General features: G+C 38.5%; 1 protein-coding gene across 1 annotated transcript; it reads left to right on the top strand.

Moving 5' to 3' along the window:
* The first annotated feature begins 6,692 nt into the window (after nucleotides 1-6,692).
* GLRB (glycine receptor beta) lies at nucleotides 6,693-101,526 on the top strand. Its single transcript, XM_027956337.3, has 10 exons — nucleotides 6,693-6,750; nucleotides 8,495-8,645; nucleotides 47,184-47,290; nucleotides 48,976-49,043; nucleotides 66,101-66,330; nucleotides 66,439-66,521; nucleotides 68,502-68,642; nucleotides 76,130-76,282; nucleotides 86,869-87,161; nucleotides 99,071-101,526. Exons 2-10 carry the CDS (start codon nucleotides 8,524-8,526, stop codon nucleotides 99,365-99,367), a joined length of 1,494 nt encoding a protein of 497 aa, XP_027812138.1. The 5' UTR covers nucleotides 6,693-6,750; nucleotides 8,495-8,523; the 3' UTR covers nucleotides 99,368-101,526.
* The last annotated feature ends 25,346 nt before the right edge of the window (nucleotides 101,527-126,872 follow it).

Genomic DNA, 126,872 nt, shown 5'->3' with positions numbered 1-126,872 from the left:
AATTCCTAAGACTTTTAAGACTGAATCAGAAACAAAGAGAAAGTCTGAACAGACCAGTTCAGTTCAGTTTAGTTCAGTCGCTCAGTCGTGTCCGACTCTTTGCGACCCCATGAATCACAGCACGCCAGGCCTCCCTGTCCATCACCATCTCCCGGAGTTCACTCAGACTCACGTCCATCGAGTTCGTGATGCCATCCAGCCATCTCATCCTGGGTCGTCCCCTTCTCCTCCTGCTCCCAATCTCTCCCAGAATCAGAGTCTTTTCCAATGAGTCAACTCTTCGCATGAGGTGGCCAAAGTACTGGAGCTTCAGCTTTAGCATCATTCCCTCCAAAGAAATCCCAGGGCTGATCTCCTTCAGAATGGACTGGTTGGATCTCCTTGCAGTCCAAGGGACTCTCAAGAATCTTCTCCAACACCACAATTCAAACACATTGATTCTTCAGCACTCAGCCTTCTTCACAGTCCAACTCTCACATCCATACATGACCACAGGAAAAACCATAGCCTTGACTAGACCGACCTTAGTCAGCAAAGTAATGTCTCTGCTTTTGAATATACTATCTAGGTTGGTCATAACTTTTCTTCCAAGGAGTAGCGTCTTTTAATTTCATGGCTGCAGTCACCATCTGCAGTGATTTTGGAGCCCCAAAAAATAAAGTCTGACACTGTTTCCACTCTTTCCCCATCTATTTCCCATGAAGTGATGGGACCAGATGCCATGATCTTCGTTTTCTGAATGTTGAGCTTTAAGCCAACTTTTTCACTCTCCTCTTTCACTTTCATCAAGAGGCTTTTTAGCTCCTCTTCACTTTCTGCCATAAGAGTGGTGTCATCTGCATATCTGAGGTGATTGATATTTCTCCCGGCAATCTTGATTCCAGCTTGTGTTTCTTCCAGTCCAGCGTTTCTCATGATGTATTCTGCGTAGAAGTTAAATAAGCAGGGTGACAATATATAGCCTTGACGTACTCCTTTTCCTATTTGGAACCAGTCTGTTGTTCCATGCCCAGTTCTAACTGTTGCTTCCTGACCTGCATACAGATTTCTCAAGAGGCAGGTTACATGGTCTGGTATTCTCATCTCTTTCAGAATTGTCCACAGTTTATTGTGATCCACACAGTCAAAGGCTTTGGCATAGTCAATAAAGCAGAAATAGATGTTTTTCTGGAACTCTCTTGCTTTGTCCATGATCCAGCGGATCAATTACTAGTAATGAAATTAAATCTGTAATCAAAGAAATTCCAAACAAACAAAAAATATGGCTTCACAGGGGAATTCTACCAAACATTTAAAGATGAGTTAAAACCTATCTTTCTCAAAATATTCCAAAAAACTAAAGAGGAAGGAACTCTTCCAAACATATACACAGAGACCGGTATTACCCTGAAACTCAAACCAGGAAAATATACTACAAAAAATAAAATTACAGACAATGTCCCTAATATACATAGATGAAAAATCTTCAACAAAATGCTATTAAACAAAATTCAACCATATACTGAAAGGATGATACATCATGATCAATTAGAATTTATTCCAGGGATGCAAGAATGGATCAATATTCACAAATCAATCAATGAAATAACACCACATTAACATAACAAATAATACAAACCACATGTTTATCTCCATAGATGCAGAAAAGCACTGGATAAAATTTGAAAATCCATTCATGATAAAAAGTCTCAATAAAGTTGGTACAAAGGTAACATATCCAAAAATTGAAACAATTAATCACAAACTCACATTTAATGTACTCAATAATGAAAAGATGGAAGCTTTTCATCTAAGATCAGGAAGAAGACAAAGATGTCCACTTTTACCACTTCCATTTAACAAAGTATTGGAAGCCCTAGTCACAGCAATCAGAGAAGAAAAAGAAATGAAAAGCATTGACTGTTAAAAGGAAGGAAAAACAACTTACTATTTGCAGATAATATGGTACTATATATGGAAAACCCAAAAGACTCCATTGCAAAACACTTAGAACTAAGAAATGAATTGAGTAAAGTTGCAGTGGATAAAATCAGTATTCAGAAATCTAATGTATTTCTGTACAGTAATAATGAAATAGCAGAAAGAGAAATCAAGAAAACAACTTCATTTGCAGTCATTCAAAAAGAATAAAATATGTAGGAATACCTCTTTTTACTTCCCAGCTGGCAATAGTGGTAAAGAGTCTGTCTGCCAACGCAGGAAACAAAAAGATGTGGGCTCGATCACTGCATTGGAAAGACCCCTTGGAGGAGGGCATGGCAACCCACTACATTATTCTTGCCTGGAGAAACTCATCTACTATTATGGACAAGAATTCCTTAGAAGACATGGAGTAGCTCTCATAGTCAAAAAGTGTCCAAAATACAGAAATTAAGGCGCAGTCTCAAAAATGACAGAATGATCTCAGTTTTCTTCCAAGGCAAACCATTCAACATCACAGTAATCCAAGTCTATGCCTCAACCACTAATGTTGAAGAAGCTGAAGGCAAATGGTTCTATGAACACCTACAAGACCCTTTAGAACTAACACCAAAAACAGATGTCCTTTTCATCATAGGGGACTGGAATGGAAAAGTAGGAAGTCAAGACATACTGGAGTAACAGGAAAGTTTGGTCTTGGAGTACAAAATGAAGCAGGGCAAAGGCTAACAGAGTTTTGCCAAGAGAACGCACTGGTATAGAGAACATCCTTTTCCAACCACACAAGAGCCAACTCTACACATTCACATCACCAGATGGCCAATAAGGAAATCAGATTAATTATATTCTTTGCAGCCAAAGATGGAGAGCTCTGTACAGTCAGCAAAAACAAGACGGGGAGCTAACTGTGGCTCAGATCATGATCTCCTTATTGTAAATTTCAGACTTAAATTGATAAAGTAGGGAAAACCACTAGGCCTTTCAGATATAGCCTAAATAAAATCCTTTATGATTACACAGTGGAAGTGACAAATACATTCAAGGGATTAGATTTGACAGACAGAGTGCTTGAAGAACTGTGAACAGAGGTTTGTAACATTATACAGGAGGCGGTGACCAAAACCATCCTAAAGAAAAAGAAATGTAACAAGGAAAAATAGTTGTCTGAGGAAGCCCTACAAATAGCTGAGAAAAGCAGAGAGGTGAAAGGTGAAGGAGAAAGGGAGAGATATACTCAGCTGAATACATATACTCGAGTTTCAAAGAATAGCAAGGAGAGATAATAAAGCCTTCTTAAGTCAACAATGCACAGAAAGACTAGAGATCTCGTCAAGAAAATTAGAGATACCAATGGAACATTTCATGCAAAGATGGGCACAATAAAGGACAGAAATAGCAGAACCTAACAGAAACATAAGAGATTAAGAAGCAGTGGAAATAAAATGCAGCAGAAGAACTGTACAAAATAAGTCTTTATGACCCAGATAACCATGATGGCATGGTCACTCACCTAGAGCCAGACATCCTGGAGTGTGAAGTCAAGTGGGCCTTAGGAAGCATCACTACAAACAAAGGTAGTGGAGGTGATGGAATTCCAGCTGAGTTATTTCATATCCTAAAAGATGATGTTGTGAAAGTGCTACACTCAATATGGCAGCAAATTTGGAAAACTCAGCAGTGGACACAGGACTGGGAAAGGTTAGTTTTCATTCTAGTCTCAAAGAAGGGCAATGTCAAAGAATGTTCAAACTATAGTACATTTCACACATTATCAAGGTAATGCTCAAAATCCTTTATGCTAGGCTTCCAGAGTACATGAATCAAGAGCTTCCAGATATACAAGCTAGACTTAGAAAAGACAGAGGAATCAGAGATCAAATTGCCAACATCTGGCAGATTATAGAAAAAGCAAGAGAATTCCAGGAAAAACATCTACTTCTGCTTTACTGACTACTCTAAAGCCTTAGACTGTGTGGATCACAACAAACTGTGGAAAATTCTTAAAGAGATGGGAATACCAGACCACTTTACCTGTCTCCTGTGAAACTTGTATGTAGGACAAGAAGCAACAGTTAGAACCTTACATGGAACAACTGACTGGTTCAAAATTTGGAAAGGGGTAGGGCAAGACTGTATATTGTCATGCTGCTTGTACAACTTATATGCAGAGTCCATGATGTGAAATACCAGGCTGGATGAATTAGAAGCAGTAATCAAGATTGCCAGGAAAAATATCAATGATTTCAGATAAGCAGATGAGACCACTCTAATGGCAGAAAGTAAAGAAGAACTAAAGTGCTTCTTGATGAAGGTGAAAGAGGAGAGTGAAAAAAAAAAACTGGCTTAAAGCTCAACATTCAAAAAACAAAGATCATAGCATCCAGTTCCATCACTTCATGGCAAATGGAAGGGGAACAATTAGAAGCAGTGACACATTTTATTTTCTTGGGCTCCAAAATCACTGCAGATGGTGACTGTAGCCATGAAATTAAAAGACAATTGCTCCTTGAAAAGAAAGCTAGACAAACCTAGACAGTGTATTACAAAGCAGAGGTACCTCTTTGACGACAAAGGTCCATATACAAAGCTATAGTTTTTCTGGTAGTCATGTATGGATTTGAGATTTGGACCATAAAGAAGGCTGAGCACTGAAGAATTGATGCTTTTGAACTGTGGTGCTGGAGAAGACTATTGAGAGTCCCTTGGACAGCAAGGAGATCAAGGATTCAATCCTAAAAGATACCAGTCCTGAAAATTCATTGGAAGGACTGATGCTGAAGCTGAAGCTCCAATATTTTGGCCACCTGATGTGAAGAGCCAACTCTTGGAAAAGACTCTGATACTGGGAAAGTTTGAGGGCAGGAGGAGAAGCGGGTGACAGAGGATGAGATGGTTATATAGCATCACTGACTCAATGGACATGAATTTGAGCAAATTCTGGGAGATAGTGAAGGACATGGAGGCCTGGCATGCTGCAGTCCATGGTGTTGCAAAGAGTTAGACATGACTTAGTGACTGAACAACAACAGCAACAAACATATATTGTCTACCCATAGCAATCTACAGGTTCAATGGCATTCCTTTCAAAGTACCCAAGAAATTTTCTTATAACCCTAATAACAGTTTCAGTGTTTGTATGAAATCATAAAAGATCCCAAATAGCCAAATCAATCTTGTGAAAGAAGAACAAAGTTGGCGGTAGCACACTTCCATGCTTCAAATAATATTATAAAGCTATAGTAATCAAAACAGTATGGTACTGGAAGGAAAACAGACACATAGACCAATAGAGTAGAACAGAGAACACGGAAATAAACCCACACATGTATGAGTGAATTAATCTATGACAAAGGAGACAAGAATACACAATAGGGAACAGACAGTCCTTTGATAAGTCGTGTTGGGAAAACTGGACAACTATACGTAAAGGAATGAAAATAGAACGTTTTCTCATACTACATACAAAAATAAACTGAAAATGGATTAAAGATGTAAATTTAAGACCTGAAACTATACAATTCTGAGAAGAAAAGGAAACACAGGCAGTATGCTCTTAGCAATATTTTTTGGATCTATCTCCTGTAGCAAAGGTAACAAAAGCAAAAGTAAGTAAATAAGACCTAGTCAAACTAAAAAGCTTTTGCAAAACACAGGAAACCATCAACAAAACAAAAAGGCAGTCTATTGAATGGAAGAAAATATTTGCAAATGGTATGTCCAGTAAGGAATTAACCTCTAAAACACAGAAAGAACTTCCACAACTCAATATCAAGAAACAAGCAACCCAGTCAAAAAATGAGCACAAGACTCAAGAATGCATTTTCTAAGGAAGACATACCAATGGCCATCAGACTCAGGGAAAAATGCTCAACATCACTAATCATCAGGGAAATGCAAAACAAAACCACAATTAGCTGTCACCTCACACCTGTCAGAACGGCAGTTATCAAAACACACAAGAACTAAGAAGTTGGTGAGGACGTGTAGGAAGGGGATCCTTTGTGTACTGTTGGTGGGGATGTAAATTGGTACAGCCACTATGGAGGGTGCATAAAAATTAAAAAAAAAATAGAACTGATGATACCATATGACCCAGAAATTTCACTTTTGAGTATCTATCTGAAGAAAATTCATAAAAATACATGCACGTCAATGTTCATAGTAGCATTATTTACAATAGCCAAGATATGAATCAACTTATGTCCAAGATTGTATGGTTTTATTAATTCTGATCAATTTCAGCATGCTTAAAAAGGTCAGGCTTAGAGAAATATTTTAAGACTGGAGAGGAAGTTAGATGCCAGGAGACCATAAAAATGATAGTCGCAGAAACTGTTGTCTGCTTAGGTCTCAGAAGGTCATTTGTTGTTTGCTTGTTTTTTGTTGCTAGTGGTAAAAAAAAAAATAGACCCTAAAGGATTCCAGCTCCTTGAAAGGTTTCTCCTTTCGAAGTAACCCAGCTGTCCTCCTCCTCCGCGCCCTGTCCCCCACCCACCGCCCCGATCTCCTTTAGCCCCTGGTGAGGACTGCATTCCTCCCCTCAGAGGCCGGAAGGGGACACGCGCGCAGCCGGGACACCTCTGCAGTCCCGCCCGGCCCACCTCTCGCCACGCTCGGGCTGTGCCGCGGGCCCCGCAGCGCCCAGACCGCACCGGCGCGGACACCACGGCGCAGGCTCCTCGGCCGGAGCAGGCGCGTCAGCCCACCGCGGGAACGCGGGGACGGGGACGCGGGGACGGGGACGCGGCCGCTCCCCCCGCGGCCCCCCTCCCGCACCGGCGCGTCCGGCGGAGCGCGCGTCCTCCCGGGGCTGCGGGAGGGGCGCCTCAGGTAAGTCGGCTCCGGGAGAAGGGGCGGCGCGGGGGTCCAGGGATGCGCACCTCTGCGCCAAGGCCTGGCGGGGGCACCGGGCACTGCGGCGGCGGCGCGAGGAGGAGGGAGAAGAGGAGGAGGCGAGAGCATCCCTGGTGGTGGCGGCGAGCGCATCCCCGCGGGTCAGCGGTGTGGGTGTGCTCGGCTGGAGGGATGCTGGCAGCGGAGGATCAGAGGCGCAGTTGGCGTCCTTTGGTCTGGAGGGGTCCCTCAGTTCCTGTAGCCAGCCCCTTCGGAAGGTGGGGGGTGCATAGAGAGAGACAGGGTGGAATTTCTCCACCCTCAGACCTCCAGGGCCTCTGGGCTCCTGGGCTCCTGGGGCTGAGTGGGCAAAGATGTGGGCACAGTACCTGCGGCCTTGGGCAAAGGTGTCTGCACCAGATGTCCCCCTAGGCTGGGGCGTGGGGAGAGGGGTAGGAAGTCTAGTGTTGCGAGTTGACTGAGGGCAGCTGGGGGCCTGATAAGTCCCCTCTGTCGTGTCTTCAGGAGAAAGACCAGGGAGGAAGCCCTCACTGCTTGCTTAGGGACTGTGAAGAATAAATGTGGGAAAATAAGAGATCCTAGGAAGAAGATAGGCGGAAAACATGCCACAGGAGAAGCAAAAATATGGAGTTGGGAATCAAGTTAATGTTGGGGAACAGGCCGGTCTCTTACTCGGCAGGAAACAAGGAAGGAGAAACAGTTTATGGTTTGGGAATGAAGGATGCGGAAGAGATTTAAATATTCCAGTGTTTAGAAGATGCTTTAAGTTTTCATTGTTGTTGTTGCATCAGATAGGCAAGAATGTAATTCTCTTGGAGCATGAAAAATGTTATTAAAATATGGCTAAGAAGATTATTTGGGGGAATCTGACTATAGTTGCTAATTTATTTCTTGCAGTGTTGCCTAGAATTTCTAGAGTCAGAAATCATCTATTGAATAAGAAATGTTAGTACCGTCTGAGTAGAACAGGAGAGCGCTAACTTAAAATATTATGCACCTTCCTTTTTTTGGGTAAAAGGTAACTTGCAAATTTAATGTATGTAAAAAAACCCCATGAATTTAGAGGGTGAAACTTTGATACTATCTTTTTCTTTTATTTCTGTCAGTCCTTTAATAATTAGAATTAACTTTTTCCTTGAGGATAATTTATATTGTTTTTGGAAAAATATACAAAAATCAAAGAACAGAAGAAATTTAAAAAATAAAACATAAATTTAAATGTACAAGCACAATCTTAACACCTTGTAAACATCTTTCCAGTTATCTTTCTAAGCATGTATTGATACAGTCTGTAATTCAGTATCAATTTATAATTTTGTGAAACTATATAGTAGAAAATTTTACATACTTACTTTTTATTCCTCATGGTCTTGTTTTCTATGAAGCAATTTTTAAACTAACTTTTACTGTGAAACCATCACAGAGCGTCACAAAATATAAAGTAACATGCAGTTATTACAGAGATACAATTTACAGAGTTTTTCTTTCAAAGAAGAGAAAGAAGAATAGAAAATTTTACTGAGTATAATGTATTTAGTAAGCTTAAAATATGACAAAGCCTTCATGTTTGTGCATGTATGGAAGACAGATGTTTGCCAGGAGCAGTGAGAATGTGATGTACAAGCGCCCTGTCCATGGTAGAAACATTCATAATCCTTAAAGAGTCATGTAATTGTCATTTGTCTCATGAATGTAAATATCTTCTTGTTCTTTCTTGTAGATCCGTCTTCTGAAATTTAAATTTTCAAGATGAAGTTTTTATTGGCAGTGGCCTTTTTTATTTTAATTTCCTTGTGTATTGAAGAAGCCTACTCAAAAGAAAAGTCTTCAAAGAAAGGGAAGGGGAAAAAGAAGCAGTACCTATGTCCATCGTATGTCCTTCATGTCTTATATTCTTATACAGAGAGATGTTATTGCATTTTTATCAAAGTAAAGCGGTTTACTGAAACACGTCATCAGGACTATTCCAATCAGAATATGTACCCATTTGTTTCATAGGTAGAAAGTGACAGAGTGAAGAAGGCTTTAGTGTGTGAAAGCTAGTTCTCAGCTTTCAGATGAAACTAGTAGAGTTTTATCAAGTTTGTTCATGCCCTGGACTTATATAATTTTACACATCTTTTATAAAAGTAGGAAAAAAGTTATTTTTTTCTTACCATGAATTCTTTGGATACTGAGATTATGTGTTTTGAGCAAGTACCAGTTCAAAAAGTTGACTTTTTAAAAACCACTCCTAAAAATGAATATTCATTAAAAAAATCAGATACCTGGAACTATAATTTTAAGGTCTATTTAATTCATATTAATGCATGGCAAGAGAAAATTCACATGGTAGATCAGTTTTCCATTTCAGTGTATTTTTTTTTTTTGGTAAAAGATTTATATTAGGAAAGTAGGATATTTCTCAGAAAATGTCATTAATTTTGAAGTTACTTGTAAAAAAAATCTAAGTCCAATTCCCACTCCCTCCCCACTCAGAAAAAAACCAGCAAGGTTTTGTGGTTTGGACTCCATTTTGTAAAATAAAGAGTTAATATTATTGGTGAATAATAGTATATATATAAATAACCGTCACAAAATATGTGCTTTTAGGTAGTAATGTTACAATGTATGCAGTTATCTGGAATAAAAATTAATTTGCTGATACTGATTATTTTTACATTAAGATTTCTTAAGTGCCATATTGATCTAGGGTAACGTTATTCCAGCATCATCATTATTTAAATATAGACTGTATAGTTTCATAGATGTTCCATAAAAATTTTTAAGGTACATTTTAGGAAGTGTATTTTTTAAAGAAAATATATTGGAGTTTGTATTCAGGGTGGATGTTTGTATGAATATGTGAGACAGAAGTTCTGGGGCTGGTATGGTGACTCACATAAAGCCTTATTGTGCATAAATCTCTCTGTTAAGCAGTACCTCCTGGTTTACAACTATAACAATTCTGCTTATTCCAGTTTACACAGTCTGATGTCAGGCCAGGTTCTGGGTGTGACAGGATGGCCCCAACTGCCTGGCTGAGTGTGACCTCCTGCCTCTGTCACTCAGCTTCACTGATACAGTTTTTGTGCAACAGCTGGGAGATGAGCATTTTAGGGAACTGGACATGATCAGGCCTTACTCTTCCCAAGCAAAAGGACACATTGTCTTGTTTTGGATCTTCTTTATATTAACCTTTTATTTGATAAATCATAGCATATTGACATGAACTGTTGCATTTGTCTTATAGTCCTGGTGATTCGGTTTATGCAGTCAAGTCATCTGTGATCACTGAGGAAGCTGATAGGAATCCTGTCTCCCTGCCCTTCTCCCACCCAGTCCCCCATCAAATGTCATGAACCAGAGTTTTGAATGTGGCAACTGCAAGCCTTATAACTATCACGTATCTCATAAGAGTCTTTTAGAGGGCATCCTGATAGCATAGCTGGTAAAGAATCTGCTTGCAGGAGACCCTGTTCGATTCCTGGCTTGGGAAGATCCCCTGGAGAAGGGAATGGCTACCCACTCCAGTATTCTGTTCTGGAGAATTCCATGGACAGAAGAGCCTGGTAGGCTGCAGTCCATGGGGTCGCAAAGAGTTGGACACAACTGAATGACTTTCACACTTACCCTTTCCCACAATTATTCTATTGCCTAGGGCTTCCCTGTTGGCTCAAATGGTACAGAATTTGCCTGCAGTTCAGGAGACCCAGGTTGGATCCCTGGGTTGGGAAGATCTCTTGGAAAAGGGAATGGCTACCCACTCCAGTATTCTTCCTAGAGAATTCCATGGACAGGGCAGCCTGGTGGGCTACAGTCCCTGGGGTTGCAAAGAGTTGGACAAGACAGAATGACTGAACATACACATATGAACTGACTTGTATATACTTAGGTTGTCTACCATTAAGACAGATTTTTAAAGTTAAATCTGATAAAGAGTGAAACTCCGAAGGTTCTCTTTGGCACATGTTGGTGATCTCTAAGTGGAAGGCCCAATATATACCTGGTAAGCCCATATCACAGTATTTTAGATATGTTGAGAAATCTATCTCAACCACAGTAGTGAAATTTTGATTATATTACTTACTTTTGTGTAATAATAATGAGACTAAATAAAACTTATAACAGCGGCCATAGCAATGCTACCCCAAATCCGACTTATTAAAAAGTAGATGTACCTTGGAGAGTTAGACTAGTATAATTTTTCTTTGAGCATTTTATAAGGAATTTTGATTTTAAGTGATCACTAAACCTCTGAAGGGAGGCAATGGCACCCCACTCCAGTACTCTTGCCTGGAAAATCCCATGGATGGGGAAGCCTGGTAGGCCACAGTCCATGAGGTTGCTAAGAGTCAGACACGACTGAGCAACTTCACTTTGACTTTTCACTTTCATGCATTGGAGAAGGAAATGGCAACCCACTCCAGTCTCCTTGCCTGGAGAATCCCAAGGACGAGGGAGCCTGGTGGGCTGCCGTCTATGGCATTGCACAGAGTCGTACACAACTGAATTGACTTAGCAGCAGCAGCAGCAAACCTCTGAAGACTAAGGTTTTTTTCTTTGAACATCCAGATTTGGAATCTCAGTTATAACAATGGGCTGAGAAAGAATATGCAAGTTATTTGTATCTCATATGGTTCACTTTGCCCATCTTGTGTAAGTTGATTAAAAATTAATCATCTTGATTAAGAGGAGTATTTGAGATCACAAAACCAAGAAGTCTGGTGGACTACTGTATACTCTTCAATATGGTGAAATTTGCCCAGTGATATTTTCATTTATTTAAACTATTTTTGGAATAGAGTTGAATAATGGAGTTGGATGGATATACACAGTTAATGTGTTGTGTTCATGTTGCAAACATGAGCAAAAACTTCCCATTTTACTCTTTTAACTTTTCCTTCCAAAGATGAGAAATAAGGGGGAAAATGTTTTTAAATGTAGAAAAAATAAAGAATTTAGGACCCTTCATATTCTAGGTCAGCGTGAAGCTTGAATCTTATGATAAACTTTTCCTGGCTTTTTATTATTTTTTTAACCTACATTGTTTTGAGAATCTTGACACTCACAAATTTATGCCATTATTCATTTTTTATGGTCTGTAATGAAAGCAGCAGTACCAGGTTGACAAACTACCTGATAAATTTGAGTTAAAAATTTTTAGAAATTTAGTTTCTATTAATAAATATAAAATAAACTTAAAGTTAGAAAATATATTTTAGATTAAGTCCTTGGACACTGTTTAGCTTTCTCTTTTACAGGTTGAATTTTACAGTGATCTTAATCTTTTGGTCTTATTTCCTATATATTCTGCTTTAGTGGTTGTGTCCAAATCACTGACTGTAACTCCATCCATTCACTATTAACTCCTCAGGCTCTGGTTTTAGCTCAGACCTCTCTTAGCTCAAGCCATACTCATACATCCAACTTTTCTATTAGTACCTAGTTATCCTGTCTTGATCTTAAAACTCAATTTAAAGTGATAAAAACCAAGTATTGAAACCCTCCCCATCCTTTCCCAAAGTGGTGTTTCCATTTGCATTCTTTTCCATCCAAGCTCAGATCCTGAGGATTACCTGGGACCCTCTCTCTACCTTAGCTTCTCAAATCCAGTCAGTCATCACACAGACTCCAAGGTCAGAGTCTGCACAATGTTAGGAGTTTGTCAGTCACTGCCATCCCTATCATGACCCTGCTTTCTCTCCACCTGTCACCTGTTTTGCCTGTATTAGTTCCTTGTATTAGTCTCTTTTCACTTTATTTGTCTCCTTGCTTCTTGTCCTTCATCAATTCCTACCCCGCATCAACCCTAGCGTGTATTTTCTTCAATCTACTCAAGTCATTCCAATGCTTAGAGCCCTTTTAGGGATCCCATGGCCTTCTAGAAAAGGTTCTCATTTCTTGGCACAGAATTCCTGCTGAACTGGCCTCTGACTCCCCCAGCTCTATCTCTCCATCCAACCCACACCCTTACTCAGGTGTCATATACACTTGATGTTTCAGACCTCTGAAATGTTCTTCCATTTTACCAAAATGCCAGAGGTTTCCTTCTTTCATTAACTTCTGACTCAGGGCTCTTATTCAAGTCCACAGCTGCAAATACTACATTTTCACTGTTGACTTCTATATGTCCAGCCCAGATTTGTCTCGAGAGCACCACACCCACACAACCAACATTTAAATCTGACTGTTCTATAAGGACCTCAAACTCAATTCAACACAAACCTTTCTGTTTGCTCTGGGAGACCTTTCCTAAGCCTAACAATCTGATTTCTATAATCACACTGTGATCCTTTGTGGTTCCCTAATTGCCTGTCCCGTTTATAAGGCTATCCGATGATATCACCTGTAATTGTCTGCTTTCCCACTAGACTGTAAGCTCCTTGAGGGCAGCATCTTACTGCCTTAGTCACCAGAGATCAACATATTGCCAGGTACTGAATGTACATGGAACAAACATTTGTTTAAAAAATGAATACAAACATCAGATCTTTGAATGACTTGTCATTGTATCTAGATTTTGTTACAGTGCTGGAAAATAATGTATAGATCTCTGTGGAATTTATTTAGACGTACAGTCTGAGTACTGGGAAAATTAGTTAACAGCTAGGTAGCTAGTACAGCATTTCAACCTGCATGATGTTTCCTGATGAAAGTTTGGCCTTATTATGTTAAACATCTTTACCAATGGCTAAAATAAGACTGTACAAGGGAAACACTCAAATGAAATAGATGGTGGATATGTGAGATAGAATTAAGATCTAATATGGTCTTGAATGTGCTTCCCTGGTGGCTCGGGTTAGAGCATCTGCCTGCAATGCGGGAGACCTGGGTTCGATCCCTGGGTCAGGAAAATCCCCTGGAGAAGGAAATGGCAACCCACTCCAGTATCCTTGCCTGGAGAATCCCATGGATGGAGGAGCCTGGTGGGCTACAGTCCACAGGGTCGCAAAAGAGTCAGACAAGACTGAGCAACTTAACTTTCACTTTCACTTTTCATGGTCTTGAATGGCCAAAGTGAGGGGCTGAATCTAACAAAATTGAAGTATAAACTGCACTTTGTTTCAGAAAACATGTGTCCAAGTATATAGAATGGGGAAAGCATAGATTGGCAGAGAGCAAATGGAAAAAATGTTAGATGCTATTAATAGTGTTTTAAAAAAAAAAGAAAGTGAAAGTGGCCCTGTTGTGTCTGACTGTTTACGACCCCATGGACTGCAAGGCTCCTCTCTGTGTAATTCTAAGGCCAAAATACTGGAGTGGATGGCTGTTCCCTTCTCCAGGGGATCTTCCTGACTCTGGAATTGAACCAGGATCTCCTGCATTGCAGGCAAATTGTTTCCCTCCTGAGCTACCAGGGAAGCCCTATTTATAATATATTAATATTGTAACCAGTATATTAACAGGTAACCATGATACAGATGAAGCATTATGTAACATAATATAGTATAATAGAGAATAGTATATTAGAATATACATGATACAGATGAGTAACTATATACTTTCTTTCTATATCTTTCTCAGCTGTATATAACTATATTTAGTTACTTAAGAAAGAAATTAGTGTTAATATTGTACTAATTCTGTGTTAAGCATATTACTTCACTTAAAAGAATTCAGTTATTTAGAGCAGGTTTTACAGAGCTTTCTGTACTGTGATAGTTAGTACTTTCAGGGGAGAGAAATAAGAATAGTTGAGGTAATTACCATAATGTCATATTTGGAAGAGCTAAAAGAACTGAGGTATTTGACAGTTGTCTTCAATTTTTTGAAAAATTGTGATTTAGATGAGAAAGTCTTTGCTGCTTGAACACCAATAGTTAAAACAAGGACTAATGAGTAGAAGACACGAGGAGGGATATTTTTGGCTCCAAATTAGGAAGAATTTTCTGATAGCAGTCTGCCAGATATAATTGCCTAGGCAGGGAGATAGTGGAGTTCCCAGTGGCTCCAAGCACTCAGACATGGGGGATAATCGCTTGGCGGCATATTTTATAGAAAGTTTGGGTGTTGAATAGGTGGTTAGGCCAGATGGCAATATTTATGGACATTTCAGTTTGTGAGATTTTAAAGATTCTTTGATTCTAATATATTTTATGTGATGATAGCCTTATGACTATCCAATAGTAGAATGATACAGAATCATCTTTTAAAAATTTTATCTCCATCCAGACTTAAATAGATCAGCTGCTATTTTTGGTGCATTGTCTTAGAAAGCTCTACCATATAAAATAAATATATCTTGGTCTAATAATAAGAATTTAACAACTTTCAGTGATAGCATTTCTTCTTGAAATTTCATGAGTAATCAGATATTTTTTAGTATCTTTTAAAACCACACAATCTTTTTTTCTGGAATAAGCGTGTTAAGCTACTATTAATTTCAAGAAATAGTCATTGACAGATGACAAATATAAATTATCTAATGAATGCCTGCCATAATTGATATGCAGGAGGCATAGATTTGTATTTATATCTCTATTGTATATGAAACCAGAACTTTCTAAAATATACTTACAGAGTTCTTGATTGAATAAGCAAAAGCAAAACAAAATAGAACTATCACAACCAAAACCAAAACATAATTTATCATGTTTATTTGTGCTCATGGCAGACATAATAACACTTTTTAATACTGAATTTGGCCAGATCATAACCTTTTGGTACATATTACCTTTTTTTGCATCACTGAGTTAGGGAAACTTCTACTGTTAATGAAGGACTGTTTGAATTTCACCTGCTCACTCACTGATAGGTGTAACTAATATGCTTGCAAGCTACGTTTGAAATCTCCTTTCTCGGGCTTCCCTGATAGCTCAGTTGATAAAAAATCTGCCTGCAATGCAGGAGACCCCGGTTTGATTCCTGGGTCTGGAAGATCTGCTGGAGAAGGGATAGGCTACCCACTCCAGTTTTGTTGGGTTTCCCTGTGTCTCAGCTGGTAAAAAAGAATCTGCCTGCAGTGCAGGAGACCTGGATTCAATCCCTGAGTTGGAAAGATCCTCTGGAGAAGGGAAAGGCTACTCACTCCAGTATTCTGACCTGGAGAATTCCATGGACTGTATGGTCTATGGGACCGCAAAGAGTCAGACATGACTGAGAGACTTTCACTTCTCCCATTTTGGGCCCATATTTCTATCTTAGGTGTGAAGAAGCTATATAAGAAGCCCTTACTTGATACTTGATGAGGCAATGGCACCCCACTCCAGTACTCTTGCCTGGAAAATCCCATGGACGGAGGAGCCTGGTAGGCTGTAGTCCATGGCGTCCCTAAGAGTTGGACATGACTGAGCGACTTCACTTTCACTTTTCACTTTCATGCATTGGAAGAGAAAATGGAAACCCACTCCAGTGTTCTTGCCTGGAGAATCCCAGGGATGGTGGAGCCTGATGGGCTGCCATCTATGGGGTCGCACAGAGTCGGACACTACTGAAGCGACTTAGCAGCAGCAGCAGCTGTTATTTCTGAGTGTGTGGTCATGTTTGCATGTATTTATCTTCTTAATGATCTTTCTGTCAAACTGTTGGTGCACGCATGCTCAGTCATCTCCTACTCTTTGCAAATCTATGGACTGTAGCCCACGAGGCTTCTCTGTCCCTGGGATTCTCCAGGCAAGAATACTGGAGTGTATTACCATTTCCTCCTCCAGGGGATCTTCTTGACCTAGGGATTCTATCTCCTATGTCTCCTGCATTAGCAGGCGGATTATTTACCACTGAGCCACCTGGGAAGCCCTCTTACTGTTGCCACTCTAGCTTTAAAATCATGGCATAAAGATTTGTGGTTCTCTCTGTGTGTAATGGGAAACAATATGACTTATTTTTACCAGTTTGTTCACAGTCTGAGAAAGTTGTGTGTGTATAAATGTGTTCGAGAATTTTTTGTCTCCTTGAGAGAGCTGTCGTACCATTTAATGACAGCATCTGTATAAAACAGTTCTGTGTAGTAAGGACGGTTGGATTACTGTGAATGATTAAAGCCATCATGTGTTTTCTAAATAATGTTAGCCATTTTCTTCCTATTCTGATTTTTTTGCCTACTATGAAGTAGGACTTCCCTGGTGGCTCAGACGGTAAAGTGTCTGTCTACAATGCAGGAGACCTGGGTTCAATCCCTGGGTTGGGAAGATCCACAGGAGAAGGAAATGGCAATCCACTCCAGGACTATTGCCTGGAAAATCCCATGGACAGAGGAGCCTCTTAGGCTACAGTCCTTGGGGTCGCAAAGAGTCGGACATGACTGAGCGACTTCACTTTCGCTTTTTATGCATTAATAGTAATTAATTCTATTAATATAATGGGTTGATTTTTCAACTACCTAATGGGAATGTTCAAGATAAATACATTGGCAAGAAAAATGGAATGCTGGAGAGCCTGTACAATGGATGCAATTGAAAATTGCCTATATTATTATCACTATAACAAAGTAGAGCAAATTTTTCATCGATGGGCAGTTATGTATTTTCTTACTAGCCATTGAACAGTTCTAATTTAATGACATGCTATTATTTTGCAGTCAGTTGAATTAATGATCTTCCTTTTACAAATAATTCCCTAGGTTTTAAAATAAGCTTCTTCGTTATTTCAGTTATTTGGGCATGAAGCTTAAATGCAACCTGTTTTCTCTTAAAGTGATCTCCTATATCTGTCCTACTCATTGCATCTGTGCTTACCATCATGTTCAACATATCTGCTACAATAGCTTCATACTTATTTACTGTATGTTTTGTCTGCTCATTATTATTCGCCTTATATATTTTTTCCATTTTCCTCTTGTTAATCTTATGTTCAAGACCCACAATGTTGTCTTATATTCTTTGATGGATCCAGGGCAGACTCTTCATTATGACTTTGAAAGGCCTCTCTGATTTACATGCAGAACTTTGCATAAAACTACTTTCTTATCTCAGAAAGGCCAGTCTGTCATTATGCCAGTCTGCCACTTATGCTTAGACAGGCGTTTGGTGAGGATGACAGTTCAGTTCAGTTCAGTCACTCAGTCGTGTCGGATTCTTTGCGACCCCATGCATTACAGCACGCCAGGCCTCCCTGTCCATCACCAACTCCCGGAGTTCACTCAAACTCACGTCCATCGAGTCCATGATGCCATCCAGCCATCTCATCCTCTGTCGTCCCCTTCTCCTCCTGCCTCCAATCCCTCCCAGCATCAGAGTCTTTTCCAATGAGTCAACTCTTCACATGAGGTGGCCAGAGTTCTGGAGTTTCAGCTTTAGCATCATTCCTTCCAAAGAAATCCCAGGACTGATCTCCTTCAGAATGGACTGGTTGGATCCCCTTGTAGTCCAAGGGATGACAACTTCCTGCTTGATCTATGTGGTCCTTCCAGGCACATCTCAGCTATTACCTTGCTTTATGAAATTAAAAAAAATATATATTTTATATTGGAATATAGTTGATTAACAATGTTGTGTTAGTTTCAGGTGTACAGCAAAATGACTTAGACATATGTATGTGTATGTATTTTATATATATATATGTATATAATATATTCCTTTTCAAATTATTTTCCCATTTAGATTACTACTGAATATTGACTATAGTTCTCTGTGCTATACATGAGGTCCTTGTTTATTTTATATATAATAGTATTTGTCAATATCAAACTCCCAATTTATCTCTCCTCCTACCTTTCCCCTGGGTAACCATGCTTGTTTCCTATGTCTATGAGTGAGTTTCTGTTTTGTAAATAAGTTCATCATATTACCTTGCCTAATGAAACTTGTAAAATGATTAGAAATTTCCATTGAGAAAAATATTAATACAAATTAATAGCATGCTGAAGTTGTTAATAAATTGAATTCTTAGACCTTGATGGAAATACAGTGTTTAGATAGAAAAGAATGTTAATTTCCTGGCAAGTATATCATAACTGGAACCTTGTGTGGAATTATGGCTGCTGTTGTTTATGAGGGTTGGATTTACATGAGAATTTCTTCCAAGAACCATGATCAGGGTTTGCTGGAACATGAAAGTCTGTGGTTTGATCGAGTGTACTCTGAGTTGTTTTCTTTAAGAATAGGTGAGGAGTTTGTATTTAGACCTCAAGTTACAGAACCAAGATCAGAGAGAGAAACATAGAAGAAGACATTTCAGTTTTATAGTTTAGGATATAACTATCCAAAGAAAAAATGAATTTCCTTGGGCGGTTCTTTGCCACCAGAGTGATCAACATGCTTGACTAGGGACAACACCCAGACCAAGCGTCACTGGGAAGCTTGATTAGACTTTATGATTAAAACTAAAATTAACTTCTTCTTGACCTCTTAAAATCCTTTTTGTTTATCTTGTATGTTTTGACACTTGATTAGATTTAATATTATTACTCTTTATATGATAGCTTTTATTTTCTGATTGAAACGTTTATATTAACTCTAGCTAAATTACAAATACTTGAGATGAGATGTGCACTCTCTCCAATTTCATTATAGTATATACACTTTAACTTAGTAAGCATAAATGAAGCTCTTATGCAAAGAATTTTGATGTAGGCAGAATATATGTATATTTAAATATATATATACTTTATGAAAGTGTATGTGTATATATGAATAGAGTTTATATAGTTTCTTATCTAGAATATAGATATGAAATTATGTGTATAATTTCATAAATTACATAGTTTCATATTCTGCCTACTTCAGAGTTCTTTGTATTTGAGCTCTGTTTGTATTAATACTTAATCAAATGGAATCAGACAGGTGACGGAGTATATAGAAAAATCATAAGTTAATCATAAATTAATTCAGCGGCTCCCTGGGGCCCTATTTAGAGATCAGCTTGGAACATGTGCCATTTAAATTCCCTCTGTATTTCTGTTTAATCTTGATGGAATAAACACTGTAATTGGAGAGAAGGAGCACTGCTGTATCTCAGAACTGTTGCTGATGGGCTTTATAATTTTCAGTAAGTCATTTAATTTATCTTGGTATCAATTTTCTCATTGCATGGTGAAAAATTTTATCTCAGTAGTCTCCTCATTTCATTTATTTATTCCAGTTCTATCTATTATGATACAATCCTGTTTTATTTATGATTGTTTTGGTACCTTAATATTCAGGGCTATTTTTTTTGTCACAATCTTTTTGTTTTCTGATTTAGAACCAATCAAGCCTAAAAAATGGAAAGAGAATATACAAAATTCTATTTCTTAAGCAAGTTAATTACTAAGGGATATGATTGCAGATTTGACTTAGCAAAATATAGGTATGTAACTGTCCTTCCAAATCAAAGAATGGCATGTGTCCAAGGTGAATAATCAGTGTTCTTAGCTCTATAACTCTTTTTAAAATTTTTTTAATTTTACTTTATTTTACTTTACAATACTGTATTGGTTTTGCCATACATCAACATGAATCTGCCACGGGTGTACACGTGTTCTCAATCCTGAACCCCCTCCCACCTCCCTCCCCATACCATCTCTCTGGGTCATCCCAGTGCACCAGCCCCAAGCATCCTGTATCCTGTATCGAACCTAGACTGGCGATTCGTTTCTTATATGATATTATACATGTTTCAATGCCATTCTCCGGAATCATCCCACCCTCTCCCTCTCCCACAGAGTCCAAAAGACTGTTCTATACATCTGTGTCTCTTTGGCTGTCTCACATACAGGGTTATCATGACGATCTTTCTAAATTCCATATATATGTGTTAATATACTGTATTGGTGTTTTTCTTTCTGGCTTACTTCACTCTGTATAATCGGCCCCAGTTTCATCCACCTCATTAGAACTGATTTAAATGTATTCTTTTTAATGGCTGAGTAATACCAATTAGCTCTATAGTTCTTTACAAGTTATAATTATCAAAATGTGGAATTTGACTCACAAACTTACGCCTCGTGTTTGCTTTTTGTTTCTTTTGGGGTTGAATGCTTTCTGTAATGCAGTACAGGAAGCAGTAGCTTTGCAGAAGTTTCCTGTATTCTCCCTACGCTACTGCCTGAGAAAGGCACATCACTGCTGTCCTCCTGAGAACAGAGAACTCTTCATAAATGAGTTCTTCTGGCCCCAACATTTTTATGGAAATTTACATGTAGAATTCATAAAGCAAATTATTCAAATTTATGTACATATAAATAGTTCCTCTGAGAAATGATATAAATAGGAAATTACATTTCTCAGAGCTCTGATTGGAATAATAGCAAAACACTGATTAAATCACTAATAGACTCTGTTAAAGAATGTGAAATATCTGACCTGTATGAGTCCTCCTGTGAGAAGACAGTGGTAGAAATTCATGATGATTCAGGATTCAGGGAAGTTTAGGACTCTGAGCCTGAGAGTAACCAAATAGAATAGGCCCACCTTTAGTGAGTGGATTTGCAGCCTTCTGTGCATCACTGTTCAGCTCTAAGTTACACCATGAACATTGCGGCTGAGACACCCTCAAGGTCTTATTGCAACATTCTTTGATATCTCCTAGAAGTTCCAAATTTATTTGATTAGAATGTCTATAATATTTTTATTTCATTTTCCAAATGTTGCTCGGAATCTCCGTTGGTTTGTTTTGTGTGTTGATCTCGCCTTTTCTGGGTCTTCATTGCTAGGCCTCCACATTTACTTGGCTCTTAGTGGCTCCATTGTTCTCTTTTCCTAACAGCGGTTTCAGTCCTTGATCAACACCCCTTTCAGTCCTTGCCTACAGTGTGAACTTCAGCTTTAAAGGAAACGAAAAAATAGAAGCCACTGGGCAGTTGCTCCCCGAACCCCTCCTTCTTCCCTCAAAAGCTGCCCATGGCATCATCCTTTCTCTTCTTGCCTCCTGACCTAGAGGAAGGGTCTTGGATCCCACCCCCACGCCTCTGAGACTTCCCCATCACTGCACTCAGCTCTACTGTGTGTCATCATCTTCTCTTCTTTGGCTCTTTTTCCCACAGGCTTAAAAATATGCTGAAGTTTCACCTACCTGAAAAAGTGTGTAATTTTTTTTTAACTTTTAATTTTTGTTTGGGTATAGCCAATTAACAACATCATGATATTTTCAGGTGAAAAGCAAAGGGACTTAATCATACATATACATGTGTCCATTCTCCCCCTAAACTCCCCTCCCGTCCAGGCTACCAAATAACACTGAGCAGAGTTCCTTGTGCTATACAGTAGATCCTTATTCACTATCCATTTAAAATATTAAAAGTGAGTAGTTTTTATATTCCTGTTTCATCAACTTTGTTTCTTGCCCTATGTTCATTGTCACGCTTCTTAAACTGACAGCCCACAGCAGCCTCTACTTTCTCAGCTCTGTTGTTCAGTTGCCCAGTCATATCCAACTCTTTGCAACCTCATGGATGGAAGCACGCCAGGCCTCTCTGGCCTCACCGTCTCCCAGAGTTTGCCCAAGTTCATGTCCATTGCATCGGTGATGCCGCCCAGCCATCTAATGCTCTGATGCCCTCTTCTCCTTCTGCTCTCAATCTTTCCCAGTGTTAGGGACTTTTCCAATCAGTCAGCTCTTTGCATTTGGTGATCAAAATACTGGAACTTCAGCTTTAGCATCAGTCCTTCCAATGAGTATCCAGTTAACCCTGAAGATTAACTGGTGTGATCTCCTTGCTGTCCAGGGGACTCATGACTCTTCTCCAGCACCACTTTGGCATTCTGCCTTCTTTATGATTCAGCTCTCACAGCCGTATGTGACCACTGGGGAGACTATAGCCTTGACTTGGTTCATTGTTGGCAGAGTAAAGTCTCTGCTTTTCAACACACTGTCTAGGTTTGTCATAGCTTTCCTGCCAAGAAGCAATCTTCTTCTGATTTCATGGCTGCAGTCACCATCTGCAATAATTTTAGAACCAAGAAGAGGAAATCTATCACTGCATCCACCTTTTCTCCTTCTATTTGCCATGAAGTAATGGGGCCGGTGCCATAATCTTAGCTTTTTTACCATTTAGTCTTAAGCTAGCTCTTTCACTCTCCTCCTTCATCTTCATCACAAGGCCCTTTTGTTCCTCTTCACCTTCTGGCATTAAAGTGGTATCATCTGCATATCTTGATCTCTTCAGCATCTACTAGGTCTTTACCATTTATTTCCTTTATTGTGCCCATCTTTGGGCAAAATGTTCCCTTGATATTTCCAATTTTCCTGAAGAGATCTCTAGTATTTCCCCTTCTGTTGTTTTCTTCTAATTTTATACACTGTTCATTGAAGAAGGCCTTCTTGTCTCTCCATGCTGTTCTTTAGAAATCTGCATTTAGTTGGACATACCTTTCCCTTTCTCACTTGCTTTTCACTTTTCTTCTTTCTTTAGCTATTTGTAAGGCCTCCTCAGATAACCACTTTGCCTTCTTCCTTTTCTTTTTCTCTGGGATGGTTTTGTTTACTACTTCCTGTACAGTATTACGGAGCTCCATTCATAGTTCTTCAGGCACACTTTTCCAAGTTCTAATCCCTTGAATCTATTCGTTACCTCCGCTGCATATTTATAGGGGATTTAACTTAAGTCATATCTGGCTGGCATAGTGATTTTCCCTGCTTTCTTTAGTTTAAGCCTGAATTTTGCTATGAGAAGCTGATGATCTGAGCCACAGTCAGCTCCAGGTCTTGTTTTTGCTAATTGTATACAGCTTTTCCATTTTTGGCTACAAAGAATGTAATCAATTTGATTTTGGTATTAACCATTTGGTGATGTCCACATGTAAAGTTGTCTCTTGTGTTGTTGAAAAAAGGTATTTGCTATGACCAATGGCTTCTCTTGGCAGAATTCAGTTAGCCTCTGCCCTGATTTATTTTGTTCTCTAAGGCCAAACTTGTCTGTTACTCCAGGTATCTCTTGAGTTCGTACTTTTGCGCTCCAATCTCCAGTGATGAATAGAATATCTTTTTTTTTTTTTTTTAAATTTGGTGTTAGTTCTAGGAGGTCTTCTAGGTCTTCGTAGAACGAATGAATTTCAGCTTCTTTGGCATCAGTGATAGGGACATAGACTTGGCTTACTGTGATGTTGAATGGCTCGCCTTGGAAATGAACTGAGATCGTTCTGTTATTTTTCAGGCTGCACACAAGTACTGTATTTTATACTCTTTTGTTGATTATGAGGGCTACTCCATTTCTTTTATGGGATTCTCGCCCACTATATATTCTATATATATACTACTATACTATATGCTATTTCCCTGATGGCTCAGGATAAAGCGTCTGCCTGGAATACAGGAGACTCGGGTTTGATCACTGGGTTGGGAAGATCCCTGGAGAAGGAAATGGCAACCCACTCCAGTACTCTTGCCTGGAGAATCCCATGGACAGAGGAGCCTGGAGGGCTACAATCCACAGGGTCGCAAAGAGTTGGACACGACTGAGTGACTTGACTTCACTTCATACTATATACTATACTATATAGTATACTATATAGAATATATGCTACTATATTCTATATAGTAGATATAATGGTCATCTGAAATAAATTCATCCAATCCCATCCATTTTAGTTCACTGACTCCCAAGATTTTGATGTTTATTCTTACCGTCTCCTGTTTGACCACATCCAATTTACCTTGATTCAGTAACCTGACATTCCAAGTTCATATGCAATACTGTTCTTTACAGCATCAGATTTGACTTTCATCACCAGAAATCCTCAAGTGAGCATCGTTTCCGCTTTGGCCCAGCCACTTCATTCTTTCTGGGGCTATTAGTAGTTCTCCTCCATTCTTCCCCAGTAGCATATTGGACACCTTCCAACCTGGGAAGTTGCCATATCTTTCATTGTCATATCTTTGTCCTTTCATACAGTTATGAGGTTCTCATGGTGAGTATCCTGGGGTGGTTTGCCGTTCCCTCCTTCAGTGGATCACGTTTTGTCAGAACTCTCCACTGTGACCCATCCATCTTGGCATGCCTCATAGCTTCATCAAATTACACAAGCCCTTAGCCACAACAAAGCAGTGATCCGTGAAGGGGGATCACTGAGATCATTCTCAGTTCTAATTCACTATTTTTTCCTTGAATTCCTTTGAATTACAAAAGCCGGACATTACTGTTATAACAAAGGAAGCAATGCAACCTCATTAATTCTCCCATTCACGTTGACTCCTGTCACCATTCTCTTTTTTCCTTAATTTATTTATTCATTATTTACTTATTTGTTGTTATGTGTGCACTTTCTCTAATTGCTTCCTGGTGGCTCAGAGGTTAAAGTGTCTGCCTGCAATGTGGGAGACCTGAGTTCGATCCCTGGGTCAGGAAGATCCCCTGGAAAAGGAAATGGCAACCCACTCCAGTATTCTTGACTGGAGAATCCCATGGACGGAGGAGCCTGGTGGGCTAACATCCACAGGGTTGCAAAGAGTCGGACATGACTGAGCGACTTCACTTTCACTTTCTCTAATTGCAGGGAGCAGGGACTAATCTAGTTTCAGTGCTTAGGTTTCTTATTGGGGTGATTTGTTGCAGAACAAGGGCTCTAGGGTGAGGGCTCAGTAGCTGTGGCAGACGGGCTTCATTGCCTTGTGGCAAGAGGAATCTTTCTGGACTAGGGATTGAACCCATGACCCCTACATTGGCAGGTGGATTCTCAGCCACTGGACCACCAGGGAAGTCCAGCCATTCTGTTTTTTGATGAAGATATTAATTTTGTCCCTTTAAAGAAAATATGCTAAATTTGTTTTGAGACCTTATAATATTTGATAAGGACTAATGTTTGTCTTCTGTGTCCTGAAATGACCATGTCCCCCACCAGTCCCAATTTGCCTTCCAGCATGTATCTGGTTAGACACCTTCCGTGGCTATTCCTTTATGTCTGTCAAGAAATAGTGGATTTTACGAGATATTCATATCCTCAGTGCTGCTAGAGGTTCATCCTTGGTCCTTTTATTTTCTTAGCACTTTCCCCCTAAGTTCTGCCTGTATCTGTGGGTTATGCATACATCCTTATCTCCAGGTGTAGTTATTCTTGTGAATTCCAGTTAATTATTTGTAACTTCCTCTGGATCTCAGAGTTAATGTATCAAGCTGGCTCTGCTCTCAACCTTCCTTAGCTTTGCACCCAGCCTTTCATGAGAAAGGGCTTAAATATCTTCCATTCTGTCCCAGGCATTCACCTTGATCATCTCATCTTTATTAATGTGGATATTAATGTGGACAGATATTAATGTGGAATTAATTGAATTGATACAGAAAAGGAAGAATGGGATTGAAATTCAGAAAAATGGGGTTCTAGTTCACTCTGTCACTAACTTTCTTTGTGTCCTCAGATAAGTTGCTGTGGACCTTAATAGTCTTGATCTGTAAAATGAAAGAACTGCCAAAAGAATTAATGAATTTTTCTTAGTCAATGGAAAAGAAGTTTGCTCTGGAGGTTTAATAGGTGGGAACAACATTGTCTTGAGTACGAAGGGACTATTCTGGGATGGATCACTTAATACATTTGTGACCTTTCTTTTGCCCCACCTGTGCTCAGTTCTCTTATCTGTAAAATAGAAATGATGAACTGGTTTACAGTGTTTATCTGACAATATAATTTGGCATTGTGTATGAAATTATCTTTTGAACCCTAAACATTCTGTAAAGTGGACTGCCTGTGTTTGTGATATTGAGTTTCTTTGAAACAGCTCAAAGGGGTTTTGCATATGTTACATGATTCTAGCTGTTATTCTTCTATTGTGACTTAAGCTAATTTTTAGAGACAGAAAACCTAATTTTACAGCTAAACAATACCTGTGTCACTTTATTGCACATATTCTCCTAACATTCAGGATTTTAGGACTGGGGTGAGTACAACACATGTCCCACCTATCTGTGCCAGGGCAGCACTGTGAGCTATGTGTGAGACTCAGAGCTGGGCAGACTCTCAGATGAGTTTATGCAACAGGCAGTGCCACCCTCCCTTTACACATGAGCAACTTGTGGCATGTGTTTCTTAAGTTCATAAGATTAGTCAGTGATATTCCAGTGATACTCTCTGGTGGGTACTGTGGCTCATTTTTTTGATCATTGGGTACATGTCATAGTTTATCCTGTTTATCTAGGAGATAAGAATGCTGGGGTCCCAGGAGGTAAGATTTTTTTTGTCAAGGGCATAGTCCTGGCCAGGAGCCAGAGGGGAACATAGACTTCTGATTTCCAGTCCAGGTCTTTCCATGAGCTTCCTTACCACCATGTTTGTGGTTTTTTAGTTGTTGCCCTCACCAGTAAGAACGCTTTATCTTGATTTCACTTTGTATATTTTTAAGAAACATGTATTAGGTTTATTGTAGGCTTTTCCTAAGACTTAAAACTTTTTGAAGTACTTTGTAAATAACAAGGAATGCATTCTTTGTAAATAACAGAATGTGACAAAATTGTTTGTGTGTTATTGTTTTTAAACATTTTTGAAGTGTAATTTGCATATAGAAAAGTGCATTTATCTTAAGCACACCGCTTAAGTGTTCAGATGTAACTATGTAACCAGCACCTGGATATAGAAATAGAATATTGTCAAGTTAGAAGCTGCTTATTGTCTGCCCATTTTTGAAATATGCTAAATGGAATAATCCTGTAAATATAAGTAAGATTGATCCACAGTGTTAAATGTAGCAAGAGTTCAACCATTTTTCATTGCTGCATAATAGTTCATGATAGAAATCACTGTCTTTTATTTTTCTCTCCTTTTTGTAGACATTTGTGTTGTTTCCAAATAGATAGACACACGCGTGCACACACACACACACCCCCTAATGAAGACTTTTATGGAGAATATATAAGAAACGTTTAGAAATCATTAGGAAAAAGGCAGACAGCATAATTGGATATGCCCAAATGATGGCAGCCAAAAGGCCAGAGCCGTATTTAAAAATGATCGACTGCATTACTCGTCAAGGAAATAGATTAAAATGCCAGTGGGACACTATTCTGTACTCAACAGAGTGGCTAAAGTGGAAGTGAAAGGGAAATACTAGGTGTGCATGAGAATGTGAACAGGTACAATTTCATTCTCTGCTGGTGAAAGTCCACATAGGCAGCACCATTTGCTAAGCCACTTGGCAGTGTCTCCTGAAACTGAAAATCCATACACCCTATGACTCAGGCATTCTATTCATATATATAGATACTAAGCAGAAATATGTATACATGTTTACCAAAATACAGAACAAAATGTTCATATAAGCACTGTTTGTAATTACCAGAAGTATAATTCATCTTTTTTAGCTTTGTCTATGCTTTTTTGATTCCAGAGGATTCAAAATTTTTCAGACTAAAATAATATTTAACATCACTCAAGCTAGGTGACCAGAACTTTAGTAGTACTAAAATAGATTGAGTTGGTTAGAATAAGAATTGTATGAAAAAGGCAAAATTGACCTTTGAAGCTGTAATTAAAATATCCAAGATAAAGACAAACCCCTTTAAGTTATCCCTGGAATTATCATGCATCTTTTTGCTTAGCAAAATTAGATGTGTCTAGGCAGCTCTGAATTATCAATGAGATGGTAGTAGTCCTATAGTTAACTCTAAATAAAAGGTACAATCATTAGTACTTTGAGTGCATTTATAATATTCTATTCTGGGATTTCACAAACCTTAAGCAAACTTCCAACTTAGAGTAAATAGAAAATGATTTCTCTATGACTCATAACTGGCTTGCTGTTTCTAATTTTATTTTTTTTTAAAGTGAATTGTTTAACTTATTCAATTACTCTTTCTTCTCTCTCTTTTTTTTTAAATAGGAGTTTCTTTTCTTTCTTTTTTTTTTTTTAAGTAGGAGTTTAGTTGCTTTACAATGCTGTGTCAGTTTCTACTGTACAGAAAAGTGGATCAACTCTATGTATACCTGTGTTCTTGTTTAGTCGCTAAGTTGTACCTGATTCTTTTGCAGCTTCATGACTGTAGCTGGCCAGACTCCTCTGCCCATGAGGTTTAATAGGCAAGAATACTGGAGTGTGTTGCCATTTCCTTCTCCAAGGATTCTTCCAACCCAGGGATCAAACCCGCATCTCCTGCTTGGCAGGTGGATTCTTTACCACTGAGCCACTTGGGAAGCTCAGCGATCCCATACATATGTATGCCTATATCCTCTCTTTTTTTGTATTTCCTTCCAATTTAGGTCACCACAGAGTACTACGTAGAGTTCCCTGTGCTGTACAGTATGTTTTCACTCATAATCTATCTTATACATAGTAGTGTATATATGTCAGTCACAGTCTCCCAGTTCATTCCACCCTTTTGCCCTCACCCTTGGTATCCAAAGGTCCTCTATGTCTGTGTCCTCTATGTCCATGTCTCTGCTTTTGCTTTGACATAAGTTCATCAGTACCGTTTTTTCTATGTTCTACGTATTGAGCTTCTTCACTGTGCACCTGTTAACCTTACCGTTTATTCTGTGCTAAGACACAGAGTCAAGGCAAAATACTTTACATACATATAAATTCCATACACAGCTATGAGAGTCAATATCTTCTGATGGCAGAACATAGCGGTATTTCTTCTAAGCCTCTGTTATAGAAGCACACAGGATCTGTAAAACCTGTGTAGGCATTAAGTGACCGTGCTGTGCAGTGGATTATGGGTGTGGTTCATCGTTCTGTTTCCCTGCATTCCAGAAGATTCGTTTACAGCATTTCAGATTGTTTTCTCTACACATATTTGTCTGTCTGTCTTTGGAGGCCTATTTCTAAGCAATATTGCACAAATAACCTTTTGAAAGTGTGTAACACTTTACAGGAAAACCTACCTGAATGGGAATATTAAAATAAGACTTCCTTGTGGATAGCAGAAAATAGCATTGATTACGACCTGATTCTCTACTCTCTTTTACGTGCTATTCTAAGCGCTTCACATCAGAAATAAAACATTTTTGAAATAGTTTTTATTAGCTCTTTATGCCAAAATGATCAATGGCTCATTCAATTATTAAGTATAATAGAGAATTTGTATTTCATTAAAAAAAGCCAACTTATTAAAATTCTAATTGATAATGTTCATAATTCTTAAATCCTACCTCATGTGAAAATTCTTAACTTTCTACTTTAAAGAGCCTGCATAGCTTATATCATATATTAATAATATCTGCCTATGTTAACTCACAGTCACTTGTCACATTAGAAAGTCTTTTGTCCTCAGAGTGTGTCCTGCCAGAATCCAAAATAGACATGATAATTGATTGTTTGTTATTAAGGACCATATTAGTTAATTATATTTAATTATTAAGTAAATAGTACTTTTACTTATGTAACTTATATAAGTAATCTATAGTTATATTTTCTTTTGGCAATAACCAGAGGAGGGGAGTTAAAAGTTAGCTCAGTATGTCTGGAATTTGAAGTAGGATTTTTTTCTGCATCAGTTATAGTGAGATTCCAAAGGCCAAGAACAAACATGCCTGCATCCTAGAGTTGGGAAACAGACCTCTGATGCAGTCATGGTCGTGGGACCTCCAGCCCACCATCTGCATCCATGGCCCAGCAGAGTTAGAATGGAGACCAGTGGGAGAGCCTCTTTGGAGGAGATTGTGGAGGTGTTGTGGCAGTTCTCATGGTCCCCAGCAGATGGAGAGGGTGCTTTTCCTTCTCTAGGTGACTCCAGAGGCAGAGTCATCTGTGTCCCCCAAGTGGGGGTCTCATGGCCACCTGGTCCCTGGACCCCATGGAAGTGAAGGGATGGCTGTGACTGTGGGTAGCAGACAGGAACAGACAGAAGAGGTTGCTGTGAGTGGAACTATGTTAACTATTTGTCAGGAGAAAGAAAGTTTGAGTCCTTCCTGCAACTCAGATGTGGTCCCAGGAGAGAGAGGAAGAAAGTGCAGTGTGAAATTAGCAGTAGAGGAGCTGTGCCTGGAGGCCCAGGAGGGTTCTGAAACCCAGGCGTGCAGGCTACAGGATGCTTGGGCACAGGGTTGGAATCTGATTTGCCAGCTGGAGCAAAGCCCACAGTCATCATACATGGGGAAAATAGGCAAAGCAAATTAATTGGGAATGAAGATATTTTTCGTGACATTTCAATAACCGCCTTTTCATAACTGTGGCTGGATAGTGGGTATTTGAAACCATATCAAATGCAAACCTTAGCACTGACTGATATTCTTTTAGGACTGGGAACTGGGGGTTTGGGGATTCCTATCCAGTGATTATACAGTGGAAGTGAGAAATAGATTTAAAGGACTAGATTTGATAGACAGAGTGCCTGATAAACAATGGGCAGAGGTTCATGGCATTGTACAGGAGACAGGGATCAAGACCTTTCCCTGGGAAAAGAAATGCAAAAAAGGAAAATGGCTGTCTGAGGAGGCCTTACAAATAGCTGTGAAAAGAAGAGAAGCGAAAAGCAAAGGAGAAAAGAAAAGATATAAGCATCTGAATGCAGTTCCAAAAAATAGCAAGAAGCTATAAGAAAGCCTTCCTCAGTGATCAATGCAAAGAAATAGAGGAACAGAATGGGAAAGACTAGAGATCTCTTCAAGAAAATTAGAGATACCAAGGGAACATTTCATGCAAAGATGGGCTCGATAAAGGACAGAAATGGTATGGGCCTAACAGAAGCAGAAGATATTACGAAGAGGTGGCAAGAATACACAGAAGAACTGTACAAAAAAGATCTTCATGACCCAGATAATCACGATGGTGTGATCACTCACCTAGAACCAGACATCCTGGAATGTCAAGTCAAGTGGGCCTTAGAAAGCATCACTATGAACAAAGCTAGTGGAGGTGATGGAATTCCAGTTGAGTTATTTCAAATCCTGAAAGATGATGCTGTGAAAGTGCTGCACTCAATATGCCAGCAAATTTGGAAAACTCAGCAGTGGCCACAGGACTGGAAAAGGTCAGTTTTCATTCCAATCCCAAAGAAAGGCAATGCCAAAGAATACTCAAACTGCTGCACAATTGCACTCATCTCACATGCTAGTAAAGTAATGCTCAAAATTCTCCAAGCCAGGCTTCAGCAATACGTGAACCATGAACTTCCAGATGTTCAAGCTGGTTTTAGAAAAGTCAGAGGAACCAGAGATCAAATTGCCAACATCCACTGGATCACGGAAAAACCAACAGTTCCAGAAAAGCATCTATTTCTGCTTTATTGACTGTGCCAAAACCTTTGACTGTGTGGATCACAATAAACTGTGGACAATTCTGAAAGAGATGGGAATACCAAACCACCTGACCTGCCTCTTGAGAAACCTATATGCAGGTCAGAAAGCAACAGTTAGAACTGTACATGGAACAACAGACTGGTTCCAAATAGGAAAAGGAGTACGTCAAGGCTATATATTGTCACCCTGCTTATTTAACTTCTATGCAGAGTACATCATGAGAAACGCTGGACTGGAAGAAATACAAGCTGGAATCAAGATTGCCGGGAGAAATATCAACCACCTCAGATATACAAATGACACCACCCTTATGGCAGAAAGTGAAGAGGAGCTAAAAAGCCTGTTGATGAAAGTGAAAGAGGAGAGTGAAAATGTTGGCTTAAAGCTCAACATTCAGAAAACGAAGATCATGGCATCTGTTCCCATCACTTCATGGGAAATAGATGGGGAAACAATGGAAACAGGGTCGGACTTTATTTTTTGGGGCTCCAAAATCACTGCAGATGGTGATTGCAGCCATGGAATTAAGAGACGCTGCTCCTTGGAAGGAAAGTTATGACCAACCTAGACAGCATATTGACAACCAGAGACATTACTTTGCCGACTAAGGTCCGTCTAGTCAAGGCTATTGTTTTTCCAGTGGTCATGTATGGATGTGAGAATTGGACTGTGAAGAAAGCTGAGTGGCAAAGAATTGATGCTTTTGAACTGTGGTGTTGGAGAAGAGTCTTGAGAGTCCCTTGGACTGCAAGGAGATCCAACCAGTCCATCCTAAAGGAGATCAGTCCTGGGTGTTCATTGGAAAGACTGATGCTAAAGCTGAAACTCCAATACTTTGTCCACCTCATGCAAAGAGTAGACTCATTGGAAAAGTCCCTGATGCTGGGAGTGACTGGGGGCAGGAGGAGAAGGGGACAACAGAGGATGAGATAGCTGGATGGCATCATCAACTCAATGGACATGAGTCTGAGTAAACTCCAGGAGTTGGCAATAGACAGGGAGGCCTGGCGTGCTGCGATTCATGGCGTCGCAAAGAATTGGACACGGCTGAGCGACTGAACTGAACTGATCCAGTGACGATTACTTCGTGAGTCAGGGATTGAGCTCTGTGAGGACAGTGTGTTTGTATGTTGTTTTGCTTGTGCATTTCCAATGTTTAGGAAAATACCTAGCTGCGGCTGGCTCATTGTGTAATGCTGTGTATGCAGAACCGAATTATTTAAGTTTGAGTTCTGTGAGGGAGAATCATTTGCAACTCTTTGAAAATTTACTTTCAAAGAACACCCCCATCCCCAAAATGTAACAGATATAAGCAACTATAAACCAATTGAAAATAACCATGCTTAGTGAATCATTTTGCAACAGTCCTAAAGAGTTAATTTCAAAATCAGTTACACTGATGTTTTGTTTACCTTTACGTTCAAAATTGTTTTAAAATACAATTCAGTGTATTTCATTTATCTTCTAGGTGTTTGGGTGATAACTTAATTATTGGCAGGTAAACAGGAAAACTGTTCTGGATTGCTATCATGAAGCTTTTGAGGACAGGACGTCTGTCTGACTCAGCTATCCCTAGGCATGTGATCCTGCCTGTGTCCTCTTCTCCCTTCATCTCTTTCAGAGAAGGGGCTCCCTTCATTCAGCCAAGGCTAATTCTCTAAACCACGATGTAGATTTCATTGACTCCTGTTTTTTTTGGGGTAATCTGAAATTGAGATTAATTTGTTCAGGTTTATCATCTCAACTGCAATCTTTCATTACATACTTGGATTTTACATCACAGACTAAGGTGAACAAAAATGTCCATGTGTCTCTGAAACCCTTACCTCTTTCTAGTCACTTGTTCTCCTTTTCTGGAATCAGTAGTCAAAGTCTTCTTTTTGTGGGGGGGGGAGGGTGGTTAAAAAAGGTAGATTTATTTTATTGATTTTTGAAGTTGAAGTGTTCATGAAATATATTCAATGATGTTTTGTCCTGCTAATGTTCAGTTTTTAATCTCTTCATGGGCCAGATTTTCCTTAGAAGGAAGCCAGGGCTTTAAATTTGGCTTTTAAATATTAGCTATGGAAATAGTTTTAATGATCTATTTGATTTTAAAAAAAGCAAACTAATAATTTGACTGCTTTTTTCTCTATGAAATTGACCAGTAACTCAGTTAAAATATATGTATACATGAAGTGTGGATTTTCTTTTTGGGGAAGTTGTTACTGGAAATTTTTTTTTAATTAAAAAATTCATTGTGGCAAGGGCACTTAACATGAGACCTCCCCTTTTTCACCAATTCTTGTGTTCAATACAGCATAGTTGACTGTAGGTAGTTGTACAGGGGATTTCTAGGACTTATTCATCTTCCTTAACTGAAATTTTAAACTTGATGAGTGACTCCAGTTCCCGCCCCCACTCCAGCCAACTTCCATTTTTTCCTTTGTTTATGTTAGTGTCTTTTTTAGGTTTTTCATATAAGTGGAATCCTGCAGTTTTTGTTCTTTCCCTGGCTTATCTCACTTAGCATCACGCCCTCCAAGTCCATCTGTGTTGTTGCATATGGCAGGATTTCCTTTTCAGGGCTGAGCAATATTCCATTGTATGCATAAACTGCCTTCTTAAAAGATGCATTCATCTGTCAATAGACTTTGGGTTGTTCCCATGTGCTGTCCATAGTGCGGAGTGCAGCAGGATTCCAGGGGTGCAGATATGGGGAGGATCTGGGGTTTTAGAGCCAACACTGTGTGCTAACGGGGCAGGAAGGGTGCCACCAGTGCCCTTAGTTCCAGTCCCAGCTTTGTTCTCAGTGGTCCACAGGGAATGGAGGCTGCCAGCCCCTTCATGGTCCTGAGACTGGAGAGCTAGAAGCCTGTCCCTGGGGTGGTACCTGGGTGAGCTGGGATGCTGGTCCCACTCTTTCCCTGTTCTCAGTGGTCCATATCTGGGAGTGGGTGCTCTTGGGGAGATGGTATCTCCCCTTTTCCTACTGGTGCCATTGGGGCTGGTTAGGTGGAGAAGCCTCTCAGCTAATTTCTGGATTTCTCACAAAGGGAATGGATCTCTGAGATGCTCTTGAGTCAGTGTGTCCACAGGGGAAGGAGAGTACAGCAGTTCTTGCTCTGATTTCTGAAGTCTCTCCAGTCAAGCTCTTTAGTCCTTTTCCCTCCCTGCCTCTGACCAGTCCACCCACTCCAGTGTGGCTTCTATTTCTCCCTCATCTGGAAACGCCTCTCCCTTTTGCTGAATCCTTGGAAAGGTCTTTGGTTCTCATCTTACTGACCTCTCAGCAGCCTTGGTCCTGTGAACCAACCCCTCCATCAAATATTTTTTCCTGGATTTCTGTTGATACCACACCTATGGGTTTCCTCTGTCGACTTAAAAAATTCACAATCTTAATGTTGAAGATTATATTTTATTTGGTGGACAAAACTGAGGATGTAAACCTGGGATGCAGCATCTCACATAGCTCTGAGGGATGGCTCCAAAGAGGCAAAGGGGAACCAGGCTATATAAGAGTTTCCGCAACAAAGATCAGGCAGTCAAAACTTGAAAAATTACTGTTGATTAAGGAAAACCAGATATCTCAAGTTAAGGAATTTAGTGCTTTCTGTGTATGGAGAATACAAGAGTCTGGGCTCACTGAAGTCATTTCTTTGATGTGTATCTCAGCTCTCTGGGACGAGCATCCTGTGAGTCTCATCCTAAATCCCCTCGGGGTACATAGCTGGGGCAGTTGCAGCAGCTGACGGCTTGATGGTTGCAGCATTCTTTGCTTACTAATGGGGCAGGTGACATTCGTAGGTCACACCTCCTTCTTGCGCAGCTCATTCTTTGTTTTAATTGTTGGCTTGTGCTCTTCCATCTGCTCCTTAAATGTTGGGGTTCCTCATATTACAATCCATGTCTGCTTCTCATGGAGCTTTGTTTTCCAACAAGTGATTTGTCTAACCATTCAGATCATCTGAGAAGCCTTTAAAATCCTGATCCCATGTTGACTCAACCTGAAGGTGGGGTATGGGGCTCAGCACCTGCAGTTTGCTGAGATCCTCAGGTGGGTTCAGTGCAACCAAGCTTAGAATTACTGGACCAGTTCATCCACATGTGTGTTTGACTCTTCTATGCATAACTGGCACATGGCATGTTGTGAATGCCAAGAGCTTTCTTAAATGAAACCTTTTTAAATTAAATTAAATTAAAGTAGAAGAGACATGTAGCATATTGGTAGTTGCATTACTGGTGAAGCTTTGGTGGTTCTTTAAGGAATCTTATTTAGTTTATATCATCAGTTGAATTTTCTCAGAAACAGCGTCTGAGATGAAGATTTCCCTGTAGAAAGAGATTGTTTCTAGAAAAAGACCTCTTGGATCTGAGAGAGGTGGATTCAAACACAGGAACAATGCAGATGAAACTGAGGCTTTAGTTGGTGCTGCAGGAGCTCTGAGACTGGGATGGACTTTCAGAATGGCCGCTACAGTTAGTAGAGAGGGACTTGGTGCCTTGGTGTCCCCACCACCACCCCATCAGAGTCTTCAGAGTCAGGTTGCCTCCAGGGCAAGACACGTCCTGTCAACTAAAGACTGTTCCCGGAGTTTTGCAGCTCAGACCTCTGAGCTCTCGGCAGCCTCAGTTCTGCTGGGTGATCTGAGGGGCACAAGGTCTCAGCCTTCATCACAGGGCGATTTGGATTGTAACCTGAAGGATCTTATCAGTCACCTCATTTAAACCTTCATTTAAAGTGCATGGAATACACAAAGGCTCAGAGAGTGTAAGTGATTCACTGCTGTCACATCGGACTCTCACAGCCTGCCTGACACTAGAACACGTGTCCATCCTTAAGGGTATCTTCAGTGATATTCGCACTTAACTTTATTATGTGACTGTGGGGCTTCTCTTACTACCACTTATATTAAGCCAGACAGGAAATATTTTATATTAATGCTGTGTGTGGGAAAAGCTGAGTGAAGATAAGTCCTGTTCCAGTTGTAATTAGTCTCAGAGTCAGCAGTATTTCTATGGCTACCGATCTGCTGGGCTAGGTGGAATACGATTTCTGCATAGTATGGAAAATAATTGCACAGGAAACATTATCTTTGGATTGAGGTTTAATTCGTTGTGTCATGAGGCTTCTATCCAAAGGACTGTAGTCTTTGATGAATTTTGGAAATTGTCAGTATCCAGTATACAGCACCTCTCAAAGAGGTGTTTCTACTTTGTGAAATATACTTTTCAAAGAGCCATGGATAAGTAATTGCATAATTTAAGATATGAAAGATTTTAAAATGTTTCCATGGAATTCATCAGTTCCTGAAGCCCAAGTAGGGTGATAAATAAAACAATTGCTGAGGAACACTGTTGGTAATTACAATTCTTAGCCAATTATAACACAACACACTTTACCACCCACATACACATATACCCATAAACACATTCTTTTCAAATACTATAAACTAATTAAACTGACCTAATGATGGTAGAGGGTATCACTCCCTGTATGTTTAAACCTTCAATTCATAATTTAATCTGGGAAAACCAAGTAGAAAATAAATACAAATGATTTCAAGAGAAATGATAATAAGTTACACTATAGTTAGGCAAATAATAAGCAAACTAAAATACTCTATAATAACCCCAAGATTATCTAGATTCTTAAGAGTCTTAAATAACTACTGACCAAATTTATTACCTGGATATAGAAAGTGTTTATCTATCTTTGTATGTCTATCTGATTATCCAACTGAAAATTATTCCATGTGGATGAAAAATGGAACCTCCTGGTGAGGCGATATGTACGGGCTTGTAGCAGCAGTTTATCATAAGCCCCAGCCTTCACATATGATCATAGTGTCAGTTTTACATGATTTTATACAGAGTTTACAGAGTTATGAAGTAAGAAAGATTTTAGGATAAGAAAGTGTAATTGCCTCCCTTGAATCTTTTAGCTTCTTTCCAGTTCCTTTTTTTTAAACTTCGCTTTTCTAGAGCTTCTTTAGATTCATAGCAAAATTGAGAGGATGGTTCGAGATTTCCCCGGTACCCTGCTCAAGCCTCCCACATCATCAACATCCTCCACCAGATGGTACCTTTGTTACAGTCAATGACCCTGCCTCATAATCACTCAAAGTCCATGGTTTACATGAGGATTCGCTCTTGGTGTTGTCCAAGTTCTGTGGATTTTGACAAATGTATAATCGTGTTATTCATCCATTACAATATCCATTATCATGACGTCATATGGAGTGTTTTCACTGCCCTAAAAATCCTCTGTGCATCATCTGGTCTTCCTTCCTCCAAACTTCCAACCTCTAGGCAACCACTGGTCTTTCTGCTGTCTCTCATAGTTTTGCCTGTTCCAGAATGCTATATAGTTGCAAATGTACAGCCTTTTCATATTGGCTTCTTGGAAATATGCATTTCAGTTGCTTCTTGTACTTTCATGGCTCGACAGTTTATTTTGTTTTAGTGCTGTTCCACTGTCTGGATGTTTGCCAGTTTGTTTATCCATTCACCTACTGAAGGACATCTTGTGGCTTCCAGTTTGGGCAGTGATGAATAAAGCTGCTGCTGTAAACCTTGTGTACAGGTTTCTGTGTAAACATGTTTTCATCACCTTTAGGTATACACCAAGGAGTGCTATTGCTGGATCATACTACATGAATAGGTTTCGTTTTGTAAAACTCCACCAAACTGCCTTGCAAAGTGGCTGTACCAGTTTGCTTTCTCACCAGCAATGAATATGTGTTCCTGTTGCTCCATATCCTTGCCAGCATTTGGTATTGTCAGGGCTTTGGATTTTGGCCATTCGAATAGGTGTGCTGTGGTACCTCATTATTGTTTTAATTTGTATTTCCTTGGTGATACAGGATGTGGGGCTTCTTTTCGCATGCTATTTGTCATCTTGCTCACCTGTGCAGAGATGTTTATTATTATTATTTACTCCCTTTTCTTTTTTTCTCAAATACACTTTGAAAAAGTTATAACAGCTTTAGACTTGACATTTTAAAATGTCAATTCTAGAATTGACAATTTATAGAAAAATTGTCAAAGTGATATAGAGTTCCCAATACTCTGTGCCTAGTTTTCTCTATTATTAACATGTTATATTAGTTTAGCACATTTTTTTACAGTTCAAGAATGAATATTGGTATATCATCATTAACTAAAATTTATGTTTTATTTATATTTCTTAGTGTTTATTTAATGTCTTTTCTCTGTTCCAGGATCTCATTCAGGTTATAAATTGCATCTAGTGCTCATGTCCCCTCAGGCTCATTTTGGCTGTGACAGTTTCTCGGACTTTGTTTCTTATGACCGTGGCAGCTTTGAGGAACAGTGGCCAGGTAGTTGCAGAACATCCCTCCACGGGGACTTGTCCACTGTTTTTGTCATGGTTATATTGAGGTTATGTGTTCTGCGAAGGAAGAACACATGTTTAGAAGTAACATTCTCATCATACTATATTGAAGGTATGCAAAATCAGCATGATTTATCATGGGGTTAACAGGTTAAGTTTAATCACCTGGGTAAGGTTGTATTTGTTAGGCTTCACCAGTGTAGAAGTTGCTGTTTTTCTCCCTTTCCATCCTGTGGTCTTTGGAAGGATGTCTCTATGCACAGCTCATACCAAGGAGGGATGTGATGCTGTACCAGTTTGAGGACAGAGATCTATGCCAGTTACTTGGAATTTTGCATGGGAGATTTGTCTTTTCTCTACCATTTATTTATTTATTCAATCAGTCATTTTATTTACATCTTTATGGACTTATGGGTTTTTATTTTGTACTTTGGAGTATAACCCAACTTGATTTTATTTTGTTGCTGAAATCATCCTAGATTTGGCCATAGGAAGCTCTTTCAGTTTGTTCCTGTGTCTTTTTGACAAAGTCCCATCAGAGTCTCATTAAAAAAGAAAAAAATCTTCCTTTATCTCACTTTAGGTGAGGATAACAGCACTAGTTTCCATGAAGAAGAGTTTCTTTTCTTTCTCTCTCTCTCTCTCTTTTTTTTTTTTTTTTTTAGCCATGCTCTATGTCATCCCAGATCTTAGTCCCTCAACCAGGGACCAAACTTGTGTCCCCTGCAGTGGAAGCTCAGAGTCCTAATCACCAGATTGCCAGGGAGGTCCTGAACGAGGGTTTCTTAATCTGTGGGGCACAGTCTGGGAAACCTCAGAATTGCAAACTTTGTGGGCAATTTTTAAGGCAAGAACATAACTTTTATCAGATTTTCAGCATGTCTGTGGTGCTAAAAAAGAATGAAACAACCACTGCCTTGTAAAGAGGAAAAATAATAAAACCTACACATTGTGCAAACTTCACTCTTTGCTTGCTGTCCTGTGCTTGTAGAAAACTCTGCAGCTCCCATCTTAAGATGACCCAATCTGGAGAGATCCATGCCACACCCAGGTCTGAGAAGATGTGTGATATTGTTGCTGCATTGTACCTCACCGGAAAAACAAAATGATCCTTTGTCTCAGGTTCCTAGTTTGAGGGAGGACATTCAGCCAATATGTCTGTGCACCCCAGTTTTGAAGTGCTGCTGTGCAGTGTGGCCACTAAAGGGTCATGGAAAATAAGAACATTCTGCTGTTAACAGAAAACTGAGCTTCCCCCTTTGGAAAGACATTTCTGGATTTTCCCTTTAGTTCTGGAAAACATTACATCATCCAGCTATACAGCCTGGTCCATTCCATGCATATCTTTATATATTAGTCATGACATCAGTTCAAGTTTAGGCAAGTGAACAAAAGAGGACAGACTGTAAAAAGGCTTTTGGTCCAAGGCATTATTTTCTCTAGTCATCTGATCACTTTGCCAGAATAGACTCAATTATTGTCTTAAATTAATATCATATTTCCATGAAATCAATCTTGTTGTATAATAATATCAGAACTGTTGACAGATTGGTTGAAAGAAAATAAAGTGGCTTATATATATATATATATACTTAATGGGTAAATATGACTTTAATGTTGTTTTAGGATTGATGAAGCTGAAAAAAAAAGATTTCTGTTTTTTTAGATAGGGAAAATGCCCTGGATTCATGTATGTGAAAAGAAACTACATGAGACTTCACTTAAATTTTAAAATATCTTTGAATTTCTAATATAAAGAAAGTGTTAATTAAAGATTCGTATCCAGTTGCTTGCAGCAAAGACATGAAAATATGTCCTGACACAAATAAGAATAAAGAAAAAGACCTATAACATATTTGATATACTCTTGTTTTCATTTCAAGAGATTTTTTTTTTGTCAACCAAAACTACTTTTGTGCTTACTAGCAAGTAAGATATTTTAAAGTTTGACTGTGGAGAGAAGTCCAAGTGTCTGAAGATGACTACAGGAAAGAGAGACTCTGGCAAGTTGTAGAAAGGGTAACTTCAGATTGTCAGGATAAATGATTTTGTAAATTGGTAAGATTAACGTCCTCTATCACATAAAGGAGTATATGCTGCTGCTGCTAAGTCGTGTCAGTCGTGTCCGACTCTGTGTGACCCCATAGATGGCAGCCCACTAGGCTTCCCCGTCCTTGGGATTTTCCAGGCAATTTGCCATTTCCTTCTCCAATGCATGAAAGTGAAAAGTGAAAGTGAAGTTGCTCAGTAGTGCCGAACTCTTAGCGACCCCATGGACTGCAGCCCACCAGGCTCCTCCGTCCATGGGATTTTCCAGGCAAGAGTACTGGATGGACAGTAATAAAAAATAGATAATATTCCATTTTTATTATGGCAAGTTTGTGAAATGATGGGTAGTAGTGGGGGTTACCAGGGTTCATTCTTGACTCTCCCACCTCGGAAAATCTCTGAAGCTTGCTGTGTCCTGGTTTTCATATATACATACCTTATGGCCTCGTTTACTTTGGCCACTTCATGCAATGAGTTGACTCATTGGAAGACTCTGATGCTGGGAGGGATTGGGGGCAGGAGGAGAAGAGGAAGACAGAGGATGAGATGGCTGGATGGCATCACTGACTTAATGGACGTGAGTCTGAGTGAACTCCGGGAGCTGGTAATGGACAGGGAGGCCTGGCGTGCTGCGATTCATGGGGTCACAAAGAGTTGGACATGACTGAGCGACTGAAATGAACTGAACTGAACTGACTCATCTATTGCTCACTCACTACATATCTCTTTTTTCCTCTTTCTCTGCTGAAAAACTATTCTCTGTGTGGTTCGTAACTCTCTGATGTAACCAAGTGAGTGAGTGTGATGATCAAGTGAAATCGTGTAAAGGACATGGTGGTTGGTTCTTCAGTATTTGTTCTTTACCAGACTATAGATCTGAGCCAATCATGATTGCTTTTTCCTCCTTACTAGTGATTGGTTCAGGAGTGGCCAATGCTGGGAAGCTTCTGAGAGAAAAAAAAAAAAAACAAAAAAACAAAAAAACAACAAAAAAAAACCTTTCTCCTAAGAGAATTTCTGAAGAGCAAATGCTCTTCATGTGGAAATGTTGAGCAAAGCTGCTGCCACTATAGTACCGCCCGGCATCCAGAGACTGAAAGTGACATAGAAAAGCTGGCAGGTGGAGACTGCCTGGGGTATTATATATTTATTGCCACATAAGTGTAGAGAATTACAAAACATAGAAGCTTTGGTTGCCTCAAGAATCAGTCAGTACATTCAATATAATTAGCAATATACACATAGATATGAAAAAAGCTATCAAAAATTCAGTTAGTTCAGTCTCTCAGTCTTGTCCTGCTCATTGAATCCCATGGACTGCAGCACGCCAGGCTTCCCTGTTCATCACCAACACCCAGAGCTTGCTCAAACTCATGTTCATTGAGTCAGTGATGGCTTCCAACCATCTCATCCTCTGCCATCCCCTTCTCCTCCTGCCCTCAATCTTTCCCAGCATTAGGGTCTTTTCCAATGAGTCAGTTCTTTGCATCAGGTTGCCAAAGTATTGGAGCTTCAGCTTCAGCATCAGTCCTTCCAATGAATATTCAGAACTGATTTCCTTTAGGATGGACTGGTTAGATCTCCTTGCAGTCCAAAGGACGCTCAGGAGTATTCTCCAACACCGCAGTTCAAAAGCATCAATTCTTTGGTGCTCAGCTTTCTTTACGGTCCAACTCTCATATCCATACATGACTCTGGAAAAACCATAGCTTTGGCTAGACAGACCTTTGTTGGCAAAGTAATGTCTCTGCTTTTTAATGTGCTGTCTAGGTTTGTCATAGCTTTTCTTCCAAGGAGCAAGCGTCTTTTAATTTCATGGCTGCAGTCACCATCTGTAGTGATTTTGGAGCCCCAAACAATAAAGCCTGCCACTGTTTACATTGTTTCCTCATTATTTGCCATGAAGTGATGGGACCAGATACCATGATCTTGGTTTTTTGAATGTTGAGTTTTAAGCCAGTGTTTTCACTCTCCTCTTTCATTTTCATCAAGAGGCTCTTAAGTTCCTCTTCACTTTGTGCCATAAGAGTGGTGTCATCTACATATCTGAGGTTATTGATATTTCTTCTGGCAATCTGGATTCCAGCTTGTGCTTCATCCAGCCTGGCATTTTGCATGATGTACTCTGCCTTTAAGTTAAATAAGCAGGCTGACAATATACAGCCTTGACGTACTCCTTTCCCAATTTGGAACCAGTTCATTGTTCCATGTCCAATTCTAAATGTTGCTTCTTGACCTGCATACAGATTTATCAGGAGGCAGGTAAGATGGTCTGGTATTCCTATCTTTTTTAAGAATTTTCCACTGTTGTGATCCACACAGTCAAAGGCTTTGGTGTAGTCAATAAAGCAGAAGTAGATATTTTTCTGGAACTCTGTTGCTTTCTCTATGATCCAATGGATGTTGGCCCAAGAGTATATTTTTCAGTTTGAGTTTATTAGAGTAAACCAGTATAATTGAAGCGTCATTTTAGAGGGGCAGAATTAAAGAACAGTGTAGATTAGTTCAATGATGAGTAGGAATTATGATTTTCCACTAAGGGGGGCTGACAATCGGGAGAAAAATAAAATCTGGTAGTGAGTTGAAAGGGCTAAAAGATGAGTTTGGGTAACTTGACTTACAGCTGTAAGGGAGAAAAAGTTTCTTTTTCTTCCCCATCCCATCCTCAATAGTTGGGTCTGTGAAGTAGTCTGACAATAGGCATGCTAACAGAATAAAAGGTATGCACATTAATTAATTTTTAATGTTATGTGCATATGGGCCAGCATCAGAGAAAAACAAAATTGAATATGGGAGAGAGTGGTGAGTTTTGGGAATGTATATATCATCTTGAAAGAGGGAGGAGAGGAGAATGTGGGGCTCCAGAGGGAGTGGATGACTTTTAGAAAAGATAACTGGTCTGGAGAAGAAGAGATGAAAGAGGTGTGATGTTTGTGACTCAGTTTTCTTGGGTGTGGATCAAGTGTTGGTGTCCTCTCCCGTGATGAGTCATCTTACCCAGCCGATGAAACCTCTGGGAAGGGGATTGAAGACAAGAGGATTCCTTTTGGAGAAACTCTTTCTGTTTTTTTTTTTTTTGAACTTTTTATTTTTTATTGGGGGTATAGCTGATTAACAATATTGTCATAGTTTCAGGTGAGCAGCGAAGGGACTCAGCCATGCATCTACCTGTATCCATTCTTCTCCAAACTCCTTTCCCATCCAGGCTGCCACATAGCATTGAAAAGAGCTCCACGTGCTCTACAGTAGGTTCTTGGTTATCAATTTTAAATATAGCAGTATGTCTGACTGTAGGCAGATAAGAAGAATTTAGAGAAATCCTGCCCCTCTGTTTGCTTTGCTTCAAGTGCTTTTGGTTCAAATTAATTTTTATGCTGAAGAGGTATAGATTGTGGGGTGTTGTATTCTGCCTCCCTTCACAGCTGAGAAAAAAATTCAGGCTGAAAAGTTCTCTACCACAAAATTATTGTGAGACTTGGCTGATATTTAGGACTCCACACTTCCAATGCAGAGGGCATGGATTTGACCCCTGGTTGGGGAACTAATCCTCCATGGCATGGCCAAAAAATAAATAGATAAATTATTATTTATTGTCTTTATGATGTCTGGTTCTTCCATTACTTAGAAGAAACAGACTTTTGAAAGATTTTACTTTGAGAGATAATAATAACAGTTCTTAATTGAGCCTATTCAAGTGTAGTTTGTAATCCATCAATTCTACCTTCCTTGAATGAGAAAACCTGTAGATGAGTTTGGACACTAATTTGCATCCTAATATCCAGTTTTCTGAAATAGCCTCATTTTCTTTGAAGTTTTCTACCTTTTGCTTAGGAATGACAGTTGGCTCTAAGAAGGTTACAATTTCCCTTGCAATGAAATGGAAAAATCTCATTACCAGTCCCCCAAACCTGCAACTAGGTAGGATATGAGAGCTGATAAAGTCAAGAGATACAACTTAAACCTACTTAATCTCCTGCACTTTGGGGAGATTTGACTAACTGGTTTTCACTTTATTTCTCCAATGTTTTGGATTCTTTCTGATAGCTACTTGAAAAGTTTGTCTATATCAACTCATGGTATTTTTAGATTTTTTTTGAATGCTAGTTAATGTCATATTTCACCTATAGTGGTTATATATTATCAGCACATAGTAGCATAATTAACAAAGAACAAAATTGCCTGATACATCAGAGCTGGGATCTCAAAACAAAGCAAGTGTATTACATTATTTGCTTCCTATAAATTAATGTCAGTTATGAAACTGACACTTTTACCATCTCAATGGGGTTTCCCAGATGGCTCAGTGGGTAAAGAATTTGCCTGCAATACAGGAGACGTAGGTTCAGTCCTTGGGTCAGGAAGATACTCTGGAGGAGGACATGGCAACCCACTCCAGTATTCTTGCCTGGAGGATTCCATGGACAGAGGAGCCTGGCAGGCTACAATTCATGGGGTTGCAAAAGAGTCAGACAGGACGGAAGAGACTGAGCCACAGGGGCGCATCATATTGATACAGAATAGACAATGCTGGATGCTCAAGTGTAGTTTTAATCTTCCTTGTGATTTTCATGGATATTATTTTTGGACTGTGGTATTGGAAAAGACTCTTGAGAGTCCCTTGGACTGCAAGGAGATCCAACCAGTCAATCCTAAAGGAAATCAGTCCTGAATATTCATTGGAAGGACTGATGTTGAAGTTGAAATGCCAATTCTTTGGCCACTTGATGCAAAGAACTGACTAATTTGAAAAGACCCTGATGCTGGGAAAGATTGAAGGCAGGAGAAGGGGACAACAGAGGATGAGATGGTTGGATGGCATCACCGACTCAATAGACATGAGTTTGAGTAAACGGGAGTTGGCAATAGACAGTGAGGCCTGAAGTACTGCACTTTATAGAGTCGCAAAGAGTCAGACACGATTGAGCAACTGAACTGAACTGAACTGATTTTTGGATGGGGAAAATGATTATATGATAAGATTTTATAGGTGGTAATAGATCCCAAACAAACAGTAAACAACGGAACAGTTTTCAAAGACCTCCAAGGAAGAGTTTAAGTGCTCCTAAGCAACTACCAATTTAGTCAAGATTCATTGTTCAAAGTTAATTACAATAGAAAAATATGGCAGTTTTTTCTCTTTTTGATAGTTGATAGCAAATATGTACATATATTGAATAAAAGAAAAAGGCAGCTATATCTCAGACCTCTATACTTTCCTTAATTTAATTGGTCTGATAGTAAAGGAGCTGCTTTTACCAATCCAGAGTTAATGGCTTCCCTGATGACTCAGTGGTAAAAAATCCACCTGCCAATGCATGAGACTAGGGTTTGATCGCTGGGTCCGAAAGATCCCCTGGAGTAGGAAACAGCAACCCACTCCAGTATTGTTGACTGCAAAATCCCATGGACACAGGAGCCTGGCAGGCTGGAGTCCATGGAATCACAAAAGTGTCAAACACGACTTACCAACTAAACAACAACAAACTCCAGAGAGAGCGTTCATTGCATGTTTCTTACACAGTATCATTTTATAAGTGTCAGATGACTTTTATAAATTTTAAAAATTCTTGGACTGTCTCTTTGTCCATATCATCTTGTAGTCTTCACATACTTTTTTGCTTAGATAGAAGGTTAACATTATATATTATTCAAAAACTATCTTTTTTTCCTCTTAACTCCTTCTCTGCCCTTCCTTTGTGCTTGTCTAGATTTTGATTGCATACTGCTTCAGGACAAGTAAGAGGTCTGCTTAATTTTATTTAAAAGAAAGAAACATGGATTATCTGGGGCAGTGTTTTATGCATTTGTTAAAATTAAATGCTGCATTACTTTTCTGTTTTTTTTTTTTTTTAATGACAGATATCTTTGGGGCTTCTGATAATATCTATTACTTTTCACTTCTATTTGGAAAAGACATGCTATATATTTGTCTCAAAAAGCAAAGTCTTTCCTCTAGTGAAAATCACCCATGCCTGTTGCTTGCTGTTTCTAAATACTTACCAGGGTTTTGTTTTTTTCTCTCATAGGCAACAGTCAGCAGAGGACCTAGCCCGAGTACCTGCCAACTCCACCAGCAATATCTTGAACAGGCTGCTGGTCAGTTATGATCCCAGGATAAGACCAAATTTCAAAGGTTTGTCTCCCCCCCATCAATATCTCCATTCTTTGCAGTTTAAAACCTAATTTTATCTGTGTAAAATCATTTGTTTTGGATATTCAAAACAGTAATAAGTGTTCTGTAATGTTCTTATGTCTGAGCAATTAAATGCAAAAAATGTTTAAAGATAAGCAAAACCTTACTTGTAATAGTTGTATATGGTTCTAGGGTTTAAAAGAAAAAGGTATATTGTGAATCAATAGGCTAACCCAAGTGACGGGTTTTCTATTGTGAATTAATAGGCTAACCCATGTGATGGGTTTTCTAAGTACTTTGTATTCTTAACCTTAATAATTTAAATTTATTTAGACACCAAAGTTCTACTTTGTAGGAGAACAGCCATATACTCATTTCAGAAGAGAGAAAGCTCTGATAGGCATTTACATTATTTTTTTTACTCTTTGTTAGTTTTTTACATTGATTAAAAAAAAATCCCTCCATGTTTTGGCTAAAAAAAAGCCATATGGTTTTTAAAAACATGTTAACTTTGTGAATAAACGTGACTATATTTCTACTCCAGTAAAATATTACCACCTGTCACACCACTTAAAAACCGAAACTGTACTTGCAGTAAAAGTTGTGGGAAGATTGTATACGTTTGCCTGCCTTTCTTTCTGCCTTCCCTCCTTTCTTTCTTTCTTACTTTCCCTCTTACTTTCTTCCTCTTGCTGAGTTAGGAAGTTATACGAACATATCTCTGGAAAACTGCCATCTTTGTTGCTGGCTAAGGACAGGTATTAATGTAGATCGCATTAACATTAGGAGGCTTGGTTGTTTTTTTTTTTTTTTTCCCCCTTTACAAGGAAAAAAAAAAAAAAAACAAAAACAAAAGAAAAGCCTGCAGCTGCTTCTAGTCAACTGAAGTTATACAACGATGTTGTAAAAACAGAGTTTTTTGTTCATTACCAGAACCTACTCTGTTACTTTCAACAGCGCCATGGTCTGGGTTGTCACATGTCTACCATGTATTGATTGGACACCTGTTTTTCATCAGTCAGAGGTTATGTGGCCAAAAGGCTAACTTCACATTTTCCCTTTGTTAGCCCAAGCAGCAACCCACAATGAGTGAAAAAAAAAAAAAAAGAAAGCAAAAAAGAAATTGGCAACATTATACCTTAGTTCTCACTCTATGAACTCTAAAATTATTTTCCAACAGGTCAGACAAAAATCTTTATAATGATTCTGTTGTATGTCTGATTAAGTTTACATTTTCATGGATTAAAAATCAAAATATAGTAATTGTTGTATTCTGCTTGCCATTTAAGGTAAAAATTTGGAAGACTATAAAATGCAAAACATAAATCATATTTTTAAGTGATGTTTAAAAAATAATTTATAATATCTTAAAGTAAATGCATCAGATCAGTTGAAAAATTTTTAAGGTAAATGTATTTTCCCAGAGTCCCTAAAATTTAAAAGAGAAATATTTCTGAATAAATAATGCTATGAAGAACAACATAACTCATTTTTTGTTTGTGTGTTGATCCCTATTTAGAAGAATAAGTTAATAGCAATTGTGAACATGTATCTTGAAACCATAGGTTTATACATCTGTGTAGATTGGAAAAAATATAACAATCAACTGTATAAACCATAAAAATATGAAGATTCTGACAAGGTTTTTACAGCCACTAAACTATATCCTTAATTTTTACTGACAGGCATTCCTGTTGATGTAGTAGTCAACATTTTTATCAACAGCTTTGGCTCTATTCAAGAGACAACAATGGTAAGGTTAAAACTCATTTCATATTTTTAGTTGTGAATAGTTTGACTGGAAAATATTAGAAGAAATTATAACTGAAAAATAAGGAGTAATTTCCAGGAGAAAGAAAATGCATGCTCTTTCCTAGTATAAATATTCAAATTTCAGGGTTTTGTTGAATTAGTGATTTCAATGCCTTTGTATTTTTGCAGTTCACATTTAGTCTTTATACTGCATTGAAACTTACAGAATTGGGAGAATTAACATTTTCACTCTGAACAGCTAAGTGGCTGCCACCTGGGAAAGGGATTTGTGCAATTAATATTCTGGTGCAACATTGTTTCCTAAGACGCTTATGTGTATGAGCATTAAAAAATATTTGTGTTCATGGTCTTTTTTTTGTCTTCTAGCCTCCTGAGGATAATCTTTGTTTTCTCTCTTGTACTAATTTTGTGATATGTGAAGCAGAGAATTGTAAAAAGCAAATTTGATTTTCCTGAAGTAGAGCAACAGAGCTCCCTGAAAAGATTATGTTATAGGAAGAAAGAACAAGGAAAGGCCCAGGAAGAAAAGAAAGAACAGGAAAGAGAGGCTTGGGGTGGGGCTGCTGACTGGCATGAGTTGGGTGTTAGGGACAAAGAAGCTTGTGAAGGATGATTTGTGGATTCCCTGAGTGACGTGTGGTTCAATTACCCTTCAGCTTCTCAAAGACATTCAGGAAAGTCCATTTGCTTATTAATGTTTTAAAATATTAATATTATACCCTTTCTGAAAAACCACATGCTCAAATGGTATTTCAGGTGGGAGGAAGAAGGCTTAAAAGTTTTTTTTTTGGCATCATTTTTTGAGATACTTATATGTTTCTTAAGTAATAATATAAGGTGTAGATTAAAAGCTTAATAGTAATGATTAGAACACAGTGTATCTTTTCAGGGAATATCTCAGACCAGAAAAAGAATGTATTCCTGTATTCCTAGGAGCAGCATAGTATGTTATAAAATTGTATGTTACATTTAAATTATGACACATTTTTATATTAATTAATATCATAGTAAAATATATTGTGATGAGAATGTTATTTATTTTTCACAGAAGCATGTCTTTAACTCTGAATACTTAATTTTTTTAAGAGAGTGTGTAGTTTGAATAATTAGTTATTTTGAAATCAAGTCCAAAATTCACTCCAGTGACTTTTAGTTAACTTAAAAGGCTGTATATCTAGTATATTATAGATCAAGAAAGCTCTTAAACAATGTAAAGACAAGTATGTATCACTGAGGAGACAAGAGTTGCATTCATCATTTGAAAATATGGCTAGTTTAAGCACTTCCCATAAGAAGAGTGAGAAATGTAATTTTCTCAAGGTGAAACTTCTAGGAAAATTATTTGGTATCTGTGCTTTTCCCTGTACCCTGTTTTATCTTTCATGGCACCACTATACTACCCCTAAAACACCATGATTGAGGTGCTACATCCTGTTGGAAACATCCCCAATACTATCCTGCATTTTAGGACAACTAATACAGGTTTTGTTTTTTTTTTTTTCTCATTTGCACAAGAGCAACACATGTGTCCTAGCTCATTAAGTACCATTAATGTATCTATTCTTTAGTAAATATTGAATGCCTTCCAGTTAATAGACACTGCACTTTTGGTCCCATCAGTCCATCTTTGATTGTATCAAGCTGAAAATACCTGGGGTAAAAGGCTGACAGAAAAGAGGTAGGAACTTTCTCACAGATTATTTGAGGATCATAATACAATAGTGCATCGTTTCTCAATATGATCTTCTCTCATCCTTCTGCTCACTCTTCCCAGTAGCGAACCCAGAGCACCAATTGCTGGGGCCAGATTCCACCGGTTTTCAGCCTGCACTCTTACCTCTGACCTCCATCTCTTGTCTGAGCAGAGCCTCTTACTCTGAGCTACACTCACTCACTCTCTGCCGCCTTTTCCATCCATGTCTTTCATCTCTATCATTTATTTGTTTGTTAAACTGTTCACTTCTTGACTGTAATTCAGCTCTTTTTGTGTGTTTTAATTTTGTTCTCTGATGGAGTATTAATCTCTCAAAGTCAGAAACAGTGCATTCTGCTCCTTCATTTTCCATAAAATACAGAAGACAGTAGGCCCTCAATGAGTAAGCCCATAAATAATGCCGTATTATTAACTAATATTGATTAAATAAATTAATAAATTCTGCTTTTGCCTAGCAAAAAGTGAGCCCAGGTCACCATAAAAGTATTGGCAGAGCAAACTTTAAAAATAGACTCGTGTTGAATGTGTGCATGTGTACGTGCCAAGTGCTGCAGCCGTGTCCAACTCTTTGCAACTCCATGGACTGCAGCCCACCAGGCTCCTCTGTCCATGCCCTCCTCCAGGGGATCTTCCTGACCCGGGAATTGAACCCGAGTCTCTTACATCTACTGCACTGGCAGGTGGGTTCTTTCTACTAGCGCCACCTGGGGAGACCATGTTGAATTTATTGATTAAATAACAGAGTAAAGAATGCTATTACGGTAGAGTGTTAGTTTTGTCAATTTAGAGACCTTTATGCAGGGGAGCCAAATTATTTATATTTGCTGTTTCTTTTGAGGAAATAACCTATCTTTCCCTTTGTGTTGTGCAGATATAGCCTAAAGTTTCAGAATTGAAACCATGCTCATCAAATAGACTTAAATAATCTACTTTATTGTAATGATTATTTTTTTGGTTTTGGCAATGTTTATTTCATACTTCTAAGACAGATTTTTACAGATGTCTCTTTCAGGGCTGTGATATTTTATAGATTTGCTCACTTTTTCCAAAAAACAAACTCTTTAATACCTTGTTGTGTAATAGTTAGGAAAGGTACAAGCTATTATCCGTATAGAGGTAACACTGTATGTCTTTTAAGGATAAAAATGTGTCGAAGACAAAGCTTGTTCTTCATGACTTGTTTCAAATACCAACTGGAAATAGTAGCGATGACTCAAGAGGGTAGCTAAGAAGATACACAGGTGTGGAGAGCAGTTATATTATAAGCAAGTATTTCTTTCTTTTTCCTCCTAGTCACCAAGAGTGGGCTTATTTACTTTTCAGCTTTACTGAGGTATAACTGACAGGTGAAATTGTAAGAAAGTTAAAACGTGTGTGATGATTTGATACACTTCTATATTGTGAAAAGATTTCCCCCATCGTGGTAATTAACACATCCATCATCTTGTGTCTATTTTTTTTCTTTTATAAGAACATTTAAGTTCTGTTCTCTTAGCAAATTTCAAGTGCACAGTAGTGTTAACAACTGTGGTCCCCATGTTACACCCTAGATCCTCAAACCTTATTCATCTTAAAACCGTACGTTTATACCTTTTACCAACCTCTCCCTCTTTCTCATACTCCAAATTCTTGGCAATCACTTTTCAACTCTCCATTTCTATGGATTTGACTTTTTTTTTTTTTAATTCGACATATAAGTGATACCATGGCGTATTTGTCTTTCTCTGTCTGGTTTGTTTTACTTAGCATGATGCTCTTCAGGTTCATCCATGTTGTTGTGAATGATAGTATTTTCCTTCTTTTCTTAAGGCTGGATAATATTCTACTTTATATGTATGTATATGTCCATGTGTGTACCGCGTTTTCCTTGTCCATTCATTCATTGATGGATGCCTAGGTTGTCTCCGTACTCTACCTGTTGTAAATAATACTCCAGTGAACATGGAAATGCAAGCATCTCTTCTAGATGTCTCGTTTCCTTTGGGCATATACCCAGAGGTGGGATTGCTGGATCTTATGATAGTTCTATCTTTAGTTTCTTGAAGAATCTCCATACTGTTTTCAATAGTAGCTTTACTGGTTTGAATTTCCACTAATAGTGTACAATCACTTCACATTCTAAACAGAACTTGTTACTGCTTCTCATTAAAAAGAAAATTATTATCGTACAGTTGATTTACAAAGTTCTGTTAGATCTCGTCTTTTTTTGGTAATAGCCAATTGCAGATGGTGACTGCAACCATGAAATTAAAAGCCACTTACTCCTTGGAAGAAAAGTTATGACCAACCTAGATAGCATATTCAAAAGCAGAGATATTACTTTACCGAATAAGGTCCATTTAGTCAAGGCTATGGTTCTTCCAGTGGTCCTGTATGGATGTGAGAGTTGGACTGTGAAGAAAGCTGAGCACTGAAGAATTGATGCTTTTGAACTGTGGTGTTGGAGAAGACTCTTGAGAGTCCCTTGGACTGCAAGCAGATTTTACCAGTCTGTTCTGAAGGAGATCAGCCCTGGGATTTCTTTGGAGGGAATGATGCTAAAGCTGAAACTCCAGTACTTTGGCTACCTCATGCGAAGAGTTGATTCATTGGAAAAGACTCTGATGCTGTGAGGGATTGGGGGCAGGAGGAGAAGAGGACGACCAAGGATGAGATGGCTGGATGGCATCACTGACTCGATGGACGTGAGTCTGAGTGAACTCTGGGAGTTGGTGATGGACAGGGAGGCCTGGCATGCTGCAATTCATTGGATCGCAAAGCGTTGGACATGACTGAGTGACTGAACTGAACTGAAGGAGCATATTTCTTAAAAAAAAAAAAAAAAAAGAAAGAAAGTAAGCAAAAAGATACCTCCAGAACAAGAGGCTGGAAAAGTAGAGAGACTTAGATTTGTCTAAATACAGAATATATGTTCATGGAAATAGTATGCTGAACAGTGTTATATGGTAATAGTTCATGGTAATAGTATGCTGAACAGAGAGGCTTGTGCTTGAATCTTTTGTGTACTTGATGTGTTACACCCTAAAGTGAGTGAAAAAACTACAGAAATTAAGGAACAATATTTTTTCTGGCATCGCCACCCCAAAGGGACATTGACTGTAGGGTTGTGATGCATTTGCAAGTTAATGTCATATTTTACAGTAGAATCTCATCCTTAAAAAAATGAACCATTTGTTAGTAACTCTGTTGTACAGTTGAAGTTTTATTTATTAATATCCCCTTAGAAATTTCCCTACAAAGGTCTGCTGAAATAAAGGAAGTCCTAAAATTTGGAAGCTTCAGTATTGGCCAGAGCTTTCCTCTGCAGCTCAAGCCTTTCTGCTTTAACTCCAGAGCCTGGTGGTGGATGCAGCATTAAGAGCTGCAGACAGAGGTGGAGCAACTTTTGAAGGAAGGGGGCAGCCCTTTTCCTCAGTGTATAAAGTTCATTACCTAACAAAGAATCCATTGAAGTGATGGGCATTAACACTGTAAGGATATTTTAGCCAATTCTGTTTGTAAAACATTCCTTCCTGCTTATTTGTCTTTTAATTCAGATGCTAAATGTCAATGGCTAAACAGAAAGCAATTTCACATTTATTCACAATCTGTAACTGTGTAGTAGAAGAAAAATCACAGCCATATGAATACTCCTGAAACTCTCCAACCTCCAGGACTATGTGCTCCTTCGTCTTGTTTTCACATCTCAGTTTTTAGCTTTATGGTTCCTATTTCTCATGTCTGTGTCTTCATCTACATTCTGCTGCCTTCCATTTCTGTAAGGTCTCATGATTAATGCTGTAATTCCCTGGTGGCTCAGATGGTAAAGCATCTGCCTGCAGTGTGGGAGACCCAGGTTCAATCCCTGGGTTGGGAAGATCCAATGGAGAAGGAAATGGCAACCTACTCCAGTACTCTTGCCTGGAAAATTCCATGGACTGAGAAGCCTGGTAGGCTACAGTCCATGGGGTCGCAAAGAGTTGACATGACTGAGAGATTTCACTTTCACTTTCACCAAAATCATCAAATAAATGTAATCATCCTCTTTTGAAGTTGTTACAACAGTCATTTATTATATCAGTTTATATGCTACTGCTGGTGACAACTGAACTAAGACCCTCAAATCAGTGAGAATATAGGTTTGTTAGAGGCAAAGTGGCATCTGCTCTATGGTTATGCTTAAAATATTTGTTGATTTCTCCATTCGATTCCTACCTTTGACTGAAATCTGTGGGTTTTTATAACAGAAATGTAAACTTTTGTACTCATGGGAGAGAGTTAAGTATTATGATATATTATAACAATCTATATACATATTTTGCCTTGTCAGAAATACATAAGAACTCTTTCATGGAAATAAAGCCTGTTTATAAAATCCATTTTCTTTAGTGTAGATATGCTTTGTAATTATATCGAATTATTGTTACACTACAATCCATGATCTTGCCAAACTTTCTATGCCTTTCTGCTGCATTAGTTTTCTATGTGTTTTAATAGTAGGCTTCATTTCTGTTTGGGCAACACAGTTGTACCTGACAAGAAAAAACTCATATTTGGGTTCAGCTAAAACAGCAGTGGCTACAGGACTGGAAAACGTCAGTTTTCATTTCGATCTCAAAGAAAGGCAATGCCAAAGAATGCTCAAACTACCACACAATTGCACTCATCTCACATACTAGTAAAGTAATGCTCAAAATTCTCCAAGCCAGGCTTCAGCAATACCTGAACCATGCACTTCCAGATGTTCAAGCTGGTTTTAGAAAAGTCAGAGGAACCAGAGATCAAATAGCCAACATCCACTGGATCATGGAAAAAGCAAGAGAGTTCCAGAAAAACTTCTATTTCTGCTTTATTGACTATGCCAAAGCCTTTGACTGTGTGGATCACAATAAACTGTGGACAATTCTGAAAGAGATGGGAATACCAGACCACCTGACCTGCCTCTTGAGAAACCTGTATGCAGGTCAGGAAACAACAGTTAGAACTGGACATGGACCAACAGACTGGTTCCAAATAGGAAAAGGAGTACGTCAAGGCTGTATATTGTCACCCTGCTTATTTAACTTCTATGCAGAGTACATCATGAGAAATACTGGGCTGGAAGAAGCACAAGCTGGAGTCAAGATTGCTGGGAGAAATATCAATAACCTTAGATATGCAGATGACACCACCCTGATGGCAGAAAGTGAAGAGGAACTCAAAAGCCTCTTGATGAAAGTGAAAGTGGAGAGTGAAAAAGTTGGCTTAAAGCTCAACATTCAGAAAACGAAGATCATGGCATCTGGTCCCATCACTTCATGGGAAATAGATGGGGAAACAGTGTCAGACTTTTTCTTTTTGGGCTCCAAAATCCCTGCAGATGGTGATTGCAGCCATGAAATTAAAAGACGCTTACTCCTTGGAAGAAAAGTTATGACCAACCTAGATAGCATATTCAAAAGCAGAGACATTACTTAGCCGACAAAGGTCCATCTAGTCAAGGCTATGGTTTTTCCAGTGGTCATGTATGGATGTGAGAGTTGGACTGTGAAGAAAGCTGAGCGCCAAAGAATTGATGCTTTTGAAGTGTGGTGTTGGAGAAGACTCTTGCGAGTCCCTTGGACTGCAAGGAGATCCAACCAGTCCATTCTAAAGATCAGCCCTGGGTGTTCTTTGGATTGAATGATGCTAAAGCTGAAACTCCAGTACTTTGGCCACCTCATGCAAAGAGTAGACTCATTGGAAAAGACTCTGATTCTGGGAGGGATTGGAGGCAGGAGGAGAAGGGGACAACAGAGGATGAGGTGGTTGGATGGCATCACCAACTTGATGGACGTGAGTTTGAGTGAACTCTGGGAGTTGGTGATGGACAGGGAGGCCTGGCATGCTGTGTGATTCATGGGGTCGCAAAGAGTCAGAGACGACTGAGTGACTGAACTGAACTGAAAAGAGCTTAATTCTGGTTCTTGGAAATTACTTATCTTTGTTGTTTTAAAACAATTTTATTTTATATATTTTCTCCTATATGTAAATTTAAATTTCTTTTCTTAAAACTTGTCTTAGTTTACTATTCTTTTTACTTTTTGCTTTATTTTTCTCAATATGACATTTTAAAAAGTTTTATTAAATACTGTTCTGTAACACCATATGACTATCTAAATTTTTCTTATTGCTTTTGTTATTAACTTTCCAATATTGTTTCATTTATTATAGGATAATATTGACATGCTTGCCCCATTTTTTTTGTCTACTTTGCATCTTAGATACTCGAATCTTAAAATATTTAATTTCTTCTCTTGCTATTCATCTTCAGGGCTTGTGCCCTGTGCTAGGCTAAATAGTTGTCCCCTAAAGAGGACCTTTTCCTAATATTTGGAACCTGTGAATATGTTATTTTACACAGTGAAAGAGACTTTGCATCTGTGGTTAAATTAAAAGTCTTGCAATGCAGATTATCCTGATCATCAAGTGGGCCCAGTATAATCACCAGGGTCCTTAGGAGAGGAGACAGGAAGGTAGAGTCAGTAACAGGAGATGTGATGTAACCAGTGCAGTGGAGGTGACATGAAGAGGATCCAGGTGAAGGGATGCAGACAGCCTTGCCATGCTGGGCAAAGCAAGGGATCAGACTGGCTGCTCAGACCTCTAGAGGGAACCAGCCTGGACCTCAGCTCAGTGACTCTGATTCTGATGTTCTGAACTCCAGACCTAGAAGGTCAAGATTGGTCTTGCTTTAAGCCACTGACTGTTGGTAATAGTTTTAGCAGCATTCAGGAACTGATACACATGCTGGTGGACACTAGTTAATAATTTTTTTCTCTCAAATTCTCTTGGAGAATTATCTGATTACATATGACTTTCTCCTCTCTAGAGGGCTATCTGATTACATACATTACTGTTTCCATATATGGAAACGCCAAAATAGCTAGTCATTTTTTGTGCAGTGATTATTAAAAGTCTCACTCACTCAAGTTAATCATCAAAAGGACATAACCAGAAAGAGAAGCTATGTTTTTATTAGTTAATATATACTGTATTTCTGTGTCTTTTCCTTGTCAGTTACTTTTTAGTGGATTTACCTCAAAATGATGGTAAATCCTTTTTATTCTATTTCTTCTAGCTGTTTTGTTCAGAAGCTTTGGTGACTCAACATCATAAATCATAGTATTATGCAGTTGGCTCTTGAACAACACGAGTTTGAACTGTATGGGTCCACTTTTACCATTTTCACGATAGTACTATCTGTGTATGAGGTATGGCTATTTGGTTGGCTTAATCCATGGATACAGAGGGCCAACAATATAGTTACATGTGGATTTTTAGCTGCACAGCGGGTAAGCACTACTAACCCAGTGTTGTGCAAAAGTCACCTGTCTTAGACAATCAGGAAGGATGAGAAACACCCCAGTTTTATTTTCCCTTCCTGTAATTTGTCACTATCAACTGATATAGAAAATTTGCACCATTACATAAGTGGTGTAAATAATGCTGGACCAATCTCCTAATCTGTTGAAATGTCATGGGAATTACTTCTTCACTACTGTATTTAACAGAAATATATTGAGAACTTTCTGTGGATCTGATCTGGCAGATTGCAACGCTTATGGAGGTTATAGTTAAAGTGGCCGCATTGCACCACATAGCAGGCACCCCCAATCAAAATGGAATATTGGCATAGCTCTAGAAAAATTTAGATAGTCATATGGTGTTGCAGAACAGTATTTAATAAAACTTTTTAAAATGTCATATTGAGAAAAATAAAGTGTAACCTAAGAATTTTTACTGACGTTTGGTTAGCTTGCAGTTCTTGCATGAAATGTCTAACCTCACTAAGGATTAAATTTAAATCCTTTTCAAACCAGGCTTGGTTGAAAAACAAGCTCTGTTGCCAGAACTTTAAATGTAATCCTGCCGGATACCATGAGATTTGATCTTCTTTGTTTCCATGAACACCATTTTTTTATCATAAAGAAAATAAAAGAGTAAAAATTGCATATATAAGTGTTAGGTAAAAATTACAAGTAACTGTGCTAGCTATCCTAATGATAACACAAGATATAAAACAGTTCTTAAAACTAAAATATCATTAATGAAACAAACTAGTTTTAATGTCTTCTTGTGAAATTTTTATTGCCTTGAGAAGTAGCTTAATTTGGGTGTTAATTGGTACTGAAAATCTTGGAGAACATCCATTTTTCCAGATGATGACTGTTAGTGTGCTATTTGTGATGAACAATGATAGTATTTGTCACCAAGTTCTTTCAAAACAATTAAGTAATTTTCCAGTGATAAAAGAAGTCTTTCCGATGGGAATTTCTTCACTGCAAAATAATATGATAGAGTTGTAAATATAGTGATTGAGTAATTGAAAATGAAAATAAATAGGTTTCCAAATTAGTTATCTTAACATAGAGCATTTGAAATGCCAGTAACTAGCAATTATTTAGAAATGCTCATAAATGAATGAAAGCATCCTAACTAATAAGCTTCTATCTTCTAATGAAGGTGGAGCCAAAGCTATTAATTTAAATTGTAAAAATTTTAAACACCCCTTATATAAACTTGCAACAACTTGTATTCACTATAATAATATGTAGCTACGTAGCTAATAGAAAAGCATCTTGGAAGGACTTTCATAATGAGATAATAAATTGTAATGACCAAGAATAATACAATGAAGTAACTGATTTCCAGTTTTTCAGGGATGCTCATTCTAAAACAACTCTGGAGTTCTATTAAGAAATAAAATTTGATACAGGATTATAGTAGAGAGCCCAAACTAATAGTGTTTTGAGCTTATCCCAGTGCAGCTAGAAGCAAGAATTTCAGTAGATGCTCAAGGCACAGTTTCAAGATTTGTGACCTTAGAAAGGGCTTACTATTTAGCGCAATTGTAGGTCAGTTGGCACAGTACTGAGCAAACCCAATGAATTACAGTATCGGCAGGATTTTTTTTAAGCAAAAAGCCTATTAACCACTATTACCAACATTATAAAAGAATAGCAACATAATGAGTATGTCCCAATAAAACAAAATGCTTGCTTAGCACATAATATAGTCAGGTGAAGTTCATGTACTTTACGTATGTTTTCCCATTTATTCCTTATGAAAACCCTGTACTGTGGGTGTGTTATTTTATCTCCATCTGATAGATAGGAATCTTTGTTCACCTCTTAACCCTCTGCCATCTTCTTTCGTTATATGCCACTCTGCTGTGGGTAGTCACTCAGTCGTGTCTGACTCTTTGTGATTCCATAGACTGTAGCCCGCCAGGCTCCTCTGTCCTTCCATGAGGGTTTTTGCTGAAATTGTCAATGGCTTCCTCATTTGCTCAAGGTATTCAGTTTGATTCTATTTGACCTTTGATGGTGTTTGCTCTGTTGACCATCTTAAAGCTTTTGACTCTAGTTTGGTGAAATCACATTCCCAGGGTTTTCTACCTTTTCTCAGACTTCTAGCCAGCCCTTTAAACGCTTTTCTTCCCCAGGGTTAGCTTTGCCCTTGTATCCCTGCTCTAAGTAGTAATACTAGGCAAATTCTTCCTTAGTCCTGATTTTTAGGGGGTAATGTTTTCAAGATTCATTCATGTTGTAACATGTACCCTAGTTTCTTTCCTTTTTATGGCAGAGTAATAATCCATGATGTATATGTGTGTGCAACCCTTGGTTTATCCATTCATCTGTTGATGACACTTGTACTGTTTCACCTTTTCACTATTATAACTAACACTGCTATGAAAAAGGGTGTACAAATATCAGTTGTCATCTCTTCTTTTAGTTTTTAGGGGCACGTGCCTAAGAGTGGAATTGCTGGGTCATATGGTACTTTTGTGTTTTGCTTTTTGAGAACAAAGCACAATTTTTAAAAGGTTGAAACAACTGCATTTTGTGAGGACATGTCAGTGATTTATTTAACTCATTAAAAAGGGAACCAGCATCCTGATTTTAGCAGCTACACTGGCAAAGTTGCCTGGGAGCCATGTCTAAATAATGCTGAAAGACTCTTGTCAGTATGTGGCAATGTCTCAACAGTTTCTTCATTTTTATCCAGCCCTGTTTCTAGAGGTGATTTGTGGTATCTAATAATAACAAAAATACGATGAAGTAATTGAAATAGTACTAAATGTTCAGCAGCCAAACAATAATACTCATATCAGGAAGTGAGCTATGCATTAATTCAATTGGCTATAACAAGGATCCCTAAATCCCCAGGCTGGGAACCAGTACCAGTACTTGTTAGGAAATGGGCCGCACAGCAGAAGGTGAACAGCTGGTGGGGGGCGGCTAGTGAAGCTTTATCTGCCACTCCCCATTGCTCAACTTACGCCTGAACCACCCCACTCCCTACCACATTCATGGAAAAATTGTCTTCTAGGAAACCAGTTCCTGATGCCAAAAAGGTTGGGGACTGCTGGGCTCTATGGCTTAGCTTTTAGTTCCCTGAATGCCAGACAAAAAGGAAAACATGATGGTAGGCTTACATTGTATTTCCCAGTAATAGGAAGCATATACAAAGATCTTTTGTAAGGCACTTAAATCAAATATGCCTAGCACAGAGTAAATACCTGTATAATGATATTATAGTTTTATATGGATTAAACAAGTGAAAAATTAAATCATCTTCACAATTTTCATGTCATGATCACTGACCGAAATAAGATAATGTGGCTTTAATAACAGGCTTATAAAAGATACATTGGCACTGTTATCTGACCCTTAAATATAAGTTTAGGACACGGTATTTTATCATAATACCACAAATGCATATTTGAGATACTGAGGATTAAAGATGCAGTTTTTGATGATTTGATAAGACACAGTAGTTATGTTGTTGTTTAAGTGGCTAAGTTGTGTCTGACTCTTTTGTGACCCCATGGACTATAGCCTGACAGGCTCCTCTGGGATTTTCCATGGGAAATTCCAGTCCATGAGATTTCCCAGGCAAGAATACTGGAGTAGGTTGCCATTTCCTTCTCCAGGGGATCTTCCTGACTCACGAGTCCAACCCATGTCTCCTGACTTGGCAGGCAGATTCTTTACTATCTGAGCCACCAAGGAAAGCCTCGACAGCAGTTAGAGGAGGTAATAAAATAGCTTTTAGTGTGTATACTTTTGGAATACCAATCATTTTGACAGATTATTCAGTGCAGTTCAGTTGCCTAGTCGTGTCTGACTCTGCTACCCCATGGACAGAAGCAGGCCAGGCTTCCCTGTCCATCACCAACTCCTAGAGCTTACTCAAACTCATGTCCATTGAGTTGATAATGCCATCCAACCAACTCATCCTCTGTTTTCCCCTTGCCCTGCCTTCAATCTTTCTAAGCATCAGGGTCTTTTCAGATGAGTCACTTCTTCACATCAAGTGGCCAAAGTATTGGAGTTTCAGCTTCAGCAACAGTCCTTCCAAAGAATATTTGGGACTGATTTCATTTAAGATGCACTGGTTGGATCTCCTTGCTGTCCAAGGGATTCTCAAATAGTCTTCTCCAAGAACAGAGTTCAAAGCATCAATTCTTCTGTGCTCAGCTTTCTTTAGGAGAAGGCAATGGCACCCCACTCCAGTACTCTTGCCTGGAAAATCCCATGGACAGAGGAGCCTGGTAGACTGTGGTCCATGGCATTGCCAAGAGTCAGACATGACTGAGCGACTTCACTTTCACTTTTCACTTTCATGCGTTGAAGAAAGAAATGGCAACCCACTCCAGTGTTCTTGCCTGGAGAATCTCAGGGATGGGGGAGCCTGGTGGGCTTCCATCTATGGGGTCTCGCAGAGTCAGACACGACTGAAGTGACTTAGCAGCAGCAGCAGCAGCAGTAGCAGCAGCAGCTTTCTTTATAGTCCAACACTCACATCCATACATGACTACTGGAAAAACTATAGCTTTGACTAGATGGACCTTTGTTGGCAAAGTGATGTCTCTGCATTTTAATATGCTGTCTAGGTTGGTCATAACTTTCCTTCCAGGCAGCAAGTGTCTTTTAATTTTATGGCTGCAGTCACCATCTGAAGTGATTTTGGAGCCAAAAAAACCAAAAGTCTGTCACCGTTTCCACTATTTCCCCATCTATTTGCCATGAAGTGATAGGACAGATGCCGTGATCTTAGTTTTATGAATGTTGAGCTTTAAGCCAACTTTTTCCACTCTCCTCTTTCACTGTTGTCAAGAGACTATTTATTTCCTCTTCGCTTTCTGCCATCCTTATGGGATGGTGTCATCTGTATATCTGAGGTGATTGATACTTCTCCTGGCAGACTTGATTCCAGCTTGTGCTTCATCCAGTACAGCATTTCTCGTGATGTACTCTGCATATAAGTTAAATAACCAGGGTGACAATATACAGCCTTGATATACTCCTTTCCCAGTTTGGAAACAGTCTATTGTTCCATGTCCAGTTCTAACTGTTGCTTCTTGACCTGCATACAGATTTCTCAGGAGACAGGTCCGGTGGTCTCATAGTCCCATTTTTTGAAGAATTTTCCAGTTTGTTGTGATCCACATAGTCAAAGGCTTTGGGTGTTCTGGAACTCTCTTGCTTTTCCCATGATCCTGCAGATGTTGGCAATTTGATCTCTGGTTCTTCTGAAGTTTCTAAATCTAGCTTGAACATCTGGAAGTTCACGGTTCATGTACTGTTGAAGCCTGGCTTGGAGAATTTTGAGCATTACTTTACTAGCGTGTGAGATGAGTGCAACTGTGCAGTAGTTAGCATTCTTTGGCATTGCCTTTCTTTGGAATTAGAATGAAAACTGAGCTTTTCCAGTCCTGTGGCCACTGCTGAGTTTTCCAAGTTTGCTGGCATATTGAGTACAACAGTTTCACAGCATCATCTTTTAGGATTTGAAATAGTTCAACTGGAATTCCATCACCTCCACTAGCTTTGTTCATAGTGATACTTCCTAAGGCCCACTTGACCTCACATTCCAGGATATCTGGCTCTAGGTGAGTGATCACACTATTGTGATTATCTGGGTCTGAAGATCTTTTTTGTATAGTTCTGTGTATTCTTGCCAACTTTTTTAATATCTTCTGGTTCTGTTAGGTCCATACCATTTCTGTCCTTTATTGAGCCCATGTTTGCATGAAATGTTCCCTTGGTGTTTCTAATTTTCTTGAAGAAATCTAGTCTTTCCTATTCTATTATTTTCCTCTATTTCTTTTCATTGATCACTGTGGAAGGCTTTCTTATCTCTCTTCACTATTCTTTGAAACTCTGCATTCAAATGGGTATATCTTTCCTTTTCTCCTTTGCTTTTTGCTTCTCCTCTTTTCACAGGTATTTTGTAAGGCCTCCTCAGACAGCCATTTTGCTTTTTTGCAATTGTTTTTATAGGAGATGGTCTTGCTATTTTTCTTCCATTCCAGTCCATTTTAGTTCGCTGATTCCTAGAATGTTGATGTTCACTCTTACCATCTCCTGTTTGACCACTTCCAATTTGCCTTTATTCATGGACCTAACTTTCCAGGTTCCTATGCAGCATCAGACCTTGCTTCCATCACTAGTCACATCCACAACTGGGTGTTGTTTTTGCTTTGGCTCCATCCCTTCATTCTTTCCGGAGTTATTTCTCCACTGATCTCCAGTAGCATATTGGGCACCTACTGACCTGGGCAGTTCATCTTTCAGTATCCTATCTTTTTGCCTTTTCATACTGTTCATGGGGTTCTCAAGGCAGGAATGCTGAAATGGTTTGCCATTCCCTTCTCTAGTGGACCACATTTTTCAGAACTCTCCACCATGACCCATCCATCTTGAGTGGCCCTACACAGCATGGCTCAATAGTTTCATTGAGTTAGACAAGGCTGTGGTCCATGTGATTAGATTGGTTAGTTTTCTGAGATTTTGGTTTTCATTCTGTCTGCCCTCTGATGGACAAGGATAGAGGCTTATGGAAGCTTCCTGATGGGAGAGACTGACTGAGGGGGAAACTAGGTCTTGTTCTGATGGGCATGGCCATGCTCAGTAAATCTTTAACCCAAATTTCTGTTGATGGGTGGAGCTATTTCTCACTTCTAATAGTAACATTAGATCTTATTATTTAATAAAAGATAAGCTATTATCTCTTCCTATTTAAATATTTACATTTTGATTTGAAAATGATGATCTGTTTCATTTTTATCATATCGAAAGGTTATGGATAAGTAATATTTTGTGAATTTTGAATACTTGAAAATAAGGATGCTTAAGTCAAAGTGGTTTACACCTTGGACATTTTTGTGCGTATTCTCAGTTCAGCATCTAAAATTTAAAAAGACCTGAGCATGATGCCACAATGCTGAGTTTGAGTTTATATATTGACAAGCCAATGTGTGTCAGAATGCCATTTCACTGGCAAATAAATGTATTAAGGTGTTAAATATGTTTCTAGGGTCATATCTTCTTAGAATCTCTGTGTCTTGATATAATTCAACTTTTACAAAATCGTAAAATTAAAACTCTAGAGAGAGGCAAAAAACTGAGGTAAGCAGCTATTTAGTGGATTTCCAAACCTTTTTCTACTATTGTTGACTATAGCATCACATGTGCAAATTTTGTACATACTTTAGTACATACTTTTACTCTTTTGCATAATCCAAATCTTATTTGAATACCTCTCTAATCATTTACTTATATGAGTTATTGAGGATAATTTTTCTTTTCTTTCTCAAATATATATATAATCCAGTGTTACGTATAGTTTTATTTTTATTTATTTTACTTTTATGGAAATATAGTTGACTTGTACTGTTAATTTGTGCTGTACAGCAAAGTGATTCAGTTATACATAGGCATAGTCTTTTCTCATATTCTTTTCCATTATGGTTTATCACTAGATATTTAATATAGTTCCCCATGTGCTGTTCAGTAGGCCCTTATTGTTTATTCATTCTATATATAATAGTTTGCGTCTGCTAATCCCAAACTCCCACTTCATGCCTCCATCACCACCCTTGTAGTTTTATATACATATAAATCATTTTCGTAATTTGCTGTTGAGTAAAAGACAAGTGAAATATTTTCTCTTGGCTTCTTATTTATTTTTAACTAAAATTTATCCTACTTTGGGGGGAAGAATAATGGTAACATTTAGCAGTCCATATGCTTTTATGGCAATACCAACTAACCCCCTGGTATAATTAGTGTTTGTGTTAGGGTAAAGCAATTATTGGTAAAGTACTGTGATGGCATTTGAACTTGCAAGTGCTAAGAGGATAGCTGTAGAGTCATTAGAAAGACACAAACGATACCTGAGCTATTGTGATCCTAGTTGATGTTAGACAAGCAAGCATGTTTGTGCTGCTAATCTTTGAACCCTTTTTATTCTGGTGCTGAACGTGTTCTTAAAAATAGCAGTAAACACACACATGCACGCATATTTTTTTCCAGGATTATAGAGTCAACATCTTCCTGAGGCAAAAATGGAACGATCCCAGGTTGAAGCTCCCTAGTGATTTCCGGGGCTCAGATGCCCTGACCGTGGACCCCACAATGTACAAATGTCTGTGGAAACCTGATTTATTTTTTGCAAATGAAAAAAGTGCCAATTTTCATGATGTCACCCAGGAAAACATCCTTCTCTTCATTTTTCGAGATGGAGATGTCCTTGTCAGTATGAGGTACTCTTTTTATGGCTTATATTTGTGGATTTATATTTTTCTTTAAAAATCAATGTGTCACTGAGGCATGTGTTAAATGAGTTCTAAGACCTCTGCTTCTGCTTTCAGGTTATCTATTACTCTTTCCTGCCCTTTGGACTTGACCTTGTTTCCCATGGATACACAGCGTTGCAAGATGCAACTTGAGAGCTGTATGTAAATGAGACCCTAAGTGACTATAGGAATAAAATGCTTAAAATTTCGAGACAATACATGCTACTAATAGGATAGATAACAATGCTGAAACTAATGCTTTTGATTGTAAATAGGTATTAGAATTGGAGAAGGAAAAGGCTACCCACTCCAGTATTCTGGCCTGGAGAATTCCATGGACTGTATAGTCCAAGGGGTTGCAAAGAGTCGGTCACGACTGAGAGACTTCCATTTCACTTCATTTCAGGCATTAGAATGGTAGCTCAGAAGGTAAAGAATCCACCTACAATGTGGGAGACCTGGGTTTGATCTCTGGATTTGGAAGATACCCTGGAGAAAGGAACGGCTACTCACTCCTGTTTTCTTTGCCTGGAGAATTCCATGGACAGAGGAGCCTGCCAGGCTACAGTCCATGGAGTCCCAAAGAGTCGTACATGACTGAGTGACTTTCAGATCACTTCAGGCATTAGAGTAATTTATATAGGGAAATTATAAATTTTATATTTTAAATATTTTATATTTTATTAGAATTATGTTTTACTATATAATTTGTACTAAGATAATCTTTTTGCTATTTTGTTTTGGCATTTTATTAGTTTTTTTTTTTAAATTCCAGTTAAGTTGTTTAGGTGTAGTTTTACAGTTCTAACTTATTCCAATTGCCATCTTGATCTGAATTAGTAATATAGACAATGTAAAGGAGAAAATGATGTCTGTCCTAATAACTTTTCTAATGTTAAAACTGTATTTATCACAGCAAAAAAATTTGGAAAACCCTGAAAAAATATTAACTAAATTTTACCAGGCATTCACTTTCTATGGATCTATAAAAATATTGTTTACAAAATTGGATTTTGTATTTTCTTTGCTTCTGTGATCATGTATTTTTCAGTTTCTGAAAGATATATGTCTTCACCAAAAGGATTAGCTCTAAAATAAGGTAAATTGCTATGAATCTTGTCACGTGAAAATAAAAGTAGGTAATAGAACATGGAAAACTAACACTCGTGTAAGGAGTCTTCAGCCTGAATACCCATATTCTGTGTCTTATTTCTACAGAGAATAACCTTATAAAATGTATTGTATGTACTTGATGATACACTTTACAGTTACTTAGTGGTTATTTGTTGTTGTTGCTATTTATTTTTAATTTACTGAAGCTGGATCCTAAATTTGAGCAATATTTATTGCTTTCTGACTATAATTTGAGACTTTGCAGATGGAAGTGTATGTATGTACTTTGTGTGTGTGTTGTATGTGTGTGTCTGTGTATCAGTATATATTTGTATAAATTTCAAATGTGTATATATATTCACTTCTGTTACTGTATACAGTAAAGTATGGCTTTTAAAAATACAGGCATGTAAGAGTTGAATGGTAGGCTATTACATACCATAATCCCATGGGCCCTTGCATTATAGCCAGGTTACCTAAGCCCACAGTGTGGGCCCCCAGAGGCACTAGTGATGGAGTGATGTCCCTCTGAGGAGCTATTGTACTGTTTTTCTGAGGCCATGCAACTCCTTTAAGGAAGTTGGTAGTTAATTATTCCAGAAAATTTGTTTTGGTGCTTAAGTTTCTCTAAAAATTTCCAGGTAGCATATGGGCATGGTTTGTCAATGTTTACATTCAGGAAGCTAGTATCACTTATTTCTTACTATTTTATTGATGACAGTTCAGAATTCTGACAAAGACAAATGTACTACCATTTTTGACACCCTGGGATTTTAACCATTTGCCATATGCCGATTACTTTAGCTTGTCATTTCCTTAAGCCAGTTATCTGTAACTTTTGTATGAATACTTGCATTAGTGGCCATAGATTTTTACCTCTTTACATTTCTAGGTCATCCACAGAAGTTTCATGTAAGAATGGCCTATTGTTTTACCATTTCTATATTTAATATTTGGATGTTTCAATATTGAAAAAGTGTTAATGTTATATCCCAAGCTAGTATTTTGTTTATTTTTGTTTATAGTTGGTTACACAACTGATGACTTAAGATTTATCTGGCAGTCGGGGGATCCTGTCCAGTTAGAAAAAATTGCCTTGCCTCAATTTGATATTAAAAAGGAAGATATTGAATATGGTAACTGCACAAAATACTATAAAGGCACTGGTAAGTAATGTCCTTTAAATTAAACAAAATGAAGTCCTAGTCCAAAGATTTATTTCAATACTGTATATGCTAAGGACAGAATAGAGAAAACTAGTTAAAAAGTTCAAAATTTATAGATGGTTCATACTGATATATTTAAATCTTTCATAAAATTACATTCAGTAAAGTTAAACATTTTTTTACTCAGTAGATAGTTCTGCTTTTCTTTATGTAATTACAAGTAAAAGAGTTTTAAATTTTTATTTTTTTATTTTATTTTATATTTTATTTTCCAGGCAGTGATATTCTTAGATGTTGCCAAGAAATTCTGCTTTGGGAAGGGCCAGACATTATGGATGTGAATCTTGTAACCCATTTATAGTCATCTGTTGTCATTAGGGCAGTTTTTTGATGTTAGTTGACTGCATATTCTTGATTTTCAAAAGCATTCATCTGTATACTCTGCAGGAAATAATTAGCACATGAGGTAATTGGGCATTGGTAGATATTCACTACATAATATTTTCAGCCTAGGTTATGGAGCAGCCAATTGTGAAATCTCAACAAATTAATCTTATTCATTAAATTACATCAAGCTTTGCAGAAGTGAAAATGCAGTACTCACTGATCAATACCTTCATAATATGATTAGTATTCAAACCTTTGTGTCTCCTATGGTAGTTATAGGTTATTGAGGACGTTAGATATTAAATATAGTTAAAATCTTAAAGTTTAAGATTTTGCAACATTTATGTTGACTTTGCAAAAATAAAAATATATAGTATGATTGTGGAAAATTTACAGAGATCAAATGTTTCCACTAAAATTCTGCCATTGTGACATCACTGAGCAAGGACAAGATATGACTTAAAACATTCCTATCTGACACTAGAATAGAAGCGTGAACAGTTGCATATTTGCATCATTGTAATAAACATGACAGAGGCCAGGTCGGAAATAAAGTTAGTTTAAGCATCTGTCATCACTGACCTTCAAATAAATTAACAGATTATATAACATTTATATATAAAGAGTCCCTTCTCTTGTAGAGTTTATAGTATTTTAGGACAAGAAGCAAAATAAGCAAATACACTACTGAAAGAATTGCCAATTTTTTTTACTGGAAAAAAGGAGCGCTCTTAAAAATCTGACCGTCAGTGTACTCAATGAAGAAATCATAGATTTCAATGATTGTCGGATATGGACATGATCTTTTCGCTCATTCTGAGCCAGCTCCTGTATTGAACACATAAAATAACTAAAACACACGGCGAATGACTTACTGAATGTCAAGGACAAGTCATTGTCAGCTGTGACCTGGGCACAGTGTTCTTTCTCCTCTCTCTGCTCCTCACTCAGATTATAGAGCCTGACTACAGTTTTTAGGGATTTTTACAAATCAACTGAAAAAATGAACTTGAAAGCCGAGAGAGGTATTTTTGGGAGGATTATTGTATAGAAACACATTTAGTAGACGGCTTTTTGAGTTCTTGCTGTAAGGCATTGTTTTAAGTGCTTTGTAGGAATTCCATAATTTAATCCTCACAGGAATGTTATGAGTTCAGTGAGTGTTATTTTACTTGGAAAATAGTTACCCACATCCAGATTATATGCTTCACATTTTAAAATGAATAATCTCTAAATTGTTTTGAGAAGCTTGACATATCTTTTATTGAAGTTTTAAACTTCATCTAGAGATGAAAATAAAATTAGTAATTTTATATCTAATTTTATGTAGTATAAAATTATGTAAAAGCATTGAAAACTCTGGTGTTATTCATTTTTTCACCTTTAAGCTCTGCATTTAAAAGTTTTCATTTAGGGATTCAGCAGAAAATAAAGGATAGACCCCTGCTCTTTTATAGATCCAATGGCAAACAAATAAATGAAATATAATCCCTTTTATTTTGAAGAAGGAACTAGGGTGTGCTGTGGTGGAGAGTATTTGGGGGAATACTCAAGATTTATGATTAGTAAATCTTTCCTAGATTTTTGTGTATGGTATTTTTTGATTTATCGTAAATGAGTCAATTATATCTCATTATTTACAGAAAATAACAAAAACTCATGGCTAAGAGAGTAATAATTGAAACTATATTTCAGTAAACATGCTTTATCAACATTTATATGAATCATTGTAGGTCTATAAGAAACATTTTAGTGTTTGGATAATACTTAGAAATGTATGTAGAAAAATAGAACATTCAAAATATATGGAATGCTTAACAGTGTAGAATAGTAGATAAGACAGTGGGCAGCATGTACAAAAAGGATGGCCAATATTTTCTTTAATTTGTATAAAATCATCCAAAAATCATGATTTGACTTTAACTTTATTAAAAATTACTGTTTTGTAGTTATAGAAATTACACAGATGGAAAAAAATACAGGTATGCAAGTGTAATTCCAACTTCAATTTCTATACTTACATTGGAAGCCTGAGTGAATAATAATCAAATAAAGCCTCATAGGAAATAGTAAATTGAATTCGCCAATGAACATTTATATCAATTAGCTGCCCACCTGCCTCTAATAAATTTAACAGTACCACGAAAACATCAAAAAAGATCAAGAAATGTTTCTGATAAAAGCTTATGGAACAAATCACTGTTATATCCAAGCATGTATTTCTCTGCCAAATGCATCCAAGTCCTGGGAAGTTCCCCCAGGGGTTGCCTTCAGATGAAGGACTTAAGTTTCTAGGCTGTCATCTAAATGTGAGGGGATAGGATACAAAATACATTTGACTGTATTTTGTTGGCTGCTCACATATGTGAGCACACATATAAACACATATGTGTCCTTCCCTACTTCATAGGCACTAGGTGGATGTGAAATTACCTTGAACAAGTGAGACTCGTATAGAAAATTATGATATTTGTGACAACCTAGGCTCCTCAGTTCAGTTCAGTCGCTCAGTCGTCTCCGACTCTTTGTGACCCCATGAATCGCAGCACACCAGGCCTCCCTGTCCATCACCATCTCCCGGAGTTCACTCAAACTCACGTCCATCAAGTCAGTGACGCCATCCAGCCATCTCATCCTCAGTCGTCCCCTTTTCCTCCTGCCTCCAATGCCTCCCAGCATCAGAGTCTTTTCCAATAAGTCAACTTTTCGCATGAGGTGGCCAAAGTACTGGAGTTTGAGCTTTAGCATCATTCAATCCAAAGAACACCCAGGGCTGATCTTTAGAATGGACTAGTTGGATCTCCTTGCAGTCCAAGGGACTCTCAAGAGTCTTCTCCAACACCACAGTTCAAAAGCATCAATTCTTTGGTGCTCAGCTTTCTTCACAGTCCAATTCTCACATCCATACATGACCACAGGTAAAAGCATAGCCTTGACTAGACGGACCTTAGTCGGCAAAGTAATGTCTCTGCTTTTCAATATGCTGTCTAGGTTGGTCATAACTTTTCTTCCAAGGAGGAAGTGTCTTTTAATTTCATGGCTGCAATCACCATCTGCAGTGATTTTGGAGCCCCCCCAAAATAAAGTCTGACACTGTTTCCACTGTTTTCCCATCTATTTCCCATGAAGTGGTGGGACCAGATGCCATGATCTTCGTTTTCTGAATGTTGAGCTTTAAGCCAACTTTTTCACTCTCCTCTTTCACTTTCATCAACAGGCTTTTTAGTTCCTCTTCACTTTCTGCCATAAGAGTGGTGTCATCTGCATATCCGAGGTGATTGATATTTCTCCCGGCAATCTTGATTCCAGCTTGTGTTTCTTCCAGTCCAGCGTTTCTCATGATGTACTCTTCATAGAAGTTAAATAAGCAGAGTGACAATATACAGCCTTGACATACTCCTTTTCCTATTTGGAACCAGGCTCCTAAAGATACATAATAAAAACATGTGTGTCCTTTCCTACTTCATAGGCACTAGGTGGATGTGAAATTACCTTGAAAAAGTGATGCTCTTACAAAGCAAGGTACTTCAGAACCACTCATAGAAAACACTGTGGGCCTTCTTGATCACAGCAAATAGACTTGTAAAAGATGACTTTTGGGAATTTTGAACATGATTGTTAGTTGGAAGCTTTTGTTCTTATTTGTCCAGGAAAGAGGTTGAAATAAGAGATGGGCATTGAAAAAGGAGAGGAAGTTTCCATCGGTTTGCCTTTCATGTCTTTTTAGAACCTGTGCACGATTTTCACAAATTGCTTAGTTTTAATGAAATTAAAGGGAATGGCAACCCACTCCAGTATTTTTGCCTGGATGATTGCATGGACAGAGGAGCCTGGCAGGTTACAGTCCATGGGGTCGCAAAGAGTTGAACACACTGAGCAGCCAACACTTTCACTTTCAGTGAAATTAAAATTTAAAAAAGACAAACACTGTGCATTGCTTTTTTTGATAAAATATGGAAACATTTGGCATAATTAGAATTTACTTCAGTTCAAATCAGCTCTTTATATTTGTTATGTATTAGCCCTAATATCTTTCTAATCTCTCTGAGGTATCAATCATTATAATTCACATTAGGAAACGGATGGATTTCTAATCTAAGCTATTTGATAAAAGGATAAGAATAGCCATTCTTTTATTCAGCAGTTTTTAAGATGTGGATTGTGTGCCATTACTAATCTAGATACTACTAACGAATAAAAATGACATGACAACTATTCTAGCATCTGAAGTATATGTCTTCTTCCCAACTAGCAAAAAGAGATAAATGCAACTTTTAAAACTAAAGCATAGTAAAAAGTAATATTGCCTATTGCCCCATAATTATTTTATTTATTCACTGTTCATTCATTTGTTTTGACATTTGAAAATAATTTTGTACAGTTTAAGCTGAGCACAGCTGAGAATATTTTAACTGTTTGAAGTTCATACATAACCTTCCTTTTATTGAATGGGAAATGACATTTTTATCTAAAGTAAGCATTAAAAGAAATCATCTCAGACATCTGGAAATGTCTCTTCTATGCCAGTGCTGTGAGAATATTTGCGTCACTTATTTTCTTTCTCCAGTCAGCAAAGGTTGTTATGAGGCTGGCCATAATTTGTGATTAATTTGGGAGACTAGTTGATATCATGGTAGCTCTAGAATGATGTTGTAAAGTGCTGTCTGCTTTAGTCTATGTCTGTGAAAGTGAAATCCTTTCCCTCAATTAGGGAACATTCCAGGTCCTGGAGTGGAGCCAGGGGAGGCTGGGGAGAGAGATCAGATGTCTGCTGTCTGTCACCTTTCATCTCCGTGGACTGGGGACATTCATTTCTTATCCTTGCTAATGTTTACTTCTAACACTGTCTTCAGGGTTAAGGTATAAATATGCATATGAGCAAAGGAAAGATGTAAGCATCTGAATGCAGAGTTCCAAAGAATAGCAAGAAGAGATAAGAAAGCCTTCTTCAGCGATCAGTGCAAATAGAGGAAAACAACAGAATGGGAAAGACTAGAGATCTCTTTAAGAAAATTAGAGATACCAAGGGAACATTTCATGCAAAGGTGGGCTCGATAAAGGGCAGAAATGGTATGGACCTAATAGAAGCAGAAGATATTAAGAAGAGGTGGCAAGAATACACAGAAGAACTGTACGAAAAAGATCTTCATGATCCAGATAATCATGATGATGTGATCACTAATCTAGAGCCAGACATCCTGGAAAGTGAAGTCAAGTGTGCCTTAGAAAGCATCACTATGAACAAAGCTAGTGGAGGTGATGGAATTCCAGTGGAGCTGTTTCAAATCCTGAAAGATGATGCTGTGAAAGTGCTGCACTCAATATGCCAGCAAATTTGGAAAACTCAGCAGTGGCCACAGGACTGGAAAAGGTCAGTTTTCATTCCAATCCCAAAGAAAGGCAATGCCAGAGAATGCTCAAACTACCGCACAATTGCACTCATCTCACACGCTAGTAAAGTAATGCTCAAAATTCTCCAAGCCAGGCTTCAGCAGTACATGAGCCATGAACTCCCTGGTGTTCAAGCTGGTTTTAGAAAAGGCAGAGGAACCAGAGATCAAATTGCCAACATCCTCTGGATCATGGAAAAAGCAAGAGAGTTCCAGAAAAACTTCTATTTCTGCTTTATTGACTATGCCAAAGCCTTATGACTGTGTGGATCACAATAAACTGTGGACAATTCTGAAAGAGATGGGAATACCAGACCACCTGACCTGCCTCTTGAGAAATCTGTATGCAGGTCAGGAAGCAACAGTTAGAACTAGACATGGACCAACAGACTGGTTCCAAATAGGAAAAGGAATACGTCAAGGCTGTATATTGTCACCCTGCTTATTTAACTTCTATGCAGAGTACATCATGAGAAACGCTGGGCTGGAAGAAACACAAGCTGGAATCAAGATTGCTGGGAGAAATATCAATCACCTCAGATATGCAGATGACACCACCCTGATGGCAGAAAGTGAAGAGGAGCTAAAAAGCCTCTTGATGAAAGTGAAAGGGGAGAGCAAAAAAGTTGGCTTAAAGCTAAACATTCAGAAAACGAAGATCATGGCATCTGGTCCCATCACTTCATGGGAAATAGATGGGGAAACAATGGAAACAGTGTCAGACTTTATTTTTGGGGGCTCCAAAATCCCTGCAGATGGTGATTGCAGCCATGAAATTAAAAGACGCTTACTCCTTGGAAGAAAAGTTATGACCAACCTAAATAGTATATTCAAAGGAGAGACATTACTTTGCCGACTAAGGTCCATCTAGTCAAGGCTATGGTTTTTTCCAGTGGTCAGGTATGGATGTGAGAGCTGGACTGTGAAGAAGGCTGAGCACCGAAAAATTGATGCTTTTGAACTGTGGTGTTGGAGAAGACTCTCGAGAGTCCCTTGGACTGCAAAGAGATCCAACCAGTCCATTCTGAAGGAGATCAGCCTGGGATTTCTTTGGAAGGAATGATGCTAAAGCTGAAACTCCAGTACTTTGGCCACCTCATGCGAAGCATTGACTCTTTGGAAAAGACTCTGATTCTGGGAGGGACTGGGGGCAGGAGGAGAAGGGGACAACCAAGGATGAGATGGCTGGATGGCATCATGGACTCAATGGACGTGAGTCTGGGTGAACTCCGGGAGATGATGATGGACAGGGAGGCCTGGTGTGCTGCGATTCATGGGGTTGCAAAGATTCAGACATGACTGAGCGACTGAACTGAACTGATGCATATGAGCTACTGTAGTTGGCCAGTCCTCCCAGATAAGAAGTGGTTCACAGGGCTGAAAGTTATGTTGACAATGCATAATCCAGGAGTGTTGCTTTGTAGACTTGCACTGCTTCGATTTGCTATTCTGGGTATCACAGAGCAGCATGGATATCTGCTTCTCATTCTCAGAATGAAGTTGCGAAAGGTTGGGTGAAACAGGTCCCATAATTCCATCCTCTTAGATCACATAAATGATGTATATCTACAGAAAAAAAATACTCCATTTTTGGTGGAGGTCACTTTGTGAAATTGCCTCGAGCAGAAATGACTCCTAATTTATGTGCACACTCATTTTGCAGTCGGATGTGTCAGGAACCTCACTCCTATCTGCCTCTGTGTCTGGCAGGGTACTACACATGCGTGGAAGTCATCTTCACCCTGAGGAGGCAGGTGGGCTTCTACATGATGGGCGTCTATGCCCCGACCCTGCTCATCGTGGTTCTTTCCTGGCTTTCCTTCTGGATCAACCCCGATGCCAGTGCTGCCAGAGTGCCCCTGGGTAAAGTGTCTCTCTCGGGGGGTCAGGAGTGTGCTTGCGTCTTTATAGAAGTGACTGCATAATTTTGAATTTATACTAAATCATTTAGAAACAATGAGTCTTGGAATGGTTTGTAACTTCCTCAGACTTTCTCCAATCCTTGACATTGAACTAGATTTTCACTCTGTTTATGCATTCTATAATTAAACCAAGTTTTCTATTTTTGTGTCCTTGGGGTACTTTAAGCAGTTAATCCATCCTAAATTGATGCTCATGAAATAATTATTAATAAGCGATTTTCATGGATAATGGAAGCCTAAAATCCCCAGTAGTGCCAAGCTTGAAAATGAATGACTATTTGGGTCGAAATCTTTCTAAATCATTTTATATACTATCTCATACTTTTCATCAGGAAATGTGTAATAACATTTATCATTTTAAAAATAACTTGGCATCATTTTCCTGAACACTAATTATTGTGTGGGTACCATCAGGAGAGCTAGAGAAAATAGAATCTGGCAATCCTATAGATATATATCAAGCCTGTTTGTTATTTTTAATGCTCTGTGACATAGAAACACCAATTGCCAGAGTTGGAAATTATATCTGTATTAAGGCTTAAATAGTCTCTGTTTGGGAAAATAATTGAGAGTCTTATTCTGGGTAAAGTGAATAAATTTCAAAGTAAGAGCATCGTAACAACACATTTTGATTGCGTGGAGAGTTTTAAAATTTTTCGCTCATGTGTATGTGTGTGTGTTTTCTGAACATCACATGGATTATATAGGTAAGTCTATGAAATATCTGACCTCTCAGCAACCTGATTAGTTTCTGCATTTTTTTTTTTCTATCATCAAAAAGGCCTTGTGCAAGCCTTCCTCCTGACTTACTGGAGGAATTAAATGAAATACAGATATTAAAGAATAAGAAATCAGGAAAGAGCCAATGAAAATGACAATTTTATCCAGATAAGAAATTTGGTGATTTTTCTCTAATGAAAACCACAGAGACCAGATCTATATCTTAATAAGCAAAAAAAGTGAGAAATTTCATCCTAAGAGTTGTGTATCTCTAATGAAGACAATACAATTGATAGATTAATCCTGTAGGAAAGTAGAATTAACTTTGTAGATATTGTACTGGGACTAAAACACCTCAAAACTTGATTTAAAGTCTTGTGCTTGTCAAAAATATCATGCTTTTCCCTTAAATTGCTAAGAGTTCTCTTACTCTCATGCAGTGATATAAATGGAAATATCAGCCTTCCAAGGATGCTGTGGAGACATCCCAATGTCTGACTTGTTTTTGGAGGAAACTCTCTGTAAACCTTCATCTCTTATAGGACTTCTGATTATAAAATTCTTGAGCTATCACTTAGCATCCAGCAGACACACTACTCAGAAAGAAGTTAATGGTTAAATATCAATCTCTAGAATCAAACCAGGTCTGAATTCCAGCTCTGTGCCTACCAGTTGTAACAACTAGCCATCAGATCCAGCCTCTATGAACATACTCTTGGACATCAACAGGGATGGAAAAGTACTGCAGGGACTTTTGGAAGTTTGGGAAAAAAAGTGAATGTTAAGCCCATTCATGAGTTCATAATGTGCCTCATTTACATATTACTTTACAAAGCACTTAGACACATTCTGGTTTATTCAGGAGATACCTATGGAGTACTGACTATGGGCTAGGTACTATGCAAAATGATGGGGTTGTGGTTAAAGAGTACGTAGTGAATAAATAGTTTATAAAATAGATTTTAAAAAGCGCAACTCAGCCTCAGTTAATTTATGCTCTCTTGGGAAGAAAGAGACACCAAATAAGTACAACAAATAATATGTAAGATGGAGACACAGAATGGAAAGTTGAGGGCAGCAGCCTGCTTGTGGAGAATTGCCTCAATGAGAAAGTGATGTTGGGAAGAGCAGGAAGGAGGGGAGTGAGTGGACCACTGTGGATTTCTAGGAAGGGAGTGTGACTGGTCAGTGATCAGGGCAACATCCTTGAGGCAGAAGCCTCTCTAGGACACTAAGGAGTCCAGTGAGAGAAGGGGGAATCAGTAGATGAGATCAGAAAATTAACAGTGGTGAGAGATGGGCTATGGAACATTTCGTAAGGAATTCTGGTGACTTTGGCTTTTATTCAGAGTGAAATGTGAAGGCCCTGAGGGCTTTTGAGTATGATCTGACTGAAACTGTAACTGTTTCTCTTTACTCCTTTGTTTAGAATAGGCTGAAAGGTAGCAAGCGGCAAAAATAGAAGCAAGGACAGCAGGTAGGAAGCCTGAAATAATCTCTGGTGTGAGCCAGGAAGTGTTAGTGGAGGTATTTATGAATATTCGATGATGGATGTGGTAGAGAGAGATTTGTAGATGTGTTGCATGTGGGATTTAAGAAAGTAGAATAAACTTAAGAGATGAAATTGCCATTAACAGAGGTGAGTAAAGCTTCCGGTAGAGTAGTTTTGAGAATGTGGGGAGGTTCTGGATGCACTGACTTTGAGATATCTGTTAGGTGGAGATAGCAGGTAGGCAGTAGGCTGTACAAGTCTAGGGTGTCTTGGAGAAAACAAAATTGGAGTAATGAATTTGAGATTTCTCAGGATTTAGATGGTATTTAGAGGGATGAGTGGAATGGAGGTAGCGGAGTCTCAGGGCTAAATCCTTGAGATTGAGAAGATGAGGAACAACCCATGTGATGTGGTTTCCTAGAATCCTGCCAAGTGGATAATTATGTGTTTTCAGGGAAGGAGAGTGACCAGTCAGTGCCTGTAGGTCAAGGCCAGGGCTAAAGATTGCCCTTGGCTTTAGCAGCCTGGGGAGTCGCTGGCGTGCAGGACAAAGAGTGTCCATGGAGTGAGGAGAAGGAGAAAGCCTGGTGGGAGTGACTTCAGGAGAGCATAGGAGGGGGACCTGGAGATGGGCAGTGTGAACAACTCATTGGACACGATTAGGTGCCAAAAGTAAAAGAAGATGGGTAAATGGTAGGGGTGGGAATGGGAGTCAAGAAGGTTTCTTGGTTTTGTTTTTTTTTAAGGCAGACTATCAGTGCATGGTTATTTTCGGTGGAAAATAATCAGTAGGAAAGGAAAAACAGCAATGGAAGAAATGCAGCAGTAGTGAGGGAGGATGAGTGGTAGGGAAGGGAGAGACTGGCCTTTGCTAGATCAAAGTCAGTTTTTCCCTGGGGTCGGCAAACTCCTTCTGTAACAGACTGGAGAGTAAACATTTTAGGTTTCTGTTGAGACCCCCCAAATCTTCTGTCATAGTGCTAAAGCAGCCTTAGACAATACATAGCTGAAGAAATGAGGATGTATCCCAATAAAACTTGATTTATAGAAATAAGTGGTGAGTTACATTTGCCCTGTGCATTGAGATGACTGACCCTGGTCTGTAGGATCACGAGAGAGGGCAGAGCAAGTGGGCAAAGAGAACGTGGACAAATGTGGTCATGGGGCTTGTCACTGAGTTTGGTTTCTTAATAAAGTAGTAAGAAAAATCATGAGTTGCAGGTGTGGTATGAGAGAGTGTTGTGGGTTTGAAGGGAGAGAGAAAGTAGTAAAGGAACAGAGGAAATACACCCTGACTACCTGGTAGGATCCTGGACTTCTTGAGGTCAATGATCATAAATTTAAACTGGGATCAGTCAATATGTTGGTAGCATATGTCATAGCTGGGCTTCCCTGGTGACTCAGACGATAAAGAATCCACCTGCAATGCAGGAGACCTGGGTTTGATCCCTGGAGAAGGAAATGGCTACCCACTCCAGTATTCTTGCCTGGAAAATCCTATGGATAGAGGAGCTGGCGGGCTGCAGTCCATGGAGTCGTGTCACAAAGAGTCAGACAGGACTAAGCTAAGTGTACATGTCACGGCTACAGTCCGGTAATCATGTAGTTAACTTCTCCACCTGGTGGGGGTTTCAACATCTCCATAACGGCTCACAAGCTATGACTCAGAATATTATCTCTAGCTTCTGAGAAGGAACTAAAGATTCTTGTGCATGCATGCACACATGCTTAGTCATGTCTGACTCTTTGTGACCACATGTACTGTAGCCCACCAGGCTCCTCTGTTTACGGGATTTTTCCAGCAAGAGTACTGGAACGGGTTGCCATTTCCTCCTCCAGGGGATCTCCCCAACTCAGGGATAGAACCTACATCTCCTGAGTCTCTTGTCTTGTAGGAGGTTTCTTTACCACTGAGCCACTAGGGAAGCCAAAGGTTTTTGATTATGCTTAACGACTAAACTATTATTATTTGGTGTCCTTTGTTTTCTTTCGTTGCTGCATTTTCTCACTTCTCTGATTAAACTCATTCCTTGGCTTAAGTTTTTCCACAGACAGAAGGCAGACAGAAGACATGAGGGACAAAGACCATAGGGTCCTGCTCCACTTCAACAGCAGGCTTTCCTGTTAAACAGTTGTTGGAGATTTGGGTTGTTTCCAGTTTGGGAGTATTACAAATGATGCTAGGAATAATTATGTGCAAGCCTCTGTGAGGGCATATGTTTTCATTACTTTTGGATAAACACCTAGAAATGAGATTTCTTCATTTTATGGGGAAAGTATGTCTTACTTTTCTAAAATAGTGTTTATCAATGTAATGATACCATTTTGCTTGTTTTATATACTCCTCTGTCACATACTTCCCAAACACTTAACTTTTGTGTCTTCTTGTGGTGTCTCTAGCACAATGTTGAATAGAATTGTGAGAGATGTTTATTCCTGACCCTGGGTAGCAATAGTTGAAGCATTCACTGTTGCATATAATACCAGCTCTCTATTCCAACTTGCAAAGAGTCAGACACAACTGAGTGACTAAACTGAACTGAACTGATCATGACTGTTAAATTTTGCCAGTTGCTTTCTCTGTGTATGTTTAAATGTTTATGTTGTTTCCCTTTATTTGATGAATTTTGCCAATTGATTCCTAGATGATAGATGAGTTGGAAAAAATTATTAGCACAAACATGTTTATAATATTGATTTTTCCTTTTAATGTCTAGCTGTAGCAATATGTTCATGCCTATATATTCCTGATATTGTTAACTGGTGAGTTTTTTTTTTTTGTTTTGTTTTGTTTTTTTTTTACTGCTCTAGCTAAAGTCTTATTCCATTTTCTTGGTATTTTCAAAACATCAGCTTTGATTTCATTCATTTTTTCTATTTATTCTTCTTTTTCATTGATTTTAGCTCTTTATTCTTTCTTTTCACTTAGTTTAGATTTTTAATTTTTTTAAATTAATTTGTTACGAGCAATAATTTTTATTGGAGCATAGTTGATTCATAGCGTTGTGTTAGTGTCTGCTGCACAGCAAAGTGAACAGCCATACAGAAATATACACCTACTCTCCTTTAGATTCTAATGGATTTTATTTGATCTTTTTTTTTGATGCTTAAAGTAGAAACTCAGTTCATTTTAGGTCTTTTTTCTTGTTTAATTTTAGCACTTAAAGTTACAAATTTCCTTTATAAGCCCTCCTTTAGCTGAAGTGCACAAATGTTGATATATTTTTACCTTCTTTCATTAAATTTTTTTTTCTTATGTACATTATGATTTCTTATTGGGCCCATGGAGTTTTTAGATATGTGTAGTTTGGTTTCCAAATATTTAGGATTTTCATAAGTACTTGAATACAATTTGTTTTTAGTTTTATCAGGGAACAAACTTTATGGTTTCAATACTTTTATGTTTACTGAGCCTTTTTAATGGCCCAGCCTAGCATATGTTTCCTAGCATCATCCCAGGTACACTTGCAGTGCTTGTTTGTCATTGTTGGTGTGGTATTCATAAATAAGAATGCAGTCAAGTTAGTTGATAGTACTTTTAAAATCTTTCCTGTCTTTTGTCTAGGTCATAGTTATTGATGAGGGTATTGTTAAAATCTCCAACTCTAATTATGGAATTATGCTTCAGGTTTTTTGAAGCTCTGATGTTAGACTTACACATATTTATAATTTTACCCAAAAAGAAAAATGAAATCATGTTACTGACTTAGATTAAATTTCAGGATATCCTGTCAATATGGCTGTTTTGCACCAGTGTATATTTCCTTTCTCTATTTTTTCCCTACATTGTTTCAAAAGATTACAAAATTAATTTTCCAATCTTTTCCTAGGATGGCTCGTATTATTTTTCAAAATTTAGGAGAAAAACATGTATCATTTACCCTAGATTCATTTTGCTTTTTTAAAAAAGGATTGGTTTTGTATTCTAGCTTTATTTTTCTTCCTGTCTTTTGGATTTACATTCTTCACTGTTAACAAAAATCAAAGCTTCTGTGAATTTTACGTAGGCTTTGTCTTTAGCTATTTCTTTAACTGTAAAAGTGATTGTCGCAGGAATGTCTTATACTTCTTACTCTAAGTAAGCTTTAACATTTTTTTCCCCTGGTAGATAAAATGCTTTCGTTGCTGCTAAAAAAGGATTTTTAAAAACAAATAATTTTCAATCATAAATGTAAAAAGATGAGTAACTCAGGTCACAATTCAGATCTCTAGCAGGCCACATATAGTACCTTTCTGGATTCTTATAGTCTTTTCTTATCATCTGGAGCATGGTTCAAGATCTTTTCGATTGTAAGAAACTCCTTCAAAAACTTCAAAAGTATTTTTGGATTTGCACATGGTAGCAACTGTAGTTTTGTTTTTAACTGTCCTCTGGTTAGAGTGATATGAAATGATAATATGCTGATATAATAATTTAGCAGTATTTCTAAATGAATTTTCATGTTATTAATAACAACTACATACATAGGAATTTAGAGAGTATTGTAATTCATTTCAGTGTGGGATAAAAAAGATTTTAGGTTTAGATAGTAGCTGCTATGCACAATTTCTCCTAAATGCGCTCTGTTGGTTCTGTTTGTTGTGAATAGAACTCCCTTTCTTTTCCTTTCCATTTTTCACACTTTTCCTTTTTTTCTTCTTTTCCTTTTTTGGTCTTCTAGTTTTGGGTATTTCTCTTTAATTAAGTGCATTCCTAGCATACGTGCTATTAAAGAATCATCCTACAGATGTTTCCTCTGAGATTGGCCAAATGAGAACTCTCTGGACATCCCGCAGTCAATCAGAGTTCACTATAAAATAGTGGTCCTGTAAGGATTTTATCACTATAATATTTTCTTTATACTGATGAGCTAAACAACTTTCTCTTCACTCTGAATTCTTTATAAATGTTTTGTCCAAGTCAATTCTTCATGTAATTTATTATTGCTTCAATTTATATTATTTGTCAGCCATAACATTTAATATATGTAGACCTCCACATCTATTTATCAGAATTGATATAAATGTTATGGCATATTCCCTGATTTGAAGACTAGACTTGATTTGTTTTGGCACTGCTGCTGATGCTGCTGTCGCTTCGGTCGGGTCCGACTCTGTGCGACCCCATAGACGGCAGCCCACCAGGCTCCCCCATCCCTGGGATTCTCCAGGCAAGAACACTGGAGTGGGTTGCCATTTCGCACTAGGGAGAGAAAATTAACAAATGACAAATAAGGACTATATATTTTAAACATTTTTAGAAATATTAAACCAAGAAGTCCTGACATTTGTTAGAGAGATGCTCCATTAAATAGGGGTATTTTATTAAGAATACAATATTAAAATTATAAAAATCCACATTTGTATGAATGATGGGCTTCACGTTTCTTTTTATTGGTTCATAATATAGTAAAATTCAGGCAAAATTTCACTATGGGTTAGTTAGAAGTGAAGTAGTCCCATCTGACAGCTGTCTTAAGAAAATACTGAATTATTTGTCTAGAGAAATATTGTTTTCTCAAATTTCTTATTTTAGGATAAAAGAGCAAATGGACGTTTCCTATTTTAATGATTTCCTGTAAACAAGGTACACAGTCATGCCCCTCAATTCATCTCCATTTCCATTCCTGCTTTTCAAAATGATACAAATCTTAGTGGAACTGGCCACCATGGTTTTTATTAACTTAACACCTGGGACTTTAAATACCTCTCAAATGTCCATTAATATTCTATTCCTCCTAACTCTTCTCTGCTCCTTTGATCCCGTTTCTGACGCCCGAGCATCCCTTCCTGAGTCCCTCCCGTTTTCACCATGACGCCCCTGAATGATACTGACTGACCAGTTTGTCCTTTCACAAGTTCCCAGGTGCCCGGTGCTGAGTGGTGGTTACCAGTTTTTTGTTTCTAGACCCTTCTCTGACCTAACTAGGTATTTTCCTTTCAAAGTCATATCTTTTCTATGGCCTCCTACTCCTATTATGTATTTCATGCTTCCCCAGTCGTTTTGTGCAGAGATTTGCCTCAGTCTACCTTCTTTCTTTAATCAGTAACCAAGTTTTAAAAAATGTTTCCTCCAAAATCTCTTTTTCTACATCAATCCTATCATTCATTTTGTTATTCTTTGTTTCTGCATCTCCTGTTTTCTCTTTCTTAGTCTATTTCTATATCCCTACTAGAGGGGCATTACTGAAACATTCTTTTGATAATATCATTTCTCTACCAAATACAATTAGAGATCCACACTAGGACTTTCAAGACCTTCTATAATCTGGCACTATTCTCCATTTCATTCATAAGGTTGCTAATATGTCAAGATAAAGGTTAAGGTATGCTACGAAACTTGCTACAATGTGATACATTCTGTTATTGATAAGAATGAAATGCTATGAAAATACAGAATTGTCAGTATAGTCTATCTCAAGGCCCCTTTTTACTTAAGTTGACATAACATTTGATTAAAACTTAAGAAAAAATGATTTGGAAAAATGACTTACCAAATGAGTGCCCATAAGTATAATTAACTGAGGTTAGGGCAATGATTGAGAAGATCTGGGATTTTTATGCTACTTTTCACTTCCAGGTTAGAAAACATTAAAACTTATGTTTACTTTTAAAATATAGTGCTGTTACATAATTTTCATCAGGATGAAGGATAGTTACTATAATAGCAAATGAGATGTTTAGCAAGCCTAAATATATATGTAATATTATTATATACATGTATATATGTAATATTGTTGTATATGTATATGTATATACTTAATATTGTTTCTATCTGCAGAAGTTATATTTTACAAAAAGTCTCTCTTTCTGGGAGAGTCTCTTAGCTCTTCTTCAATATAAAAAATCTCTACACCTCGCAGAAGCCTCTGAAATGACGCAACTGATGGAATATATATTTTTCAATGTTTTAGCTGATTATTGATCCTAGTATAATACTTACTGTATTCCCAGTGCAAGAGCAAAGACAGCCAAGTACATCTTTCATCATTAGGGTAATATATTCACTAGCTCTCAGAAGTGGTCACATCTAGGAAGAAAAAGGTGCACATAGCCCCATAATTGAAATTCACTCTCAGAGCCGAGGTAAAACTTGCTCCTGCTTGACTTAGAGTGAGGCTTCCTTGACTTTCCCTGAGGCTTCAGCCCAGTATGTGGTGGTGATTTTCCCAGCAAGTCAGGCTTCCCAGCCCCTCTTCTGAAAATGCCGAGGAAGGAAGACCCGGGGGAAGCTTAGGAGTGTGGCAGGAGGGGAGAGAAAGAGGGAGGTGAATTATTGCTATTCTCCTTTGGGATTTTATACTTATTTGTCTTAAATTGATACACAAACAGTTAGCATCCCACAAAAGTTAATAAAACATATAGGAAGATTTCATTCTTTCCTTAAAAAACTAGAATCATTTGTTTTCCCTGAAATAATCCAGGATGTTCTCTGCTCTGTCTTTTCTATTAGATTTTTAAAAATTTTGAACCTTATCAGAAAATTGCTTTATATGTTCTATTCTTGTTCTGACTTAGTAGTTCAGGGAGCAAAACTCAGCACTATAAATGTTTAGAGTAAAGCTAAGAAGTGAAATAACTCCTCTAATCAGAGAGCTCTGTGGCTTCCTTAGAGATACTATGGAATAGTTTTGGATATCTTTAATATTTAGATAAGATCCAAATGGTGGGTTTTATACCTTGGTTTACATTTATATTTATTTTTTAAAACATGTTAGGTGTTTACATGCATCCTCACTCACATTAAATAATTCATTCATAAAAATTATATACATAGTATTTCTCCTACTCTTTTTGCTTTAAAGGAACTTGAGTGACAGTGGGTTATTGGAGAGGTGGTGGTGGTTTAGTCTCTAAGTCATGTCTGACTCTTGTGACCTGAGTGGATTGTAGCCCACCAGGCTTCTCCATCCATGGGATTTCCCAGGCAAGAATACCAGAGTGGGTTGCCATTTCCTTCTCCAGTTACTGGAGACAGATTTCATCAAAGAGCAGTGATTGTAGAACATTTCATGAGAGTAAGAAGCATCTTGGAGAAGGAAATGGCAACTCACTCTACTCCAGTATTCTTGCCTGGAGAATCTCGTGGAGAGAGGAGCCTAGTGGGCTGCTGTCCATGGAGTCGCACAGAGTCAGATGCGACTGAAGCAACTTAGCATACATGCATGCATTGGAGAAGGAAATGGCAACCCACTCCAGTATTCATGCCTGGGAAATCCCAGGGACAGAGGTGCCTGGTGGGCTGCCATCTATGGGTTCGCACAGAGTCAGACACGACTGAAGCGACTTAGCAGCAGCAACAAGAAGCATCTTGAATTCTGGTCTCTGTCCTGCAGGAATCTTCTCGGTACTGAGCTTGGCCTCTGAGTGCACAACCCTGGCTGCAGAACTTCCCAAGGTGTCCTACGTGAAGGCGCTGGATGTGTGGCTGATCGCATGTCTCCTCTTCGGCTTTGCATCCCTGGTGGAGTATGCAGTCGTCCAGGTGATGCTCAATAACCCCAAGCGAGTTGAAGCAGAAAAAGCCAGAATTGCCAAGGCTGAGCAAGCAGATGGAAAGGGGGGAAACGTGGCTAAAAAGAGCACTGTGAATGGCGCAGGCACACCTGTCCACATCAGCACCTTGCAGGTAAGGATGGCATCTGACGTTGGCCAGTGAAATGCGTTCTGTGGGTGTAAAGGTTTGTAGAATTGATTCACACTCATTTCTTGCTCACAGATGAGAAGGGATTAAGCTCAATCTACCTTTTTGGAAAAGAACAGAACGCTTAGCGAATCAACCATCAAATTGCTAGATGACTTCCATGGAATTCAAGGATGCTTAAATTCCTTCAGTATCATGTTCACAATCAAATGTGGAGGTCTTGCCCAAACTCCAGACCCCAAACTCCAGTCTTTCCTACAGTTTCTCATGTGCCAGTCCTTCATGAACAGCCAGGGGGCTGTCAGGGGAGCGCTGAAAGCATAGGGAGTCCATGTTCTTGACTCAATCTTCCACCTCTTCCTCATCAAGCTGGAGGGCTTCACAAAGCACATGTCAGGCAGGCCACTTCTTTATTGGATGCCTGGCCCATAGGGAAACTATGCCCATGGTTTGGTATATGTCCAGTGCAGGGTGAGTAGCTGGAGAACTGAAAAAACATAACCTTGCCTTGTCGCTTGATGATCGGGCTAAGAATAGTGAACAATGCCTCCAGATTCAGGAAATGATAAGTCCTTGAGCCACAGGCAATGTCATGGGTTAAGGACACCTGTCCACTTATGCCATTATGCCTACTTGATATCCTCAAGTCGAGAAGACCCTTATCCAGGGGACCAATTCCATGGAACTTAGCATGGGAAGTTCCACAAGAGACTAACAGGTCCAGACCATTCTGCAGCTGGGAAAGCTTGCCTGCCTGCCTACCCTGGCCCCGGACCATGTCCATTTGCTCATCACCACCACCACCACCAGTGAACCCTAGAGTATTAGACACACTTTTAGATACAGAGGCCAGTAAACTGTTCTCAGGTGGTTCTGCCTGCAGCTCTTTTTTTGTTTTTCTGTTAAGTCATCAACTCATAGCCTTCAGTCAAGTCTGCTTGCAAATTCTTCATTGCTACCTTGTAGGGAGCTTCCTCAGGCCCTAGAGCTCTTTATACCCTATTCCTCTTCATGAAGAATAAGTATAAAATATCCATTAATGTGGAGTTATCATGGCCTTAATGAAATTGTGTCTTTAACATATCTGTTTCCATCCTTTTCCATGCATCATGTCTATATCATTCTATGTGAAGTGAGTTTCTTGTGGGCAACATATGGTTGGCTGATGGCTTTTAATCTTCTCTGCTGTGATCATGTTTTAATTTTTATGTTTAGATCATTTAAATTTAATGAATTTATTGATATGTTAGGGCTTCAGTCGATTTTATATTTTATTTTCTGTGTATTCTATATTTTTTAAATCTTTCTTTTTTTCCTGTTTGTGTGGATTGCTTGTACAGTTTCTAGCATGACATTTTGAGTTTCCCGTATTGTTTGTAAGTGTATCACTGCTTGATCATTGTTCTAGGTGTTGCATTATATATATACATGACTTTTTCACACTCTTAATGTCATTATGTTACAAATTTGTGTGATGTTACCTCTCTTACACCTTTTATTTTCCTCTCTATATGACAGAATTAGTGAAAATATTCCTTAGAACCTAATTAGAAAGTGTTATAATTTTTGCTGTGCCATCAAAAATAATTTGGAAAACTCAAAGGGAGAAGGAAAGTTTTTTGTATTTGTGGATACTTTTCATTCCTTTGATCTTTCTTTTATTGTAATTTTGCAAGTTCTTTTATTATTTTATTTCCTTTTAGAGAATTTCCTTTATCCATTATTTTAGATAGCTCTTCTGGTGACAGGTCCTTCTAGTTTTCCTTCATCTGGGAATGTCTTGGTTTCCCTTCATTCCGAAAGGATGCTTCCACTGGGAATAGGATTCCTGGTTGATGATTCTTTTATTTCAGCACCTAAAAAATACTGTGTTCCTTCCTTCTGGCCTCCGTGACTTCTGAGAACTCTGTTTCATTCACATTGCTTTTCTTCTTTAGGTAAAGTAATTTTTCTCTGTATGCTTTTAGACTTTTTTTTTTGTCTTTACTGTTGAGAAGTTTAATTATATATTTTGATGCAGTTTTCTTAGGGTTCATCCTGTTTGGGGTTTGTTCAGCTTGTTAAAAATGCAGGCTTTGCTGTATAGCACATGGAACTCTGTTTAATGTTATGTGGCAGCCTGGATGGGAGGGAAGTTTGAGGGACAATGGGTACACGCATATGTATAGCTGGGTCCCTTCGCTGTTCACCTGAAACTATTAAATCTTTAATTGGCTATGCTGCTGCTGCTGCTAAGTCACTTCAGTCATGTCCGACTCTGTGCAACCCCCTAGACGGCAGCCCACCAGGCTCCCCCGTCCCTGGGATTCTCCAGGCAAGAACACTGGAGTGGGTTGCCATTTCCTTCTCCAATGCATGAAAGTGAAAAGTGAAAGTGAAGTCGCTCAGTCGTGTCCGACTCTTCGCAACCTCATGGACTTCAGCCTACCAGGCTCCTTCATCCATGGGATTTTCCAGGCCCCAATATAAAATAAAAAAGTTTAAAATAAAAAGATGCAGGCTGTACATAAGTTCCCATGGCGGATTCATGTTGATGTATGGCAAAACCAATACAGTATTGTAAAGCAAAAAAAAAATTTTTTTTAACTGTATAGGTAAAAAAACAAACAAACAAACAACCCACTACAATATTGTAAAGTAATTAGCCTCCAATTAAATTAATTTAAAAAAAGAAAAAGAAAGATGCAGGCTTAGGCTTCTTGCCAGATGGGAACATTTTTCAGTGATTATTTCTTTGAGTACCTTTACCTAGTCCTTTCAGGACTGTGATGCCAGAAATGTTAGATGCTCTGTTATGGGCCCATATGTCACCAATGCTCAGCTCATCATCCTAGGCAGTTCTTTGCCTTTTGTTCAGACCCAGTAATTTCTCCTGTTATATCTTTCTTTATGGGATTCTTTACTCTACCCTTCATCTTCCTGTTGAGCTTATCCAGTGATACTCTTATTTTGGTTTAACATGTTTTTCAGTTATAAAATTTCCATTTGGTTTTTCTTTTTTTCTTTCTTTCTTTCCATTCCTTCCTTTCTTTTCTCTCTGTCCTTTCAGGGATTTTGTGCTTCTTTTCTCAGGCTTCCCATTTCTCATTTGTTCCAAGCATGTTCATAATTGCTGACTGATACATTTTTGTCATGCATGCTTTAAAACCTTTCTCAGATAATTCCAACATGTTTCACCTTGGTGTTAATCTCTACTGATTGTATTTTTTTTTAATTTCAATTTTATATCTTCTCCTGCTCTTTGTATGATGAGTGATTTTTCTGTTGCAACTTGGACATTTCATATTATGTGATAAGGTTCTGCATCTTTGTAAACTTTCTGTTGTTGCTGCCTTCCCCTGAGTGTTCTTCCAGGAGAAGGAAGACTGCTTTTCCTTGCTGCTAGATGGGCCCCTCACAGTTAGGTGAGGGGTCCCATTGCTGCCTGGTGGCATTGGGCATCTTTTCTTCCTGGTGTAGCCTCCTGACACTGGGGTACCTCCGTATGCCTGGCCATGGGGAGAGCCCTTCCTCCTAGGACAATGACCCAGGGGAAGGGGAGAAGCAATGTGGTGCTTGCTGCTGGGTGGGGAGGCAGCCCTGCCTCCACCATCCCCTCCAACACCCACCGCTCCCCAGGGAGCAGGGCCTTGTTACTGGTCCAGGTGGAATGAGGGCCAGCTCCCTGCTTGGCCTACTGCAGTACCCTCCAGGGACGGCTGGGCACCTGTCACAGCATCTGGAAGGCAGGATGCTGCTACCTGCCTGGTCCTTGCTGGTGTGAATAGGGGTGGGGCCACAGCTGTTTCTGTGATGCTGGGCTCCAGTAGAGAGGTTATTGTATGAAAGATTTCTGTCTCCCTAAGCTGCCCCTTCCTTTGTCCTCTGTCTAGAAGGAGGGGCTATTGGGGCTATTTCTGTCTATACCCATTGGCATTTTCAGTTCCTAATCTAGGACATCTGAAGCAAAAAAGAAATGCAAGAACTCACCACCGTGTCCTTCCTTGGCCCCCAAGGTCTCCAGTTGACCTGCTCCCTTTTCTCCACCTCCACAGCCTTATGTTAGCTTTTTATAATGTCCAGGGTGTGCCCCCTCAACCTTCCTGCGAGCAGAAGGGCCCCATGTTCTTTCGAGGGCCCTCGGCATTCCTTGTAACTGTACCTTGCCTCCTTCATTCTCGTGAATAGAGATGTATCAGTGGGCTGCTCTTAAGCATCTGTTCATGTTGCAACCCTCCTATCTACTAATCCAGTTCAGACCTACTGCCTTCATGCATCAGGAACACACCTTCTCAAAGAAATCACGGTTCTCTTTCCCAGGATTTTACTTTTTTCTCTGTTACCACCAGTGCCACCCAGTGGTACCTAAAAGAGCCAATGACTGATGAAAGGCTCGTGTTGGCACATCAAAGAACTGGCATTTCTTTGTGAGAAGCTTAGGATTTCCTTCTGAAACATACACGTGTTTCTCCAGGGCACTAACAGAAGGAGGGATCCCTGAGGCCCTTACACCCCAGGGTGATGTTCACTCTTTGAGTTTTTGACTCTGTCAACCACTCCATTCATGTCTCCCTGTCTTTTCCCACTTCCTCATGTTTCCAGCCCACTGATCCCGCAATGCACTGACCTGAACCCTGGTCAAGAGATCTGGATTCACACAGTGAAGCTGTGCTAAAGAATAGGTGTCTGATCTCCAGCAGTGTCAGAGTCAGCTGCGTTGACTGAAATGTCCTGGGACCTGACTAACTGCAGAAATTCCCAATCACAGAGAATGTCCCATGAACTTGGAATCTTAACATACTCTGCTGACTGGAGAAAAATGCACAAACTAAAAGTTGAGATTTATGTTCTATTTGGGGGGTATTCTTAGGACTTCGGTCCTGGGAGGCTGCATCTCAGAGAACCCTGAGAGAACTGCTCCAAAGAGGAAGAGGGGAGCCAGCTTACACAAGAGTCTTTACAAAAAAGACTAGGTGGGTGGAACAAAAGGTTATTGTTAATCTTTTAACAGATTGAAAACCAGACTTCTCAAGGTAATGAATTTCGCTCTTTTCTCTGTAAGGGAAGATGCGAGAGTCTGGGCTTAGTGAAGTCATTTCTCTGATGTGCACCTGTGTTTTCTCATCCTGAGTCTCCTTCGGATGCAGGGCTGACTGCTAAATGAGGGGCATCCCGTTTCTTTCCTGAGTTCCCTCAGGGCTCACTAGAGAGGGGGGTGGTGGCTGTTACGTGATTGGTTAATGACTGCAACATTCTTTGTTTACTGACATGCCAGCAGAATTTTAAGTCTTAATTCCACGAACTAGTGCCTTGGTGGAAGCAGATTCTTTACACTCAGATTTTCAGAGTAATAGAGAACATGCCAGCATGATCTGTGAACATAGATATAAAAGATAAGTAGGATCCAGGATATTAGACTGAATTATCCTAAATTTGGCTTTCAAGCTTTAAAATAACTACCCAATGAATAAAACAACATATTTAAATAAACACACACTCAAATAAATCAACATATTTTAAAACTCCTATGTTTTTATTCTCTATGTTTTTAGCAACAAGTAATAGCATACATGCCTGGATTCTGAAACTACTAGAACATTTTGATACTAAAGTCATAGAATAATGCTTTAGAGTTGAAAAGTTGACCAGAGGTTTTCATCTCCATGGTTTTCCTGGTAGCTCAGCTGGTAAAGAATCCAAATGCTGTGCAGGAGACCCCAGTTCGACCCCAGTCAGGAAGATCCGCTGGAGAAGGGATAGACTACCCACTCCAGTATTCCTGGGCTTTCTTAGTCTCTCAGCGGGGAAAGAATTCACCTGCAATGCTGGAGACCTAGCTTTGATCCCTGGATTGGGAAGATCCCCTGGAGAAAGAAAAGGCTACCCACTCCAGTATTCTGGCCTGGAGAATTCCATGGACTGTATAGTCCAGGAGATCGCAAAAAGTCAGACACAACTGACTGACTTTCACTTTTCATCTCCAGAAATCAATTTAAGATACTCTTATTTCTTACAAAATGAACATTCGAAGATGCACAGGAACCTATGTGAAATTTGTATCCTGAGAAAATCTTCAAAATGAAAATGAGTCCAAAAATAACTCAACCTTAATAGGCACATCCAACTTACAGCAAATGTGTAAGACTGACAAATTCAGAAGATTGTTATACATTGACACATGAAAGAAAATATGAAAAAGGAAGTTTAAAAACCATTGCCCTTTTAATTTATTGAATTTGCTGATGTAAAATATAATTATGACTTTAGTTTCAAAATACTTTGTTCTAGTATATTTTGCTTTTCAAAATACAAATTTTTGCTCAGTAACTTCAATCAGGGAATATATCACTTATTTTCAGACAGAATAACGATAGTGATTAATGAAAACACAGTGAAACTTGAATTGTAGAAATATTTTGATACTGATTCTTAAGATCACTTGCCATCAGGCATTTATAATTGTTTCGGTTTCTCCCTTCCCCAAATCTGGTACTTTCTCCACAAATGCTAATATTTGTTTATTGATTTGTTTCATTCATGTATTTCTACTTTTATTCAGTCAAAACAGTTGAGGACCTATTGCTGTTCACATGAACCTATTTCCAGCCCCTAGTATCCTTCATAGTCTTCCTTCATAGCTCAGTAAAGAATTTACCTGCAATGCAGGAAACCGAGGTTTGATTCCTGGGTCGGGAAGATCCTCTGGAAAAGGAAATGGCAACCCACTCCAGTATTCTTGCCTGGAGAATCCCATAGACAGAGGAGATTGGCAGGGGTCCATGGGGTCGCAAGAGTCAGACATGACTTAGTGACTAAACCACCACTAGCATCCACCAGATGAGTCAGAGCTGCATTTCACGTAGCACGAATATGATTGCTATTTCTTTATGATAATGATATGTACTTTAAAATAACAATTGATTTAAATATGGTGAAGTATATAGGAGTTATTCCCTTCTGAGAATCTTTATCATCTGTAGAGGATACCTTTATCACCATGAAATCACACCTAAGTCTTCTGGCCAAGAAATATCATCATTGAAAAAAAGAGAAAAAGAGTTTATTTTTTTGTTCCAGCCAACATCTCCCTAAAATTAAAAAAAAAAACACACAAAAACATTGTTTACTCTGATTCGCTTTTGCATGTGTGAAGATTCAAGCTGGGAAGGACCACAAAGATAATCTTAGAGGCTACAGTTGGGAGCCTTTGGAAGTTCTTATGTGCATCATTTTTCATCCTCGACAGTCTCATTATTGTAGCATTAATGCCTCATTTTTGCTACCAGTAATTTTCAGAAATGACAGCTTTATATGATGAAAGTAAATGAGTCATATGTTCATAAGAGGAGCAATGGGGGAGTTATAAATTAGAGAATCATAGTACCAAGATCACCTTAAAGAATGTGTTAAGTAGGGTTACTGTCTTACTTTAAGTAGTTCATTTAGTCCCTATGCATATAATATTATGATGCTTAAGATAGTATTTATTTTGTCAATAATAGTATTTACTAAATAATATTTATTTTAAGTGTTTATTAAATAGTATTTATTTTGTAAGTACAAAATAATATTTATTTTATCTTTGTACTCTTGTGTAAAGGTTTGATTTGATATTGATGTGCAGAGTGATAACTAAAGAAAGTTGTGTTTGTATAAAGTCTTTGATGAGCAGAAGAAGATGAGACCAGTTAACTAAAGAATTATGAGTGGTAGCGAACCTAATTTTACTCCTTACTCAATTCTGTCACATCATTGAAAATTACTTCAATTGTAGACATTCTCCCCCCACAACACACACACACACATACTCACACTCCTCATTTCGAATACCAAAATCTCCAAATACATTTATAGAAGAGGGTTTAATAAATTAAATGATTAAAAAATTAGTATAACCAAACTGAAGCTTTTAGGGGTACTTTTTCATGTTACCACTTTAACATTGAAGTAATTATTCTTCTTTTAGGTATTTACTATATTTAAACAATCTTTCAGAATAAATATAATGTTCATTGTCTACGTTTTAATAAACTGTATAGATACTAATACAATTTTATTTTTTTATTTTTTTATTTTTTTTTAGTTTTTATTTTTTAATTTTTTTTACATGATTATATTTGCATTTTATTTTATTTTATTTTTTTTAAAAATCTTTAATTCTTACTGATTAACATTGCTGGCTGCTAAGTCACTTCAGTCGTGTCTGACTCTGTGAGACCCCATAGACGGCAGCCCACCAGGCTCCCCCCGTCCCTGGGATTCTCCAGGCAAGAACACTGGAGTGGGTTGCCAGTTCCTTCTCCAGTGCATGAAAATGAAAAGTGAAAGTGAAGTCGCTCAGTTGTGTCCAACCCTCAGTGACCCCATGGACTGCAGCCCTCCAAGCTCCTCCATCCATGGGATTTTCCAGGCAAGAGTACTGGAGTGCCAGCAGAATCTATTAATAAGAATAAATTATGTTTAAAAACTAGAAAATTTGAGGTGTTTAAATGTATGACTTTGATTATAGTATCATATAAGTTTGGCTACTTGTCTGGTTACTTACAGATAATGAAACCATTCGTGAAGTCATGAATAAAATACAGCTCAGAGTAAATGCATTTCTGCAGTAAACGTGTACAGCCTTCTTTGTGAAAAAGTAAGAAAAAGAAACTGATAAGCATCATGCTTCCTGATTTACTTTCACAAGCTTAAGTCCTCCTTTCTTTTGATATGTGGATTCCAAAGCATCATTAGTGCTTTTGGAGTGGAGGATTCTAAAGGGAGGAAGAGTCTGAAGTACCCACAGAAGGCTGCTCTGAGAGTGAGAATAATGCAAAGGTTTGTTACATAGAAGCTGTTCCCAATTTCTGTTCCAGTGCAGGTTGTGATTCAATTTTTATGCAGTTCGCTTACACATCCTTCAAACTACACTGAAAAACTGGAGCTTCAAATTGTGTCTTCTGTTTGTGACACTTACTGGGAGGGTGTGTGAGTGGAAACGTGTGTGTGTGTGTGTGTGTGTGTGTGTGTGTGTGTGTGTGATGATGGACTGCTTGCTGAAAGTGACCTTTTAAAATTTCAAATTGGAGAATTTCAATAGATGACATGGGAGTAAATTTTAAACATTTGTATTCATGCATATATATGAATGATTCCCCAAAGTTGCATTTAAATTACTTCGATTCTAGTTGCTAGCGTTGTTCTGTCTCATTATATCGATGAGTCTTTATTTTCTCCAGTCATTTTCCTAGATGCTGTGTAAAATTGATTTGGATCAGACTCTGGATCAGTAGTGACTCCATCAAGACATAATTCCCCTTTAAGCCCCATTGAGCTCTCACACTGGGGTGACTGAAATTGCACATTAAAAAATGGGGATCAGGAATCCCCTTTTTTCAGGTTTGCTTCCTTTAGCTCAAAGTCCAATCAAACCAGGATGAAGCTAGATAGGCATTTTCTAAATATTTTAATATGTTGATGATTCCCCCCCCTTTTTTTTTTTAACATATAAGACGTTCAAGAAGGATGAACTTCCAGAGCCTCCATCCCATTCCCACTTATTAACAGTCTCTTGTATACTCCCTGTTTATTATTTGTTTCTTTGGTTGCACTGGGTCTTAGTTGAGACCCATGGTGTCTTCTGCTGTGGTGCGTGTTATTATTTCTTTCTTTGGTTGTGCTGGGTCTTAGTTGAGACACATGGCGTCTTCTGCTGCTGTGCGTGGGCTTCTCTAGTTGAGTCGCATGAGCTCAGTAGCTGTCGGTGTACAGGCTTAGCTTCTGTGCATTATGTGAGATCTTAGCTCCCCACCCAGCAGTCGAACCCATGTTCCCTGCAATGGAAGGCAGATTCATAACCACTGGACCAGCAGGGAAGTCCACTTCTTGTGGGCTTTTGTCCTATGATATTACCTAAACTATTTATTTACCTAAACATCTTTTTCAAAAGTTCTTACCCAACAGGACTGTACAAATATCTATGTGGTCTAATATAATGGTAAAGCCAACATTTGTAAACCAGCTTTAAGAAGCATTACTAGTGCTTGTTCAAGATTGAAAAATATAGAAATAACTTAAATGCACAAAGCCAGGATGATGTGTAAACGTGTTTTCACTTGTTTTTTGACTCAGTGTATGTTGGTTGTCTTTGCTATCCACCTCTAAACACTGCCACTTGACTTGGCCCAGAAAACATGCCTCAGTGTCTGTTCAGATAAAGGACAGTGTCCTGGTACCTGGAAGACTGCTGGAGAATAATTTGTTTATGTCTTACATTGAGCGTCATTTTTACCCAAGCGTAATCTAGTAAATATAAATAGAATTCAAAAAATTACTCAACATATTATAATAATAAGGCAAAAACTAGTGTAACTCTAGTATACTGAGAGTTATGGTAACATGGGTTCCTTTTTTGGTAAAAGTAGTAAATATTTTAGTGAAGACTCCAAAGGTGAATCACAAAGGTTGAAAGTAAGAACAGTGGAAGATTAAGCAGTGGAGGCACTTCTTCTTTCTTTTTTTTTTTTTTTAATAAATTTTTTATCTTCTCCATAGGCACCTTCTCCCAGGGTTTGCACCAAGTCCCAGTCTTCCACAAAGGGCACTGCCATGACTCCACTCAGTCCTGTGGCAGGCCGTCCTTTGCCCGCCACCACAGGAATCAGTGGAGGCACTTCTTAAACCACTGGTCAGCACTATACATCTGTCTTTTCCAGGAACTTTTCTGATGGCCAGAGAGAGTTCAGTGTGAAATAATGATTCTGTATATTATAGGAAATTGAGTCAAATTTAGAAATTCAGAGATGATCAACTGAATATTTTCTGTAGGATATGATCTGGTTGAAATATACCCAATTTCTTTGGATTCTCTAGCTATTTTATCTTTAGTCAACAAGTGGTGAGTGTAAGAAATGCCGTGGGAAGCAGGAGCCACACCTATGGACCATTGATCAGGGCCTTTTATTGGGCGGTCACTCTCCCGCAGAACTCCCGGGGGCGGGTAAGCAAGGAAGCGAGGTGGGGGGGTGGTCTGCGAAGCAAAAGGGAGTCTTCAGGGTAAAGGGAGTCCGGAGTCTGCGAGGTGTGAGGGGTGGGGAAGGGTTTTATAGCCTGGGCCGGGGCTCCCATATAAGGAAGAAAACGTGGGCTCAGCGGTGATTGGTGTCCAAGGGCTCCGTGTCAGCTCCTGATTGGACAGCGAGGGCTTCGTGTCGGCTGCTGATTGGTTGGCTTGGTTGCCGGCCTGTCTCCGGGGTGTGTCTGCAGCGCCCTCTGCTGGGGCATGTCCCGACATGCCCGGGCATGCCCAGGCATGCCTCAACACGCCTGACCTCGCCCTGACCTTTCATCCTGACCTCGCCCTGACCTTTCAGTGAGTGCCATTCATTCATCAGTCATTGGTTCATGATCATTGTGACCATTTTCAGTTCTTCGTGAGTGTGGTTTATAGATGCAGTCTGTCTCACTGAAGGGATACATGCTTCAGTCATTTATAAACCACTCAATTTGGAAATAGAATCCCTAGGAAAGTCAAAGGTTAGAAGCACCAGAAGATGTTTGTATTCTGTATCATCTACTAATGATATGTGTCATAGTTCAATGTTGGATTTTTATTATTAATCAGTCTTTCAGCTGAGAACTCTCACAAGCCTGGGAGCACCTAAGATAAACGACGAAGGATACCTTGATCCCTTAACATAAAACAACCTCCTGAAAGTTTATGTCCATGACTTAAGCCTTGTTACATAGGCAACATTTTAGAGCCCTGCATGTTCAGGTAATTATGTGGTTTAATCAGTGGACTATTATTTCTGTTAGTGGATTAAATGAGACACTAGCCAACTGAATAAACCATCAAATTTTTTAAAATACATTTTTGAAGATTCTTTATAAATAGAAAAATTCTCAATACCCTCTGTCTTTGTTATTCTCAGGTTGGTGAGACCAGATGCAAAAAGGTTTGTACGTCCAAGTCTGATCTGAGATCTAACGACTTCAGCATCGTGGGAAGCTTACCGAGAGATTTTGAATTGTCCAATTATGACTGCTATGGAAAACCCATTGAGGTCAACAACGGACTTGGGAAGTCTCAGGCCAAGAACAACAAGAAGCCGCCTCCTGCCAAACCCGTTATTCCGACAGCAGCAAAGAGAATCGACCTTTACGCGAGAGCCTTGTTTCCTTTCTGCTTCTTATTCTTCAACGTTATCTACTGGTCTATATATTTATGATAAAGTCTTTCCATTCATATGAAGTAAAATCCCATTGCATTGTGACCAACCTCGTTCATAAATGCCAATCTGTGAACAATCTTTGCATTTTCATAGCAGTGTATTGCATTTTGGATGCCATGGGATTGTAACACAAATATGGCACCCTCATGTGGAATGGCAGCATGACTGTGTTACGTCTGTGCTCTAATCATGATGTACTTAGGTAAAGCAAACATAATTGCTTCAGGAATAAATGAAGGATAAGCATACTACATAAAATAAAACCCAAACATTTCTCTCCAGTTAGTGTAAATTGCAAACACTTCTGATAATTCTGATAATAAAATGGTATGCACGCTGAACCCTGTTAAGATCAGCATTCCAATGTATGTAGCATTTCAAATCTTCCTTGTAACTTTCAGAGAAAGCCATCTTATTCTTGTATAATTTTAGATGGTATTATTACAGATAAAGCAAAATTATATTACATATGGTATAACTTTATAAGTAGAAATATATCAGCTATAATTATGTGGGGGCTGTGGAGAAATAAAGTTCAAAAAGATTCCTAATTTGTAAAGTCAGCTAATTTTAAAGTGTGCCCGTGTTGGCAATGCCAGAAAATAAAATCCAGTAAGCATTTTTGAAACAAAGGGAAATCTAGATTTACCTACATTCATGCTGAATTCTGGTTTCTGATAAGAAAGTAGATATATTGATTAAATATTTCTGATAAAAGAAACTCTATTTAGTCCACTTTAAAACCTAAATATATTTTCATGGATTTTATTTTGTTGATACAGAGTATACAGAATCATTGTGCCTTAAAGAGTCATAAATATTTTAAATTGGAATATAGTAATGAATATTGTGATTTCATACCATTTTTAAGAAACCAAGAAGAAAATACCTTATTACTAGAAGTAACTTGAGTTAGGAAGAAAAATCCATAATCATTAAATTAAAATCATTAAAAGATTTTAGCTTCTTTATTTTATTAAAATGCTAGCATATTTTAAAGTAAAATTCATTTTTTTCATTTCCTTTTTTCTTATTTGAATGATGTTTGACTTGTTACAAAACATTTAACAATTAAGTAAATGATTACTTCATTAGGCCTCACCTCTAGTTGGATTTTCTTTCTTGCTGAAAGTCTGGACTACTTAAATTTACTTGCTTTGATCTTGTTCCAACTTGAAAATAAGTACTTTCTGGTCTATAAGACTTGAATTTCCTAGTAATATCAGAGCCAAAGTACCTTTTTATTTCTCCATAGCTGATACTAGGACTATCAGTAATCCACGTAACATAAACATGAGGCCAAATAAGTATATTTACATTATGTGAAGAATTTCATAGCAGCTGAGATCTTGGATGGTTAATTCAATAATAAAGTGTGTTTACATACAGTTTATGCAAACTGCAACCTATATTTCAAGGCTATTTTATTGAAGACTTTAATTTGTAAAAGAGTCACTGATTACTAAATCTTTACAAAATGAGATGTATCTAATCCTCTGTGGTCTTTCAGCACCCTCTAGTTGCAAAAGCTTAGCCATCTGAATCATTTTAAAATTGCCACAAGTCACCCTATCGGTAGACTTAACATCCTGCTAGGACCCAGGGCAGTAGTATCTTAATGGTACTGTGATAGGAAAAAAGTGTCTTGAAAAAGACTTAGACCATTTAAATTTGTATTAATAATAATTATACTTCCTTATAGTCTCTTTTCTTTATCCTAGCAAATTTCATTCATATTAGGGAGTTTGATTTCCATACAGTTTTAAGTGGGATATGTACCCAATGGAAAATAGCTCTCATTTTGTAAGAATTTATTTCTTGAAAATAATGTGAATGAATTTCTTTCTGTAATATAATATTGCAGCCTCCTAAGATCCATTTTACTACCCAAATATATACAAATAGCCACCCCAGGATTAAGTGTGTACATATAACTACAAATAGAACATTACACAGTGATCATAATGCAGCACAATCAGTGTCCACTAACAGTTGCTTTCTATCGTTACGTTGAGAATTTAGCCAGTTAACCCCAGGGTAGTTCTGATCTGTGTACTTTAAGTATTATGTCTTTCTAGGAAACTTGCAGTATTTACCTGGATATCAGTGTTGCAAATTTGATCTTTCCAAAATAAAAATGATCTTCTCCTTACAAATCAGTGGCTTCTCTTATTTTCTGTTCCTGATTAAAAACAAAAACAAAAACAAAAAGCAAAAAACAACAACTCACTCTTTCAGTCCTCTGAAGTCCATCCACCTTCCTTTCTCACATGGTACCCGATGTCAAGTTCCAAGCCCTAAACTTCTCTCCCTTACGCTGACCACCTGGTCTCCATTTCTGCAAACACCACCCAATTTGTTTCCCTTTTATGTTCATCAGACTGTTACAGCAGTCTGAAGGCTCCCTCCTTTATAACTCTGTTTTTGAATTTACTTTGTGATGTTTATTTTTTAATTGCAAAAGTAATACATAGATATCTTGTTGCATTAGAAAAAGAGATGTATTTAAAGTAAGCACTTAATGCTGGTGTTATCACCTTCTTTCTACAAACTCTCCTCTCTTCCCAGAGGTCACCACTGTCTTTGAGCATCTAGACCTTACTCTAAGCATCTACAACCTGTATCTACTTTTAAAATATAAAGGACAATTTAACATCAATGGAATTTTACCATATGTACAGTTCTTCAGTTTATTAATTTTTCATCTATTGGGGATCTTTCTATTTGGAGTCATATCAGATGTCCATACACCTATATTTGAGTGAGTGAAGTTGCTCAGTCGTGTCCGACTGTTTGCGACCCCGTGGACTGTAGCCTACCAGGCTCCTCTGTCCATAGGATTCTCCAGGCAAGAATACTGGAGTGGGTTGCCATTTCCTTCTTCACATCTATATTTGGCCTCCTATTATTCTTCAATGTGAATGTACCTGAATTTAGCTACTTTTTAAACACAAATTTTTATTGTTTTTGCTTTCTTTTTAAAAAAAAATTATCTTTTTTTTTTAATTCATTTGGCTGCACCAGATCTTAGTGGCACATGGCATCTTTAGTTGCAGCAGCTAGAATCTAGGGATCAGTCATTTACCTGGAACCCCTGCTTTGGGATAGACTTTTAGCCACTGGACCATCAGGGACATTCTGTTTATCCCTTCTAATGCAAAACAGCATTGCACTAAATGTTTTTGCTCACATATGGATATATTTCCACAAGGTAGATATCAGAAGAGGAGTTACCGAGTTGAAAAATGTCTGTTTTAATTTCTGGTGTGTGTGCTTAGTCTTGACCAACTCTTGGCCCCATGGATGGTATGTAGCTTGCCAGGCTCTTCTGCTCCTGGAAGATTCCAGGCCAGAATACTGGAGTGGGGCGCCATTTCCTACTCCAACCCACATCTCTTGCCTCTCCTACATTGGCAGATAGATTCTTTACCACTACTGCCACTTGGAAAGCCCATTAAATTCTGGTAGTTTCTACTAAAAGTCCTTCCAAAACTCCTCTAAAGTAGATTGTCAGGATGCTGTGTGCAAACATTCACAGCCTAGCCATCTCTTAACCTGTTGTATGCTGTGGACATACTACTTTTCTTTTTTAAACACTTTTTTGAGATTGTTTCAAACTTTCAAAAAACGTGCAAAAATATTACAAAGAATTCCTGTGCACCATTCATCCAGGTGCCCAAAGGTTAGTATTTCATGACAGTTGCTTTATTTTCTTTCTCTCACTTTGTGTGTGCTAAGGAGACACTTTTTTTCTGAAACATTTAAAAGAAAGTAGCAGATATGATGATGTTCCTTTACACTTACACCCTTCAATGTGTGTTTCCTAAACAAGAAACTCCTTTCATAACCACAGTGGTACTATGTACCCAGTGGAGAAGGAAATGACAACCCACTCCAATACTCTTGTCTGGAGGACTCCACAAATGAAGGAGCCTGGTAGGCTGCAGTCCATGGGGTTGCAACGAGTCAGACACGACTGAGCGACTTCACTTCACTCACTTCATACTTAATCGTTGGAGAAGGAAATGGCAGCCCACTCCAGTATTCTCACCTGAAGAATCCCATGGACAAAGGAGCCTGGCAGGCCATGGTCCATAGGGTGGCAGAGAGTCTGACACGACTGAAGTGACTAAGTACGCACGCATTAGGTACCCAGATCAAGAAATTGACATTGATGAGTTAGTATAATCTAGTGACTTTATTCAAATTTGCCCATTGTCCCACCTTTTTTTTTTTTCTTTTTTTGATCAGGATGCAAGCCAATATCACATTCTTTACTTGTTTGCCATGATGTTAATTTCTTTAAAATAAAGGTGAAAGTCAGTTTCACTGGTGGCTCTGTGGTAAAGAATCTGCCTGCCAATTCTGGAGACATGGGTTCAGTCCCTGTTCTGAGAGGATTCTACATGTTCCAGAGCAGCTAAGCCTGTGGGCCATAACTGTTAAACCTACACTCCAGAACCTGGGAGCCTCAACTGCCGAGCCCATGTGCAGCAGCTGCTGAAGCCCGCACGCCCTAGAGCTTGTGCTCTGCAACGAGAGGCCACCACAATGAGGAGCCCACACACTGCACCTACAGAGTAGTTGCTGCTCGCCACCACCAGAGAAGAGCTGGCATGGCAAAGAAGAACCAGGACAGCCATTTAAAAAAAAAAAAAAAAAAAGACAGGAAAGTCAATTCCAGAATGAAAATCCTCACTTGAATTTAGAACAAAGAAAAGTTAGAGATTACACACCCACCCTTCACCCCACACACACACAAAGCTGAGATCATGGCATTCTGCTCAGGTATCTTTAGAGCTTTGTGTTGCCCAATGAACTAAGTAAAAAATCCACTCTCTGACATATGAAATTCAGATTGTTAAATGTTTAACTTATTTTGTAGCCATTTCATACTGCTCACATCTTAAATGCCAACCAAACCGAAGCTGACCTTTACGTTTCACACTTAGCACTGACAGGAATGCTAAGTTCAGCCAGGTTCCTTTCCTCTTAGGTTAGTGGTTAATTTTACGTCTCATTATTTCTCTAAAGTGGGTCATTCTTGGATGGTGTGTCTTCAAATACTTATTTTAACTGAAGTGTTTTTATTCAACATTAAGCATTTTTCAGTTATGCAGTTTCCTCTCTATTAAATAATGAAATTAAAATATTTACCATTACATATGCAGTATAAAGATTAAGCTGCTCTAAAAACCACTCAATTTATCATCATCCATATAATGGAAAATTTCTGTTTCAATAAACAGTTGGGTATAAAATTTTAAAGTACCAAGCCTAAGATAATAAATAGTTTGAAACAATTTTTATAACCTTTAATAAGGATTTATTGTTAGAATATCATTACCTTGCTTTAGAAAAGCAGAATTTGCCACTTATATTTTCAAATTAAATTCATATGCTTATACAACATATCAGTGATCTAGCATTCAGTCACTACCCTCTAACTTTTTTTTTTAATGAAGCTAGTCTTAACCTTTTAAAAGGTTAGTGTCCAGTTCTTTCTTTACATCAATCGAGTATATATCTATACTTTACAGACTTTCTTGTGATTGATATTAATGGGTAATAGAGATGCCATATTCAAAGGTGATTATAATGTCAGTGTGTGTAATATGCATAAACTTGATATTTTTAATTTTGACACAGACACGCATTTTCTCTACACACACACACACACACACACACACACACACACACACGTATTATTAAATTTTGTCCTTACCCAGTAAGAGCAATGAGAAAATTCATGAATTCTGTTCTAGTTGGAATTTCTGTACTCCAAAAATAAGTGCATTTTGACTCCCATAAGTATTTTTTTAATTTCTCAAACCAGAAGTCAAGGGATACCTCTGTGTGTGTGTGTGTGTGTGTGTGTGTGTGTGTGTTAGTCACTCAATTATGTCCGACTCTTTGCAACCCTATGGACTGTAGTGCCCCAGGCTTCTCTGTCCATGGGATTTCCCAGGGAAGAATACTGGAGTAGGTTACCATGCCTTTCTTCTCAAGAGATACCTGGGTAGCAGGCAAGTTTGGCCTTGGAGAACAAATTGAAACAGGGCAAAAACTAACAGTTTGCCTAGAGAAGGCACTGGTCATAGCAAGCACCATCTTCCAACAACCCAAGAGATAACTTTACACATGGACATCACCAGATGGTTAATACCGAAATCAAGTTGGTTATAGTCATTGCAGCAAAAATAAGACCGGGAACTGACTGTGGCTCAGATGATGAGCTCCTTACTGCAAAATTCAGACTCAAATTAAAGAAACTAGGGAAAATCGTTAGGCTATTCAGGTATAAACTAACTCAAATCCCTTATGATTATACAGTGGAAGTGACAAATAGACTCAAGGGATCAGATCTGATAGACAGAGTGCCTGAGAACTATGGATGGAGGTTTGTGACATTGTACAGGAGGCAGTGATCAAGACCATACCCAAGAAAAAGAAAAGCAAAAAGGCAAAATGGTTGACTGAGGAGGCCTTATAAATAGCTGAGAAAAATAGATGGAGAAACAGTGGAAACAGTGTCAGACTTTACTTTTTTGGGCTCCAAAATCACTGCAGATGGTGACTGCAGCCATGAAATTAAAAGACGCTTACTCCTTGGAAGAAAAGTTATGACCAACCTAGATAGCATATTCAAAAGCAGGGGCATTACTTTGCTGACTAGGGTCTGTCTAGTCAAGGCTATGGTTTTTCCAGTAGTCATGTATGGATGTGAGAGTTGGACTGTGAAGAAGGCTGAACGCCGAAGAATTGATGCTTTTGAACTGTGGTGGTGGAGAAGACTCTTGAGAGTCCCTTGGACTGCAAGGAGATCCAACCAGTCCATTCTGAAGGAGATCAGCCCTGGGATTTCTTTGGAAGGAATGATGCTGAAGCTGAAACTCCAGTACTTTGGCCACCTCATGAGAAGAGTTGACTCATTGGAAAAGACTCTGATGCTGGGAGGGATTGGGGGCAGGAGGAGAAGGGGACGACCGAGGATGAGATGGCTGAATGGCATCACTGACTCGATGTACACGAGTCTGAGTGAACTCTGGGAGTTGGTGATGGACAGGGAGGCCTGGCGTGCTGCAATTCAGGGTGTCGCAAAGAGTCGGACACGACTGAGCAACTGAACTGAACTGAACTGAAAGGCAAAGGAGAAAAAGAAATATATATCCATCTAAATGCAGAATTCCAGAGAATAGCAAGGAGAGATAAGAAAGCCTTCCTCAGTGATCAATGCAAAGAAATAGAGGGAAATAATAGAAAGACTAGAGATCTCTACCAAAAAATTAGAGATACCAAGGGAATATTTCATGCAAAGATGGGCACAATAAAGGAGAGAAACAGTATGGACCTAACAGAAGCAGAAGATATTAAGAAGAGGTGGCAAGAGTGCAAAGAAGAACTGTACAAAAAAGATCTTCACGACCCAGATAACCACAATGGTGTGATCACTCACCTAGAGCCAGATATCCTGGAGTGCAAAGTCAAGCAGGGACTTAAGAAGCATCACAAAAAAGAAAGCTAGTGGAGGTGATGGAATTCTAGTTGAGCTCTTTCAAATCCTAAAAGAGGATGTCGTGAAAGTGTTGTACTCAATATGCCAGCAAATTTGGAAAACTCAGCAGTAGCCACATGACTGGAAAAGGTCAGTTTCCTTCCCAATACCAAAGAAAGGCAATGCCAAAGAATATTCAAACTACTGTACAGTTGCATTCACTTCACACACTAGCAAATTAATGCTCAAAATTCTTCAAGCCAGGCTTCAACAGTACATGGACCAAGAAATTCCAAATGTTCCAGCTGGATTTAGAAAAGGCAGAGGAACCAGAGATCAAATTGTCAACATCTGTTGAATCATAGAAAAAGCAAGAGAATTCCAGAAAAAGGTCTTCTTCTTGCTAAAGCCTTTGACTATGTGGATCACAACAAACTGTGGAAAATTCTAAAGAGATGGGAACACCAGACCACATTACCTGCCTTCTGAAAAACATATGTGTAGGTTAAAAAGCAACAGTTAGAATCAGACATGAAACAATGGACTGGTTCCAAATTGGGAAAGGAGTATGTCAAGGCTGTATATTATCACCCTGGTTATTTAGCTTATATGCAGAATACATCAGGCGAAATGCCGGGCAGGATGAAGCACAAGCTGGAATCAAGATTGCCGGGAGAAATACCAACAACTTCAGATATGCAGATAACACCACACTTATGGCACAAAGCAAAGAGGAACTAAAGAGCCTCTTGATGAAAGTGAAAGAGGAGAGTGAAAAAGCTGGCTTAAATTTGAATATCAAAAAACTAAGATCATGGCATCCAGTCCCACAACTTTATGGTAAATAGACGGGAAAACAATGGAAACACTGAGAGACTTTATTTTCTTGGGCTCCAAAATCACTGCAGGTGGTCACTGCAGCCATGAAGTTAAAAGATGCTTGCTCCTTGGAAGAAAAGCTATGACCAAACTAGACAGCACATTAAAAAGCAGAGACATTACTTTACCAACAAATGTCCATGTAGTCAAAGCTGTGGTTTTTCCAGTAGTCATGTATGGGTGTTAGAGTTGGACCATGAAGAAAGCCTGGTGCTGATGAATTGATGCTTTTGAAATATAGTGTTGGAGAAGACTCTTGAGAGTCCTTTGGCCTGCAGGGAGATCAAATCAGTCAATCCTAAAGGAAATCAACCCTGAATATTCATTGGAAGGATGATGCTGAAGCTGAAGCTCCAATACTTTGGTCACCTGATGCAAAGGAGTGACTCACTGGAAAAGACCCTGATTCTGGGAATGACTGAAGGCAGGAGGAGAAGAGGATGACATAGGATGAGATAGTTGGGTGGCATCACCGACTTGTTGGACATGAGTTTGAGCAAGCCCAGGGAGTTGGTGATGAACAGGGAAGTCTGATGTGCTGCAGTCCATGGGGTTGCAGAGAGTTGGACCCGAATCAGTTACTGAACTGAAATGAACATGTATCATGCCCAAAACAGTCTTTCTAAATCTTCTCAGTGTAGAATAGTAAATAAAAAATTGTAAATACATAAATGCTTATTGGGTACTTAAAAATATTCAAGGTCTTGTGTTAGCTTAAAATGAAGAAAACTTTTAATGGTGGAATTATTCCTTATTGATAGTCAATAGTATGAGAGAAAAAGTATGTTAATTGCAGAAATCACTATAATACAAATCAGAATGCATAATGCATATCATTTAAAAACATAAGAGAAGAAAATCATTAAAATTAAATACCTTGTCTTAAAGAAAAATAAGTAAAAATTGCTTCAGCCAAATAAAGGTCATTTTACTACAGATCACAGAATTTTGAAGCTGGACATTAACTAAAAGAAAAAGTCCTAACTGTAAAGTGTAGAAACATTGCCATTAAAAGTTAAAGTGCCATTTGAATTTTATTTCCTAGTTAATGTGACGGAGGAAATAATGAACAGGAAAGCAAACTTTCCATAGCTGATGATGTAAAACATTTACCTAGTGTTTGTTTCGTAACCAAAATCCCCATCTGATCTTAATCCTATAACTTGAAACAATTTTCAGAAAAAAAAAAAAAAAGTCCCATTCGTAGCCTGAGGCAATGGCAGTTCAGTTAATATGATTCACAGTGAGGCGAGCAGGAGTCAGAGTGCTCTGTGATGCAGTGAGAATGCAGTCAATTACCTCATCAAATAGGGATTTTATTAGTCAATTAGCATTACCTTGCCCCCATGCCTTGGCTGACACATAACAGAAAACCTACTTTGTTAGATGGTAAACAAGATGAAGCGGCAAGTGATTTTAGCTTTTGAAAGTCTCAGCTGAGTTTATTGTATGTTCTCAAGGGATGTGCTTTTAAGTGTTTATAGGAGTTGCAAATGTAGCCAAAGGAACATGGCATTTCAAAATAGTAAATGCTCTGGCTCTGGCTTCTTTTCTTGCAGGACCACAGCCTAGTTCCATAAAGCTTTTAGAAACCTCCTGAGGACATGAACTTGATACACAAGAGCAGCAGCATCTCTGCTGCTTACTAACAAAGTTAAGCATTTTTTCATAAATCTAAGTCAGAATCCGCTGGCTTGTCAGCTACAAAGATGATATTTCACTCACTGAGAAAATATAACATGGAACTCATTAGCAGGAATACCTAATAAATTTTGCCTTGGACTATTATAAAGCCTGTTTCTAAGCACAGCTGCCTGTCTCTGATTAATTCCTTTGTATATGCAAAAGCCCTTTCATTCAAAAATCACTAGAGTCTCCTATCAGTCCACTGGCATCTTGGAAGTGTTCAAATTTCCAAGGAATTAACTTAAATGTCCAAATAAAAATGTGAAATTTCCCAAGAAATATACATGGGACATGCATCCTACAGAAATAATCCCGGAGTCTATGCTATGTCAGAAGCCTATCCAGTATGTAGTCACAGAGGGAGCAGGAGAGAGTAGAAAGATCGGGCTAAAAGAAATAATAGTGTGTTGTTATAGCTTTGGGTTTGTCATTTACAACCCTGCTGACCTTGTTAAAGAATTTTCTTCTCAATTACCCTATTTTCAAAGAGGGATTAAAAACAACCTAAAAATTACCAACTACAGCATACAATTCTATCTTTTACAGTGTTTTACAACAAAATACTTTGAAGCAGGTAATCTGAGGTAGCGTCCCATTCACTAGAGTAAATGTTGGCAAATTTTTTAACATCCTGAGCCTCACTTTCCCCAATGAAAAGAACATAGTAACATTAATGTGAGGATATAATGTATTATTATATGTAGACTCAGCAGAGTTCCCAGCGCAGAGTAAGTGTGCAGGAAATCATGGTTATTATTATCTCCTTTTATCTATTTTTACTACTACACTATTTCTAGCACTACACTACTTTTAATGAAGTTTCAAACTTTCCAAATTTCTTCGTTAGTGCAAAATCTCTCTATTAGCTAATAATATGCACTGACATCCATAATCATTGAGCTCGATTTTGAATATAAAACAATTTAAAGAGAGTAGCAATAGCAGGAAATATCAATGTACATTAAAATGTTCTTGGAATATTTTAAGGAGTGTTTGGATTATTTAATTGGAGATCCATAATTTAAGAATTAGGTTGTGGGCAATGGAATGTCCAAAATTCAGAATCTACATAGTTAAGGGTAATATTTTACATTTATCCTATAAAAAGAAAAATAAATAAATGAGAATGTTTCAGAATTAAAAAAAAAGAATAAGGAAAAGAATTTCCAAGATGCATTAAACAGGCTGTACAAATGAAGGCTATAATAACTCATGCATGTATGGAAGTGATTCATGTATTACATGATCTCTTATAACTCATGCATGTATGGTACTAATAAAAGATAATTAATGCTCATAATGATCATCCTGGAAAACTACATCTTTGCAAAATTCTTTCAGAAACAAAGAGAGAACACTAAATTATGTTCAATAGTATTGTTGTGTAAATATTTTATTGTATTCTCCTTCTTTGAAGATTTGTAATTCAACTACTGAACAATGGTTATTCTCAATTAAAAAATATCCGATTAACCAGTTCCATATAGATGGTAATGTGCTGCATTCAGAGTTCATATTAAAAATGTGTGAGACCAACCTCTAGGTAACAAAACCATGTTTAACTCTCCTTAAGGTAATATGTTTGATATTATAGTCACAGTATTTATCCATTTATTGAAGAAGGCTTGCTAAATACTTAAAACATAAGCATAATTCCAAGAAGATATTAGATTTTAAAAATACATACATACATACAGACATATGAATGTATATTATATGGATGTATGTATATACGTGTGTTTGTGTGAAGAGGTTTATGCAAATATATGTATATATTTGTATATGTATATTTGTTAAAAAATGTTATTTGCTCAGTCATGTCCAACTCTCTGCAACCTCATGGACTGTAACCCCAGGTTCCTTGTCCATGGGATTCTCCAGGCAAGTATGCTGGAGTGGGTAGTCATTCCCTTCTCCAGGGGATCTTCTCAACCCAGGGATCAAACCTCAGTCTCTTGTATTGCAAGCAGATTCTTTACTGTCTGAGTCACCAGGCCAACCATATGTATATATACATACATATAGTATGTAACATTAATTGGTATTTTATTTGCAACTAAGAGATACTCCATTTTTGCTCTTTAGGAACTCCTACAATGTACCTATTTCATGTATATCTGAAACAATTTCACATGAATGTTACATTAGGTGCTCTTTAAGGGGATGCCTATTTAAAGATCAAATAAAATAAGTGTGTGCTAATTAATATGAACCAGATGGCCCACAGAAAGAAGACTTAGTCTCAACAGATTGTTCCACTTATTTATTTATATGCAGTACACTGAAACACACTCCCACTCTTGAATGTATCTCAGTTCCATTCTGTCCCAACTCATAAAATGCACAGTCCGTTCCCCTACCGCATCATTCCAGACATCAAGAGCAGCTCTTCTTTTCTACCTGCCAAAAGGTTCTGGCAGGAAAAATGCCCAGCTGCATCCATACTCACTTTGTCTTATTCTTTTGGACTCACATGCTCTTTAGGGTGAATCTAAATCCTTCCACATACACCAAGTCTTCCAGAGCATTTTGACACTTGCAGAATGTCCCATTTTGTTGGGATGTATATCTTGATACCCCACTCTTCTATCTTATTTCCTTTGTGCCTGCTAGAGTGTCTGTGCCATTATAAATAAAACCCACACATCCTGAAGCTTTCTGTGTTTTACTTCTATCTCTGCCATGCATGCACCTAACCAGAACTGTCCAGAGAATTGTTTAAGTTAGATATCAAACCATGAAACAGATCTCAAGCTCTGTGTGTTACAAGTAGCACCTGTTTATTTTCCTTCACCATCTAGGGATATGGGACTCTAATTAGCATTTTTCTTGTTCTCTAGTGCTCTCAAATAATCTCTCCTGGATTATTTATCTACCTATGTGTAGAGACAGAGAAGGCACTGGCGACCCATGCCAGTACACTTGCCTGGAAAATCCCATGGACAAAGGAGCCTGGTAGGCTGCAGTCCATGGGGTCGCTAAGAGCCGGGTATGACTGAGAGACTTCACTTTCACTTTTCACTTTCATGCATTGGAGAAGGAAATGGCAACCCACTCCAGGGTTCTTGCCTGGAGAACCCCAGGGACGGAGGGGCCTGGTGGGCTGCCATCTATGGGATAGCATAGAGTTGGACACGACTGACGCTACTTAGCAGCAGCAGCAGCAGCATGTGTAGAGAAATACCCATAGGTACAGAGCTTAAGCTTTAACAAATCACCATAGACTGGGTGGCTTAAACCACAGACATCTATTATTGCTCATGATTATGGAGGATTTAGGCCCAAAATCAGGGTGCTGGCGTGGTCAGGTTCTTGGAGATGGCTCCTTCCTGGTTACAGAGGAGTGTCTTCCTGTCTCTTTCAACCTCACATGGCAGAAAGAGAGCTGGCCAGCTCTCTGTCCACTTGTATAACAGCACTAATCCCCTTCAAGAGAGCTCCACCCTCATGACCTAATGACCTCCTTAAACCTCAGTTTCCAAATACCATTACATGGGGGTTGGGGTATCAACATTTCAACATATGAATTTGGGGATAGCAGATATTTACAACATTGCACTATGTAAAATTCCTTTCTTTTTTTTTAAACAAATGGTGTGGCTGTGTGCCAATAAAACTTTATTTATGAATGCTGAAGTTTGAATTCCACGTAATTTTTGCATGTCATGAAATCTTTTCTAATTTTTTAAAAAAAACTACTGTAAAATGTAAAAACCATTCTTTTTAAAATGTTTTTTTGATTGTGCTAAAAGTCATATAAAACGTACTATTTTAACCCTATTTAACTGTGCAGTTCAGTGGCACTAAGTACATTCACATTGTCATATAACTTTCACCGTCACCCATCCCCCCAAATTTTTATCTTCCTAAACTGAAATGCCATCTTCATTAAACACTAACTCTCCATCCCTCTCTTCATCTCTCCCAACTGCCTCAATCCCCTACTCCTACTTGTACTATCTCCCTGTTTTATGCTTTTATTTTGTGTATATGAGAGATAGATTGAGAAAGAGAGACATACAGATAGGGGTGTGAGTCCATAAAAATCAGAAAGATGGTAAAGGAAATATAATAATTACCTATATTCCAACATAGAATTAAATCACCTCAACTTCCCAGAATGTTTGATTGAAGTTTTATTTTACTCTTTTTATTGCTAAATAATACATGACACTTTGTCTTAAAAAAAAAAAACAAACAAAAAAACCTTTAAGATAAACTTGAAGTCATCATGACCTCCAAGTCTTTATCTTGATTCTTTGTATTTACTCCTAGAGAGAACCATGATTATCAGTTTGTTTGTATTTTTCCAAACAAATTTAATACTATTTTAAAGAAAAAAGTATACAAGTATTAATGTTTTTAAATTTACATTAATGCTAACTGTATGCATCACTCACAACATTAGGTTTTTTGAGAACTATTCACAAAGATACACAGATTATGTAATCATATGAATTATCATATTTTACTTAATTAAGTAATTATATTGTTTCAAAATTTTAATTTCAAACAATGCTGAAATAAACATTTTTTGTTTTTGTGCTCTATTATTTATCAGAGAATGACTTTGTATCGCAGGTAACTACAGATAGACCCTCTGTGCAATTAAAAAATTAATTGGTAACAAAATTTTTCTACAGTAATGGTATCAAATGACACTTTTATCAAGACTGTAAGAAAGAACTTATTTCACACCCTCAATTCAACAAGTGGTGTAATCAGAATTTAACCTGTAGAAATTTCACCAAGAAGAGAAATTTCACCAACTGATATGCATAGTTCAATTCAGTCGTTCAGCTGTGTCTGACGCTTTGCAACCCCATGGACTGCAGCACTCCAGGCCTTCTTGTCCATCTTCCCTGTCCATCACCAAATCCCGTAGCTTACTCAAATTCATGTCCATAGAGTTGGTGATGCCATCCAACCATCTCATCCTCTGTCATCCCCTTCTCCTCCCACCTTCAATCTTTCCCAGCATCAGGGTCTTTTCCAATGAGTCAGTTCTTTGCATCAGATGGCCAAGATATTAATGTTTCAGCTTCAGTATCAGTCCTTCCAATGAACACCCAGGACTGATCTCCTTTAGGATTGACGGGTTGGATCTCCTTGCAGTCCAAGGGACTCTCAAGAGTCTTCACAACACTACAGTTCAAAAACATCAATTCTTCGGCACTCAGCTTTCTTTATAGTCCAACTGTCACATCCATACATGACTACTGGAAAAACCATAGCTTTGACTAGATGGACATTTGTCAGCAAAGTAATATCTCTGCTTTTTAATATGCTGTCTGGGTTTGTCATAGCTTTTCTTCCAAGGAGCAAGCGTCTTTTAATTTTATGGCTGCAGTCACCATCTGCAGTGCTTTTGGAGCCCAAAATGATATGCTAAATAAACTCATTGTCTCAATTTGCAGCTACTGACACGATTATATTGCTTTTCTCTCATGAACTGTAACATACTGTGTTAAAAAACTTTCTAACTTGAAATAATACCTGGGATAAACTGTTTTTTTTTGTCTGTGACATATTTTTAGCACATTCGTTTTACATTTAGTACAGTCTTTTAAGAGTTATGTGAATTGTTTTATATGTATATAAGTGGCATTGGCTAATAATATCATTTTCTTATAGCATCCATATTCTATTTATGCTTCAAGATTATACTCATTTCATAAAATGTACCTTCTTATTTCTTCCTAGACTGGAAGAAATTAAATAAGCCTGGAGCTTTCACTCCCATAAAACACATCTAGCGTTCTGCTACTGAAGGTAAATTGAAAGACATTTATTATTCTAAGTACATTTTTTTAAAAGTGCATATTGGTCTATGTAGATTCTTTTCTTTTCTTCTTAGATGAATTTTGATATGCATTTTTCTCCAGGAAATTATCCATTATGTTTGGTTTTTAAATTACTGACAATCGAAGAAGGCGATGGCACCCCACTCCAGTACTCTTGCCTGGAAAATCCCATGGACGGAGGAGCCTGGTAGGCTGCAGTCCATGGGGTCGCGAAGAGCTGGACACAACTGAGCTACTTCACTTTCACTTTTCACTTTCATGCATTGGAGAAGGAAATGGCAACCCACTCCAGTGTTCTTGCTTGTGGAGCCCCAGGGACAGGGGAGCCTGGTGGGCTGCCTTCTATGGGGTCTCACAGAATCGGACACGACTGAAGCGACTTAGCAGCAGCAGCATCCATGAAATAATGCTTTGGAGCATCTATACTCTAATATGATTTGTATTACTTTCTATCTTTGTGATATTTACTCATAACTTCCCTTTTCTTAATCACAGAAATGTTTTCAATTTTGCTAGTCTTATGAGAGAATTGGTTTAGCTTTTTATTGACCAACTCTGATTTGACGCATATTCTACTTCATTAATTTATCTTTTCTCTTCAGTATTTTCTTTCTTCTATTTCCTTTGGATTTATTTGGATGTTCTTTCCTAAACTTTTTGATTCAAATGCTTAGCTTGTTTTTCCAATCATTCATATTTTCTGAATGCATTTACTGCTATAAATTCCTCTTTAATTACTGCTGCATGCCACAAATTTTATATGCATTTTTGTTAAAGTTGAGTTACAAAAGATTTTATTTTTAGTTTATTCTGTAACTAAAATTACTTAGAAGTGTGACTTCTAGAATCCAATATCATGGTATGTTTGGCTATCATTAGGGGTAAATTTTGGGGGCCTACTATTTTATTATTGATATCTTTATTTACTAGATGTGATTGGTGAATATAGTCTGTGAAAAATGACTTCTCTGATGGTCTCGTGGTTAAGAACCTGCCTGCCAATCCAGGGGACACAGGTTCGATCCCTGCTTTGGGACGATCCCACATGCTGCAAGGCAACTAAGCCCATGCTTCACAACTCCTGAGCCCTAAAGCCTAGGAACCATACGTACTGAACCCATGCACCTAGAACCTTAGCTCCACAAGAGAAGTCACAGCAATGAGAAGCCTGAGCACCACAGACAGAGTGGCCCCCACTCACCACAACCAGGAAAAAGCCCACATGTAGCATCGAAGACCCAGTGCAGCCAAAAATAAAGAAAGAAATAAATCATTTTTTTTTAAATCTGTGAAAAAAATGCTTAAAATTTGTCATTTTCTTGTGGTGTTGGAGAAGACTCTTGAGAGTCCCCTGGACTGCATGCAAGGAGATCCAATCAGTCCATTCTAAAGGAGATCAGCCCTGGGTGTTCTTTGGAAGGACTGATGCTAAAGCTGAAACTCCAGTACTTTGGCCACCTCATGCGAAGAGTTGACTCATTGGAAAAGACTGTGATGCTGGGAGGGATTAGGGGCAGGAGGAGAAGGGGACGACAGAGGATGAGATGGCTGGACAGCATCACCGACTCGACGGACGTGAGTCTGAGTGAACTCCAGGAGATGGTGCTGGACAGGGAGGCCTGGCATGCTGCGATTCATGGGGTTGCAAAGAGTTGGACATGACTGAGCGACTGAACTGAATTGAACTGAACTGAATCCCATTAGATTTGGCTCTGTATATTTTGAGACTTCATAAATATTTTTCTCTATATATATTACACTCACACACATATATATATAATTTGCACACATTTGAATTCAAGACTGACATTTTGTGTTGCATTACTGCATTTGGTTGCATTTTTTCCTAAGAATGGTGCTGTTTAGCCTCATTTCACACCTTTCCACTTTAATTCTACATTTTATTTTGCCTGATGTTAGTTTCACCATGTAACTTTCTCTTTGTTGATCTTTCCATCTTTTTGGTGTTCCTTGGCCTTAGTTGTGTTCTTTACAAACTTTGTATGACTATGTTATGTAGGTTATTTTAAAATCTAACTTGAACGCTGGCTTCATCATAATAAAATGTTAGAGAAAGTCAAACTGAGGGACATTCTGTGGCGACTTGACTAGTCCTCTTTGAAAGTGTTTAAGTTAAAAAAAAATACGGAAACACTCATGGTTTGGAGGAAGCTGGGAAGACGTGAGAACTAAAGGCAACATGGAGAGATCATGGAACATTGACAAAAATCTTGGGGATACAGAAGGGAGTCTGTAACTCAGTTACAACACTAATGTTAATATCCTAGCATTTAATATGCATGCCATGTTTATTTATTATGTCAATATGAAAGAAAGCTGGGAGAAAGGTATAAGGAACTCTGTATTTTCCTTGTTACTCTTCGGTAAATAGACTTTCATTTAAAAATGAAAGTCTACAAACATAACTTGAGGCAATCCTCTAGTGTGTGGGGGCCCCCGCTCAATACCCCCATCCTCCTGCCATTCTTAAATTCATCACTTTTATTTTATTTATTTTTGTAATTTTTATTTTTAAATTTTATTGGCATATAGTTAATTTGCAGTGTTGTATTAATTTCTGCTGTACAACAGAGTAACTCAGTTATATATATATAAGCATTCTCAGATTCTTTTCCATTGTGATTTATCACAGGATATTGAAGAGTTCTCTGTGCTATACAGTAAGACCTTGCTTATCCATCCATATATAAAAGCCTACATCTATTCATCCTACTTCTATTTTATGAATGAACTTTGCTGTGTGGCTCTCTTCCAGTGAGGATGCTTCTAAGACATGACCTCAGTGGTCATCAGCATTTCTGGCCTTAGATTTATTTAACCCCTTCTGTGGTGGGAAAGACTGAAGGCAGGAGGAGAAGGGGACGACAGAGGATGAGATGTTTGGATGGCATCATCATCTCGATGGAAATGAATTTGAGTAAGCTCAGGGAGTTGGTGATGGACAGGGAGGCCTGGGGTGCTGCAGTCCATGGGGTTGCAAAGAGTCAGACACGACTGAGCAACTGAACTGAACTGAACTGAACTGTGGTGGGTGAAGTTTCCATTAACCCAATTACAAGACAACACTTTCCTTTCAAGTAGTCTAGAATGAATAGCAGTCTTAAGAAGTTCTCAGATCTGAAAACTTTGAGGTCTCATCTGGGGAGCCTATTTCAAATTTTTCCCAAAGATTTATTCTGTGTCTATTTGGCTTGCACCTTGGTCCTAGGGGCTTATGGTGGCTGCTGGAGGCACCACTCTGTAACTATTTAGTGCTAGCTTCTACTCAGAGCCCAATTCTAATTCAGATTCCCTTAAAATAAGTAACAAATGAGGACCTACTATACAGTATACTATGTACTATACAGTATACAGTATACTATACAGTATACATATTGGGAACTATATTTATACACATATATATTCCTGTATATACATATTGGGAGTTATACTCAATATATTGCAATAAACTATATTCCTGGATTAGGAAAATGATTTTGACAACAAATCAAATAAATTGAATGAGTCAGAATATTCACTCCCATTGAACCCTTAATCATCTATTGTTCATCTTTTGCTCCTGCCTGACATACGGGCTGAATAGAATTGTGACAAAGGGAATTACCCTTTAACCATTTCCTTTATCAGTATAGTGATTGCTTATTGTCTTTCTGGACTTTTATCTCTTTGACCTGGATAACCAAGATGGTCACTCACCTAGAGCCAGACATCCTGGAGTGTGAAGTCAAGTGGGCCTTAGAAAGCATAACTGCCAACAAAGTTAGTAGAAGTGATGGAATTCCAGCTGAGCTGCTTAAAATTCTAAAAGATGATGCTGCATAAGTTCTATGTCAATATGTCAGCAAATTTGGAAAACTCAGCAGTGGCCATAGGACTGGAAAAGGTCAGTTTTCATTCCAATTCCAAGGAAGGCAAAGCCAAAGAAAGTTCAAACTACTGTACAATTTCACTCATTTCACATGGCTTGCAAGGTTATTCTGAAAACCTTTCAAGCTAGGCTTCAGAAATACGGGAACTGAGAACTTTCATATGTACAAGCTAGATTTAGAAAAGGTAGAGGAACCAGAGATCAAATTGCCAACATCTGTTGGATCATAGAAAAATCAAGGGAATTCCAGAAAAACATCTACTTCTGCTCACTGACTATGCTAAAGACTTTGACTGTGTGGATCATAACAAACTGTGGAAAATTCTTAAACAGATGGGAATACCAGACCCCCTTACCTATCTCCTTGGGTATCCTTACTCAGCATCTTTGTTGCCTCTGGGATTCAGTCCTGGGCCTTTCTTGCACAATACCTGCCTCCATGGGGATGACCATGCTTTGAGCCCTGAGCAGGGAGGCATGTCCTTGGCATCTTAGTCCAGAAGCTCAGTTCATTCTCACCCGCTTCCTCTTTGCCCCATATTGTTCTCCTGGTCACTTGTACTTATTGAGAATTTGACAAGTGCTATTGCAGACCCTTCTGCATTTCCCAGATCCTCTCAGATCTGTTTCTAGCGTCCCTCTCTCAGTTCAGATGTGTCTTTATGTGGAAAGACCATGGCTAAACCTGCTTCAGAGGATGCTCTGGACACGGACGTGGCCTGGTCAGCGGAAAGGGCCCCCAGCTCATGTGTTTTCTGGTCAGGACAGCCTGAACCTAGAACCGATTGTGTGCATGACAGAAGTCCAGATCCTTCACTCTGAGGTGGGATTTACATTTCTAACTTCCCAAGGATTCCCTGAGGGGTCAGATTGAACCTGGGGCTCCCTGGGGAAGTTGCACTCTCCTCAGCGTTTTCCCTTTTGGCTCTGGCTTTTCTTTCTCTTCTTGGTTTCTCCTGAGGGCAGCTTCATGCATCACTTGCATTTGGATCTGTCATTCAGGTTCTGTTTCTAGGGAATCTGACTGGAGATATTGAATAATACCCAACTCTTGCCCAACCTTCTTTTCCTGGTGAATCTCATTGGGTCTTGCTTTGTCTCGAAAGAACTCAGAGATGAAGCGGTAGGTAAGAAGTGGATCTATTTAGAAAGAAACACACTCCACACACAGAGGGTGGGCCAACTCAGAAGACAAGAGAGAGCCTTGAAATGTGGTGTAGCTAAGTTTTATGGGCTTGGCGATTTCATAAGCTAATGAGTGGGAGGATCATTCCAATTATTTTGGGAAGGGTAGGGGGGATTTCCAGAAATTGAGCCACTGCTTACTTTTTGACCTTTTATGGTCAGCCTTGGAACTGTCATGTCACCTGTGGGCATATCATATAGGTGAAGTGTGAGATGAGTATATAATGAGGCTGAAGGTCTAGTGGAAGTTGACTCCCTCGCCATTCAGTTCAGTTGCTCAGTTGTGTCTGACTCTTTGCAACCCCATGAACTGCAGCATGCCAGGCCTCCCTGTCCATCACCAACTCCCGGAGTTTACATAAACTCATGTCCACTGAGCCAGTGATGCCATCCAACCATCTCATCTTCTGTCATTCCTTTCTCCTCCTACCTTCAACCTTTCCCAGCATCAGGGTCTTTTCCAATGAGTCAGTTCTTCACACCAGGTGGCCAAAGTATTGTAGTTTCAGCTTCAGCATCAATCCTTTCAATAAATATTCAGGACTGATTTCCTTTAGGATAGACTGGTTGGATCTCCTTGCACCTCAAGGGACTCTCAAGAGTCTTCTCCAACACCACAGTTTAAAAGCAACTGTGGTTCTTTTGACTCCCCCGCCATCTTGGATCTATTTTGTTCTAATCAATTTATGTCATGTCCTCAGGCTATGTCTTTCTTTCAGAGATTTTGCCCTGACCCCTTCACACTTGTTTCACTTCTGGTTAAGGCTTCTGTCTTAGAGAGTGGGTTGCACTTTGGTCCCAGGCTCTCCTCTGACCTCCTATCCTGTCTCTTAACACAGCCATGGTACACATCCTGCATCTTCCCTGCTAACCTCAGATGCCATCTCGGAATTCTGCCCAACAAGCTTCAAAAACCCCTTAACTGTTTTCAACTTTTTCACCTCAATAAAAAACAATAGCAATACATAATAACAAATCTGTCCCTTTAACCACTCACTCTCCCAGCCCCGCTATCTGGAGAATTTCCAATGTAAATACAACTAAATCCGTGCCATATTCTGAGCTGCTTAGGCTACTTATCGGTAGCTGTGCACTGATGTTTTCTTCTCTTTTCACGAAGGAATTTTAAAGGGATTCTGCAACTATGTGGTCAGGGAGAAAGAGCACAGTATTATTTTTTCTTAATTTATTTATTTTAAATTAAGGGATAATTACAATATTGTGTTGGTTTTTGCCATATATCAACTTGGATCAACCATAGGCATACATATGTCTCTTGCCTCTTGAGCCTCCCTCTCACCTCCCACCCCATCCTACATCTCTAGGTTGTCACAGATCCCTGATTTGAGTTCCCTGATTCATAGAGCAAATTCTCACTGGCTATCTATTTTACATATCTTAGTGAATATATTTCCTTGCTACTTGCTCCAATCATCCCACCTTCTCCTTCCTACTCCCCCCTCATTGTGTCCATAAGTCTGTCCTCAATGACTCTCAGCATCTCCATTGCTGCCCTGCCAATAGATTCATCAGTATCATCTTTCTAGATTCCATATGTATGTGTTAATAGACAATATCTGTTTTTCTCTTCCCAACTTATTTTACTCTGTATAATAGGCTCTGAGTTCATCCACCTTACTAGCACTGACTCAAATGCATTCCTTTTATGGCTGAGTAATATTCCATGGTATATATGTACAGAAGCTTCTTTATCTATTCATCTGTCAGTGGACATCTAGGTGAACACATTAATTTATTGTTGATCACTGGGGTATCTTGGGGCAATCATCAGTTTCCCTGGGGTATGCCTCTTGCTCCTTTGAATGACATGAACCCCAAAGTTGAACTTGGTAAATGTGTTGAAAGATGTGGTTCTTTCTTCTATTCCTTTAGGTAACAGCTTTAAATTGACTTTTCAGATGACTCTACATTAAAATACAGGGCTGTCTGTCTACTTCTTCCCATTACTTATGTAGACTTGAAATATATTAACTTGATAATGTTTGACTCTCTATCAGAAAACATTAAACAAAAATTTCATAAGAACAGGAACATATCTGACATGTTTGTCTTTGTATACCCAACACCACATTGCCTGGCACAGAGGGCTTCAAGAATTATGTGGTGAACAAGTTAGTGATGATTGAAATAGTAGGAAGAAGCATGCATATATCTAGACAATGGAATATTATTCAGCCTCAATATAGATGGGTCTTCAGGGCATTACGATAAGTTAAATAAGCAAGGCAATGAAAGAAAGATACTGCATGATAGCATTACTATGATTTTAGTATGCATTTAAAATGTAGAATCGTGGGTCACATATGGTTTTAAAGATGAGACACAATCTATATTTACATCCTTGGTCTGCCATTTACTACTACGTCAGGGTGACGTAAATTTCAGGACTGTTCCCCTTTAAAATAATATTATGCAGAATAGGGTTATAATGAAGATAGAATGAGGCAGTATCTGGCATATAGTAAGTACTCAATAAAGATAGCTGTTTAGAACTTCCTGCATACAACACTATTCCTTTTTATGCACTTTGAGGGTAAATGGAATAAAGCAATACTACTCAACATGAAAGATAGCAATACATACTAGTGTGAACACAATTTTATTTACCTGAACAATGATAGCTTGGTTCTAAATTGTAGCATAAAGGCTGGAGATCATCCCACCCACCATTCCACTAATCAATTTCAAGGTTAATAACCAAGATTTGCTGTTCATATTCCTTTGGCAATATAAAATAATTTTGAAACACTGTTGGGTTTTAAAAACTGCTTTGAAATTTCTACACCAAATATAACAAAGAGTAAATAGAGAAACACCATTTAAAGAATGCCGTGGATATGTGTGGTTCTTTTAGGCTCCAATTTCCTTGCTTACCTTCAGAGAAATTTGAGCTGTATGAATTTTATTCTACTTAACCTTAGACTTCTCCCTGTACCTTGTTTCTATCATAACTGGAAAGCAAAGTAGTTCAGCTAGTTTCTGTGTATGATTGCATTTGCAGAAAACGTTACTCGAAAAGGTCCAAAGTTTCTGTGCTCTGGTGACTCTTCCCTACCGGTTTGTTCTCTTATTAACTCTAAAAGCTGCTTGGTAGCAAGTGTTCTAAAGATGCCTCTATCCGAGTCTGTGGCTGTTGTCATCCTAATACAATAAATTCTGTCTTCATCTCATTCTGTTTCTGCTTTAAAAGGGGCTTTAATGTCAACTGAAGCATTTTAAGTAATTCTTTCTATCTTCTGTTTAGAAGTTGAAGAAGAAAATTTTTTTGATATTTGGAAATGGCAACTCAAAGAGAATTTTGATGGTTGGTGTCAGCTGGACAGCAGCGCTGAACAAAGGTTAAAATAACAAACAGAGACTGTGATTTCCACTTATACTTGTAAGGAAGTGTCAACTACAAATTGGCACTTGCCATGGGCACTTGCCATCTGCCTCTACAAGGATTAAATCATGTGCTACTGCAGCTGCTGACCATTAACACCTGAACTCCTTAAAGAGCAGAAATGCAAAGAGCAGTTTTGGAGAGCAGAAATGAGACACTCTTTGCTCAGGGAAAAATGACAGAATAAGTCCTTAGATAGCTACATATTTTCAGGAGCCAATTTTATGAGCCCAATTCTTATATCTCCTCATACCTAGAAAAGCACTAAAATCTTTCATGGTGATGACTGCTGGTGATGACTGTTGGTGATGATAAAATCTTTCATGGTGATGACACTCATGGCTAGCACTGTGGTTTGGGTGAGGGTTGGAAAAGAATTTCCAGACATGAGACAGAATGAGAGGGAAATAAAGTTTATTAGAGTGGGAGATGCTGTCAGAAGAGCAGGCCAGCTCAAGGGAGAACTGACCTTGAATGGGGGGGGTCTTAGTTTACTTTTATACCCGGGGTACAGGGAGTGGGATAGGGTTCTTGCGGACTATTTGCTAATTGGATGAGGCATGTATACTGGGTGGGAGGAAGAGTAAGGCAAATGCCTCCTCCCTATGTGGTAGGAATAGTTACAACATAGGGAAAGGAAGGATGATAAGGGTCTGGTTTTTCCATTCCTGCATTCCAAGACCCTTCTTGGTTTTATCTGCTCTTTCATCCTTGGGTCACCATAGCTAGTAGAAACCTCCTGCAAAAAAAATATGTACTAGAATGCATGTACTCTCCCTTCACCCAAATAACATATATACTGATGTACCCACCTGCCTATTGGGAGTAGTTTCTCTGAGCTCTCTGAGGTGCTGTCTCCCAGGCTGCAATTCTCACTTTGCCTCAAACAGAACTTAACGTGCAACTCTCCTGTTGTGTAATTTTTTTTAAGTCAACAGAAGGTACAAGAAAAGTCTGTAGTGCCCTTATTTTGCTAAACTTAATTGAATCTATGCCCTCATTTCCCCTGGGTGGTGAGAAATTAAAGTTTGTCAGTACTTTCTATTTCAGAGCTCCCTTTCCTTTCAGATGGTGAACTGGAGAACTTAGCATTGCTTGGCAAATATGAGAAAGAATTCCTGTTTCCAGGGCATCAAGCCATTTTCTGAGGTGCATGATCTTTCAGATGCTGTGAGCAGCTCTATCTTTCCACTGGAGCCTGAGCACAGAAACTTTGCCCAACATCAAGGCCGTGGTGCTTAGGGTTCTCTGTCCAGGTCCTCACATGCCACCCCTTTTGGGCTTCTACCAGCCCCCAAGCCCTTCCATATTTTCCCACGTCTTGCGAAGAACCCCATTCCTCACAACTCTCATGAAAAATAAATCCGAAGTAAACAAGAAACCCATCTCCATCCTTCACATCAGAGAAATTGTCTAACGGTTGAGACATTTTCAGTCTTAACTTTCCGGTAACTTCAGAACTACACCCTTCAGTGTTTGACACTTTAATTCAAAACCCATTAAATATGACCCTAGGACTAGGGCATCCTTCTGCCTCTAGGACTAAAAACCCAGCAAAACATTTCAAAGGGGGTTAGAGGTGAGAGAAAGAAAATAGTTCTCCTTCTTTAGGAGTCTTCTGAAAGAGGGAGAACAAAAGCCTTCTTGTCATTAACATCCGCTCTGTGATGCATTTCAGTGAAAAGGAAGGGGAATGAGGCATCTGAATGAGGTTTTTGTGTCTAATTTGACTGAACTACTTTCTCAAAATTAATTAAAACCTACATAAACAGTGAAAATTTAAAATTAACTTTTGCAACTTCAGGTGGTTGGTTTCCTCAATTGGTGAGTACTTTTCATACCTAGGTGAAATAGAGTGTACTTGAACTGAAATTCTGCTTTAATGTCACCATCAGAAAAATGTTTTTTGGTTACATTCTTCCATATGGAGCAGCAAAAATCTCTCAGACTTGGCTCTGTTTTTAATGCCTAGTGAGAGGAAGAAAACAAACAAAAACCAACCGACAATAAAAACAAGTCTTGTCTTTCTGTCAGGACATCATAAAATTTTGTTAAATTGAATTTTTAAAAATAGCTGTCCAACCATACACAGTCACATAAAATACCTAATTAGTGTGGCCAAAAAGAATTTGAACTAGGATGTTTGTGGGCTAGAAATTCTTTTATGGAACTCATTAGTGATATCAGACCCAAAACTATTTATGATGTTATAAAACTGCTGGGAAAAGAGATGGTATTTAGTGCAGTTGAGGGTTAATTTGGGCCTCAAAGCACTTTCATGGCCTTGAACTTTTCTCAAGCTGTACTGCAGTAGCAAATGATGCTGTTGCACCAGAGTTTATGGTGTGAGCGGAATTTATACAATGTTCAAGGAATAGCCTTTGAAATGAACAGAAGGCTATAATCATAGCACATAGTATTTAAGTGATTGAATCAATGTAAATGCTTCTAAGATGAGAGAAAGCATGTTTCTCCTATAAAGTCATAGAATTTCTCCTTTATTAGGATTATGCTCTCCAGTGGACAGGATGATCTCTCTGCTCTGCACTCCTTTCTCCCTCTTTCTCCTTGGTCACAGCATCACACACCCACTAACTCCTGGCTTTAGTGGTGAGTCCCAAATCCAATCCCTATTATTTCTTCTTTCCTGGACACAGGCACTGGGTTAAAGCTGGACATGTGACCTAAGCAAGTCCATAAACATATATCTTAAATCTTCAAATGTTTTGTTGGAAAGTTGAAAAAAAAAAGTGCTTTTGCTTTGGCTAGAGGAAACACCAGTTGCTACCACCATGAGACTTCATTTTTTAAAAAAATTAAAGTATAGTTGATTTACAATGTTATATTTGTTTCTGGTATACAGGAAAATGATTTATATATTCATATACCCTTTATACACATATATCCTTCAAACATCACTGCCTTGTCATGGCATAGGAGCTTGTGCAACTCAGCGAATCTATGAGCCATGCCAGGCAGGGCCACTCAAGATGGGTCAAGTGACAAGTTCTGACAAAACGTGATCCAGTCGAGAAAGAAATGGCAATCCACCCCAGTATTCTTGCCTAAAGAACCCCAAAGACAGTGTGAAAAGGCAAAAATATATGATGCTAGCGGATGAGCCCCTCAGGTTGCAAGGTCTCCAGCATGCTACTGGGGAA

Source organism: Ovis aries, chromosome 17 (genome assembly GCF_016772045.2).
Source record: "Ovis aries strain OAR_USU_Benz2616 breed Rambouillet chromosome 17, ARS-UI_Ramb_v3.0, whole genome shotgun sequence".
Lineage (NCBI taxonomy): Eukaryota > Metazoa > Chordata > Mammalia > Artiodactyla > Bovidae > Ovis > Ovis aries.
The sequence above is the reverse complement of the archived record's forward strand: the minus strand, read 5'-3'. Positions and strand labels throughout refer to the sequence as shown.

Bases quoted from the DNA above. Each gene is read 5' to 3' on its own strand.
- GLRB (XM_027956337.3), top strand. From the start codon at position 8,524: ATGAAGTTTTTATTGGCAGTGGCCTTTTTTATTTTAATTTCCTTGTGT. The intron at 68,643-76,129 runs GTAAGTAATGTC...TGTGTCTGGCAG, and splicing joins AAAATACTATAAAGGCACTG to GGTACTACACATGCGTGGAA. The intron at 87,162-99,070 runs GTAAGGATGGCA...TGTTATTCTCAG, and splicing joins TCCACATCAGCACCTTGCAG to GTTGGTGAGACCAGATGCAA.